General features: G+C 36.4%; 5 protein-coding genes, 4 long non-coding RNA genes and 1 pseudogene across 11 annotated transcripts; 5 read left to right on the forward strand and 5 right to left on the reverse strand.

The window, feature by feature from the left end:
• LOC18778052 (isoflavone reductase homolog) lies at positions 13,008 to 15,647 on the forward strand. Its single transcript, XM_007209319.2, has 4 exons — positions 13,008 to 13,355; positions 14,485 to 14,725; positions 14,866 to 15,069; positions 15,332 to 15,647. Exons 1-4 carry the CDS (start codon positions 13,026 to 13,028, stop codon positions 15,493 to 15,495), a joined length of 939 nt encoding a protein of 312 aa, XP_007209381.1. The 5' UTR covers positions 13,008 to 13,025; the 3' UTR covers positions 15,496 to 15,647.
• Positions 27,892 to 28,838, reverse strand: LOC109949273. The gene is made up of 2 exons (XR_002271838.1): positions 28,286 to 28,838; positions 27,892 to 28,163 (listed from the first exon to the last, which is right to left on the reverse strand). It is a non-coding gene; the product is annotated as an uncharacterized LOC109949273 (long non-coding RNA).
• LOC18776245 (isoflavone reductase homolog) lies at positions 29,002 to 32,053 on the forward strand. The gene is made up of 4 exons (XM_007210187.1): positions 29,002 to 29,331; positions 31,073 to 31,313; positions 31,449 to 31,652; positions 31,890 to 32,053. The coding sequence occupies exons 1-4, from the start codon at positions 29,002 to 29,004 to the stop codon at positions 32,051 to 32,053; spliced, it is 939 nt and encodes a 312-aa protein (XP_007210249.1).
• LOC18777823 (isoflavone reductase homolog) lies at positions 58,306 to 61,032 on the forward strand. Its single transcript, XM_007210748.2, has 4 exons — positions 58,306 to 58,654; positions 59,841 to 60,081; positions 60,222 to 60,425; positions 60,669 to 61,032. The coding sequence occupies exons 1-4, from the start codon at positions 58,325 to 58,327 to the stop codon at positions 60,830 to 60,832; spliced, it is 939 nt and encodes a 312-aa protein (XP_007210810.1). The 5' UTR covers positions 58,306 to 58,324; the 3' UTR covers positions 60,833 to 61,032.
• LOC109949247 lies at positions 61,993 to 64,602 on the reverse strand. Of its 2 annotated transcripts, XR_002271810.1 has the most exons (3): positions 64,120 to 64,593; positions 62,933 to 63,013; positions 61,993 to 62,243 (listed from the first exon to the last, which is right to left on the reverse strand). It is a non-coding gene; the product is annotated as an uncharacterized LOC109949247 (long non-coding RNA). The 2 variants fall into 2 exon arrangements; XR_002271809.1 differs by having other exon boundaries at positions 61,993 to 63,013; positions 64,120 to 64,602.
• Positions 65,529 to 68,240, forward strand: LOC18777619 (annotated as a pseudogene).
• On the reverse strand, positions 82,413 to 85,063 carry LOC18777444 (myb family transcription factor PHL11). The gene is made up of 6 exons (XM_020563374.1): positions 84,537 to 85,063; positions 84,218 to 84,294; positions 84,076 to 84,142; positions 83,886 to 83,967; positions 83,181 to 83,250; positions 82,413 to 83,091 (listed from the first exon to the last, which is right to left on the reverse strand). Exons 1-6 carry the CDS (start codon positions 84,691 to 84,693, stop codon positions 82,708 to 82,710), a joined length of 837 nt encoding a protein of 278 aa, XP_020418963.1. The 5' UTR covers positions 84,694 to 85,063; the 3' UTR covers positions 82,413 to 82,707.
• LOC18777925 (uncharacterized GTP-binding protein YjiA) lies at positions 86,791 to 95,041 on the reverse strand. 2 transcript variants are annotated; one of them, XM_007211084.2, is made up of 10 exons: positions 94,307 to 95,041; positions 94,028 to 94,093; positions 91,958 to 92,138; positions 91,524 to 91,720; positions 91,302 to 91,352; positions 89,356 to 89,447; positions 88,708 to 88,778; positions 88,057 to 88,145; positions 87,514 to 87,618; positions 86,791 to 87,394 (listed from the first exon to the last, which is right to left on the reverse strand). In XM_007211084.2, the coding sequence occupies exons 1-10, from the start codon at positions 94,574 to 94,576 to the stop codon at positions 87,257 to 87,259; spliced, it is 1,260 nt and encodes a 419-aa protein (XP_007211146.2). In that variant the 5' UTR covers positions 94,577 to 95,041; the 3' UTR covers positions 86,791 to 87,256. The 2 variants fall into 2 exon arrangements, with proteins under 2 accessions (XP_007211146.2, XP_020420515.1); XM_020564926.1 differs by having other exon boundaries at positions 88,714 to 88,778; positions 94,307 to 95,034.
• On the forward strand, positions 107,205 to 110,417 carry LOC18777954. The gene is made up of 3 exons (XR_002271811.1): positions 107,205 to 108,016; positions 108,447 to 108,777; positions 110,093 to 110,417. It is a non-coding gene; the product is annotated as an uncharacterized LOC18777954 (long non-coding RNA).
• LOC109949120 lies at positions 113,358 to 116,047 on the reverse strand. The gene is made up of 2 exons (XR_002271609.1): positions 115,849 to 116,047; positions 113,358 to 113,857 (listed from the first exon to the last, which is right to left on the reverse strand). It is a non-coding gene; the product is annotated as an uncharacterized LOC109949120 (long non-coding RNA).

Genomic DNA, 126,062 nt, shown 5'->3' on the forward strand with positions numbered 1-126,062 from the left:
CACTTTATTTCACGTGATTGATGCTAAGACTTTCCTATAATCTTCTCTTAAGAAGGCCATGGGTACACGAAAATGGAATAGTGCCTTCAACCTTACATTAGTGTTTCAAATTCTACAGAGGCGGAGTGAAGAAAATCTTGGGTGACATCAAGCCATTTACTGAAGCCGAGTCTTATTTCACCGATGCTAAGTTATACATGGATGAAGACATGGTATCTGAAGTTATTCCCGCTGAGGTTCACTCGACAGGCAAGGCCATAGCAAGAAAAGATGAGTAGTCAAAGTGCCTTTCCGCTGAAGAGAATGGCGATAACAAGTCAAAAAGCACTGCCTTTGGACAAATGGGATCACCACCGATAAATTCACAGAAGGTATCTATTCTTGTTCTTCGTTATGTCTCATCATCTCGAAGGAAGGAAGGCCAATCCCCATTTAGAGAAGAAGTGAAACCGAGGAAGTTAGGGGAAAGTGACATGAAGTTCTTAAAGGAATCTATAACCATGCCTTTACCCAAGTTGAGCAATTCATATATGTCGAAATCTTCAGTACCAGGGTTCGTCAGACTATCACAAGATGCAACAAGACGTGAATATCTTCCGGTCAAAAGAACTAAAGAACGTTTTTATCATAATGCTTATAAGCTCATGTCAAAGGTAGGTTATGACTTCGGCTTATCTTCCTCGCTGGGGGAGCTTAATCCAGATGTCACAGGAGAAAGGATACATGGCCTTAGCGAAACCCAAAAGAAGTTGAAGGAGCAGGGTTACACAATCGACTCAGCTAGAGCAGGCCTAGGTTTTACTCCTGCCGCACTTGTCAAGATCTCTACTAGAAGAAAAGAGAAGAAGGCAGAGGCTCAACACATTAGTGTCGAAGCGGTTGAGGAGGAAGAAGAACTAAAGGCTATTAAGAGAGCCTTAGTGTTCGACCGTTTAGCCAAGCCTACCCAGTGGACCTCAGTTTTTAGCGGAATCAAAGAATCAACATCACGACCTTCTGTGTTCAAAATGATATCTGGACATAAGAATCAAAGGAGAATCCAATCAGCTACGCACATATCGGTGCTAGAAAGACTCGGAGTCCTAAGCAAGCCGTCTGAAGAGAAAAGCCAGCGAGAGTTAGAAAGTGGAGTTCATATTGATTCGACGAAAGATAATGAAATCCAGAGCCTAATCCCATCACGTATGAAACGTCACTCAACATTAGACATAACTTCAGGTGACCAACTCAAAGTGAAATGACAAACAATCATACAAACTCGAAAAACTTTGAGTCAACAAAATGAAAGGGACAATGAAGAAGCAGAGATTGTAGCTGTTCATCATGTTACGACTAAGGAGCTCGATGAAGAGGAACCTTTCGAGGATGAGGTTCATGATGATCCTGCTGCATTAGAAGATGGGGGCCAAGCGACTGTTGTTGAATTAAAAGAGCTCAACTTGGGCACAAATGAAGACCTAAGACCTATCTTCGTTAGTGCACTTTTGAATCCTAGCGAAGAGGAATCATACCATCAGCTGTTACTTGAGTACAAAGATGTCTTTGCTTGGACGTATAAGGAGATGCCAGGCCTCAATCCAAAAGTTGAGGTCCATCACCTTGCAGTCAAACCTGGAACGTATCCAATCAAACAAACTCAACGTCACTTCCGTCCGGAGCTCTTAAGTCAAATTGAAGCTGAAGTTGACAAGTTGATCGCCGCTGGATTTATTAGGGAGGTGAAATACCCGACGTGGATAGCGAACATTGTTCCGGTAAAGAAGAAAATCACTAGACAAATTCATATTTGTGTTGACTTCTGAGACTTAAACGAGGCTTGCCCAAAGGATGACTTTTCATTGCCCATAATTGAGCTCATGGTCAATGCAACCACAAGTCATGAAGCCTTATCTTTCATGGATGGTTCATCCGGATACAATCAAGTAAGAATGTCGCCAGAGGACGAAGAACTCATAGCCTTCCGCACTCCAAAAGGAATTTACTATTACAAGGTGATCCCATTTGGCCTCAAGAATACAGGTGCGGCCTATCAACGTGCAATGCAAAAGATCTTTGGTGACCTACTTCACAAGAATGTCGAGTGCTACGTTGATGACCTAGTGAAGAGAAGATCACTTAAAAGACTTGAGAATGGTGTTTAACAGATTGCGGAAGTACCAACTCAAGATGAACCCTTTGAAGTGTGGTTTCGGCGTCACATCAGGTAAATTTCTTGGTTTCATCGTTAAACAACAAGGCATCGAAGTAGATCAAACTAAGATTAAAGCCATCCTATATATGCCCGAGCCAAGAAATTTACGTGAGTTGAAAAGTTTATAAGGACGCCTCACGTTTATTCGGCGATTCATCTCAAACTTAGCAGGGAGTTGTCAGCCATTCAGTCGCCTTATGAAAAAATGATGTTCCATTTGTTTGGGATGAAGCTTGTCACAATGCCTTTGAAAGCATAAAGAAGTACCTATCGAGTTCACCACTGTTAGGAGCTCCTATTCTAGGCAAACCACTCATATTATACATTACGGCTCAAGAAAGATCAATTGGAACCCTTTTAGCGCAAGAGAATGAGTGACACAAAGAACAAGCACTCTACTATCTAAGCCGAACGCTTACTGGTCCCGAAGTGAACTACACGTCTATAGAAAAGACGTGTCTTGCACTTGTTTTTGCTATTCAAAAGTTAAGGCACTACATGCTAGCGTTCACGATTCATCTAATTGCACGAGCTGACCCGGTGAGGTACGTTATGTCAAAACCAGTCTTGACAAGGCGTTTAGCCAAGTGGGCGTTACTTCTCAATCAATATGAAATCATCTACACTCCAACAAAAGCGGTTAAGGGGTAAACTGTTGCAGATTTCCTAGCCGATCATCCAATTCCAGTAGACTGGAAAATTTTAGATGACTTACCTGACGAACAAGTCTTCTCCGCTGACGTTTCTCTTGCTTGGATGATGTTCTTTGACGGATTGGCTCGTAAAGATGGGGTGGGGGCTGGCGTAGTCTTCATGTCACCTGAAAGACACGTATTGCCCTATTCATTCTCTTTAAGTGAACTTTGCTCAAACAACATCACAGAATACCAAGCTTTGATCATAGGTTTACAAATGGCCGTGGAGATGAAGATATCAAGTTTAGAAGTATATTGTGACTCTATGTTAGTAATCAACCAACTGTTGACCCACTACGAAGTTAGGGAGGATGATCTAATTCCATACCACTAAATGGCTACGCAATTACTGGAAAGGTTTGACTTCGTGATGCTGGAGCATGTGCTAAGAAAAGAGAACTAAATGGCAGATGCCTTACTCAACCTTGCTGCTATATTGACATTGACAAAAGATGAAGCGGTGAATCTTCCAGTTTCTCAACATTGGGTTGTTCCATTAACACTTGAGGCATCGCAAGGAGTCAACATTATCTTGGTATTGTTCATTGACGTTGACGACTGGAGGCAGCCTTTAATTGATTATCTTGAGCATGGGAAACTGCCAGACGATTCGAGACATCGATCAAAGGTACGGCGTCGGGCACCTCAATTCATTTATTATAAAGAGATTCTATACCATCATTCATTCGAAGGCCTTTTTCTAAGATGCTTGGGCAAAGAAGATACATCCAAAGCAATGGAGGAGGCTCACTCAGGTATTTGCGAAGATCATCAATCGAGGCCAAAGCTACATTTCCAAATAAAGAGGATGGGCTACTATTGGCTGATTATGGTCAAGGATTGCATGAATTATGTGAATAAATGCCAAGCATGTCAATTCCATGCCAACTTTATATATTAGCCGCTGGAGCCGCTACATCCTACAATTACTTCATGGCCATTTGATGCGTGGGGTCTTGATGTGGTGGGACCAATAGGACCCAAATCTTATGATGGTCATTCTTACATCCTGGCAGCCATCTACTACTTTTCAAAATGGGCAGAGGCTATACCCCTAAAAGAAATAAAGAAAGAAAATGTAGTGAACTTTATCAAAGTAAACATTATTAATCGGTATGGTGTGCCACGTTACATCATCACAGATAACGGAAAGCCATTCTCGAACCAGTTGATGGATAAATTATGTGAAGACTTCAGTTTCAAGCAACGCAACTCTTCAATGTACAATGCCCCGACCAATAGTCTTGCGGAAGCGTTCAACAAAACACTTTGCAACCTGTTGAAGAAAGTTTTTGGAAGAACCAAGAAAGATTGGCATGAAAGGATAAATGAAGTATTGTGGGCTTATCAGACGACATACCGGACGCCTACTCAGGCTACACCATACTCACTCGTGTATGGCGTGGAAGCAGTCTTGCCTCTAGAAAGTCAAATTCCATCATTGAGGATGGCCGTACAAGAGGGATTAACTGATGAAGAGAATGCAAAGCTATTTCTCCAAGAGTTAGAAGCACTAGACGAAAAGAGACTCAAAGCGCAACAACGCTTAGAGTGTTATCAAGCTCGGCTTTCAAATGCTTTTAACAAGAAGGTTCGCCCCAGGTCTTTTCAAGTAGGAGATCTTGTCCTCGCATTACGTAGACCTATCATCACAACACACACAACCGGAAGCAAGTTTACCTCAAAATGGGATGGACCCTACGTAGTACAAGCAGTGTACACTAGTGGCTCTTACAAGATCATAGCCGAGGACGGTTTAAGAGTCGGTCCTATCAACGAAAAGTTCTTGAAACGATACTACGCATGAAATGACACCAAGCTCCTGGCCCACATGAGCCTAAACTACGTACGGCATCAAAAAAAAAAAAAAAAAAAAGGGCTCGTTGGATTGAAAACTCAAAAGAGCGGTCCAAGCAAAAGTTAGAGCACAAGAAAGTCCATTGAATTGAAAACCCGAAAGGACAGTTCAAGCAAAAGTTAGGACACAAAAAAAAAAAAATTTTAAAAAAAGCCCCTTTCACTACGTGATGACTTTATCTCTTTTCATCGAGGGTACGTAGGCAGCATGGACAAATAATTCCAAGTTCAGTCACATCAAAATAAAAACAAAGGGTTTCCCCATCAATCCAAAACCATTCGAAAAAAATAATGAAATAAGAAAATGATTTTACTTCATTATGAAAGTTAACTAGTAAACATCAATACTTTGACAAGTTCGAAGATAAATATGAAAGAAGCAAAGAAAGTTTACAACAACAAAAATTTGCTATTCCCAAGACAAGTCCTTAAAGCCATTACTTAATCTCTCAAAAGAACCACGTAATGCATCTAAAGTCTCAGCATCGGCAGCAGATAATATAGGAGCTTTTTCGACTGCAATCTTATCCTCTCTCAAGCGGATGACCTCACCATGTTGATAAGAAAGCTGTGCATCCCTCTCTGAAAGTGATTTGTTTAGTTGACGCAATCTTAATTCCAATTGTTCTTGTTCCCTCTTCAACTCCTCCATACGCATATTGGCAAATTGAATGGACTCAAGTATGGAAGACTGATGAACTTCTTCAGTTTATTGTAGAGCCAAGACAATAGAAAGTGAAGAGTCAACTGCAGCTAAACGATCGCTTTGAGCCTCGGAAGATAGCTTTTGGGAGTAAATAGAATGTGCAGAATGATAGTCAACTACGGTCACCATAAGTGCATCGATCATAGCCCGTAAAGATGAGACGTCCGCCCCCACATTGTCTCGGGTAGTCAACAATTTGCCAAGCTCATCTTCGAATGAAGGAAGCCTTTCTAATGAAGCCTTCAAGATTATACTTTTTATTTGGTTTCCTAAAATGGAGATTACTTTGCGAAGAGTTTTGTCCGCAACACCTAATTTGGGTTCCCCACATGACTTTTCAGAAGATGATGCATGATTAGCCGGCTTCAATAAATGTGGCTATGCAAATGAACCTACATTGGCCGACGAGTAATGGTTAAGCAAGTAGACTCAAAGATTTCTAAACACTAAGTGTGATAAAGATTGGAAGCATACCTCTTAGACTAGCACTTGAACCACTTATCGATTGCAAAGTATCATTTTCTCATTCGATAGGCAAATGGTTGAATGGTAAGAGCTCGGACATAGTAGGAACATGATGTACTACTTCTCCCTAAAATGTATATAATAAATTAGAATTTGTTGTAAAGTACATACCTCGTTCATTAGAACTGGTTGTGAAATAGTGGATGCATCACAAGAGAATGTGTCATCAAGTGGGTATGCCGTGTCCAGATCATAATAAAAAGGTCCAACTCTTGTCTTCTTATGCCTAAAGTTGACTTCACTGTCTTCATTGCTGCTTATATGCCCTCGCTTCAAATTGCGAATTCATCAACCAAGGGGAATGAAATCTTTCTGGGAATCTGCTACACTTTCTGTTTCTCCTTTATCATTAGGGACTCAAGTTGAAGGAACATCAACTAGAAATGGGTGTTGAACTCGAGGCACAGGAGTAGTAGAACTACCTTCAACTTCTAGATGAACTTGGAGCGCTCTACCACGGGTGAGTTTATCATGAACTAAAGTTTCGTTGCCTTGAGACTTAAAAGATTTTGGCTGAGAAAGCGACGACGACTTGCCTACAGTTGACATTGTCTTTGATTTCATCGATTCAAAGCGATGCACCTTCGACCACCAAATAACATAATTGGATGTGACCTCAAACTCTCGGATATTATCCTTAGTGGGTAGTGTTATTGTAGATGCATTGCCAATCTTCAAGCATGATTTCCAATGTGAGTACACTGATAGCACAGTCCCATTCCAGATGTCATCTTTAAGTTCTCCTAGCACATGTTGTACATAAGAAAATTATCTACTGAACCGGTGTGGGCTATAAGGTTGGATGACTCGGTAGTTTTCTTGCCGTAGAGAAACGAATCCCGAACGAAGGCATATCAAATACACAAAGTCTTCTTTAAAAATATGATCTTCATCAGTCAGTTCTTTGCATTCTGAAAATACTCTTGCCAGACAACTCATTTCCACTTTACCACAAGTTCGGAACAAAGCTCGAGCTTTTGAATCTTCAAACAATTTCGCCAAAAGTCTTCCTGAGAACCTTGCCATGATAAGAATGGACTTCTAGGAAGATGATGTAAAGTGTGTGTTGAAATATTCGCCCTACCACCCATACACATAATGGAAAGGTAGAACAGTTGTGCAATTTCCTGGATCATCTGCACTAGAAATATCGTTCAGCCCTTTGTAAATGCTGGCCAATACTGGAACTGCTAGGCCAAATGATTCATCGTGCCCACTCAACTGGCAACTTTGAAAACCCCTGGCCTGATCAAAGTGACGTCGTCTTTAAGAAATACAAATTTGCACAACCAGCAAGCAAGGAATGCAGCCAAGTAGGATCTTTCCATGTCTTCATCAGTTATACCCAAATCTTTAAAAACCCCTTCCTCTTCCTCAGTGCGTTTCAGTGCCATCGGAATGATACTAGATGGATCAGAGTTCTCCTTTGGCTTTTGTGACTTGTTTCGTATGTTTTCCTTGAGGGCTTTTTATACTTGAATGGCCCTTGATATCAGTACTTTATCCAAGCAATCATTTTCACTCCAGATTTTCCTTTAGAATCCCGTAAAATCTTGTGATACGTTAAGAATAAGTAGCGACAAATGTGTGGGATATAAGACACGCCTTTATGATCCTTCTTGTTGAGACTCTCAGTGGTTGGAATAATTTCATTATAAAATCGACCTGTAATAGGGAGACCACCAATTTCATGAAGATCCCAAAGGGAAATAGACATCTCTCCTTGCGACGTATGAAGAGTATTTGTTTTAGGACACCAGTACTTGCAAAAGACTCGAATGACTGGAGCATGTCGATCATAGCTAAATAATGAGGCAAACACTGCATTATATAGACCGGTGCTCTTAAGAACCTGAGTATTTCTGCTTAGCATATCTTCAAGCCACTCCCAGTAATACTCGGTCAATGTAAATTAACCAGCCGTCGAGAGAGCAGAACTCCAATTCACTGCTCCATTATGGATTTGATCGCTAAGAAGTTCGAACGCCTTTGATGAACCGATATCTGTATGATGCGAGGACTTTTACTGTAAAACAGTGGAGTGAAGGTCTCTATCTGTAGACTTGGATTTTTTTAAAGCTGCTTAATTGACAAAACACCTCTTGAGACCAAGATGGGATATAAAGAAAATTGTCTACCTCAGAAGCTAAGAGAGGCGCACCTACAAGTAATGTAGTACCTTTGTCCCGGTTGTCACTTTCATCATCGAGAATAGTGACGGTGCCTTTCTTGAAACACTTGAAGAAGGCCATCTATATAAGATGAGTGACATGAAACAATATTCAGTATCAAGCTGATGACTTCATAGTTGAAAAAAAAATCAAAAAAACCAAAAAAGAAAAAAGAAAAAAGGGGAAACACTTACTTTTACCAGTTTGTGGAGTCGGATAAAGATGGAATGCCACAAGAAGCAATCTTTACTCGTCCTCCACTACGTAAAGCCTAAGCGCTTGAGCGGGTTATCACCAAGTCGGAGAGATGGATCAAACCCAAGCGGTATAGGACGTCTACGTTCTTTACTCGTCCTTCACTATGTAAAGCCTAAGCGCTTGAGCGGGTTATCACCAAGTCGGAGAGATGGATCAAACCCAAGCGGTATAGGGCGTCTACGTTCTTCACTCATCTTCCACTTACGTAAAGCCTAAGCGCTTGAGTGGGTTGTCACCAAGTCAGAGAGATGGATCAAACCCAAGCAGTATAGGACGTCTACGTTCTTCACTCGCTTTCACTTACGTAAAGCATAAGCGCTTGAGTAAGTTATCACCAAGTCGGAGAGATGGATCAAACCCAAGCGGTATAGGACGTCTACGTTCTTTACTTTCTTTCAAAGTACCTATTATAAAAAAATATATATACATATATAAATATCATCATATAAAAAAAATTGATGAATAAATAAATGATTGAAAAAGTGATAGATGTGCAGCGAAGAAGAAGAAAAAAAAAGGGTCATTTCGAGCTGCTTGGATCAACCCGATGGGGGCAGCCCAATCTACCCACTTCTCCAGCGCCAACCCCAGCTTCAGCATGGAGGCCCACGTCGCGCCAAGACCTAGCCCTCCTTCTCCTACGCAGCCCACTCCTCACATAAAGCCCATCGTCGGCTTGTCCCAGCTCCAGCCAGTGCCCAGCCCGTCGTTTCCCCTTGCACAACCCACGCCTCATGCAAGGCCCATCATCGCTTGCCCAAGCCCCAGCTCGTGGCCTGCATCTCTTCCTGGCCCGCTCTCTCCAGCTCAGGCAAGCCCACGTCGCACACTAAAGCCCAGCGCCTCTCCTAGCTCAAGCCCACATCGTACACCAAGGCCAGGGCCTCCATGCTTCTACTTCGTAGCCCAGCGAACCTACCAACCCTTCCACCCTCCAATCTTGCTTCCACACCAAAAAAAAAAAAAGAAAAAAAAAAGGGGAAACTTTCAAAGCTCCACGTTGGAAGCAATCCAAATTATTGGAAAGACATGAAGAACTAACACTTCAAGCTGCACCTCCTACATGTGACAAAGCACATGTCTACAATGCATCATGAAGCGGGGGCAATTTGTAAACAAAGAAATTTTGGTGCAATAAATTCCATTGGATAAGAAAATAATTAGGTTCGGTGGATTGAATTATAGGCCTCATAATTCGCACATGTGGCGCATGACTCATCAAAATCTGGTTAGCTGTCAAAAGTGACATGTGTCGACATCTGACGAAGTGCATCAAACGGTTCAAGATGAAGACAAAATTAAGGGAAAGAATCTTCTGTGATTGGCTTTGATTTAAATCAAATATTGATCAGGTCAATCAATTGAAGATAATTTGGTTAAATTGCCAGATTATGGGAATTTATTTAAATCAAATCAAAATCCCACAAAACAAGGTTTTAAATAGGAAAAGTTATTTAGGTCAAGCATCCTACAAGAGCCTATAAATAGGAGGTCTCAAGACGAAAGAAGGGGCTCAGAAAAATCTAGCATTCAGAAAAAACAAAAAACTCTCTGCATTCTTCACCATATTTTGGAAGAGCCACCAAACACAACAAATACGTGCCAGTTCCTCCACCCTAGAAAAATCCAAACACCAAACAAGCCTTGTGCTACCCGTTTGATCAAGATCAAGTCTCTACGACCCTTGCATCAAATACAATTTTTCTTTAAACACTTTGGAGATAGAATCAGAGGATTCAATATAGAGATTGTAACCCTAAATTTCATTAATACAAAATTATTTTGTACACGTGTTCTTGTCTTATTCGTCGCAGGATATTCGTGTTTATAGTAACCAAAGAGGTTCTTTCTTACTAGTGAATTTCTCGGGGATCACCAAAGATGACGTAGACACAACGCCGAACCTCTATAAATTCTTGTGTTCTTCGTGTGTGTGTGTTTACTTTTCGGTTGATGTGTGTGCTTTATCTCTATGTGTTTTGTGTGTGGTAGTTGCATAGTCCATCAAACGACAAGGTCTTGAGATGTTTTCACACAACACACACTTCTTCTCTTTTGTAGAAATAAACAAGCGTGAACATTTGTGGGCTTAGATTGAGTGAAAAGGATGGAAACCCATGTTAGATAGTCCTAGATTAATGATGGGATCTATCATGCCACATTAAGCTGCACCATCCAGCTTAAAGCTAATGCTCCACTTCTGGGCTTAGCACTTATGTTTTTGGAACAGTGCCACCAACACTTTCGACTTTGGAGTTGGTCCAATGTCAATATCAATCCTAGACTTGGCAGTGGCCTTTGGATTTAGGCCTCATGAGAGGATGGCCGATTGTTTAAGAGATTTCCAAAGGACCACCCGGGGGCGGAGATAATGTTCCTAACTCGGCCCAAATAGATTGATGAAGTCAAGATCAAGGCGCTCACCATCATACCACTCTTTTTCCTTTCACGACCATCAACCACGAAAGTTCACACGCCACACAAGCGCTCACACTAAAAAGGACGACTTTGTTGCCAAATGAGCTCGACTCATCAATTATTTAACTCCGAAGAATCCACCCAATTGGCCAAAAAGATTTATCGTCCAACAACAACTAGTAGTAGTAGGTAGTGAAAAGAGACAGAGATTTTTAGCACATGGGGTATGGAGACTACCCAACAGTGGGCATGTAGGAAGGAGATGTGGTAAAAGAATTATCAGAAAAATAATAATAAATTAGTTGTGAGATTTAATCAGAGCTATTAACAGTACTTCAATCTAATGGTTCAAAATTTGTATAAAAAATAGAGTGTTTGGGATCTGCCCCGTATATCAAGTTAGTAAATCCCAATATACTTATGGATACTTGCAGTATGATCATGAAACGTTAGTTGAACAGCCTGCGAAACAAAAACACAAGGATGGAATGTTATGCAATGTATCAATCATTAACTGCAATGTGATCTGAAAATTTTCATCACTTGAATTAACACATCAACCACTTCTGTGATATTTAGGCACATCAACCACTTCTGGAATACTAATATATTATATTTTATTGTTCGAAACCCTTGTATTTGTTTCAAAAACTCTAATATATATGTAGATAAAAAAAAAATATTCAAAACAAAATAGGAGAATATAAAAGAACACTAGAAAGACATTTGAAAAAGTGATATGGATAACATGGTGACAATGCTTCGACAAGAAGGAAAAAAAAAAGCATTTGGTTTCATTTCCTTAAATGAGTGAGCTTACTATGAATTGAAAGTCTGGGTGTTTGTATTTGCAAGATATATCTTTAATTATAGTTTTAATTTAAAATTGAGTATTGTAGGTTTATTTAAGGATGAAAGAGAGTTTGTCAATGCATCGACAATTGAGAAATTTAAGAGTTCTAAGCCTCGCATGGTTAAATTTTAGATTTCAAATAGTGTTGTTGTATTTTGTATTGCATTTTTACTTTTGGTTTTAGTTTTAGTTTTTGTATTTGTTGAACTTTTACTTATGGATAGAGATGCATTTGAGAGTAAGGCTCATTACGTCCTCTCTGAGTATATCTTTTTATGTTTATTAATTGAAATTCATTCGTACCATCGAATTTAGTATGTAAGTTTTGCCCAACTAGCTTTCGAATCCTAAAACTGCTAAAATTCATATATAGTATTTATGCAAATTGCCCAAAAATTTCTATTTGGACCAATTCATTTATTTGTTGGGAAAATATCTATCGAGAGTACTTTAAACATGTCTGAATGATTCTTTCTTTCTTTCTTTCTTTTCTTTTTTGTTTTTTTTGTGGGTGTTTAATGCATACCAAGCTTTGCGATGACATTACGGCAAAATTGGTCATATATATTTTTCATAAGAAAATTGTCGCCTTTTTGAGTGGGATTTGACTTCGTCATCATTAGGTTAGTCAAGCTTTGCTGGTGCAATGTCATCGTTTGACATATTTAGTTTACCTACCAAAACGGGGCACATTACCATGCATCGTCACTATTCTAAGATTCTTAATACGTGGAATATTGTAGTCCATGTAGTCCGTTGATTCGACATTTTTGTCCTTTTTTTTCTTCTTGTGGCAATTTTAGGCTCCTCAAGTGCTAAGGAATATCAAGCTTCCAAGTGACAAGTTCTACATAGTTTGAGACCTACACTTACTTACTGGATATTAGATGATTTGGTTCATTTCCATTTCTTTATGTTTTTAATATCATTTGCCTATATAGTTGACATGTTATAACGCCTTTTAAGTGTCAACAAAGGGTGTTTTTCTTGTAGTGAGTATACGTTACAGGTCTAGTTCCAGAAGGATAAACCAAATACAGGATGCTCTATGTATTTATAGGTGATGTTTGCAAAATTTGTGAAAAGAGGTGGTATTTCCAGTTAAAATTAAAAAAGCAGTGGCATTAAGCGCTATTTCCCTTTATAATGATCAGCCACCCCTTATTTTTGCACTTATCATTTTAGGTTAGATAAGGTTTGTACGACTTGGGTTTTGACCAATAGAAACTTGCCAAAAAAAAAACATTTGTGTGAAGTTTTTTGGTTCAATATATATTTTTATATATATATATATATATATATATATATATATATACACATTCAGAAGGAAAAGTGGTACAATTAGATCGATATGGAAAAGAGCAAGGTGCTTGTGGTTGGTGGTACTGGGTACCTGGGGCGTAGGATTGTTTCTGCAAGCCTATCCCAAGGCCACCCAACATATGTTCTTCAAAGGCCAGAGATTGGCCTTGACATTGATAAGGTCCAAATTCTCTTGGCGTTCAAGAAGCAAGGGGCTCACCTTGTGGAGGGCTCATTTTCTGATCTGGAAAGCCTTGTCCGTGCTGTCAAGCTTGTTGATGTTGTCATCTGCCCCATGTCTGGGGTACATATTCGGAGTCACAACATTTTGCTGCAGCTCCAGCTTGTTGAAGCTATAAAAAAAGCAGGAAATATTAAGGTACAAACACCACTAGAAAAGCTTCATATAAGTCATGGATATACTCGTGGCCAGTGCTAGTGTCAGTCACCCACAACCTGTGGCCAAAGATCCTATTTGTATTAGGCATATATACATGAATTAAGCAAGGGTGGATGCTCATTTGCTCTATGTGTTTTTTGTTTCTCAAAAGGTTTTTACTCTCATGTTATTCTATAGGGTTTGTTTATTGTGCACTCATATTATAACACATAAAATTTCTTGGGTATGTAACAAATGGTGTTACTAATTAACTCAAGTATTAGTTGGATGACATGGTTGATATTTCATTGACTTATGATACAACATTAATTAATAGATATACGAATTCTGAGAGGATTGGTAGTACCACTTGACAATAGGGCGGTCACACTGTAACATTTCTCTGTGTAATGGTGTTATGATCACATAAAAAAAGTTTCAAATAATCTGGTAAGACGGCTTTATTTCCCCGTATAGGTCTTCCTTATGGAGGAGCACCTTTTTTTCTTCATTATTGTTATGAATGATATGATTTATCTTTTTTTGTTTTATATAAATGCAATTGAACTACAAGGGGCGAGGTTTCTCATACACAAACTACCAAGGTGCTATGATGGTTTGAACATGAGATCACTGGTCTTCAAGTCAAGGCTCTTTACCATTGAACTGGACCGTGTTAATGATTTAGCTTAATTATAATTTTTTTTTTTTGTCACAACGATTTAGTTTAATTATTAGTGGTTTAACTTTTTCATTAATTAGGGTCTACTTCAATATTCGTAACCACAATTGATATTAGGATGCTGATTTTTCCATTTTATTTTTGTCCATTCCCCCTTTTTTTTAAAAAATAATTTTTACTATAACAAAAAAGGGAGTGTCAGTAAATAAAAGAGGGATGAGAAAATCATCTCCCTTGGTATTATTGTACAATAGAGCGCACGACTTTAAATGCCTTAGCCAATTTAAGGTGAGGAAGAGAAAGTGTTTTATATAGGAGTCAGACTTGTCTTGTTAGTCTGAATAACAACTGTGAATGATCTTTTTGGTCGTGACTCGTAATCAAATTAACATACTGATTACAAACTCATAAATATCACTTTTTTCCTGCCCTTGCTTTTTTCTGTAGCGTTTTTTGCCATCAGAGTTCGGTTTCGATCCAGCACGTATGGGACATGCACTTGAACCTGGAAGAGTTACATTTGATGATAAAATGGTAGTGAGAAAGGCAATACAAGATGCTAAAATCCCCTCCACTTATGTATGTGGTGCCGGCTTCGCTGGTTATTTGGCCGTTAACCTTTCACAGATGGGGACACTCGTTCCTCCAAAGGAGAAAGTTCTTATTTATGGAGATGGTAACGCTAAAGGTATGCCAAAGCTAATAAATTAAATTAAAACACCACTTTTCACCTCCATAAGCATTTACTATAATGCAGGCTAATAGTATATAGATACTCTGGTTTATGTATATATGACATAGAATTAATCATCTTCATGTACCGTGCAGTATCTATAGTGGATGAAGATGACATCGCAGCATATACAATCAAAACAATAGATGATCCGCGAACATTGAACAAAACATTATACCTTCGTCCACCCGAAAACGAACTCAGTCAAAAACAATTGGTTGAGATGTGGGAAAACCTCATAGGCAAGAAACTAGAACATATCTCCATTTCAGAAGAAGACTTCCTTGCCTCTATGAAAGGTACGCATGATATCATATGAAATCTATTGAATGCACGAAAGTTATATGGTTTAACCTCGCCAATCAATCAGCTCCTTGAATGGATTTCATTGATCAGCACATTAAAATTCCTAGGTTATTTTTGCGCAGATCGATCAGACTCTGACTCATTACTCAGATTTTAAATTTTAACTCTTGACTTGTGGTGCCTAAAATCCAAGAACCTGAACCTAATACAAGCTCTAAGCAGAAATTTCACACCTTATGAAATACTATATTTCAGGTATGGACTATGCAGGCCAGGTAGGAGCGGGGCATTTCTACCACATGTTCTACGAAGGCGCTCTGACAAACTTTGAAATCGGGGAAGAAGGAGAAGAAGCTTCAAAGCTTTACCCAGAAGTGAAATACACCCGCATGAATGAATACATAAAAATTTATGCATGAGAAACAAAACAAGGTGTTTAATAATAGTTTCTCAAAGAATACATTTATCTTGTGATCACTTTAATGGAGGATATTACAGCTTTCCTGCAGCTATTTTGTGTATGTAATACAGCATATTAAACACTTATTATCTATTGTTATAAATGGCCGATTAGTGACATTATATTTTATACACAAGCTTTGACATAATTTTTGGGTGAATAATGATTTTAAATCTAAGATGGGATCTATCATCACTACTACAAAAAACCCTTTGTGCGACGAAATAAGTTTGTTGCACAAAGTACAATTTTGTCGCACAAATATTTGCACGACAAAATATTTTTTGTGTTTTAAAATTTTTTAATTAAAAATAAACTAATTTAATAGTTTGCGCGACGAAATATTTTGTCGCGCAAGGTTTTTGACTTTTTGTTTTATTATTTCTCTTATATTAATTTAATTATATTAATTTATTCAAATTTTTACTTTTTAAATTTAATTTAATTGTATATATATTTTTTTAATTACTTTAATTTAAATTTACGTATTCAAAATAAAATTACATATGAAAAATAGTGATCAAATTACCCAATAAATATATATAATATTCAAAATGTACGCATAAATTAACAAAGTACAATAATAAAATCTTAATACAAGCCTATTGTGGTGGTAGTGGCGAATGATATGTTTCGATAGTGTCCTAATCCTCAACTTTAACCGTCAAAGTCTCGACGATTCCCTACAAAAAAAAAAAAATGGTCAAATAACAAAAATTGGCATAATCTCCCCTGAGATTGTTATACCCCAAATCCAACCCAAACTCCAATCCTCACCCTATACTCAACCCCAAACCCCACACAAACTCAAAACTAACTCCAAAAACACATTAATGAAAAAAATTTTAAATTTAGAGAGAATATACCTTTTGGCAAGATTGAGAGTGAGTGAGAATGAGAGGGAGAAGTGAGTGTGAGAGAATTAGAGAAGATAGTGAGAGAGAGAGAGAGAGAGAGAGATGAGAGAGTGAGTGAGAGTGAGAACTAGTGAAAAGAGAGATGGGAGAGTGAGTGAGAGTGATAGATAGTGATGAGAGAGATGAGAGATTAAGTGAGAGGAGTGAGTGTGAGAGAAAGGGTCGGATTTGGGGAGAGGGAAAGAGAGAGGAGAGGTAAGACCAGAGAAAGACATTGAGAAAGTGGTGGAGGAGTTATTTTAGTATTAAAAACCGTATCACTTTGCACAACGAAATCTTGGTCATGCAAAGTCCTGAAAAAAATTCCCGCGTCCCATTTTTGGTGCCCACCCAAATTTTTAGAGTTTTGCGCGACGAGTTGTTGGTCACACAAAGTTTTGCGAGACCAAAAAATTCCCGCGTCCCTTTTAAGATACCCACCCAAATGCAAATTTTGAGAGACGAAAAATTGGTTCGTAGCGCAATATTTATAAAAATAATTGCTATGAATAATAAAAAATAAAATAATTTTATTTTACGATTTAAAATATAACTAAGGTTAAGGCGACCAAATGTGTTTTCGTTGCGCAAAAAAAATAATAAAAAATAAAGAAATAATTTAGTTTAACAATATAAAATATAAAAAGAAGTAAATAAGGATTAGGCGATGAAATATTGATATTCGTCAAGCAAAGTTTTCAAAAAATAATAAAAACTTATGAAAACAACTATATCTTAAAATTTATAATGTATAATTAAATAAAAAAAATTAATTGGTTTGCCCGACGCATGTTTACATTATGACGTCTTGCTATTGGTTTTTGCACGACGACCCCATTGTTATATTAAAAAATAAATAAATTTAAAGTTACTTAATAAATATATATATATATATATATGCACACCATTCAACGATCCAACTGTCAAACTTGTTTGTATATACTTCGAGATCGCATACCCCAAAAATCGCAAAAAACAAACATTCAGAGATCTAGTAACGGGACAAAACTTTTCGACGGTTATAAATGAAAAATCACGATTTAACGGTTATTTTAACTCCGATTTTGATGATTTTTTACAACTACACTCCTTGACCCTGTATGAATACAATGACAGAATTTGATCTTCAATTTAAAATATTTACACTAGCGGATACCACAAATCTTATGTCATATTTAATGAAAGTATAAATAAACTCTTAATTGTTAGTGAATATATTGTTTTGATGGCATATACATTCTACGAAACTAGTTTCAACGATAAAACCGTCAAACTTGTTTGTTTATACTTCGAGAGCATATAGCCAAAAATCGAAAAAAATAAACATCCAGAGATCAAGTAACGGGACAACTTTTCAACGGTTATAAATGAAAATTCATGATTTAATGGTTATTTTAACTCCGATTTTGATGATTTTTTACAGCTACACTCCTTCACCCTATATGAATACAATGACTGAATTTGATCTTCAATTTAAAATATTTACACTAGTGGATAGCACAAAATCTTATGTTATATTTAACGAAATTATAAATAAACTTTTAATTGTTAGTGAATATATTGTTCTAATGGCATATGCATTCAACAAAACTAGTTTCAATGATCCAACCGTCAAACTTGTTTGTTTATAATTCGAGATCATATACGCCAAAAATCGGAAAAAATAAACATTCAGAGATCAAGTAATGGGACAAAACTTTTCTACGGTTATAATGAAAAATCACGATTTAACGGTTATTTTAACTCCGATTTTGATGATTTTTTACAGCTACACTCCTTGACCCTATATGAATACAATGAATAAATTCGATCGTCAATTTAAAATATATATTTTCTAACAAAAACCCAATGCGAACAACAATAATATATTTTTCTAACAAAAATCTGACCCGATCTAAAATAATAAATTTAAAGCTACTTAATAAATACATATACCTTTTAATTTCTTAAGTGTTATGCATACAAAATAGAAAATAAAAAAAAATGGTTTAGGCGACGAAATGTTTGGATTACGTCAGGCAAAGATTTTAAAAAATAATTTTTTTTTTATTAGGACTTTGTGCGACGAAGTTTATTGTTTTGTCGCGCAAAGTCACTTTGAGCGACGATGTATTGGCGTCGCGCAAAGTTTTCATCGTGCAAAATTTAGTTGCGCAAGACTTTGAGCGACGATTTATTATTGTCGTGCAAAAGTTTGTCGCGCGAAGTGACTTTGCACGACGAATAGTTTTTCGTCGCAAAACATTTGGTCGCGCAAGACTTTGAGCGACGAAGTTTTGAGTTTCGTCGCGCAAAGTGACTTTGAGCCACGAATAGTTTTTCATGGCGCAAAATTTGATCGTGCAAGGGGTTTTTTTTTTTAATAGTGAAGTCTTCAATATGAAAAGAAACAAAGTGAGTCCTATATATTATTTGATACTAAACTTATGAATTTAATTTACCACGGTTCAAAACTTGGGTACAAAGGCTCATTGTCCTTGTTAATTCCCCCAACTCAGTATGATACAAATACACTGTATTTCTTACTCTCTTTGTTTCCCTGGCCTTTTCTGTGCAGCATTTCTTGCCATCAAAGGTCGGTTTAGATCCAACACGTATGGGACATGCACTTGAACCTGGAAGAGTTACATTTGATGAGAAAATGATAGTGAGAAAGGCAATACAAGATGCTAAACTCCCTTTCACTTATGTATGTGGTGCCTCCTTCGCCAGCTATTTTGCCGGCAACCTTTCTCAGATGGGAACACTCTTCCCTCCAAAGGAAAAAGGTGCTTATTTATGGAGATGGTAACGTTAAAGGCAAAAGTTAATAAATTAAGTTTTTACCACTATAGGCATTCATATATCGAAAATGTTTAGCAATGGATTTTTAGCTCAAGTAGTTAAGAGCATTCAACCCTGCATCTGACAAGAATACACCAAAGCTCCAAAAAAGATAGATAGAACCCACAAAGAACACCAGCGCTATCAACCTCCAACAACGATTGGCCCTGAGAATAGAGAAGTCTGCAGGGAGCAACACAAGAGAAGAGACAAAAGACAACGAGCAAGCCAGGAAAAAAAGAAAACAAAAAGTCCTCAAAGACACGCTGTATCATCCCAACTCTGACAAGGAAACCTCCTATGAATCCATAGTCCTTAAGACAAGCGAAGAATCAAAGGTCTGTTGAGAGAAGAACTGAGAAATACAACACAACAATAACAAAACTAGCATCAGCCACTTAACCACAAGAAGACGGCTGTTGGACTCAAGAAGAAACCCTAGATGTGACGCACGACTCCCCCCTCGCATAACAAGAGAGTGACCCCTGGTGTCCAACATACGATTTATAACTTTTAGTTTTAGGTTTTGCCTTTCCAGTGGTATTTTTGGCTATAGAACCTGATACATATGTATTATGTCTATGCTTAATACAAAACCTTGAACTCAACTTGGTCAGAAAATTTATGCAAATTATAATCAAATCGAAAACATGCAGATTGAGTGTCTAATATGCTTGCTTACACGTATTACGAGCTTAGCATCTTGATCATATTAACAAGTGCGTTTTGGTTCTAAAACATGCCACCTAAGCTCTGATATCACACGTAAACTCTACATACTGCATATAAAAGAGCAACTAACCTTGGTATGCTGCCATTTTGACTATTTAAACACTATTCTGGTTACTTTAATTTCTATTCTGGCTACTTGGACCGCAGTTGTGGATGTTCAAATGAGTATTAAGAATAAGAACAAGTGCTCTTATCCACTTAATTTGATGTTTAACTCACTTATTCTAGATGGGGTATGAATGTTTTTGTGATGGTGTGATCGAATGAGAATGAGCACTTGTATTTATAGGCATCAGTTGGGAGTCTTGCCCATCAAGAAATTCTTAAGCCTTTCCTTATCGCTCTAGGTTTAAAACTTCTAATCCACAATGAAGTAGGAATCCTTTTGTCTCTATGTGTGAACCTTAAACACTAACTTCAAAAGAGATGTCAGATTAGTTTTAGTTAAATTCCTAATCCATACCAAGTCTTAGATCCCTATCATGATTAGAAGGCAACAATTATTAAGTGGTTCAAGGATGTCACTAGTGGCTATGTCAACTGAGACACAGGTGGTGGCGATTCATAATATTTTTGTATCATGTTTTGCCTAAACCTCTATGAAATATGTGTAGTAATCTTTAATCTTTCACGAATTAGTTTAAACTTAAGACACAAAAAATACAAGATAAAGAAAATATGAGGAGAGAGAGTGGGGAAGGATATTATCAAGGGAACATGCTTAAATTGTAAAAATTTCTTCTTCTTTTTTTAGATATTTGTTTCAAAAATTCTAATATATATGTAGATAAAAAAAATATTCAAAATAAAAATAGGAGAATATAAAAAAAAACACTAGAAAGACATTTGAAAAAGTGATATGGATAACATGGTGACAATGCAACACAAATGACAGAACAACAGCTCATACATACATACAATACAAGAGACACGTGTACTCCTCAACGAATGAGTTTCAAATTTCCATATAAATATGAACATTGTGGCACTCGGAATTCTTAATATTGTACGGTTATGGAAATCTCATTAATCTTATCTAAATGTTTATTTCAACTAAGTTAATTATTTGCCATTTCTTACTCTGCATTCTTCTCTTATGCTTTGACAAGAAGGAAAAAAAAAAGCATTTGGTTTCATTTCCTTAAATGAGTGAGCTTACTATGAATTGAAAGTCATAGTAAGCTCAGGCACAAAACCATTCATTGGATGCCAAGCTCACGAATGCTTTAATGACACATTAAGGAAGGCTCCTAGGAGACCCCACTAGACTGGTCTCCATAAGTTTGTCAGAATAGGCATCAGTTCAAAGGCACTTAGGAACCATGAAGTCTACCCCATAAACCATGGTATCACTACCAGAAACAGGTGCAATCGAATAAGGACAACCAGGAACTAACGTAGACATGGCAGCGACTAGAGGAGATGAGGCCCAAAACGCAAGGAAAACGAGGCACCGAATAGCAAGGGAGGGAAATCTGAGAGCGATCGAACCAGCCCCCAAAATTGGGAAGAGGCACAGCGACGACAGACTGGAGAGAGAACGTGGACGAGGGTGGACTGAGAAGAGGAAGGCAATAAGGCAGGACTACAAGAGAGCAATGACATAGACTAAACGTGCGACTGGGCAAGAGAGAAATAGCGACGACAACTGAGCACGAGAAAACGGCTGTTGGACGCAAAAACAAACCCTAGATGTGACACACGACTCTCCTCGCATAACAAGAGAGCGACCCCTGGTGTCCAACATATACAATTTATAACTTTTAGTTTTAGGTTTTGCCTTTCTGGTGGTATTTTTGGCTTTAGAACTTGATACATTTATGTCTATGCTTAATACAAAACCTTGAACTCAACTTGGTCAGAAAAGTTATGCAAATTATAATCAAATTGAAAACATGCACATTGAGTATCTAATGTGCTTGCTGACACATATTAAGAGCTTGGCATCTTGATCATGTGAACAAGTGCGTTTTGGTTCTAAAACATGCAGCCTAAGCTCTAATATCACATGTAAACTCTGCATACTGCATATAAAAGAGCAACTAACCTTGGTATGCTACTATTATGACTGTTTAAACACTATTCTGGCTACTTGGACTGCAGTTATGGATGTTCAAATGAGTATTAAGAATAAGAACAAGTGCTATTATCCACTTAATTTGATGTTTAACTCACTTATTCTAGATGGGGTATGAATGTTTTTATGGTAGTGTGATCGAATGAGAAATGAGCACTTGTATTTATAGGCATCAGCTGAGAGTCTTACGCATCAAGAAACTCTTAAGCCTTTCCTTATCGCTCTAGGTTTAGAACTTCTAATCCACAATGAATAGGATCCTTATGTCTGTGTGAACCTTAAACACTAACTTTAAAAGAGATATCGGATTAGTTTTAGTTGAATTGAATACCAAGTCTTAGATCCCTATTTTGATTAGAAGACAACAATTAAGTGGTTCAAGGATGGGTCACTAGTGGCTATGTCAACTAAGACACAGGTGATGGCGATTCATAATGTTTCTGTATCATGTTTTGCCTATACCTCTATGAAATATGTGTAGTAATCTTTAAATCTTTCACGAATTAGTTTAAAATGAAGACACAAAAAGTACAAGATAAAGAAAAATACGAGGAGAAAGAGTGGGGAAGGTTATTATCAAGGGAACATGCTTAAATTGTAATAATTTCTCCTTCTTTTTTTAGGTATTTGTTTCAAAAACTCTAATATATATGTAGATAAAAAAAATTTTCAAAAGAAAAAATAGGAGAATATAAAAGAACACTAGAAAGACATTTGAGAAAGTGATATCGATAACATGGTGACAATGCAACACAAATGACAGAACAACAGGTCATACGTATGTACAATACAAGAAACACATGTACTCCTCAACGAATGAGTTTCAAATTTCCATATAAATATGAACATTGTGGCACTCGGAATTCTTAATAATGTACGGTTATGGAAATATCATCAATCTTATCTAAACGTTTATTTCAACAAAATTAATTATTTGCCATTTTTTACTATGCATTCTTCTTGGGGGCGGATCCACAGAGAAGCAAGGGTGGTCAATTGACCCCTGCAACCTCTGAAATCCTCCATTAGAGCAGCCAAACTTGACCCTCGCAAAGTGTTCGACCAAATGCCCCAAAAGGGCAACCTGTGTGCAGCTGGATGGGGCTATAAGTACTAGTGCTGGGTTTTCGAGGCTGAGAGATGGAGAGGAGGGATGAGAAGGAAGAAGAAGAAGAGTGTCTCATTTGGTGGTGATGGTGGAAAGCAGCAGCTGCTGCTTCTGGCTGGAGGTCGTGAGGGTAAACTGGCATCAACAAAAAAAAAAAAAAAAATTGAAACTGACATACATTACTATCGACAAAAGAAGGAAAGAGAAGGTCAAAAATTTTTAAAAAATGGCATAATTAAATAGGTAGGTCCAAATAATTAATTCGTATAGGGCTAGTTTGTATGTTTTTTGGATTATTTGGTTGATGATTATCAGCGGCATCTATCACAAGTGTGGGGTATCGCTTCATTGCGAAATCTCGTGTGGTGCAAGTACTGAGAACTCAGTTGATGACAGAGCGGAATTTGGTTGATGATTATCAGCATGACATCAAAAGATTGAAAAGGTATAAGGCAAGACGGCAAAGGAGAACCGATGCCAACTTCAAATATTGCAGGAAGAGAATGAAAAGCTATCAAAAAGATGGTAAATTTTTATTCTAAAAACTTGCAAAAGCAGCTGGAGGCCTTGGAGAACCCAAAGAAGCACAAGGGAGATCACGAGAGGAGTTCAAGAGAGAGAAGTGTGTGATCTTTGAAGGCTCAAGTGATGAGCCCTAAGAAGCAATGCGTGAAAACCCAAGGGAGGATATCAAGAGGGCCAAATTAAAGTCTCTATTATGGAAAAATAAAGCTTTGATTTTTTTTACTTTAGAAGTGAATGGTGTGGTTGATTATTGTTGTTATTGTTGTAGCCCATCTCTAAATTATTGTTTCTTCTCATCATCAATTTATCCAACACCACTTTCATTACTTTTGTATTCAATATCATTTTTTTTACGTTGAGTGCAACACCTTTCTCTTTTGCTGGTTTTACTCTATTTCTTCTTCATCTTTATTTGTTTGGTTGCCACACTTCAACGAGCATGTGCTTGTAATTGCTTGCTAGTGGCTGGCCATACTTCTTGCTTTATTTCATCTTTTAATCTCTTTATCTTTTTTTTTTTTTTTTTGGTGCCAATCTCACCAATGACCTACTAAGAGAAAGTAGTTATTTAATTTCCAAAACTTTTATTAGCATAATGCCTAAACTTATAAAAATCAAACTTTAGCCTAAAGAGCTTAAAATAAAATGAACTCATGCACTAACAAATATATATTCAAGGATAGAACATTGTGGCACTCGGAATTCTTAATATTGTACTGTGATGGAAATATCATCAATATTATCTAAACGTTTATTTCAATAAAATTAATTATTTGCCATTTCTTACTCTGCATTCTTCTCTTATGCTTTGACAGGAAGGAAAAAAAAAAAAAAGCATTTGGTATCATTTCCTTAAATGGGTGAGCTTACTATGAATTGGGTGTTTGTATTTGCAAGATATTGGAGAAATGAATAATATCCATGCATATATACCCCAAAACATTACAACCATAGGCTATTATGATCCACACCCTAAAAAATGCAGGCAAGGGACAACTCACGCCAAGAGACAAACAGAAATATGGACTACGGTGTACATACATAGGGTGCTCAACAATTGGCGTCAGTAAGGGTTAGGGGAAGTCTGGTGCAATTAACTTAACTTTTTTTTTTTTTTTTGGTAATACGTTTTTAATTATTTTTAGTTATAATTAATTGATGGAAATGTCCGGAAACTTTAACAAAGTTATTAGACGTAAGTGGTGGATTGCAACACTTTATATAGTTCAGGTGGTCAAAAATAAATATTATTAAAAGATCAGGTGGTAATGACACACATGCAAGGGCGGTTCTATGCACATGGCAGGTTGGGTGCTCACCCAGCCCAAATTTTTATTTTTATTTATAAAAAAACACCTATATATGTTATAAGTCCAGTTCAAAATTAAAAAAAATTAAAAGCAAACCCTACACACATGTTGCCCATCCAGGTGGTCTCATATCTTCTCTTTCTTTCCCTTTGGGCTATGCGACATCTACTTGTTTCTCTCCCTCTTAGCTATACCCGACATCAGCAACTTCTTTCTCCCTTTATTTTCTATATATCTTTAATTATATTTTTAATTTAAAGTTGAGTATTGTAGAGTTTATTTAACGATGAATGACGGTTTGCCAATGCATCAATAATTGAGAAATTTACGAGTTCTAAGCCTCGCATGGTTAAATTTTAGATTTAAAATAGTTTTATTTTATTTTGTATTGCATTTTTACTTTTGATTTTAGTTATAGTTTTTATATTTGTTGAATTTTTATTTATGGATAGATATGCATTTGAGGGTAAGGCTCATTACGTCATCTCTGACTGTTTATTAATGAAATTCACTCGTACCGTCGAATTTAGTATATAAGTTTTGCCCAACTAGCTTTCGAATCTTAAAACTACTAAAGTTCATATGGTATTTATTGTTGTGTTCCTTCCAAGTGCCAATATATGGTAAGTATAATGGTACAAGTAAGGGTGTCGAACCACAGGGACCGATTGGACCTCTATAAATTACTAGTTTTGAAATAACCCTAACTAAAAATGAAAGTGACAATTTGAAAGTAGTTTTTGTGTTGTAAATGAAAAATAACTTCCAATGCAAAAAGAATATAATAGTGAATAATATATTGATGTAGAAAGAATAGGGAAGAGACCAGGGATTTCGAATTCACCATTGCAAAACGAATTCCATATTGTTTATAAAATTAAACCTACTCACCTACCAACCTGTTTCCAGAGTTCGTTTTACATATATATGATCAGCCATATGATGTGTGGTTTTGATCAAATTCTCCTAATCTGCAACCTAGTTGGGATGTTCAACTTTGGTTCCAAGTTAAGAGTCATTAGCATGCAAGAAAACGTTAAAGAACCAAAGAAAACACACAACATGATGTTTGCATAGCATTCTCTTCATTCATTCACATGTCTAACAAGATTAAGCATGATGTTTACTATAACCTTGTCTAGATAATCTGTAGGCGACTCTAATGGTGATCAAACATTAAAATTGACAAACAAATTGAACAATAGATTCAGTGAATGAAACAAGAAACAGATTGATGAACTGAATACTTTAATTTAGAAACATGGATCAATGTTGCAAGGCTACATCGAAATCCCTAGCTATGAATTTAGTTACACATCATGTTCAAAGAGATTAAAACAAAAATAAACAACATGAGTGAAAATGAATTCATGAGAGGAAACCCTTGAACCAATTCTGATGTTGAACTTCTCCAAGAACCACCTCTTGCGCTGAGTCCTGATGGTGGAAATATATGGACGGCTAGGGTTTTAGTGTGCATGAAAGAAGAGAATAACCAAGAAGTCACATCCAGGGTTGTGAAATTCGTCCAAAATAAATAGGGGTTTTAGAAGTGGCTAAAAGGCAAGTTTTTATGGGGTAAACAAGGCTGCAAGATGTTCCAAAGATATCCTAATGAATCAGCCTTTATTTTGCACGTTTTTGCCTTATTTGGCACCTCCAAATCAGGCTAGAAATCCCCATTGCTTTCCCATTCCGTTCTTAGTCTTCAAACAAGCCAGGTTCGCCTTGCATTCTTTATTTGGACTTCAAAACAGGTCACGAAACTTGTTTCCACGTTTGAATAAGGGTCAGCTCCAAAAATGGCATGTTTTCATTTCTTTTGCCTTCAACTTGATCCTAAAGTATATGCAACTGCATACTAACACAAAATAGGATAAAACGCAACAAGTTTAACTCAAAAACATCACAAATATACTAGAAATAGATGGTATAAATGTATAAATATATGAGTTATCATTTATGCAAATTGCCAAAAAAATTTTATTTGGACCCATTCATTTATTTGTTGGGAAAATATCTATCGAGAGTACTTCTTCCCAAACATGTCTTAATGATTCTTTCTTTCTTCCTTCTTTTTTTTTTTTTTTCCCCTTTTTGCTTTTTTTTGTTTTTTTGTTTTTTTTGGTGTTTAATGCATACCAAGCTTTGCGATGACATTACGTAAAAAATTGGTCATATATATTTTTTATAAGAAAATTGTCGCCTTCGTGGAGTGGGATTTGACTTGGTCATCATTAGGTTAGGCAAGCTTTGCTGGTGCAATGTCATGGTTCGACATTTTTCTGAACACGTGGAATATTGTAGTCCATCGAGACCTGGAATCATGAAAAAACTAAAACAAACAACAGTCACTTTTTTCCTTAACACGTGGAATATTATAGTCCTAAACCCTAAACTCTAAACTCTCTCTCTATATATATATAGAGCTTTTATTGAGGGATCTCTCAAATTAGCTTATTTGAGGGATACCATTGTAGGACCCACTCTGTATTGTATTTCACTAATTCAAATCGTCTCTTTTGTGGATACTCATTCAAAGATCATCTCTACAAAAAAATCACTTGAATCTGATATCATTTGACCACTCAATTGAATTATTGAAATTTTAGTACTTTCTTGAAGCACCATGTTCATTGATTTTGTAGGACATAATTGGATATCGAAACAGTTTCCGATTTGTCTAATTTCTTTTCAAGGATGATCTATGAATATAGACTTAAAAAATAGATGGTTTCGATCGTTGAAAAAAAATTCATAGGGAACCCTAAAGGGTGTCCCTCAAATATAATTATTTGAGGGATCCCTCAATAGAAGGGGACTGTATATATATATATATATATATGTCATCCTTCCATAAAAGTTGAAACTTTTAACCAAATAATTCAAACCAAGAAACTTAAGAACAAGTAACCAAAAGAAAAAAATTCCAGACACAATCCAGCTACAAATGTAGGAAACAAACAAATGTTCTTCAAACACTAAACCAAAGACAAAGACAACAGGATCTAGGCCAATATCATTTGAACACATGAAGGTTCAGACTGACGGCGTTGACATCGTCGTTGGTTGGTTTCAACGTGGCTGTCAAAGAGACAATCAGATCTGTGTGAACAATGTCGGCGTCGGTTGGGCTTCACATATAAAAACTCTAATCTGAAAATGATTTCAATAGAAGGTTGAGAGATGGAAGCTTTCCAATTGAGTCTCACAAATAAAACCAAAAATCATTCCTGAAATTAAACCCACATGAAAACTTCAAAAAACAAAACCTTTACCTTTCTATCTAAAGGGAGATGCGGTTCAGATCTGAAATTAAACCCTACAATGAAATAGTAGCCCACAAAAAGGATAAGGCCAAACAACAAATCGTCTTCGAGGGAGAGCGGGAAGAAGGAGAAGAAGGAAGAGAGAGGGATGGAAAAAACAAAACAAAAAGAGAGAGATATGGGAGACGTGCAAAAGAGGAAGAAGGAAAAAATTGCAGCGTGACAGAGGAAGAAGCAGGAGAGAGAGAGAGAGAGAGAGAGAGAGAGAAAAGAAGAAGAAGAAGAAGGGAAAAAAAAAAAAAAAAGAGGAAGAGATGGAAAGTGACGGAAGGAAGAAGATGGGAAAAATATAAAAAAATGAAGGTATTAGGAGAGATGAGATATGGGGAGAATAAAAATTACAAAAGAAAGAAAAAGAGGGGTTGGTTTGGGAGCATCTTTAGATGCACATGCATGCTCTCACATTTTTTATTATAATATTTATTATTTAGAGTAACTATTACTAATTATATAGAGAAAAGGGAAAAGAGTCTTGGTCAGTGAGAAAGATTCCATCCATATATTTTTATTAAATTACCATTGTGAAGTATTGTAGTCCATGTAGTCCGTTGATTCGACATTTTTGTCCATGTTTTTCTTCTTGTGTCTATCGCTATACATACAAAAGTAAAACCCTAGGTATATATATACACATTCAGAGGGAAAAGTGGTACAATTAGATCGACATGGAAAAGAGCAAGGTGCTTGTGGTTGGTGGTACTGGGTACCTGGGGCGTAGGATTGTTTCTGCAAGCCTATCCCAAGGCCACCCAACGTATGTTCTTCAAAGGCCAGAGATTGGCCTTGACATTGATAAGCTCCAAATGCTCTTGGCATTCAAGAAGCAAGGGGCTCACCTTGTGGAGGGCTCATTTTCTGATCTGGAAAGCCTTGTCCGTGCTGTCAAGCTTGTTGATGTTGTCATCTGCCCCATATCTGGGGTACATATTCGGAGTCACAACATTTTGCTGCAGCTCCAACTTGTTGAAGCTATCAAAAGAGCCGGAAATATTAAGGTACAAACACTACTAGAAAAGCTTCATATAATTCATGGATACACTCGTGTCGTGGCCAGTGCTAGTGTCATTCACAGACAACCTATGGCCAAAGATCCTATTTGTATTAGATATATACATGAATTAAGCAAGGATGGTGCTCATTTGCTCTATGTGCATTTTGTTTCTCAAAAGGTTTTTATTCTCATGTTATTCTACGGGTTTTGTTTATTGTGCACTTATATTATAACACATGGATTAGTAACACTACGTGACATAAAATTTCTTAGGAATGTAACAAGTGGTGTTACTAATTAACTCAAGTGTTAGTTGGATGACATGGTTGATATTTCATGAACTTAGAATACAACATTAATTAATAGATATACGAATTCTGAGAGGATTGGTAGTACCACATAACAATGGGATGGTCACACTACAACATTTATTTACATAACGGTGCTACAATCACATCAAAAAAGGTTAAAATAATCTAGTATTCATTTCCTCCGTATAGGTCCTTCCTTATGAAGGAGCACCTTTTTCGTAATTATTGATCATGTTAGGTGGCATATGTACAATTAATATGAATGATTTATCTTCTTTTTTTTGTTTTATATAAATGCAATTGATAGTCTAAACTATAAAGGAATGAGGTTTTTCACACACACACTATCAACGTGTATGGTGGTTTGAACTTGAAATCACAAGTGTTCAAGTTAAGGCCCTTTATCATTGGGCTAGACCGCATTGACGATTTAGTTTAATTATATTTTTTTTTGTCACAATGATTTAGCTTAATTATTAGTGTTTAACTTTTTCATTAATTGGGATGTACTTCAATATTCGAAATTACAATTGATATTAGGGTACCGATTTTCCCATTTTCTTTTTATTCATTTATACTCCCTTTTATTTTTAAATACTTTTACCATAACAAAAAAGGGAGTGTAGGTGGACAAAATAATAGTGGGAACTTACAATTTCCAACAAAGGAAGTATAAGTGAACAAAAGAGGAGTATGAAAGCTCCCTTGATATTATAATAGAAGATTGCTATATATAATAAGAGCGTACGACTTTAAATACCTCATGTTGATGCTCAAAATGGCCCGGCCAATATTGAGTCCAACTTAGTGATTAGGTATGCAGGGTCTTCAGCAGGGAAGAGAGCTGAGGCCCTTGGTGAAATATAGGTTGATGGGAAACCTGCAGAAGACAAAGTGGGAGAAGCAATCGTTAAGCTTCGGACACCGGTGTGGTGCCGGCCGAAGGCTCTCCGATTCCTAAGTCAGTTACAAGTAGTAATTCTGGCAGAATAACAGTAAAAATGGGAGAATAGTTGTCCTTTTTACCTGGGTACTGTTCCCTATTTATAGGGAAGTGAAAGTGGGAACTTTGCACAAAGTTCCAATGTGAGACTTTGTGCAAGTCGTTGTGGTGGCGACACGTGTCCTGGAGATTAGGTTTGGCAGCTGGGAGCTTCGGCAGGTGTCTGGCACCTCGGAAGTGTGTCTTCCTTCGGCAAGGGAGAAGGCGTGGCTGCCTTGGTGCTAGTCGCTTTGATGCTGGGTCTGCTCGGTTCATTATGGTGTAAACACCTCATCCAATTTATGATGAGGAAGAGAATGTTTTATATAGGACTGAGACTTGTCTTTTCCATCTGAATGAGACTTGTGAATAATCTTTTTGATGTTTTTGGTCCTAACTCGTGATCAAATTAACATACTGATTTTTTTTCATGCCCTGGCTTTTCTGTGTAGCGTTTTTTACCTTCAGAGTTTGGTCTAGATCCACCACGTATGGGACATGCACTTGAACCTGGAAGAGTTACATTTGATGATAAAATGGTAGTGAGAAAGGCAATACAAGATGCTAAAATCCCCTTCACTTATGTATGTGGTGCCGGCGTCGCTGGTTATTTCGCTGGCAACCTTTCACAGATGGGGACACTCATTCCTCCAAAGGAGAAAGTTCTTATTTATGGAGATGGTAACGCGAAAGGTACACCAAAACTAATAAATTAAATTAAACACCACTGTTCACCTCCATAATTTACTTTATGCAGGCTAATAGTATATAGATACTTTGGTTTATGTATATATGACATAGAATTAATCATCTTCATGTACCGTGCAGTATCTATAGTGGATGAAGATAACATCGCAGCATATACAATCAAAACAATAGATGATCCGCGAACATTGAACAAAACATTATACCTTCGTCCACCCGAAAACGAACTCAGTCAAAAACAATTGGTCGAGATGTGGGAGAACCTCATAGGCAAGAAACTAGAACATATCTCCATTTCAGAAGAAGACTTCCTTGCCTCTATGAAAGGTACGCCTGATATCATATGAAATCTATTGAATGCACGAAAGTTGCATCTATATATGGTTAACCTCGCCAGTCAATCAGCTCCTTGAATGGTTATTTTTGCGCGGATCGATCAGACTCTGACTCATTACTCAGATTTTAAATTTTAATTCTTGAGTTGTGGTGCCTAAACTCCAAGAACCTGAACCTAATACAAGCTCTAAGCAGAAATTTCACACCTTATGAAATACTATATTTCAGGTATGGACTATGCAGGCCAGGTAGGAGCGGGGCATTTCTACCACATGTTCTATGAAGGCGTTCTGACAAACTTTGAAATCGGGGAAGAAGGAGAAGAAGCTTCAAAGCTTTACCCAGAAGTGAAATACACTCGCATGAATGAATACTTAAAAATTTATGTATGAGAAACAAAACAAGGTGTTTAATAATAGTTTTTCAAAGAAGTGTTTAATGATCACTTTCATGAAGGATATTACAGCTTTCTTGCAGCTATTTTGTGTATGTAATACAGCATATTACACACGTATTATCTATTGTTATTGTTATAAATGGGGGCGGATTAGTGACATTATATTTTATACACAAGTACTATGATTGTATTGAAGTACTATAAAATACAAAAAGGCAATTTAGTGCCATAGGGGTTTAGTCTAACGAGTGCAAAAGAAAAAAACTAAGGCATCAAATTGGGTTTGAGTCAGAAGTGAGAGAAAAGAGAGCTAGAGTTTGTGAGAGAGCAAAGGGGGTTCTTCATTGTAACGAAAAAGGTTCTTTCTTACTAGTGAGTTTTTCGGGGTTACCAAAGAGGACGTAGACACAATGCCGAACCTCTATAAATTCTTGTGTTCTTTGTGTGTGTATGTGTGTGTGCTTTATCTTTATGTGGCTTGTGTGTGGTAGTTGCATAATCCATCAACGACAAAGTCTAGGGGTGTTTTCACACAACACACACTTCTTCCCTTTTGTAGAAATAAACAAGCGTGAACAATTATGGGCTTAGACTGAGTGAAAAGGATGGAAACCCATGTTAAACGGTCCTAGATTAATAATGGGATCTATCAAGCCACATTAAGCTGCACCATCCAGCTTAAAGCTAGTGCTCCACTTTTGGGCTTAGCACTTATGTTTTGGAACAGTGCCACCAACACTTTCGACTTTCGAGTTGGTCCAATGTCCATATCAATCCTAGACCTGGCAGTGGTCTTTGGATTTAGGCCTCATGGGAGGATGGCCGATTGTTTAAGAGATTTCCAAACGACCACCCAACGGCGGAGAAATGTTCCTAACTCAGCCCAAATTGATTGACGAAGTCAAGATCGAGGCGCTCACCATCATACCACTCTTTTTCCTTTCACGACCATCAACCACGAAAGTTCACACGCCACACAAGCGCTCACACTAAAAAGGACGACTTTGTTGCCAAATCAGCTCGACTCATCAATTATTTAACTCCGAAGAATCCACCCAATTGGCCAAAAAGATTTAGCGTCCAACAACAACTAGTAGTAGTAAGTAGTGGAAAGAGACAGATTTTTAGGACATGGGGTATGGAGACTACCCAACAGTGGGCATGTAGGAAGTAGATGTAGTAAAAGAATTATCAGAAATAAATTAGTTGTGAGATTTAATCAGAGCTATTAACAGTACTTCAATCTAATGGTTCAAAATTTGTATAAAAAATAGAGTGTTTGGGATCTGCCCCGTATATCAAGTTGGTAAATCCCAATATACTTGCAGTATGATCATGAAACGTTAGTTGAACAGCCTGCGAAACAAAAAAACAAAGGATGAAATGTCTCGTGCACCATCAACCACTAGAAATTTGATTCAACAGTTTTGCTGTTTTTGTTGTTGAGGCTATGTATAGCTAGCTAGCCCACCAACTATTTGATGAAGAGTAACTTGTACTGTATTACAAAAGTACAAACCCTAGCTTGCAAAGGAAACATAGGTCACCACCAAGTGAGAAGTCTCTATATAAATATAGGTCTCTTCAGTCCTTCATATTCGCAAGAAAAAACACATTAAGATCGAAATGGGAAAGAGCAAGGTGCTTGTGGTAGGTGGAACTGGGTACGTGGGGAGAAGGATTGTAAGGGCAAGCCTAGCCCAAGGCCACTGATTTCCAAAGCCTTTTTGATGTTGTCATCTGCCCCATGTCTGGGGCTCATAATCGGAGTCACAACAATTTGATGCAGCTCAAGCTTGTTCAAGCTATCAAAGAAGCCGGAAATATTAAGGTATTAGTGATCGATCTCCAAAAATCATATATGTGTAATAGGCATATATATAATTTCCAAATGAATGGATGGATGTTCATTTGCTCCGTGTGCGTTTTCACTCTCATGCTACTACACATCATGTTTTATTTTTTAAAACTTATTAATATCCTATACCGAAAATATAAACACATTATTCATTCATATTATCATATTGATTAGTAACACCGTGTGATGGCAAAATTATTGGTTATAATGTCACCCCAATACGTAGTGTTACAAACCCAAGTATTATAATATTGGTGAATGACATCGATATATTTAAGAGATTTAGGGTATACACACACGTTATAAAATAAGTGGATTGATTGTGACGCTCACACCAAAAATTTCTTCACCTACCGGTGTTCCGGTCATACCGAAATTTTTTTTCGAACCCTCAATCGTGACAATATTTTATCTATCTTTATAGCTACCTTTCATTTTTTGGAGTACACCTTCTAATTATTTTTCATTATTGCTCGTGTCAGGTGGCACTTGTAAGTATCTAGTTACCATTAATAGAAATGATATGATTTTATTTAAGAAGTGGTTTAACTTTTTCCTGATAAGGAAGAGAATCAAAGAAAAAGTGGCTTATGGTATCGAAGGTCAGGGTGGTGGGTGGTTATAATAGTGATATTCCAAGTCTTCAATATGAAAAGAAACAAAGTGAGTCCTAAATATTATTTGATAAACTTATGAATCACTTATTATTATGTATTGTTCGTGAGGCTATAGTTTCCTAAGTGATCTCAGTGTGATGTCTCAAACTTGGACAAATATATATGCCTCTATGCATTTGTATGGAATAAGAATTTCTTATTAAGTAAAGAAAAACCGTAATTACTACCACACTTTGAACCAAATAAGATGTCCTACATCTTTTTTTCTTTTTTAACAAGAAATAAAATTATGGAGTTTCACTATTATGCACAATATAAGGGTCTAAATTATAAAATATAAAAAACCCTACATGAAATGGACTTTAGAAACACACTCAAAGCCTCTTTACAACATAACAAAGAGGCTTCGAACTTCCTATAAATTACAAAACTGTCATCGATTTCTTAAAATAAGTCCAACCCCAAACCCTCATAAAAAAAATCCAAAATACTCAAACGGGCATCACAGTAATTTAATAATGAAAATTAAATTCAATAGGACCAGCTGTCCTTCTGGGTTTTTTGTGGGTTTGTTTATAGAAATTAAATGGTGTAGGATTTATCTATATGCTAATAATGGGTATATACCTCATAAAATTACAACAGGATCCCAAAACATGCAAGTACTTTGTGTTGCTTATAGAGAGAAATCAAAGAAGCAAACAATAGCCAACGAAGTCTAACTCAGTGGAAAATGGCCTTTACTTGTAGACCGAAGGTCTTAGGTTCGAATTTCTATGGCTTCATAGTTGTGTGCGTGTGAGAAATCCCTCTCTCATGTGGTTTGGACTATCGCTTGTACTAAAAAATAGAAGCAAACTTGATAGCGATTATTTTCATAGCAAATTTGATAGCGATTATTTTCACATCACAACAATGTCAAACTGGCCCTAACCCACGTAGAAAAATGGAAGAAGATCACTCTTTCTTGGATCCAGGCTTGTGTGGCCATGCTTTGGCTTTCTTAGTTGGGTATTTAATTGCTCTCGCGGGCCGACTCCTTGCTTATGGCCCAACTTTAACATATTTATTTCAAATGTGGTACATCTAGTTATTTCAAATTTAGTCAATCAATGTTGTTTTTATAGAAAATTTAATCTTGTTATCATATCCAAATCCTTTCTTTCAAATTCCTTCATCCAAATGGACCTTTTGCAAAAAAACAAAAACAAAAACAAAAAACAAGAACCCTGATTTGCTGGTTGTGTTCTTCTGAACCTATTGGAAAATTTGTAAAAGATTTTTATTATAAGAAAATGCTAGCATATTATTTGGCCATTGAGATTTCTGATAGCAAAACAACATACCTCAAGCTGCTCTTGCAATCTGTTTTGTACTTCAATTTGACACTTGAGTGCCTCAGAAAATGGAAGTGTTCTGTTTTCAGCATTTTCGTTCATTAGTATCCAAGCGGGTTCATAAGGAAAACGAGCATAACAATCTTAAACCAAAAGCATTTTAATAGGTTTAACGGCGATATAATCCAAAAAGGAAAATCCTGATGTAGAAAAATAATTTTTTTTCAAGAATATAGAAAACCAACTCCGTTTTCATGAAGAAAGACCAGCGTTCTTTTTCACGAGTCTAGAAGAGAATGAGATGGCAACAAGAAGAAAAACTTTCTGCTAAAAGCACATTCTCTACTATAAGAAAAGTTTTGCATACTTGTAATGACTAATTATTTTAATTTGTTTCTCCCTTTGATTCATTTAACATAAGAAATATAGTGCATTGACCGAAGCTACATTTCACATATAGAGGCCTCATTTTTATACAGCACAAAGTAAAAAGAAAGTATATAAAACAAAATGTTCCAATAGACATCAATGGCAACATCAATATCCAAAGCACCAGAAGTTTTTGTTATCTAAGCTAGTGTCTGAAACCTCAGAAGGAAGGCTAGCTAATGCTAACACATGAACCAAACTGTAAACTATGTATTAGCTAAGTAATCAAATTGCAGTTGATGATAAGTGATGGGTTTTAGAAGTCTGCTAGGGTTTTTAACTGCTAGCAGTGACACGCTCATATACAAAAGAAAATTGACTTGTTAACCACAAATGGTTCTCAAGTTAATGGGGAATTTTACCCAACAAATCACACTATTAGATCAAAACGAGTGAAGAATTTGGCACGCCCAGTGGGACTTCTCTGTATACATACTCCTAAAAGACATATTTTAGTATATGAACACTACTACAAAAAGTGAAAAAGACGACCAGAAAACAACGACGGTCTAAGTGAAAACCGTCGTGGTTTATAAAAAGACGACGGTTCTAAAAACACCGTCGTGTAATACAACCTTAGACAACTAAAAAATGGAGTTTCAAATGGCTGTTCAAAAACAACGACGTACATAATTAAACAACCGACGTCTATTTGAAACAGATTTCCTCAGTGTAAAATCAATGCCAACAAAGAACGGCAGAAGTTATGAATCGACCGACGTAGAAAGTAAAGACGACGATTTCAATAAAAACTGCCGTTTTTACTCATAAAATAACACGACGAGGTTTTCGTATAAGACGCCGTATAATTACAAACAAATCCACGGCTTTAAAATACAAAATATCGCCGTATTAAATTAATTTACAACGACGGAAAATATAAATATATCGACGTCATTCTCGTATAGTTCTACTACGTTATCTTTAAATCGTACAATAAAATTTATCGTCGTATTTATTCATTTTATACGTCGTACCTTTAATTTTAACGGTCGTCTTAATAAGAATTTTTGTTAACAATTTTTTTCTTTGATTTTCTTATCCTACGTCGGTAGATCTACTTAATGACAAGAATTGAAATAACCACGACGGTTTATATAGAACACCGCCGACATAATCAGTTTTGTCTGAGATCCCAAGGGTTACGAAATCTTACCAGATGGAACTCTGTTCCACATCATAATCTTAACAGATGACACAGATTTGCAAATATTGCGTCGTGTTAGTTTACAAATTCTAGAACATTAATTTCCCTCATTTTAAATTTCCTCGGGAAAGAAAAATCTATTTATCACGCTTTGGAATTGAAAACTAAAACTGAAAGAATACGGGAAAAAAAACTCCATTTATAATTTAAAATTAAAATCCACGTCGGTTGTAGTACACTTAACGACGTTTAACAAAATAATCTACGTCGGTAATTATAAATCTACCGCCATCGTAACTTAATATAGACGACGAGAAAAGACGACGGTAGAACAGAAAACCGCCGTTGTTTCAGTTTCTTTAACATATCTTTCTGCAGGACTTGTGTAGTTCAAAGCATTGACAATGTCTTCATCATATCTCCCAGAAACTACTGATTCAATTGCTCATGCTTTAGAGGCCATCTGAAGCCATTTCTATTCTTTATCGCATTCTTGAAACCCATCTTCTTCTTCTGAAGCTCTACGGATAAAGGAAGAGGCTATCACAATAAATCCGACGGATCTTCTTAGGCAAGAAAATCAAGCAGAGGATCAGGCACATCTGATCTTCAGATTTCCCTGAGAAGCGAACTTTCCTTCGACAGCGAGTGGAGGCCAGGCTTGCATCTCTTTTGATGGAAAGCAAGGAGTATTCAGAAGCACTAAGTGTCCTATCAGGCTTGATCAAGGAAGTGAGAAGGCTAGTTGACAAGCTTCTTCTTGTGGACATATATTTGATGCGAGTAAGCTCAATTTCTCTTTGAGAAAACATCCAAATTATTATCTTTGAGACATGAGAGACTGAGAGAGGAAGAACTTGGAACCTTAAATGTAAACCGAAAATGAATGAAAGCGACAAATTTATAGAATAAATTTTTAAAACCAACGGCGGTCCTTACAAAAAAACCGCCGTTTAAATTGTAAAATCAACGTCGGTATGATCGACGTATATTACAGAAATCCACGTCGGTAAATTAATAAAAACGACGTGTTAAATAATATACCATGACGCGAGTTATTACTTATGTACTTTAATTTTTGAGTTTACTACGACGGTACCTACAAACTACTGTCGTATTTATTTACCACGTCCGAAGTTAAATGTACCGTCGTATTTTGTAATTTATACGTCGTAGTTATATGTAACCGCCATATTATTTTTTTGAAATGGTTTTATATGTAAGCAACTTTTCGTCTACTTGACTTACACATTTGTTATTTTTATATTCTTATTTTATTTAAATCTGTCATCCAAAAAAGAAACTTTACATATTGCAGAATATTAATTTCCTTCGTTTTAAATTTCCTCCGGAAAAAAAACTCTATTTATAACGCACTGTAATTGAAAAATAAACTGAAAGGTCACGGGAAAAAAAATTCTATTCATAATTTAAAAATTAAAATCCACGTCGGTTATATTAAACCTAACGACGTTAAATGAAATGATTCCACGTCGAATGAAAAATATTGCGTCGTTTTAGTTAAAAACGACGTAGTTAAATGTAACCGCCGTATTATTTTTTTGAAATGGTTTTATATGTAAGCAACTTTTCGACTTACACATGCACTGTTTCCAAACCCGATTAAAAATTTCAATCTCCCAGAGAAACCTTTTCGTCTTTTTTCCTTGTCAGAGCATTGTCAGAGTTTCTCATCGTCTTCCTCTCGTCTTCTTCGTCGTCTCTGAACTTAAACATCGATCATCTTCCTCTTGCTTTCATTGCACGCAAAAGGTAAGCTTTCATTTTCACTATTTTGGTTACTGTTTTGCATGCTCATACGTTTTTTGTTTGAAAAATCTTTTTACCTTTTTTCTGGCCAAAATCATTTTACTTCTTTCCAAGTTTGATAAAATATACAGACAAAGAGAGAAAGTTTCCAACTTTGAAGACAACTACATCAACTAAATAAGACGACGGTAGACCACGACGGTTCGTCAGTTGTTCTAGCGTCGTCTGAAAATTGACAAAGTTGTTTTTAAAATAATAGTCTTTTTTTATATGCTTGTTTAATTGCAGGTTTGATTTCGCTGAACAATGGTTTTTGTTTTTCCCTTATTTGATAAAATATAAAGAAAAAGAAACTAGGGTTGGTATCTAATATAGACGATAAAATATAAATAATAGTTTATAAAGAAAAAGAAACTAGGGTTGGTATCTAATATAGACGATAAAATATAAATAATAAATAATGGTTTTAAACATTTATTACGTCTGAGATTATTTCATTGCGTCGTCTAATATAAATAATGGTTTTAAACATTTATTACGTCTGAGATTATTTCATTGCGTCGTCTAAAATCATATCATACGTCGTATTTTTTTAATACCGTCGTTTGTGTTCTTAATGTTTTCCTGAAATATTTTCACTTGCAGTTTTGTCTGTTAAAATGGTTTCTCAACAACAAACTAAGGATTCTGGCTCCAAGAAGCTTGGAGTGGTAGCTCCCCAAGACAAGTCTTCGAAGGAGATGAAGTCTTCGAAGAAGATGAAGTTTGCTTCATCATCTGCTGAGACAGAACCAACCAGCCAGACAACAATCTCTGATGATTCAAAGACTGGTCGAGGTATGAGCACAATGCCTCGTGTTGTGAAGAGAAAGCTTCAGAAACTGAGGCCAATTGTTGAGTACAATAAAAGGGGGAAAGGTGTTGGCCAAGCACATATTGAGATGCAGTCGTATATTGGTGTCTTGGCACGCTCCAGGATCCCACTTGTGGACAAGAAATGGTCCCAAATCCCAAAGGATATAAAGGAGCAGATTTGGGAAGCAGTTGACATGGCTTTTGTCGTAGGCCAAGGGGGCAAGACCTCTGTTTTATCTTCTGCTGCCAAAAAATGGAAGGATTTCAAGTCTACACTAACGAGGCATTATATCCTTCCATACACCAATGACAGGGAGAAATTAAGCCAACCCCCTGAAACATATAAATTCATAGAGAAAGCACAATGGGATGCCTTTGTAGCTTCAAGGCTATCCAAAGATTTTCAGTCTGTGCATTCTCAACATTCACAGATTAGGGAAAAACTCGAGTACAATCATCGATTGTCTCGAAAAGGATATGCTGGATTGGAGGATCAATTGGAGGAAACCATGCCTGGGGTAGAAATTGATCGATCTACCTTATGGAAGAGAGCTAGACAGGACAAACATGGTAACATCCCTGATCCAAAGGTGGCAGAGAAGGCAAAATTAATTGTAAGCCTACTCACTCTGTTTTAAATTTTTATTAAACTGTGAATTATTCTTATTACGTCGTATGTTATATTTTTCGTCGTGTGAATGATATTACCACGTCGAAAAGTTTTTAAAAACGTCGTTAAAGGTCTAAATAGGAATCACTACTATGTTTTCTGTAATTATAGCATAAGACGTCGGTGGTTCATTTTCGCGTCGTGTGAAGGATATTACCACGTCGAAATTTTTTTAAAAACGTCGTTAACGGTCTAAATAGGAATCACTACTCTGTTATCTTTAATTATAGCATAAGACGTCGGTTGTTTATTCATTTCGTCGTTTTAAATAAATAACCACGTCGGTATAACTACCGTCGTGATAAGTTATAATAACGTCGGTTTATACGTTATTGCGTCGTGTGAAATTATATAATACGTCGTTTGTACATAAATAACCGTCGTGTGTTTTTTTGTTTATCTTTTTTTAGGATGAATTGCAGAAACAAGTCTCGGAAGGCAAAGTCAGAGTAGATGGCAGCAATGATGTGCTGACCATGGCTTTGGGCCCCGAGCATCCAGGCAGGGTGAGGGGAGTTGGTGCTGGTGTTTCCCCAAGGCAATATTTCAATTTGCCCAAACCACAGAGGGTGAGCTTTGACGACCGTTTGAAGGAGAGTTTAAGAGTTCTCCTTCAAGAAGAGACTAAAAAGATGGAGGCTAAGGCAAGGGAAGAGGCCTTAAGGATGGAGGCTAGGACAAAACAATTGGTAGAGGCTGAGAGGGAGCATTTCCTGAGTCAGCTTTCCCAATTAATTCCCAATTTTGATCCAAGCATGCTTAAACCAAGAATTAGCCAAAGCCCCAAAAATCCAATGTCTGACAAAGCTAGCTGCTCTGGAGGTGATGTGAGATCCCTACATTTGGAGGATGATACTGCCAAAATGGGGAAACATCAGCCAGATGAAGAGAAGGAAGAAGAAAAGAGAGATGAAGAGAAGGAAGAAGAAAAAAGATATGAAGAGAAGGAAGAAGAAAAAAGAGATGAAGAGAAGGAAGAAGAAAAGGAGAAAGAAGATGAAGAAAAGCATGACGACAGGTATGTTAACATAACTTTTTTATTTGTTTTTCAAAATTTCAGACGTCGATATTTTTATTTAATCCGTCGTTTGTTTACAACTTAGACGGCGGAATTTTTTTAAGACGTAATAAAATATTTAAACGACGGTTTTTTCACCGTCGTTTAAATGGTTTCAGACGACTCTTTATTCATAAAACCGTCGTCTTTATTAAATTACCATGACAATTTTTTCACCGTCGTTTAAATACTTTTAAAACGACGTTTTATTCCTTAAACCGTCGTCTTTATTGAATTACCACGTCATTTTTTTTATTTCTTTAAACAGGTTATTGAAGTTGGTGCTTATTCAAAAATGGAGGCGCCATCTTCTTTAAAAACTCTTTGTCGTTTTGTGGAAACGACACTCCTGCCTGAGGATAAGACAGTCCAATTTACAATTGATAAGGAGGTGTTTGGTGGTGAGCGCGATACCTTCCTCCTGCCTGAAGATATTACACAATTTGCAGGCATGGAAGAAATTGGAGCTACTGTATTGGCTGTATATATGAGGTTTGTACTTCTAAAATAATAACTCGTTGGTTTATATATTGCGTCGTCTTAACTAACTAACCACGTCGTCTTAACTAACAACCGTCGTGATAAATATATTATAACGTCCTCATCTATTTCAGTACGTCGTTTGAAATATTATAATACGTCGTTTTTTTTATACATAACCGTCGTGTTTTGTGTGCTGACTTGTTTATATTATTTTATTTGTTTAGGTACTTACACGATGTTTTGAAAAAAGCCAATATGTGCAGTATGGTTGGCTTTATCGACCCTGCTACAGTTAGTGCCAACTCTGGCACAATAACTGCAAGATCACGACTTGTAGCAGCTCGACTTCAGAAGACAGACGGTGAACAGATTTTCATGATGCCTTACAATCCAGGGTTAGTCTCCTTAGGATTTTGTTTTTAAGATTTTCAATAAATGACAGCTTATAAACTAACCACGTCGGTGTTTTATTTTATTTAGTCGTTTGAAACTACTAACCACGTCGGTATTTATTTATCGTCGTGATAAATATATAATGTCGTCGTTAGCTACTTTACTTCGTCGTGTGAAATACTATAATACGTCGTTTTTGTAAATAACCGTCGTTTTTATATTAATTTTGTGCAGCCGTCATTGGATTTTGCTGATTGTAAGAGCAAAGAGAGAAACCGTCTATTTTCTGGATCCTCTGCCAGGAAATCGTGTGGTCGATGAAGAGGCCAAAAACATCGTGAACAGTGCTTTAAAAATATATAATACCCACATAGCCCGAGCAGGACGTAAAAATGTAATTTGGAAAACTCTCTCAGGCACACCAAAGCAACCCAGCAATGTCGAATGCGGGTATTATGTAATGCGCTTCATGAGGGACATCATCATGGATCCTTCCTTGGGGTTTGAGAATAAGGTAAGAAGAAATTACCTTCATACATTTCACGTCGTTTTTTGTATTATCAACGACGGTCGTGTAAAATTAACGTCGTTGAATGGATATACTACGTCGGTTATGAAAAATATCGTCGTCTGTGATTGAATTTCTTTTTATTTATAAACCCTAATAGTCATTGTTTATGCAGTATGCCAAGGGAAACCAGGAAGCTTCATACCCCCAAGAAGCCATTGATGAAGTCCGGAATGAATGGGCAGAGTTTGTTTTCCAAATTATTAAACAGGGCAATTATTGAACACTTGATATTTATGTATAATGTACCAATTTTCTCTATAATATGTAATGTAAAAATTTGTTGAGGTTTTCTTAAATTAAAAAAAAAACAAACATACAAATTGCTTAACCGACGTGTAATACTTTTCCAACGACCTAATAAAGTCACAAACCGTCGTATTTTGTTGTTTCGTGTTTTAAACAATTACGACGTAAAAATATAGTTAGACGACGTTCTTTGAACAATTGAGTCGTTTATGGTTTACAACATCTTCAATTTCTTAAGGGTTCAGGGTATCATCGACGACGTTTATGTAACGACAGCGGTTAAGTCGTTGATATATATATTTTACGTCGTATAGTTAAATAGCCGCCATGGTTTCTCATTTTAACGACGTCATTTTAACGACTTAGTAGTCTATTACAATTTACAACGTCTACAATTTATTAACACCGACGTGGTTTGTTGTTGTGGTAAGAATATTTTATTATTTTTATATCAAAATATTCAAAATAAATTTAAAATAAATCAGAAAATTGAAAAGTCAACTCCTATGAAGTCATTGATATATTTTCTTCCACATAAACCTTGAAAAAATTCATTTTGAATAACAAAAATTTAAAATGACCATCCAAAACAAAATTGTTTTGATGAGTCATAAAATCACTTCTAGTTTTATGGTTTAGGGTTTAGAGTCTAGGGTTTAGAGATTAGGGTTGTTATTTATTGGGGTTTATTTTTAAAGTATAATTTTTGGGTAGTCTAGGGTATATGTTAGGCTTTAAAACCATAAAACCTTTTATAAACTTAATTTTTTAAATTGTATAATTTAATTTTATGGGTTTAGGGTATTAATTTTTAACGACGGTGGTTGGGTCGTGGAATACATATTTTACGTCGTACAGTAAAACATACGACATGGTTTACGCTTTAAACGACGTCATTTTAATATGTAAGTCGGTTTATATAATTTACAACGTTTTTAATTTCTTAACACCGACGTGGTTTCTCATTTTAACGACGTCATTTTAACGACTTAGTAGTCTATTACAATTTACAACGTCTACAATTTATTTAACACCGACGTGGTTTGTTGTATGGTAAGAATATTTTATTATTTTTATATCAAAATATTCAAAATAAATATAAAATAAATCAGAAAATTGAAAAGTCAACTCCTATGAAGTCATTGATATATTTTCTTCCACATAAACCTTGAAAAAATTCATTTTGAATAACAAAAATTTAAAATGACCATCCAAAACAAAATTGTTTTGATGAGTCATAAAATCACTTCTAGTTTAATGGTTTAGGGTTTAGAGTCTAGGGTTTAGAGATTAGTGTTGTTATTTATTGGGGTTTATTTTTAAAGTATAATTTTTGGGTAGTCTATGTTATATGTTAGGCTTTAAAACCATAAAACCTTTTATAAACTTAATTTTTTAAATTGTATAATTTAATTTTATGGGTTTAGTGTATTAATTTTTAACGACGGTGGTTGGGTCGTGGAATACATATTTTACGTCGTACAGTAAAACATACGACATGGTTTACGCTTTAAACGACGTTATTTTAATATGTAAGTCGGTTTATATAATTTACAACGTCTTTAATTTCTTAACACCGACGTGGTTTTTCAGTCGTCGTTATATAAAAAATTCAAAATAAATTTAAAATTAATCCGAAAAATGAACGGCCTTACGTTCTTAATCCGAAAAATGAAGTTTCCGTCGTGGAATATTAAATTTACGTCGGTACTTGTAGAACTTTCGCCTTGGTTTTTCTTTCGACGTTTTATAACGCGCGCGCTCTAAAAATTTTCGCGCGACCTAAATTTTTTTAGATTTGGCTCTTAGTCTTATACTTTGATCCCTGAAACCTAAAATTTCAGATTTCACGCGACATAACATTTCGCTCTCTCACTTCTGCTCTAATTAAAAGTTGCACTCTCCAGGCTCGTCGAATCTGTGAGCTCGTCCAACCTGTAAGTACAAACCCTATCTTCCCCTTGTAAATTCATTGAATGATATTAGGTTGTTTTGTTAAAGGGTTTTAGGTATATGCTTTGCGATCTGTTAATAATGTGCTTATAGGTATGGGTTCATGGATTTTCTGTTTAATGGGTTCATGACAAGATCAAATAAAGGTGTACTTTTGCTGGAAATCAACACAAAAAGACACATCACCAACTTCCAAATGATTTCCAGCAAAAGGACACCTTTATTTGATCTTGTCATTTTCCGCTCTGGAGAAGGTGCAAAGTGCACCAATGCTTATAGGTATGGGTTCATGGATTTTCTGTTTAATGGGTTCATGGATTACATTATCTGTTATGTTGAATTGGGAATGGATTTAATTTTGTCGTATCTTTTAATCACCCTATGTTATGTTGAATTGGGAATGGATTTATTGTTTTCATGCTTGGTTTCATGTATATGTTGGTTTCTTGCTTGGTTTCATATATATGTTGTGTTCTTAATGGGTTTTGTGTTCTTGAAAATAAACTGAGACACGACGAATTTTAAGGCGTACGACGACGATTACACGACGGTGTTTTTAAACTACCGTCGTTGTATTACTTATACACGACGGTTTTTTCATAAACCGTCGTTTGTATTACTTATAATAGACGACGTCTGTTGAAAATCCGTCGTCTATATATGCCAAATACGTCTGTTTTTGATTAAAACCCGTCGTCTCTGTTGTTTATTACTTGCGATTAGATCATTGTATAATCTGCTATAGTGATGGTCATTGCCTGTATTTTCACTTTATTATAGATAATAGGTTATAGTGTCGGAGATGGATAAGTCATGGATGCACTCGGATAGAAGATCGAAGGCATATGAGTTTGGGGTGGAAGCATTTTTGAACTTTGCTGTAGAAAATCTTCTAACTACAACACATATCCGTTGTCCATGTGTTAAATGTGTTAATTTGAAGTTGTTTGGGGTTGGAATTATAAGGGATCACTTATACTTTAATGGAATTGACCAAAGCTATAAGAATTGGACATTTCACGGAGAACCTTGGGAAGCAACTACTAATGCTAGCAGAAATGTTGAAGAAGATGATGGCCATAGTAGGTACAGTTTTGTGTCTGAAGAAATTGATATGGATGATAATGATTTTGGTGATTTTGGTTCGGATCCGTATGAGTTTGCCAATGTGATTGGGGATGGAGATCAACCAGTGTACCCTGGTTGTAGAAAGTACACGAAGTTATCGGCATTAGTGAAGTTGTATAATTTGAAGGCAAAACATGGGATGAGTGATGTCTGTTTTACAGAATTATTGATACTTCAAGGCGATTTGCTTCCATAAGGAAATACAATACCAACCTCCATGTATGAGGCTAAAAAGACTTTGTGTGCATTGGGGCTGAGTTATGAGAAAATGCACGCATGCCCCAATGATTGCATCTTGTATAGGAAGGAGTATGAGGATTCAACTAATTGTCCTACTTGTGGTATCTCAAGGTGGAAGGAAGGCAAAGATGCAATCTTGAAAGAGGGTGTGCCAGCGAAGGTGGTGTGGTATTTTCCCCCAATTCCAAGGTTTAAAAGGATGTTTCAATCACATGAGACAGCTAAGAGTTTGACTTGGTGGCATGTTGCTAGAAAATCAATTGACGGTCAGATGTCTCATCCGGCGGATTCCCCGTCTTGGAAACTTCTTGATGATAAATGGCCTGAGTTTGGTAATGAGCCGAGAAACTTGAGATTGGCTCTTTCATCTGATGGATTCAATCCCCACAGTTCTCTAAGTAGCAGATATAGTTGTTGGCCGGTTATCTTAGTTACATATAATCTCCCTCCATGGCTGTGCATGAAACGAAAGTTCATGATGTTAACCTTATTGATTTCCGGTCCTAAACAACCCGGAAATGATATAGACGTCTACTTGGAGCCTTTGATTGATGATTTAAAATCCTTGTGGGTTGGGATTAGAGGAGTGTATGATGTACATAATGGAGAATACTTTACACTCAGAGCTGCATTAATGTGGACAATTAATGATTTCCCCGCCTATGGAAACTTATCTGGTTGTGTTGTTAAAGGATATAAAGCTTGTCCAATATGCGGCGATGATACACCTAGTCACAGGTTGAAAAATGGCCACAAAATTTGTTACATTGGGCATAGAAAATGGTTACCAATCAATCATCCATATAGGAGGCAACGTGCAGCTTTTAATGGGAAACCTGAATATGGCATACCTCCAGAGCCATTAACCGGAGAAGAAGTGCTGCATATGGTTGAAAATGGTGACAGAGTTTGTTGGAAGAAGAAATCAATATTCTTTGATCTCGAGTATTGGAAATACCTTCCTGTGAGGCATGCCCTAGATGTTATGCACATTGAGAAGAATGTTTGCGATAGTATCATTGGTACATTGCTGGAGATCCCTGGAAAAAATAAAGATGGGATTGCTGCTCGATTAGATTTATTGAACATGGGGGTCAAAACTGATTTGCAACCCGAGTATGGAGAAAGACGTACTCGTTTGCCTCCTGGGCCTTGGAATTTGTCAAGAGCAGAGAAGAGAGAGGTTTGCAATTCTTTCTATGGTATGAAGGTCCCTGAAGGTTATTCTTCAAATATTAAAAATCTTGTATCTGTACAAGATTCAAGACTTCTTGGCCTTAAATCACATGATTGTCATACCTTAATGCAACAATTGCTCCCTGTGGCAATTCGTTCTGTTTTGGAGAAGCCTGCAAGGTATGCAATAACTCGTTTGTGCTTCTTCTTCAATGCTATATGTGCAAAGACTGTTGATGTTTCCAAGCTAGATAAGTTGGAAGAAGATGTAGTAGTTACTCTGTGTTTGCTTGAGAAGTACTTTCCCCCTTCATTCTTTGATATCATGGTTCATCTAGTAGTACATCTTGTCAGAGAAGTTCGTCTATGTGGGCCAGTATATTTTAGGTGGATGTATCCGTTTGAAAGATATATGAAAGTGCTGAAGGGGTATGTTCAGAATCGTACTCGTCCCGAAGGTTGCATTGCTGAGCGGTATATAGCTGAAGAAGCGGTAGAGTTTTGTACTCAGCATTTATCTGATGTTAGTACAGTTGGAGTGCCTTCAAGCCAAAAGATGGGAGTTTCAAAGCCATTATCAGGTTGCACAGTGAGCGTAGTTGATCAGGACCTGTTGAATCAAGCACATCTATATGTCTTGGAGAATACGGAGGAAGTCCTACCTTATATCGAGTACGTATGAGTTTTATTCTTTAAGTTTCCATTTAAAATTATTTCTTATGTTTATCTTATATATTTGGGACCGTAATGCTTGAATTTTTCGTGTCATGTAGGCAACATATGATCCACATCAAGACTGCTTATCCAAAATTTAGAAAGAGAACAAAGTGGCTGCAGGATAAGCACAATAGCACTTTCATTCAATGGCTACGCTTCAAGGTATATGTTGTTGAATAACGTATTTCTCTTTTAATTTTCTTCTTATTTATATGTTAGGATGAATTAAGATATGATTAATTTGCAGGTTCAAAGTGAAGTTGAGGAAGACAATCATGGCGTATCAGAAAATTTAAGGTGGCTAGCAGCTGGTCCAAACATGTCAGTGCCATTATATAGGAGCTATCTTATTAAAGGTATTAAATTCAATATCAAGGCACAAGATGATGTGCGGACAACTCAAAATAGTGGAGTTTATTTACTTGCACATACCATGCAAGTTGCTAGTGCCAAGGATAAAAACCCAATTCTCTCAAATATGGGTTTCTATGGTGTCATTCAAGAAATTTGGGACCTTGACTACCAAAAGTTTACAATCCCAGTCTTTAGGTGTGATTGGATAGATAGTTCTGGTCTTGTAGTCGACGAACTTGGATTTACCCTTGTAGATTTGAGTAAAATTGGACATAGGAATGACCAATTTGTTTTGGCTTCTCAAGTCAAACAAATATTTTTTGTTGACGACCCGATGCATCGTGGTTGGTCGGTAGTGTTATCAATGCCTAGTAGAGAATATAATGATGTTATTGGTGATGAAGTATTAGGTGATGTGATAATTGAGTGTGAGCCATTTACTAGAGGGATGCCAAATGTTGACACATTTGATGAACTGGTAGGTGAGTTAGGCGGTCAAAATATTCGAGATGGGTGTGAAGATATATGGATTGAATGATGCTTATGTAATTGGCAGTGTATGACATTAATTTTGTAATATATTGTAATGTGATTTCTTCACTTTCTACGTTCAAATAAAACACGACGTTATTGTGAATCAGTTATTCAGCATATTTACCGACGTCTTAAAGCAACGTAACAATGAAGAACCACGACGCTATTGTGAAGCAATTATTCAGGATATCACGTCGGTGAAGGATAAAGAACCGCCATGTAATTCAAAATAACACGACTCCAATCCCATAATACCGACGTCTAAAAAACGAGATATGTAATCTGAACGTTAAAAAATACGACGTCATCATACATTTTCCACGTCGCAAGTTCTTTTATAAACGAAGAGGAACGAAATTAATTCCGACGGAAATTCATTATAACCGCCGTCTAATAACAATTAAACGACGTTATTTGTAATACGGCTCCCATCATAATCTACGCCGTCTATATGTTCTGTAATACGGCTCTCATTTATTTGGAACCGACGTTGTTTAGACGTTCAACGTCGTCTATATTATTAAGTGCGTCGTGAGTAATGAATACATATAAATACAACGTCGACTATATAAATGTATACGTCGTAAATAATGACACTGACAACTATTTCCACGTCATCTTTTTTAGAAAAATCGAAGTGGAAAATTTATTTCACGACGGTTTTTTGTAAATAAGAGACGTTGTAGAACTTTAGCAGACTAAACACGTCTGTTTTTATTGTTTTCCGACGTTGTTGTATTTAACAACGTCTAATATTTATGGTCGTTGTTTGTTTCTGAAAATAGGACGTATAAATTTTTTAATACGACTCTCATATATTTGTAACTGACGTTGTTTAGTTTTTCAACGTCTACTATAGAAACACATACGTCGTAAATAATGACACTGACAACTATTTCCACGTCATCTTTTATCAAAAAATCGAAGTGGAAAATTAATTGTACGACGGTTGTGTTTATATGTGCGACGTAGTAGGTATCAATAACGTCGTCTTCTAATGTATTTAAAGACGTCATATTTTTTATTGTCGTGAAAATTATATTTAACGTCGGCGTATTTTTATTGTCGTCGTTGTATGTCTATCTTGCGGCCTTGTTCTCTTAATATGTGTCATATTTTCCCTTTTTAACGACGGTCTTTTTAGAGAATTGGTCGTCTATTATCATCCTCGATTGCTTTTTTTAGATCTTTTTGCAGTACAAAGACGTCGTTTTGTATTTTTTGATGACGTTGTATTGTTTAACAACGACGGTTATTTAGCGTCGTGGTTTATGAGGGAAAAGATGACGGTGGATTCCACGACCATTGAAAAACCAAATACACGACGGTGATTTACCGTCGTCTTTTTGCTTTTTTGTAGTAGTGGAATATTGGAAGTTCTAGCCAGAATCCACGCTTTGCCATGGAGAGAGATCAAGCAGCTCTCCAAGAAGGACATGAATCATAGGAAAGTGATGCTAGACATTCAGCCCATGGCAATACCAAGAATAGACATTCCAGGTCTAGTTCCAGAAGGATAAACCAAATATAGGATGTTTTATGTATTTATAGGTGATGTTTGCAAAATTTGTGGGGAAATGTGGTATTTCCAGTTAAAATTAAAAAAGCAGTGGCATTAAGCGCTATTTCCCTTTATAAGGTCAGCCACCCCTTTTTTTCTTTTTTTTCACTTATCATTTTAGATTAGATAAGGTTTGTACGACTTGGGTTTTGACCAATAGAAACTTGGCCCAAAAAAAAAACATTTGTGCGAATTTTTTTGGTTCAACATATATATATACACATTCAGAGGGAAAAGTGGTACAATTAGATCGATATGGAAAAGAGCAAGGTACTTACCTGGGGCGTAGGATTGTTGCTGTAAGCCTATCCCAAGGCCACCCAACGTATGTTCCTCAAAGGCCAGAGATTGGCCTTGACATTGATAAGGTCCAAATTCTCTTGGCAGTCAAGAAGCAAGGGGCTCACCTTGTGGAGGGCTCATTTTCTGATCTGGAAAGCCTTGTCCGTGCTGTCAAGCTTGTTGATGTTGTCATCTGCCCCATATCTGGGGTACATATGGTATTTATGCAAATTGCCTAAATTTTTGTATTTGTCATTTATTTGTTGGGAAAATATCTATCCAGAGTACTTCCAAAACATGTCTTAATGATTCTTGTTGTAAAGTGAACAATGTGGATCCCAAAATGGCAAGCCTCACTACCCAATTGATTGAAGAATATTAATGATGTTTGTCTGTCAATTATTCGGGTGAAGCCAAATGCTTGTGAAGTGAACAGTCAATGTCTTTGGCCTATAAACAGATACCTCCATCAGTAGAAGAGTGCGCTTAGAGAAGAGGAAGAGAAGGAAGAAAAAGAGTGAGTGAGTGGAGAGGAAAGAGAGCATAGAGAAATTCTCCAAGAAAGAAAATTCAGTAAGCACACATATTGTAAATACTAAAGTTGTAGCCTTATTATTTTATATAGTGGAAAAGTTACTGCTGTTGCTCTCCGAGAACGTAGGCATAGCCGAACCTCGTTAAATGTTGTGTCTCATCTACTTTACATGCAGCTCAATATTCACACATATTCCTGTTCATTTTATAACACGTTATCAGCACGAGAAGCTCTCAGATATAATTTTTATGCTGCACTATTATTTATACTACTAACCATTATGTTGATGTAAGGAAGAAAAGTAGTAGAGGAGCTGTGGTCTGCTAGAGAGATATACGAGCAAACCAACTGGAAAGATAAGCTCCCTGTCTCTAAATGTTTCCATTATTTTATTATTTCTTTACAATATTTAATACATAGTAAGGTTAGTGCAGGTGTACTGGTGACATTGGAAAAGCAGAGGCTAATTCAAACATGCACAAAACTAATTTAATATGATAAGATATGTTGGAAAGCTGTTTTTGCTTTAATATATTATAATGGCAAAAAGAAAAGAACATATGCAATTGGGAGCATACATATGCACAGAACACATCCTTATCATTCAATTATTGTTTACTTTTATATATGGTTATCTTATATATATATAATTATAATATTAATGGGAATATAATATATTATATTTATTTGTTTTTCTATTACTAACCACTAATAAAAATGGACGGTTTCATTTTTTATATTTTTAGTAGTGGTTTTATCCCTACATTTATTTTATTTACTGTATGGTGTAGGTTTATTATCCATACGACAGTATCTATTTAAAATGATGGTGCGGGTTTATCGTCCACGCATTTACTTCTATTTAAAAGTATGGAGCAGAATTAATGCCTATACAAGCACATTTACTTTATTAAATATGATGTGGAATTAACCCTCATACTTTATGAATTTACTTTCATTTAAAGTTTGGTGCGGGATTAATGTCCATACAGCAAACAATTTACTTTACCGCACATTTAATTTTATTTAAGATATTTTGCGGGATTAACGTCCATACAACAAGCAATTTACTTTACTGCACATTTAATTTTATTTAAAGTATGGTGTGGGTTTATCGTCCATACCATCAATTTATTTACCATCAATTGATTTACAAGCAATTTATTTTATGGATTAATTGTGCGGTATGATGAGTTTTTACAGTATGCAGATCAGGACCAGGAGTTCCTTAATCCTCATCATACAATTACATCAGGACATGAAGATCCTTGATGATAATAATGATATGAGAGCTGGCAGTCTCTCCGGTACTATATTTGTAAACAAGTGATCGGACCTGAAGATCCGTGATCCTTGACATGTAAATAAGGACTTGGAGTTCCTTAATGATGTATCAGTACCGTGTTAGTTAAAAGTGCTGTACACATAAATTATAACTGTATTGGAAAATGTACTATCTCATGAATAGATACGTATTCATAACTTGATGAATAGTACCGTATACATGAATAGTGACGTATGCATAAATATTAACTATTTTGGGTAAACCGTCACTATATACAAGGGAAAATACAGTTCCTTAAACTCATGGATGAGCAATTAAATGAGATGCCAAAAGTTCCTCAAAATATGGACAATTATGTAAGGGCTTGAAATCCCGAAATATGTACAGAAAATTGTAAAAATGTCCATACCATGAGAATATATGATTTTGGGATAAAGTTCAAAATCTGACAATATTGAGAACTTGAAGTTCCTATAGTTAATGGGCAACCTTTGAGATATTATTGCAAATTGTGGTACACCACATATTTCTTTGGCATAAGAAAATAATGAATTTAATAAAGTTCGATTCTGTTACAATCGACACCTCAAGGAAGAAATATATTATGTGAATTTCGGTTGTTAAGAATACACCGTGAAGAGGATAATATCAGGATAAACCTCAAATGATGAATTGAGGCTCCCCCACATATTTTTTTATATCTAGGCCAGAAGCCATAGATCCAAATATGTGAGAAATCCTGAACCTGAAGTTTTGGGTATATAGTAGTTAATGCTCTTCACTACTATATTGCCATATTATCATGATTTTTACTCAATTCATATTTCATGTCCATTTGAAAAAGGCCAATAAATAATGAGGTCGTGTTTAGCCTAGGCCAAAAGTTCCAGGCTCACATGCATTGAAATATGAAATTTGGGAGAGTCGATGTGGTTATTTAAACTTATAAGGCACAAGGTTCAAAACCGTCATTTTGAAAGGACGTAAAAACCATAGGTGCAAGTTTAAGAATGTGCGCAATTATTATAACAGGAAAAGAGCATACAACAAATAGATTTTTTCCACTTGCAATGAAGGTGCAGGCCCTGTAAAATCTATAAAATTACATTATGTTCTGGAAGCCTCTGAAGGAAGAGGACGGCACCTCTTAAGCTTAGCCATGAGCCTCTCATGTGTCCTATAATTCTTTCATTAGAGACCTGCAGCATGTCTAGCCTTCTCAGCATATCAACGGAGTACGAACTCACCAGTTTCAACAAGGCATTATTCTCTTCTTTAAGTTTCTCAACCTCCTGTTGAGACTCATGAAGCATTCTTTGAAGAGACGAATTTTCAGTGGTCAGCTCCTGAACCTCGTTTGCTCTAGCACGCAAACGATCAACCATGTTAGAAATAGAAGTAGCACTCTGAATGCTAAAAGTCATTGAGTCATCAATAGCCTCTTCATCAGACCACACTGATAACAACATTTCATCCATTAGAATAAGGAAATTCCTAGCTACTATGACAGCAGTCGCATCATTCATCATCACAGAATCATTAACCGTGAGATGACGATTTTGGGATGCAAAGGATGGACGCCAGACTTTGGCGTCACGAGTTGTGTTGGGAGCAACATTTAAATCAAGATGGTTTGGGTGAGAAGAAGAGGAAGCCATTTTAAGAAGGTTTCGAAGAAAGTCTTAGAAAAACTAAAGTTTCAGAAAATAGAGGAAGTTGAGTTGAAACATAGTTGCTCCAATCAAGTTTTGCAAAGGCAATATCTATAGGAGGAAATATGGCTACAGTTTCCAGGATCCCTATATTTTCTTTTTCTTTCCCAGATTCCAAAACTTCACGTGGCCTCCATTAATGTTTGTTGGCACTTTCGGCATTTTCAAGTATTATTTTCGTCAAAGCCGATCTTACTTTGCAGATTTCACGGAGCTACTTTTTCAAAAGCACACCGAGAACCTCTCAAATTTTTGTGGTTAATTTGAAATTCATTGAATCTACCTATTCCTCTTATTTGTGTATAAATATGTTACTAACGAAATTTTATTTGCAGAAGACATCCAGTTTTCTCCATACCTAGTGATGCGATATCTACTTGTTTTTCTTATCAGTGAGCACTCAATATGCTCGAGAAGCAAGACTATCTCTGATCATCCATTCAGGAAGCAAAACTATCCTTGATCACGTTTCCGCTACATCAGGGAACTGTGAAGGCGATCTCATGCTCTAATCTCTTGAGGTTCTTCTAGGAGAAATGAGAGTTTGTTGTCTGCTCCCACTAGCTTCCTTCCCTGATTGCTTATCTTATCTTGCAATCAATTTAACAATTTTTTGCATTTTTTCTCTTTTTGTAACTCTCTGTTCATAAGGGATTTTATTTCTTTAGAATGAATATCTGAAGAAAGAATCCATGAAGTGATCCTAACTCTGAGGGTTATTTATTTTGACAGAGGCAACAGAGTTGTGATTTTTGCTTTTGCAGGATATAACTAGATCATCAAGCGCTACATTATATTTACTGGGCCGATAGAGCTTGAATGATACTTGAGAAAAGTTTCTCCTACCTAAGGATGTAAGCAATAATTGTGTTATTTTATGCTTATATACTTATTTGATATTTTTTCTTGAAAGGTAACCAAAATAGGGAGATAAGTCCATTCCAGAAGAATGGCTTGTATCATTTTGATATGTATTCATGAATTATTAATGCATATTTCACAGGTTGCAAGATGAATACATTAATGATACACTGCATAGATTAAAGTCCCATAAGAACAGAACATTGGTATAGCAATGATCAATATGATGCATGCCTGTTGCGTAGCGAATGATATGAATTGAAGTCTCGGAAGGACAATCCTTTAACATGTCAATATTGATACGGTGCATGCCTAATGCGTAGCAAATTATATGGTCCCAGAAATTAATTGACATGTATGTATTAATCTGTGGCATGCCTGCAGCATGACAGATATATGGGTTCTAAATGTTTCAATTACCTAAATGGAGATTATCCACGCCCTACTGTAAAATAAAGCTCAATTGGAGGTTATAATCCACATTCTCACATTATAAAAGCCTCCTGAAGTGGCTTGGGTACGCAAAGACAAACAAGTGCTTATAATTGATGCATGCGCATGCACATGAGAATGGTGGGATCATGAATTGATGAATGACAATTTTTGGTTTTGGAGTGGCTACTCAATCATCAATGGGCTGTGTTGATTGCAACCACGTTCAATTATTAAATGTCGACAATATAATTGGCCAAAATGGAATGAGGCAATTCCATTATAGATGAGAATGAACGTGAAAGAACAACCCCACAGTACGAACCCCAAAAGATGTTAATACTGAAAGTTATACTTGGGTGTTCGGAATAAAAGGGAATATACCTACTTTGTATGACACAATGTTTCTGGTAGAAACAAGGAATGTTGGGTTTTCTCTATATTTACAGATTCAATTGTGTCCCCTTATTGCACATTTACGGAGACCAACATGTTATCTTTAAGGGTTATTAAATGCACGGAGCATATCACCATAAGTGATTCCCTAAAGATGTATAAATAGCAGGGTTAAAGCTATATAATGGCTCATAAAGTTTAATCGCTTAAACAAAATCCCTGAAAGGATTGTAATTGCATGAAGCAAGTCCCTAAAGGACATGTGCCTGAAGCACAAAACCTGTACTCAATTCTAAATACGCATAAATTGCCTCAGTGAGTACATTGATTATAATATATTTGCAACATATTGAAACTCTTGAAGAGTTCAAGAAATATTTGTCTCGACTTAAAGATCGAGCATTATGCCAACGAGATTCTTGCTTATACTAAGAAAGTATTGAAGCATTTTTATGAGGATTATCCGTTGGGCACTTTAAGGATTTTCCGGAAGTATATTTGATGCTATCTCCGCATCACACCATGTACGGGCATATTCTTTTCAAGTGAACTTACAAATAGCCCAGGTTTTGTTGGAAACACGGACTCTGAAAATTTCTATGATTTGCATATAGATAGCTCACTAGAAATATATTTACTTACTGAACTACGAGAATTGTTAATGGCTGTATCCTCCACTCACTCTGAAAGACTCTCACTCCAAAAGATAGTCATGAAGATATCAAGGGAAGATATTAATCAGGGGGAGCATCCAGAAGTATGCTATACTAATTGTTGTACTCTTCTTTCTTCCTTCCATAAGTTTTCTACCTCACTAGGTTTTCTCCAAGCAAGTATTTAATGATGCAACCGACATATCATTTGTGGTCTCCAAGGGGGAGTGTTGTAAAGTCAACAATGTGCATCCCAAAATGGCAAGCCCCACTACCCAATTAATTGAAGAATATTAATGATGCTTGTCTGCCAATTATTCGAGTAAAGCCAAATGCTTGTGAAGTGAACAGCCAATGTCTTTGGCCTATAAATAAATACCTCCATCAGTAGAAGAGTGCACTTAGAGAAGAGGAAGAGAAGGAAGAAAGAGGGTGAATGAGTGGAGAGGAAAGAAAGCAGAGAGAAATTCTCCAAGAGAGAAAATTCAGTGAGCCACACATATTGTAAACACTAAAGTTGTAACCCTATTATTTTATATAGTGGAAAAGTTACTGCTGCTGCTCTCCGAGGACGTAAGCATAGCCGAACCTCGTTAAATACTGTGTCTCATCTACTTTACATGCAGCTCAATATTCGCACATATTCCAGTTCATTTTATAACAATTCTTTCTTTCTTCCTTTTTTTCACTTTTTGCTTCTTTTTTTATTTTTTGGTGTTTAATGCATACCAAGCTTTGAGATGACATTACGTAAAAATTGGTCATATATATTTTTTATAAGAAAATTGTTGCCTTCGTGGAGTGGGATTTGTCTTGGTCATCGTTAGGTTAGACTAGCATTGCTGGGCAATGTCATCGTTTGGCATATACGTGGAATATTTTAGTCCATGACGTAGTCCGTTGATTCGACATTTTTGTCCATGTTTTTCTTCTTGTGTCTATCGCATATATATATATATATATATATATATATATATACACATTCAGAGGGAAAAGTGGTACAATTAGATCGATATGGAAAAGAGCAAGGTGCTTGTGGTTGGTGGTACTGGGTACCTGGGGCGTAGGATTGTTTCTGCAAGCCTATCCCAAGGCCACCCAACGTATGTTCTTCAAAGGCCAGAGATTGGCCTTGACATTGATAAGCTCCAAATGCTCTTGGCGTTCAAGAAGCAAGGGGCTCACCTTGTGGAGGGCTCATTTTCTGATCTGGAAAGCCTTGTCCGTGCTATCAAGCTTGTTGATGTTGTCATCTGCCCCATATCTGGGGTACATATTCGGAGTCACAACATTTTGCTGCAGCTCCAGCTTGTTGAAGCTATCAAAAGAGCCGGAAATATTAAGGTACAAACACTCATAGAAAAGCTTCATTTAAGTCATGGATATACTCGTGGCCAGTGCTAGTGTCAGTCACACACAACCTGTGGCCAAAGATCCTATTTGTATTAGGCATATATACATGAATTAAGCAAGGGTGGACATTTGCTCTGTGCTTTTTGTTTGTCAAAAGGTTTTTACTCTCATGTTATTCTACAGGATTTTGTTTATTTTGCACTCATATAATAACACATGGATTAGTAACACTACATGACATAAAAGTTCTTGGGTGTGTAATACATGGTGTTACTAATTAACTCAAGTGTTAGTTGGATGACATTAATTAATAAATATACGCATTCTGAGGGGATTGGTAGTACCAATGACAACAGGATGGTCACACTGTAACATTTCTTTGTGTAATAGTGTTACGTCACATAAAAAACGTTTCAAATAATCTGGTAAGACAGCTTTATTTCCCCGTATAGGTCCTTATGGAGGAGCACCTTTTTTTCTTCATTATTGATATGAATGATATGATTTATCTTTTTTTGTTTCATATAAATGCAACTGAACTACAAGGGGAGGGGTTTCTCATACACAAACTATCAAGGTGTTATAATGATTTGAATTTGAAATCACTGGTCTTCAAGTCAAGGCTCTTTACCATTGGGCTAGACCGCGTTGATGATTTAGCTTACTTATATTTTTTTTGTCACAACGACTTAGTTTAATTATTAGTGGTTTAACTTTTTAATTAATTAGGGTCTACTTCAATATTTGAAACCACAACTGATATTGGGGTGCTCATTTTCTCACTTCCTTTTTCTCCATTTATACTCCATTTTGTTTTTTTCAATACTTTTTACTATAACAAAAAAGAAAATGTAAGTGAATAAAAAAGGGGTGGGAACATATAATTTCCAAGTAAAGGGAGTGTCAATAAATAAAAGAGAGAAGAGAAAATCAACTCCCTTGATATTATTGTTATAATAGAAGATTGTAATAAGAGCGCGCGACTTTAAATGCCTCAGCCAATTTATGCTGAGGAAGAGAAAGTGTTTTTTATAGGACTCAGACTTGTCTTTTCAGTCTGAATAAGAACTGTGAATGATATTTTTGATATTTTTGGTCGTGACTCGTGATCAAATTAACATACTGATTACAAACTCACATATGTCACTTTTTTCCTGCCCTGGCTTTTTCTGTGTAGCGTTTTTTGCCATCAGAGTTCGGTTTTGATCCAGCACGTATGGGACATGCACTTGAACCTGGAAGAGTTTCATTTGATGATAAAATGGTAGTGAGAAAGGCAATACAAGATGCTAAAATCCCCTTCACTTATGTATGTGGTGCCGGCTTCGCTGCTTATTTCGCCGGCAACCTTTCACAGATGGGGGCACTCGTTCCTCCAAAGGAGAAAGTTCTTATTTATGGAGATGGTAACGCTAAAGGTACGCCAAAACTAATAAATTAAATTAAAACACCACTTTTCACCTCCATAAGCATTTACTATAATGCAGGCTAATAGTATATAGATACTTTGGTTTATGTATATATGACATAGAATTAATCATCTTCATGTACCGTGCAGTATCTATAATGGATGAAGATGACATCGCAGCATATACAATCAAAACAATAGATGATCCGCGAACATTGAACAAAACATTATACCTTCGTCCACCCGAAAACGAACTCAGTCAAAAACAGTTGGTTGAGATGTGGGAAAACCTCATAGGCAAGAAACTAGAACATATCTCCATTTCAGCAGAAGACTTCCTTGCCTCTATGAAAGGTACGCATGATATCATATGAAATCTATTGAATGCACGAAAGTTATATGGTTTAACCTCGCCAATCAATCAGCTCCTTGAATGGATTTCATTGATCAGCACATTAAAATTCCTAGGTTATTTTTGCGCAGATCGATCAGACTCTGACTCATTACTCAGATTTTAAATTTTAACTCTTGAGTTGTGGTGCCTAAAATCCAAGCTCTAAGCAGAAATTTCACACCTTATGAAATACTATATTTCAGGTATGGACTATGCAAGCCAGGTAGGAGTGGGGCATTTCTACCACATGTTCTACGAAGGCGCTCTGACAAACTTTGAAACCGGGGAAGAAGGAGAAGAAGCTTCAAAGCTTTACCCAGAAGTGAAATACACCCGCATGAATGAATACTTAAAAATTTATGCATGAGAAACAAAACAAGGTGTTTAATAATAGTTTCTCAAAGAATACATTTATCTTGTGATCACTTTCGTGAAGGATATTACAGCTTTCTTGCAGCTATTTTGTGTATGTAATACAGCATATTAAACACGTATTATCTATTGTTATAAATGGGGGTGGATTAGTGACATTATATTTTATACACAAGTTTTGACATAATTTTTGGGTCAATAGATTACTCCATTTTTAATGGATGATTTTAAATCTAAGATGGGATATATCATGCCATATTAAGCTCCACCATCCAGCATAAGGCTGATGCTCCACTATTTTAATGTACGGGGAGGTGGTCAAACTCGAGCAAACATAGGCGTTCGAGTGAGAGTCGCGAATCCAACGCAGATTCGTGGCGAATTAGAATAGGTTTTTTCCTAATTTTGGGGTCTTTAAGTTTCTTGTTCCTTTGTATGATTGTACTAAAGTACTATAACATATAAATAGGCAATTTAGTGCTAGGGTTTAATCTAACGAGTGCAAGAGAAAAAACTGAGGCATCAAATTGGGTTTCAACCAAGGGTAAGAGAAACGAAAGCTAGAGTTTGTGAGAGAGTAAATGGGATTCTTCATTGTAACCAAAGAGGTTCTTTCTTACTAGTGAATTTCTCGGGGATCACCAAAGACGACGTAGACACAACGCCGAACCTCTATAAATTCTTGTGTTCTTTGTGTGTGTGTGTGTGTTTTTACTTTTCGGTTGATGTGTGTGCTTTATCTTTATGTGGCTTGTGTGTGGTAATTGCATAATCTATCAAACGACAAGGTCTTGGGGTGTTTTTACACAACACACACTTCTTCCCTTTTGTTGAAATAAACAAGCGTGAACATTTATGGGCTTAGACTGAGTGAAAAGGATGGAAACCCATGTTAAACAGTCCTAGATTAATAATGGGATCTATCATGCCACATTAAGCTGCACCATCCAGCTTAAAGCTAGTGCTCCACTTCTGGGCTTAGCACTTATGTTTTGGAACAGTGCCACCAACACTTTCGACTTTGGAGTTGGTCCAATGTCCATATCAATCCTAGACTATCATAACCCGATTCGAAAATAAGGAATATTTCCGAATCAGGGTGTGAGTCATACCATGGTCATAAGAATAAAATTCTACATCCATGAGATGAGAAAAAGAGCCACAAATGAAAACAAATTTACTTAACACCACAAAATCAAAGTCGCAGTAGCTCGTAGTTAAATACACACTAAGATCTTTATCAAAAGGTTGACTACTTACAAATGTTAATTACACAAATCGTCAACAAAAACCTAGTAGCTTGGTTGAAACCCGTTTCTTCAAACTTTGTCTTGAATCATTCACAATCTATTAGAGTATGAGCATTCTAATACCCAGTAGAGTTCCGTCAAACCCCTCAAGGTCAGCTACCACAGTTAATCAAAGTGTTATGCATCAAACAACGCAAGATACAGAAATTATGCAACCATACTAGATAAATAAATTTGCATATGCAGTGATGCCATGAACAAACTAATCCCACTAATTCATATCCTAGGGCAACAAGCCTGCATGTCCCATACCATTTGTTTTACCATTGTAGCTCTGAATACCCTAAAATATGAACTAGCGCTCATCCGTCTCTTAACCCATTTTTCTTTTGTTTACGAATTTCTCAACTTTCACTTTTCTTTAGAGGCCCTATTCCCATCACCTTAATATATTCAAGCCCTGCTCCCATCACTTGAATGTATTCCGCATTTTTACTCAGATATATCTAAGGTCTTCTCCCACCCTTTGGATACACGTCAAACGACACACACCCCCTTAACACCATTGTATTTATTATGCATATGTAATGCAACGCAAACATCATTTATATCTTCTGAATAATAATACAAATAATAAAAATAATATTTCAAGCTTCATCACATGAATAATAATATTCACCCAATATCAAATAAAATCCACGAAAAAACATCAATAATAATATTCACATAACATCAAATAATATTCGTTGAGCAAAGCAACAATAATATTCATATTTATAGTACTATATATAAGCACCAAGATTAAAAGTGAAATAGCACAATCATTGGGAATCAGGAAATCCTACCTCAAGTCCAGCTAGCTAAAGTACCAAATTTATCCTTCGGAGATTCTCGGAGTTGTCGAATCTACACTTTTGATCCGATTCCTGAACAAATTCAAATCCAAACTATTATTGAGCAGTCTTCACTTTATTTCACCTAAGACCAACCTCAACCTTATGCATTTCAAAGATTTTGTATAAAAATGACGAAAATGCCCCTAGGACCAACCCGGGGTCCAAATTGGCCAAATCTTGTCCAAAATAATCAAAAACTCTGTCCTATGCCCTGTCAACACCGAAACAAGGTAAACTACACCCTTATCCAAAAGTTACTATTTGGGTCTTGTGGGCCCCACAACAAACCATACTTTGTACCACGTCGGATTGATTCAAAACATATACAATCGGACTCAGATCAAGAAATCGAGTCAACTAGATAAAAAATATGGTGTCGGAGGCTGCCGGAACAGCCGCCGCACGCTGGAGCCAAGAGTGGGCTTGTTTCCGGTTACTATTCATCGTCTTCCCCAAAAATCCTGCAACTTCCCCTGTTTTTCAATTTAAATGTCAGATTTTGTAGCCATTTTGACCCGCCAAACGTTAACAAAATTGGGCAAACTTTTAGTAGTTTTAAAGCTTAATAACTCTAGTTTCTAACCCAACAAACCACACTAAAAACGGAGATAAAACGAAGGAGAAAACTAGCTCCAAAGTTGGACTCGTGGCTGGTTTTTCTGCAGAAAACAGATTTTTTTTTCCAAACTTTGTACCTGTGTTTGACCTATCAAAACTCAACCAAATTCAACGAAACCAACTTTTTTTTGTTCCTTGCCAAGTCTAGTTTAAAAAACAGCAAATGGCTCCCTCAAAAACTCAAAGGATTGGGAGAAAAATAGAGCCAAAGTGAGGCTCACGGACTGCAAATTTCCAGATTTGGTTCAAAGTTGTTTCCAACCATTCTAACACCTCCAAGTTGTTCCCAAGGCTTCTAAAACACTTCTAAACTTCATACCTATCAATTGAACTCATCAAAAACCAAAATCAACAATACCCACACTTGAAAAATTGCTCTATCCACCCAACCCGAAAATAGAAATTTAACCTCTTCCAATTCAATTTCCCCATCACTCAAGAGAATCAAAATACTCTTTTAAGGGACTAAAAACACACGAACACAAAGTTAAAAAACACAAGTTTGAAATTTGACTCACCTTAGAGATTTTTTCTTCTCTTCTCTTCTTCTTTTTCTCCTTGTTCTTAGTTCTCTCTCTCTCTCTCTCTCTCTCTCTCTCTCTCTCTCTCTCTCTCCTGCCAGCAACTCACCTCCCCTAGTTCTTAGCTTCATCAAGAAAAATCCCTTAGGCTAGGTGACTCATCCTCATCCCTTCATAATGGAAGCTTTGAAATGAGGCAATGGGGGAAGAATGGGAGGAGGATGGTTTGATTCCCTCAACGTTTCGGATTCTTCTTCTCTTCTTATTTATTTATTTATAAATATTTTTTGTTTTTTGTTTTGGGCCTACAAGGATATTTTGGTAATTATTCACGCATAAGGGTATTGTGGTCATGTTTGTCCAACTTCAAATTAAACACACTTAATTTAATGATCTCAATCCAAAGTCACTTGATGAAATACTCATAATCATTCTCTACCATAATATTATTTTCATTAAAAAAAATAAAAATCCACCTTTAATTTTTTGAGGTATTTGGATTTAGGCCTCATGGGAGGATGGCCAATTGTTTAAGAGATTTCCAAAGGACCACCCAGCGGTGGAGAAAATGTTACTAACTCGGCCCAAATTGATTGATGAAGTCAAGATCAAGGCGCTCACCATCATACCACTCTTTTTCCTTTCACGACCATCATCGACAACGAAAGCTGACACGCCACACAAGCTTTCACACTAAAAAGGACGACTTTGTTGCCAAATCAGCTCGACTCATCAATTATTTAAGTCCGAAGAATCCACCCAATTGGCCAAAAAGATTTAGTGTCCTACAACAACTAGTAGTAGTAGGTAGTGGAAAGAGACAGAGAGATTTTTAGCACATGGGGTATGGAGACTACCCAACAGTGGGCATGTAGGAAGGATATGTGGTAAAAAAATTATCAGAAAAATAATAATAAATTAGTTGTGAGATTTAATCAGAGCTATTAACAGTACTTCAATCTAATGATTCAAAATTTGTATAAAAAATAGAGTGTTTGGGATCTGCAGTATGATCATCAATCATTAGCTGCGATGTGATCTGAAAATTTTCATCTTATTACAGTCCATGAATTGAAACCTGCAGGCACTTGTAAGGTTCATAACTTGAATTAACACATCAACCACTTCTGTGATATTTAGGCACATCAACCACTTCTGGAATACTAATATATTATATTTTATTATATTGTTCGAAACCCTTGTATTATATGTCTCGTGCACCGTCAACCACTAGAAATTTGGTTCAACATTTTTGCTGTTTTTGTTGTTGAGTCTATATATAGCTAGCTAGCCCACCAACTAGTTGATGAAGAGTAACTTGTACTGTATTACAAAAGTACAAACCCTAGCTTGCAAAGGAAACATAGGTCACCACCAAGTGAGAAGTCTCTATATAAATATAGGTCTCTTCAGTCCTTCATATTCGCAAGAAAAAACACATTAAGATCGAAATGGGAAAGAGCAAGGTGCTTGTGGTAGGTGGAACTGGGTACGTGGGGAGAAGGATTGTAAGGGCAAGCCTAGCCCAAGGCCACTGATTTCCAAAGCCTTTTTGATGTTGTCATCTGCCCCATGTCTGGGGCTCATAATCGGAGTCACAACAATTTGATGCAGCTCAAGCTTGTTCAAGCTATCAAAGAAGCCGGAAATATTAAGGTATTAGTGATCGATCTCCAAATATCATATATGTGTGTAATAGGCATATATACAATTTACAAATGAATGGATGGATGTTCATTTGCTCCGTGTGCGTTTTCACTCTCATGTTACTACACATCATGTTTTATTTTTTTGAACTTATTAATATCCTATACCTAAAATATAAATACGTTGTCCATTCATATTATATATCATATGGATTAGTAACATCATGTGATGGCAAAATTATTGGTTGTAACGTCACCCCAATATGTGGTGTTACAAACCCAAGTATTATAATATTGGTCAATGACATCGATATATTTAAGAGATTTAGGGTATCTACACACGTTATAAAATAAGCGGATTGATTATGAGGCTCACACCAAAAATTTCTTCACCTACCGGTATTCCAGTCACACCAAAAAGTTTTTTCGAACTCTCAGTTGCGACAATATTTTATCTATCTTTATAGCTACCCTTCATTTTTTTGGATTACACCTTCTAATTATTTTTCATTATTGCTCGTGTCAGGTGGCACTTGTAAGTATCTAGTTACCATTAATAGAAATGATATGATTTTATTTAAGAAGTGGTTTAACTTTTTCCTGATAAGGAAGAGAATCAAAGAAAAAGTGGCTTATGGTATCGAAGGTCAGGGTGGTGGGTGGTTAATAGTGATATTCCAAGTCTTCAATATGAAAAGAAACAAAGTGAGTCCTAAATATTATTTGATACTAAACTTATGAATTTAATTTACCACGGTTCAATACTTGGGTACAAAGGCTCATTGTCCTCGTTAATTCGCCTAACTCAGTAATCTACCCTAAAAGAGGAAAATAATAAATTACATATAAATGTTTCCAAATTAAATACTAAAAAGAACACTAAGTATGATACAAACCCACTTTATTTCTTACTCTTTTTGTTTCACTGGCTTTTTTTGTGCAGCGTTTCTTGCCATCAGAGTTCGGTTTCGATCCAGCACGTATGGGACATGCACTTGAACCTGGAAGAGTTACATTTGATGAGAAGATGATAGTGAGAAAGGCAATACAAGATGCTAAAATTCCTTTCACTTATGTATGTGGCGCCGCATTCGCCAGCTATTTTGCCGGCAACCTTTCTCAGATGGGAACACTCTTCCCTCCAAAGGAAAAGGTGCTTATTTATGGAGATGGTAACGCTAAAGGTAAAAGTTTATAAATTAAGTTAAGCATCACTTTTTATCACTATAGGCATTCATATATAGAACATGTTTAGCAACGGATTTCTAGCTCAAGTAATTAAGAGCATTCAACCCTGCATCCGAGGTCCTAGGTTCGATTTCCCTCTCGCTCAATATCACTTGTTTAAAAATATATATAGAAAATATATACTTCTATATTTGTTTCTGCATGCAAGAGCAATGATTTAAGTATATATGACATAAAATCGTCTTAGTTTATGCTTTTCATGTACTGTGCAGTAACTATTTTGGAGGAAGATGACATCGCAGCATATACAATCAAAACAATAGATGATCCGCGAACATTGAACAAAACACTGTACCTTCGTCCACCCGAAAACGAACTCAGTCAAAAGCAATTGGTCGAGATGTGGGAGAACCTAATAGGCAAGAAACTAGAACATATTTCCATTTCTGAACAAGACTTCCTTGCCTCTATGAAAGGTACGCAAATAAAATCTATTGTATCAAGAAAGTTACCAAATTGCATCTATGGTTAACCTTGTCGATTAATCATCAGCTCTACTCATGGATTTTATCTGCCCACACAATAAAATTCTATGATTTTTTGTACGCGTAGATCGATCGACATTCACTCATTACTCGGATTTTAGGTTTGAACTCTTGAGTTGTAGTAGCCTAAAATCAAAGATCTGAATCAAATATAAACTCTAAACTGAAATTTCAAACCTTGAAGTAATCCATAAATGAACATAAAAAATTGTAAGATGTTGAGCTGTGGCGGTAATGGTCAATAAATTGGCATTCTAAACTGCTTGTGTGGTTAGCCAGTATTAGAAAATTAAATTTAATCTCTATATGCGTAGCTTTCTTTTGATCTCATATATGTAATACCATATTTCAGGTATGGACTTTGCAGGCCGGGTAGGAGTGGGGCATTTCTACCACATGTTCTATGAAGGCGCTCTGACAAACTTCGAAATCGGGGAAGAAGGAGAAGAAGCTTCAAAGCTTTACCCAGAAGTGAAATACACCCGCATGGATGAATACTTAATACTTTATACATGAGAACAAAACAAGGTGTTTAGTAATCGTGCCTGATGCTCTATACTGTGTATGTAATACAGCATATTAATCACCTATTATTATTTATTGTAAGTGAGGTGATCTCAGTGTGAGGTCTCAAACTGGGACAAATATATATATGCCTCTAAGAATTTGTATGGAATAAGAATTTCTTATTAAGTAAACGAAAACCGTAATTACTACAACACTTTGAACCAAAAAAGGTGTCCTACATGTTTTTTTATTTTTTAACAAGAAATAAAATTATGGAGTTTCACTATTATGCACAATATAGGGATTCAAATTATAAAATAAAAAAAACCCTACATGAAATGGACTTTAGAAACACACCCAAAGCTCATTTACAACATAACAAAGAGGCTTCGAACTTTCTATAAATTATAAAACTGTCATCGATTTCTTAACACAAGTCCAACCCCAAAACCTCATAACAAAACCAAAAACACTCAAACGGGCATCACAGTAATTTAATAATCAAAATTAAATTCAATAGGACCAGCTGTCTTTCTGGGTTTTTTGTGGGTTTGTTTATAGAAATTAAATGGTGTAGGATTTATCTATATGCTAATAAAATTACAACATGATCCCTAAACATACAAGTAGTATGCGTTGCTTATAGAGAGAAATCAAAGAAGCAAACAATAGCCAACGAAGTCTAGCTCAGTGGAAAATGGCCTTTACTTGTAGACCAAAGGTTTTAGGTTCGAATCCCCATGGCATCATAGTTCTGTGTGTGTGTGAAATCCCCCTCCTATGTGGTTTAGGCTATCGCTTGTATAAAAAAAAATAAAAGCAAAAAAGAAAAAAAAAAAGATTTATTTACATTAACACCTCATGAGGATTATGGTATCTTTCCAAAACCCCGTCAGTTTTCAAAAAGTTTACAAAATTCCCAACTGTTTTATCCCACAGCTGATTTCTCTCATAGAAAATTTGATAGCGATTATTTTCATAGCACAGTAATGCCAAACAGGCCCTAACCCACTTGGGAAGATGGAAGAAGATCACTCTTTCTTGGATCCATGCCTTGGCTTTCTTAGTTGGGTATTTAATTGCTCTCACTACTACATTTTACAATTTGCGCGACGATGAGAATTTCATTGCGCAAAGTACATTTTAGTCGCACAAATTTCAACGCGACAGAAACTTCGTCGCGCAAAGATCGTGAAGAAAGACTTTGCGCAACCAAGTTTTCTTATTGGTCGCGCAAAACTGAGCGACAGTTAACCTTTGTTGCACAAAAAGTTTAGGGGCGACAGAATTGTTCGTCTCACAAACTTTTGCACGACAACAGCATGTTCGTTGCGAGTACAAAGCGCGACGGATGATATTTGTGTCGCACCTAATTGCTCGACGATTTGAATTCGTGTCTCGGGCATTTGTGCAACGATTTTTGTTGCACAACGAAATCGTCTTTGTCGCGCATTTCTTTTTCGTGAGACAAAAGATTTCGTTGCGCAAAAATAAAATAAAATATCTTTAAATTTACTCTTTTTTATTTTGTAAAAACATGAATTGCCGCGACCAAAAGAGTTTTGTTGCGCAAAAATAAAATATATTTTATTTAAATTTAATTTTACGTTTTTTTAATTTTGTAAAAAAAAAAATTTGGTTTTGTTTTTTTTTTTTTTTGCAATAAAAAAATGTAATGAAGAGAAAAAAAAATTTATAAAAAAATATAAATGTATAGTACAAGAGAAAATTTTAAAATTTAATTAAGAAAGTAAAATACTAATCAAACAATGTTCCAAAATCTACTTGGTCGTCTGGCAAATACGGCTCGAAGGTCTGGACATTGTCGACAGGGACAGATGTCTGGTGGCCATGCTCGGGTTGGAGGGGCTGGGAGATCGATGAGGAACCAAAATGCGGGATTGGAATGCCGAACCGAGCGAGGGACTCTAGAAGCACAGACATCTGACCCTTAAGCTAGGCCACCATCGTTGTCAAAGCAGTTACCTCGTTTGACTGCGACGATGCACGAGGTCTAGGTTCCAGCCTCCGAGCATTCCCCATTCCTCGACAATACGTCCGCGGTCTCCTCCCGAGGGTCTGATCCAACGTCTTTGTCAAGATCTGAAACCCAGCATCCTGTGGAGGATCCACAGACTCGAGTGGAGTATCGGGAGGAAGTTGGGAGGCAGACTCCTGAAGAACCAACTGGCTCCTCTCCACCATTGCCGTCTATTTAACATAACATAAAATATTAATTAAAACATTCATATAATAACCCTGAAACTTGAATCCGTAAGATAATAATTAAAATTAAAGAATACTTACATGAAGGGACTCGACCAACTCATTCCCAAGTCGAACATAAACGCACCAAAGACATCGATCTCCAGGAATTTAGATCCCCCCCTGAATTGAACAAGAGAAGAAAAATGTTAGTACGAAAAAAATAAATTAATATTAATGACATATTAAAAATTGAATACAAACTCTTTTATAATTACCCGCCACCGTGCGTCCATCCTATATGAGAAGTGCCTGGAGCCTGAATGGTGGAGAAGAGTCTTCTTGTTCCTATTCCCTTATTTACTTTGGCCTTATTCTATTATACAAAAAATAAAGGTATTAGTTGAAATTGAAATGAAATATAAAAAATTAAATAAATATTGGTAAGAAACATGTAATAATTTTGAACTTAATATAAAAAAATACCACATAATCGGGGGCCTAAAAATGAGCGCAGAGCCACGCCCAACTATCCTCATGCCCCTCAATCTCCTTCGGGCAACCCCCCTGAAAAGCAACTTGTGGATCATCAAATGCCTGAAAATGGTATTGCAAGTCACTCTTCCACTGCTTGTACCTCTCAGCAAAGAGTCTGTTGACGTACGCTAACGACTTGTCGTTGAGGTCCTATAAATTGTAGTTCGTCTGCAATAAATTAATTACATACATTAAGTAATAGAAATATATAAATTTTGAAGAAAAAATAATTAAAAGGTAGGATACATACCGACAACTATCTGCGCACCTCCGTCTTGATCTCGTCAAACATGACCTTCCAAGACTTCCATTGCATCGGGCAATGGGTTTGAACGACGTGACCAATGTCATGGGCCAATGAGCTATGCAATTCCGCCGTCGGTGCAGCCCGATGCCGCTCGTCGTATCCAATGTTGATACGACTGTTGGTCACTCGGGTGACCTTCACCGTCTTCAACTGCCGACACGGCCCCCCGGTGTACTTCTTGGCTGCGAAGAAATATGAAATTAACATTAAATAAATAAAAAATTGAACTATAAAATATTGGTCCTAAACAACTGGAGTTGAAGGAAATCTTTACCTAGTTGTGACCCTGACGCACTAGTAGTGTCTGTCGATGTGGTGTCGGTGGTGCTGACGGGGTGGTGAAGGTGCCTGGCGCTAACAGGTTGCGCCACTGATGACGCTGATGATGCCGGCGCATGGGACACCCCGGGACCAACTGGCAAGTGGTTCATCTATGCTAGAGCAATGGCAGCTGATGACGGCTGAACCGGTGGAGGCAAACTATGTGCAGTCGACACCGTCTTATGACTTCTAATTAGGTTTGACATATGCACAATTTCATTAATAAACATACAAATTTATCTAATTTATCAAGCTATAATCTAAGTATATTTTATTAAGAATCTAAACTAATTAATTAAAGCATATCTTGCCCTAGGGTTTGCGATTTCGGAGTATCCAGGACTCTGATCCATGATCCATCGATTCCTATACGATCCTAGAAGTATAAGGTACAACATACGTGAGTTCGAGCTCGATCCAACGGTCCAAACATATCAAACCCAAAAATCGCACAATAGGCAAAATTCGTTCTAGACTCAAATGATAACCAAATTGAAAACAGAGCACACCTACGCGCTCGTGATATCTAGGGGATCGCACTCGGATACAATGCCCCTCTGCTACATTACCCCATGCCCCGACACACGCACAGGCAGGGCGTGGGTGTCCAAAGCGATAACGATCGCCACAAAATTGTCCAAATTAAGAGCCAAGCTTCCTACCCTAGGTTCAGAACATCAATTGGAGGCACTTTTGTTCTTGGACCTCCCCGAAAAATGGCCAGAAGTGGCCGAAATTTCAATTCAAAAACCGGCCAAACTTAGGGTTAAAATTCGAGATACCAAAACTAAAAATAAATCAAATCCTACCTAACCATCAGCTAGAGCATGAAAAATAGTTGAGAAACTATACCTCAGGTGTCGGGTTTGGTGGCCGGAGTAGATAGAAAGAGGCCGGCAAAAATCTGTCAAAACTGGCCCAATTCCGACGGCAGACGTGATGGTGATGGCGGGGAAAGGGCTGGGCTTTGAAGGTGGTAACAGCCGGGTCCTTTTGCTGTGTAGTGCTCAAGTGGTGGTGGACGACAGGATTTTTCTGTGGAAGGAGAGAGAGGACGTGTGGGTTCGAATGAGAGAGAGAAAGTAAAGGGTCTGACCATCGATTTTTTTTTTTTCAAAAAATTTAATCGAACTTGTGCGACGAAGAAAATAAACCGTCGCGCAATCTGACCTTGCGCGACGAAATAAAAAAGGGTCGTCGCCAAAGTAAGTTTTCCGCCAAAATTTTTGCTAACTTGCACGACGAAGAAAGTAAACTGTCGTGCAAGGTAATAATTCCTCCAAAATTTCGTCACCTTACGCGATGTAAGAACAACATAGTGTCGCACAATACCTAAACCCTAAACCCTAAATACTAAAATTTTCGCCAACTTGCGCAACGACGATAATAAACCATTGCACAAGGTTATAATTCCGCCAAAATTTCGTCACCTTGCGCGACAACAAAAGTGAATCGTCACGCAAGGAAGTAATTACGCCAAAATTTTCACAACCTTTTGCGACGTAAGAACACCCTAGTGTCGCACAATCCCTAAACCCTAAACCCTCGAAAATTATAACAGTGCGCAACATAGGATGCCCAGGTATCTTACAAAGTTATGCTGCGCAACGCATGAAGATTTGGGGTTGCTCAAAGCTATTTTGCACGACGAAAATGTGCGTCTCGCAACAATTCGTGTGACGTATGAGATACTGGCGTAGCGCAAAGTTTTTTTATTTTATTTATTTATTTATTGAGCTTATTTTCCCTTCCCCTTTTCTCCACTTACACTACCTTTTGCTTATTTTCTAAGAAAGTACCCAAAAAAAATGAACGTATGAGAAGATCTCAATTTAATGTGAATTTGAAGCTCATAGTCTCAAATTAAATTTCATTTTCCGATTCATATCCACAAGTTCATAAATTTCTTTTGCATTCAATATCTATTTTCCGAATGGTTATGACAAAGAAGCGAGGGAAAAGCGGGAGAAGAATATGGATCCGCCCCCTACACAAGTATAATATATAATATATAATATACATATATACATACATATATATAAACCTTCAACTTGTTTTAGAGATAGCAACATTTGAACTTGTTATCAAAATTAATAAACCAGGAATGACTAAAATCTTCAGATTGGTGAAGGAAAATAGTATACCAGGCTTCAATATAATCAGAATAATTATATTGTAATTTTGATTTCAAAATTTTTAACTCATAAGGACGGCTACTGAAGGATTCCTGACTCAAAATTTTGTGTATATATAAGGAATAATAAAGGATGGTCTTAGGATGATCTCGATCCTTTATTGGCTTAATGTCAACTGACTGGGTTTCAAGTAGTATATCTCTATAATACTTGAGAGACTTATAAGGACTTTGTGGCATGTAATGGAATCCAGGAGGGAAGTAGTGTTTGGCAATTTCGATGGGATCGGCATGGACATCATACAGAGGCTCAATGACGAATAAATGGGAATTACTCTTGGGAAAATAAGGGGAAGACTTTTTGTAAGTAACGGAAGGACCTGCAGGAATATCAACTGAGAAAGGATCATAACTGGAAACTAGAGTGGATTGGTAACTAGGACGAATTTGACCAACTGTTGAACCAAGGGAAGAAAATCTATTAGCAACTGTGATTGGTATGGCAACTGAAATAGGGGGGCAACTGGGATAGGGCACTATCTGTTTGGGCAATTCTGGTTTTGGCTGACTCATGGAAGAAGGGAGGATACGGAGCGACTGGGATGACTTGGGCGACTGGGATGGCTTAGACTGGCTGGCGGATTCTTTCTGTTTGTCTTTTTTGGGGGCCATTGTGCATCCTGCAAGAATTCTCGAGTGAGAAAATCAGGGACTGAATTTTCACTTCCTTTCAAATATTCAATATCAAAATCAAATATACTTAAAATACTTTGCCATCGTGCAAAAATCTGTCTAGATGCAATGTTTTGAACATCTTTTTCTAAAACATGTTTTGCAGACTTACAATCAACTCGGATTAAAAACTTTTGATTAAGCAAATCATCTTGAAATTTGCTAATACATAATACAATAGCTAATATTTTTTTTTAATAGAACTATAATTATACTGCGACTGTGTCCAAGTTCCAGAATGGAAACGAACAATTTGTTCTGGAGATTGTGGACCAATTCTTTGTTTGAGGATGCCACCATAACCAATGTCAGAGGCATCAGTTTCGACTATCTTGAAAGAATCAACTGAAGGAATACCAAGACAAGGAAGTGTCTTGACATGAGCTTTGATTTGTTTGACAACTTCAGTATGGATGGATGACCAAGAAGGAGGATTATTCTGTAATCTATCAAATAAGGGCTTACATTGTTTTCTTAGATTCTGGTAAAAGTCAGAAATATAGTTCAAAGATCTTAGGAACCTCTGGAGTTGACTTTTATCAAGAATTTGATCAGGAAATTTATCAGCAAATTGGATGACGCGATCAATTGGGGATATTTGTGATTGACATATATTGAAACCAAGAAATCGGATATTGGTTTGGAACAACTTGATCTTTTTGGCAGAAACAACTAGGCCATTTTGTTTGGCAGAAATAAGCTTATTTGAAGGACATCCCTTGTAGGCCCCACTCCGGATTGTATTTCACTAATCCAAACCTTCTATTTTGTAGATACTCATTCAAAGATCATCTCTACAAAAACTCACTTGAATCTGATATCATTTGACCACTCAATTAAGTTATTGAAATTTTAGCATTTTCTTGAAGCACCGTGTTCATTGATTTTGTAAGACACAATTGGATGTCGAAATGGTTTCCGATTTGTCTAATTTTTTGTAAGGATGATCTATGAATGAAGACCTAAAAAATAGATTGTTTGGATCATTGAGAAAAAAATTGTAGGGTACCCTAAAAGGCGTCCCTCAAATAAAATTATTTGAGGGATCCCTCAATAGAAGGGGACTGTGTATGTATATATGTATATTATATATTATATATTATAATATATGTGTATACATATATATAATATTATAATATATATTGGAGCGACAATAATTACATTCGTCGCGCGAAATTTCAAGCGACTTTAAATTGGTTGGTCGCGCAAAATTTCAACTGTACACGATGAGTTCTGTTTTACATCGCTCAAATTTAACCTTGCGCGACGCCAGGAAACTGTCATTGAGCGACGACAAACGACATTCGTCGCACACCAAAATTATCACAACCACAACCCTAAACCCTGAAGCAAAAAGTAGCACAAGGGCAAACCTCTCGCAATTCTTTACTTTAAAGAATTATTATAAAAATTACACATGTTACCTTAATCAACTAAAGTTTCAGATTAATTACGAAAAAATTTCAAAGATTTTAGTGCAATTAAAAGTTAATTATTTATATTTGAAATATAAATTATTATTTTATTGTCCAATGTGAGACTTAATTTACACATTATAGTTTGTATAATAGTTTAGTTCTTGATTAAATCATTAAATAAGAAGGGCCAAAAGTGAAGAGGGGTAAAAAAAATTTCTTAAGGGCCCGATTCTTTTTCCTTTTTTTTTTCAATTTTTTCAATTTTTTAAAATCATTTTTATTCTTTCAATTTCAAGATTTTCAACTCTAAAAAGAGAAAACCATAATTTTTAAATTCATAAAGACCATTGAAAATCAAATAGTCAAATTCAAATCTGTTTTCAAATTTAGGTATATATGTAAATTTCAATCTATATATTATATGACTTATTTTAATTTGTGACTGCCAATTTTGTGTGCAACTACTTTTTAATTTCTGATTGCCATCTTTACACTAACATAATTAAATTACAAAAAAATTCATTTACTATGTTTTACATGGGTAGTCACTAATAAATTGCATTATTCATCATCTAAAATATAATATCGCGGAAGATCACCGAGGTCAATTGTAATTGACTGAATCGGTATTTAGATTGAAGACACTCCTTGAAGCTGAAACGGTTCTTGTATAACATTTGTATCTCGAAGTGTTTCCGCATCATTTTTCATGGGAGATTCTACAGGTTGGTCAGCGACGTTGTCGACATTGTTGTCAGTTGGGTCTAGTTCTGGTATAGCATACACGTTCCTTTTATTCATCTGCTGAACAACTTTTCAACCGCTCCCGGCTTTAGGGTCATCTAGATACACAATTTGTTTTGCCATGTTTGCCAAAATGTAAGGGTCGTCATCATACCAAGTTCTGTTAATGTTCACTGATAGTAAACCATGGTCGATTTTAACACTTCCCTACCTATTTCGGTTTGTATCAAACCATCGACACTTAAACATGATCACTTGGTATCGGTCTTTGTAAAGCAATTGCACGACAGTTGTGAGTTTTCCATAGAAATCAATGTTCGTACTTTCGCCTCCACCTGGGACATGAACACCACTGGTTTACGTACACAACTTGTCATCTCGTGCAGTCCCCAAAAACTTGACGCCGTTAACATGGCAACCTGAGAACAATTTAGCGTGAATCGGGCCGAACGCCAAGTTATATAGCTCTTCACTGTATGTGGGAGAACTCGATGATTTCAACTTATTCACCTAATATTATACAAAAACATTCACATGTTAGTTTGAGAACATTAAATAATACAATATATATATGTCAAATACAAAACACTTATAACTTACATATTCCAAAAATCATTGTGGAAACAATTCACAGTATTTCTTGGCATACAAATGTGATGGATGTTCTCGCTTCATCATCTCTTCATGCTCATCTAATTATGTCATTATCTCATCACAATTTTTCAGTACGAACCAATGCGCTACCTCTATGTCATTTCTGGAAAACGACTCTCCTTGAACAGAATCTCCAAAGGGTTGTGCGCTTTGGGCAAAAACAGAAAGTTTCTCATTTCTCACACCTCCGTCATTATTGCGTTGAGGATGATTGAAAGCTGTATCCACATCTTTTAAATACATTCCACAGAAAGTAAGCAACTCATATTGAACCCAAGCCTCTATAATTGATCCTTCGGGGGTTCACCCTGTTGCGTACAGCTTTTTAAAGCTCTCCGAGAAGCCTGCCAAAATAAAAAGAAACAATACAAATTAGCAAGCGTGGGATAAGGATTCATAAAGAAATGATGCGGATTATATACATTTCTATTGGATATATCCAGCGATAGTTGACAGAACCAGCAAGCAATGCCTCTTTTGGCAAGTGAACCATCACGTGGATCATACTTGTGAAGAAAGCTGGAGGGAATATCTTCTCAAAATTATATAGGACTTGGACAATGTCATGGCGCAAATGATTAATGTCTGTCTTTTGCAATGTTTTTGCCGTTAGTTGGGAAAAAAATCTGGACAACAACATGATTAGTTTTGCTACATCTTCTGGCAAAAGGTGTCGAATACCTACAGGAAGTAGGCGTTGCATAAACACATGGCAGTCATGGCTCTTTAGTCTAGTAAATTTACCCCTATCAACATTCACGCAGCGCGCGATATTAGAAGCATACTCATCGAGAAACTTTACAGACGATACAAAATTTAGAAAATCTTTTTTGTCATTCGGTTTAATGGAAAAAAATGCAAGATCCCTTCTAGCTTTATCACTGTCCCTGTTCATCCATAAACCTCTTCGTATGCCCATTCTTTCCAAATCAGGACGAGCTTTGATCGTGTCCCTTGTCTTGCCCTCTACATCTAGAATCGTGCCCATCAATGTGTCAAAGACATTTTTCTCAACATGCATAACGTCGAGATTGTGCCTCAATTTTAGTTTCGACCAATATGAGAGCTCAAAAATAATAGGCTTGTGCTTCTAGTTCAAATGTGTAGAAGGTCTGGTCCGACTAACTATTTTCTTGAACGGACCAAAATTCAAACGGTTAAGCTGTTACAAGATCTCATCACCGGACCATTCTCTAGGTCTGAGGTGACGCTCTGTGTTCCTGTCGAACTCTTTATCATTTTCCAGCCACTCGTGGTCCCATGGCAACCATGTTTGATGACTAAGATAACAAACTTTTCCAACGTGCTAACCAAAAGTTACATCTTCCTTGCATACAGGGCATGCCATATAACCCTTTGTGCTCCACCCAGAAACCATTGCATATGCGGAAAAATCATTCACAGTCCACATAACTGCTGCCCGCAAAGTGAACATCTTCCCAGTATATTTATCGTACGTGCGCACACTGTTTGTCCATAAATCCTTAAGATCATCAACCAACAGCCTTAAGTAAACATCGATTAACCTGCTAGGATCCTCAGTTATCAAAACAGTCATCATCATGTACTCTTTTTTCATGCATTTCCAAGGTGGCAAATTATATGAGAATAGAAAATCAGCCAAGTGTTGTGGTGTTAGTTTAGAACCCCGTACAAATTGAATCCGTTAGTGGCAAGTCCCAATCTAATATTTCGGAGATCAGCAACAAAACCGGTGAACGTTCGATCGAACTCTTTCCATGCGTCCCCATCTACAAGATGCCGCATCACATCTTCGTCTACCCGTTTTTCCTTATGTCATCTCATGTCTGTGGCAGTATGCGTCGACATATACAATTGATGCAGCCTAGGTTTCAGGGGCTGATAACGCATAGCTTTTTTTGGGATCTTAATCATTCTATTTTTAGATGTCATTATTAACCTCGACTTATTGCATATAGGGTATGTATCCAATGTTTCATACTCTTTGTAGAATAACATGCAATTATTTTTGCAAACGTGAATTTTTTCATAACCAAATCTAAGACCATTCAACACCTTTTGCGCTTGTCTATGGTCTTTCAACAAACAATTATCTGTAGGAAGCATTCTCTTAAAAACTCCCAAAAAGTAATCGAAATACAGGTTCGATATACGATACTTTATTTTTCCGTGCATTAGCTCCACAATCGTCGTGAGAACGGAAAAGCTCTCACACCCCGGGTATAACTCTTGGTTGACATTTTTTAACAGTTGTTCATATTATTCGAACTCTGCATTGTCCATTGGGGTAGGCACGTTATCTTCCCTTTCCTGATTGATGTTGGTCGATGCAAATAGAAAGGCATCATTTATAATATCCTTAACTTGTTCATTAGGATCCACAATAGATTCAACATTGTCCACTCTTGTGGCATTTGAAGAAGCAGCATTGTCTAATTGTTCCCCGTGAAGGTTCCAAATGCTATATGTCTCAATCATTCCATTCCTTACTAAATGAAATCCAACATTTTCAATTCTCTCCCACAACATGTTTTTACACCTCCTACAAGGACAACGGATTCTAGTTGCACCCGGGTTGTGTGTACGTGCAAACTCAATAAAATCCTCGATTCCATCCAAGTATTCGTCTGCCCATCTATTCGGGTTCTGTATCCACCTTCTGCTCATAATTCCTGGAACCACAATCACAACACAACAATCACAACAACTTCATACAAAGTCATAATGTCACCTTATGCCTCTGGTAAGGGCCCTATCCCATTCGGGAATGCATAGTCATGTCACGTAATTTACGGCTACATGAGATTAGATTTCGACGTGGATGAATTTCGGCAGCATCTCGATACAGTTCTTGAGGTGTACCGTAGGTATAAAACACCTACGTACCACCCGAAGAACGTATAGAGATGACACCAAAATCTCCATAATCGAAACCTAATCATGTAGCCGTACATTACGTGACATGATTATGCATTCCCAAACTGTCCAAATAATGGGACAATTCAAGAATTAATTGGACCGCAGTCATGCTTTACGCATCCATGCACGAAATCCAACTAATCTCGAACGGGAAACTAAGTTTTACTAAAAATAAAAAACAAAGTACGAAGTTAATTTCAATTAACTTCGTACATCATAAACATTGTGCTACGTCACACACAATTTAACAACATAATATAAATATAATTTCACAAAAAAAAATATAAACACAACAAACTAAGTTTAATATAATGTAATTAATTTTATATTTTTAAAATATAAAACAAATCAAATACATTCTCAATCGTTCTCCACCAATCGCTAATTACAAATATCCCTAAAGAGAACGAAATTAATAGCGTTAGTATGAATTTACATTAATACTTTTAAACTAACGACAAAAAATACTTACTCAAAGAACGTACTGAATTCCCAGCAGAAGCAGAAGCAAAAGCAAAAGCAGAGGCAAAGGCAGAGCATTTTTTTTTTTAAGTCTGCCTCTGCAATGGCAGAATCCAGATAATATGAAGAAGGGTTTTGCGCGATGAATCCCTTTTCGTCGTGCAAATTATCGTCGCGCAAAACCGCATTTTCGTCGCACAAGTGGTCCATTTCGTTGCCCAAAATACATTTTTCGTCGCGCAAGTACGTGTCAACATCCCACTTTGCACAACGAAAAATAGTTTTCGTCGATCATCGCACAAAAGACAATTTTTGTCGTGCATGAACATGCCGACATCTAACTTTACGCGACGACATATATTTCCATCGTGCAAGTATTTGGCGCCAAATAAAAATATCCAACTTTTTTCTTACGTGACGATAAAGTTTGTCATCACACAAGTATTTAGCCCCAAATAAAGAGTGCTACTATTTTCACCCACCTACTCTATTTCTCCACCCACTTTATCTTCAAAATTTTAAAGACAAATTTACCTTTTGTAAAATGACCATTTACCCTTTCTCTTTGAAACAGAATATTTTTAAATGGCCAACGCCATTTCCATTTCACCCAACGCCAACGGTATTTTCCTCGAATTTGAAAAATACGGGTACAAAATGGACGAAATGAAATTGAATTCTTTTCCAGCAAAGCTTTTCTTTAACTTCTTCTTCGTTATATGGGGGGTTCTATTTACCCCAGCAAACATGTCATGCCATCTAACAAGCCCACAACAAATCTACAGAAATGGTTGAAGAAATTAGTTAAATGGTACCTTTCTTAGGAAGAAGGTTGCTGGCAATAGCTCTTTGATTGTGGGTTAGACAGAGTATATATCTTTAGTGTCTTTCTTAGATATCAGACCACAAACTGATTGCAATTCCAAATTGTGCTTCCAATTGGTTGCCTTTCTATGCACTCTTCTTTCACTCCAATTTCGATCTAATTCCAATTATCACTTCTGTGTAATCTTACAGAGAGATGGCTGTTTTCCATAGGAACAAGGGGCAGCTTTGGGGAGGTAGGGTTGGGGTGGATTATTTTTTAAGTTTTTTTAATTTATAAATAAATATATATATATTTGCCAGAATATTATTAATTATGAATGGGTATTTTAGGAATTATGGTGGGTGGAAAGATAAGATTGTGTTTTTTCAAATTTATATGATGGGACAGAGGGGTGGAAATAGCAGCACTCCAAATAAATTAACCCGCAGTTTTCTGTCTAACTTTACGCCACGATAACAATTACCGTCGCGCTAGGGTTTCTTTCGCTACGATATGTATCATCGCGCAAGTGTTTGGCATGAAAAAAAATAAACCCGCGTTTTTCTTCCTCACTTTGCACGACGACCACGTTTTTGGTCGAGCTAAGTTTTCTTTTGCGACAAAATTTTTGGTCGCGCAAGTTTTGGATAGTTTGCGCGATGAATAATTTTTTTCGTCGCTCAAGTGTTTCTTGCGTGATGAATTTGTCGTCGTCGCGCAAATAGTACATTGTAGTAGTGTCTCACGGGCCAACTCCTTGCTTTTTTTGATAAACATAGTTATGGCCCAACTACATATTTCTTTCATATGTGCTACATCTAGTTATTTCAAATTTAGTCAATCAATGTTGTTTTTATAGAAAATTTAGTCTTGTTATCAAATCCAAATCATTTCTTTCAAATCCCTTCATCCAAATGGACCTTTAGCAAAAAAAACATAAACAAAAACAAAAAACAAGAACCCTGATTTGCTGGTTGTGTTCTCCTTTGGCAATTGCATGGTTCCAATCGATATTGCATTTGTTTTGATGGCCAATGCTAGTATATTCAATTGATTACGAGTTCTTCTGCTACCCTTATAAACTATACAGCTTTTATCGTTAAAGAACAATAATCTTTTTACTCAGAGAAATTGAATTACAACACAAAACCACACCAACTACCCTAACCCAAAAGACCAAATAAAATTAATTAGAACACATTATATTTCTCTAACTATACGAGTGATGTAAATTAAGTGTCTGGGGAGATTCTGAATAATAGTAATCTAATTTATAATCGGATGATATTGTGATCAATAATAACACATGCATCTTTTAACCACAGAAAAAAGAAAGTTGAAAGAACTCATAAACAATGAGAACTCAACAAAAGACAGCTTTTTTTTTTTTTTTCCTTTTTGGCAACAAATATAGCACTTAGCAGCCTCTTCTTTTGAATAGAATGTGAACATAAGCAAAGTGTTGAGTGTTTGTCATCAAAGTGTAGTATCTAGTAAACGAAAGCATCTCGGTTCGAAATCACCTGCATTTGAACCAACATAATCAAAGCTCCCTTTAGTATTTAAGTCAAAATTTATAGAGCCCCTCTCAACCTTAAGCTTTGCATCTTTATGTTCTTCTGTATTTCCCTCTTCATAAATCTCAAAAGTTGAACCATTGCTCTTTCCTCTTCTGTCCTCCTCATTTATATTCTCCATAAAATTTGATAGAGCCAAATTGAAGTCAGTTAATTGGGCTCTTGTAGCTTCTATAGTAGTGGGCCCCTTCATGTCTAGGGAGAGGCCCTTTTGGGCCTTCTCCAATATGGCTTGCAAGTACTTGCCTTGGGCTTCTATTCTCATCTGCAACTTCTTCTGAACCTATTGGAAAAGTTGTAAAAGATTTTTATTATAAGAAAATGCTAGCATATTATTTGGCCATTGGGATTTCTGATAGCAAAACAACATACCTCAAGCTGCTCTTGCAATCTGTTTTGTACTTCAATCTGACACTTGAGTGCCTCAGAAAATGGAAGTGTTCTGTTTTCAGCATTTTCGTTCATTAGTATCCAAGCGGGTTCGAAAGGAAAATGAGCATAACAATCTTAAACCAAAAGCATTTCAATAAGGATAATAAGCATTTTAATAGGTTTAACGGAGATATAATCGAAAAAGGAAAATCCTGATGTAGAAATTATTTTTTTTTTTCAAGAATATAGAAAACCAATTCCGTTTTCATGAAGAAAGACCAGCGTTCTTTTTCACGAGTCCAGAAGAGGATGAGATTGCAACAAGAAGAAAAACTTTCTGCTAAAAGCACATTCTCTACTATAAGAAAAGTTTTGCATACTTGTAATGACTAATTATTTTAATTTGTTTCTCCCTTTGATTCATTTAACATAAGAAATATAGTGCATTGAACGAAGCTACATTTCACATATAGAGACTTCATTTCTATACACCACAAAGTAAAAAGGACGTATATAAAACAAAATGATCCAAAAGACAGCAATGGCAACAACAATATCCAAAGCACCAGAAGTTTTTCTTATCTAAGCTAATGACTGAAACCTCAGAAGGAAGGCTAGCTAATGCTAACACATGAACCAAACTGTAAACTATGTATTAGCTAAGTAATCAAATTGCAGTTGACGATAAGTGATGGTTTCACATACCCTTGTTCGGCATTACCACCTCTCGACGATTTGGCGCTCGAACCTGTTGAATGATGATTACTGAAATGTACATATGAATCCCCTATAATTTTTTAAAAAGGAAAAAAGCATCAGTCAAACTGCAAAAGATATTGAAAGAACATATTACCAAAATTACACACAAATATTTCTAGGTTTATAATAAACTCACGATTATTCTCTCTGTTGTGTTCTTCTCCAGAGTTTTGTTTCCGAGCATGCTGTCCAAGCCTGTACTTCTGCAAATTGACTAGCTTAGTAATGGATGCATTTGTCCATCAAAAAATAAAATACAAGAAAGAGGCAAAAGATACCTGCAAATGGCTTTTCAAGTGGTACAATGTTAATCCCTTCAAGCCCATTAGCCTCAAGACAGACTTGGGAGTTGCTTCTGAAAACAGAAACCCTCTTCAAAATTAAATTAGCTGGATCAGATAATTAAGCTTTGCAAATTACATGCACTAATACCATTGAAAATTCTGCCAAAATGACAAATTGATCACCCAATATTTATTCATATTTCAGGTTTAAATTAAAATCCCACAAAATATTACAGCATCAAGAATTAAAAGAAACATAAACAAGTAGTTGATAGAAAAACAAAAAAATTTAAAAGAATTTAAGAAGACATACTGTCAGGGCCACCAAGTTTAGTGACAGCATCTACAAATCTGTCATGAAGATCAGGCGTCCACCTTAGCCTTGGTTTGGGGTCTCTTGTCATCATCACCCCATTCTCGTATCCACAATTCCCTTCCCCATCACAGCCACCTCCATAATTCCTTTCCATTAACAAACAAATGCAAGCCTCCCCAAATCCCACTTCCCAAATTCAAGCAGCAATCTTCCTTTTCTCTCTCTACCAAATAATTCTCAAAAACCAAAAACCCCCCCAGAAGCGAACAAGAAGAAAGGTGAGAGTGATGGAAGTGAATTGGGTTGTAAGAAAGACAGAATCAGAAGCAGGGACAGAGAGAGAAAAAAGAGGAGGGAATAAGTTACTTTAGAGAACAGAACAGAACAGAACACAGAGAACGCGTTGTTTTTAAGTGGCATTTATTTATTTATATATTTATTTATTTGAATAATGCGCATATAATTTCAGCTATGCAATAGAAGAATTGTATTATTTGTTTTTGTAGAGAAAAGCTCGGCGACGAATCTGAAGAGGAAGCAGCAATGCATTAGCCGGGGGCTGGCTGGCGGGCTATATATATTAATAAACAAAATCAGAAATATTTTTAAACAAAAGCATTCATAATTTAGGCTTAAAGGATGTCCGTAACAATAATCAATGTAAATACAAATAACTGAAGCAGAGTAACCACTAATCCACCAACAACAGGAAGCGCATAAAGTATACCTTTTTTTGGGTGATGCATAAGGTATACATTCACTAATAGTCATACATAGCCTAAGAAACGTTCGGGAAAATCAATCATATACCTAAGCGCATCAAACCAACTACAATTTTTTAACTTTCATAATAAAAGCACGTAACAAACTCAAAAGAAGTTGATGCACTTATTACAACTTTAAAAAAAACTACAGCACAAAACAAGTAAATAAGAGCCGATCTTCCACCACGTCATTATGATGCAGAACAGATGACGGAAGCAATCGAAGAGGAATTGAAGAGACGTACGGGCAAAGTTAAACCCAGAAAGCTGCATGTATATGAGCTCCGAGCTCGAATTTGAGCTCATAATTCGCCATTTCAAAAAGAACGTTATCACAAGTAAAACACATTTATTTTGCTATGATGTACAAGCTTTTTCAAGCTTCTAAAATCATTTAGCAGCCCAAAAATGCATTTTAATGTTTTATTAGTTTTTTAAAAACTTGTTATTTTATTATTTTAACTCTTTTTGGATTCTTAGGATTTCTAGAATATATAAACCAACTTTAGTCAGTAGTTAGGGTTATATTATATTATTTTCAAATTATCAATAAACACTGCGTGATGATTTATTAGGGTTTTCTCTTAAACGTAATAGCTAGGCCTAGGCCTACCAGAAAATTTTAAGTTGCGCATAGGTCGTTTGATAATTTTTTTTTTAAAAAGGCGTGGAGGCCAGCGTGGAATATTCGACGGCAAGCCATAAGCTCATCTCGTCTTGTCTCACAGTGTCAATGATGATAGACGTAAAGGTTCACATGTGCAGAGAAAGACACGTCGCGAAAGCTCCGCATGCGACGGGAGTGCAGAATATTCCCACTGCCCAAGGGGAAGGACCGTGTGGCCCAGGGGGGCCATTTGTCCCGTGAAAAGCTGTCATGTCCATCCAACCCCCTCTTTCCACCTTCTGCTGCCTCTCCTATTTTAGTCCTCTGCATTCTCCTAATTTCATTAATAATTAATAATTAATATTATTAATTGTTGGTTTGCTTGTTAGATTTGGTTGACATTTATTTGAGTTTTTTTTTTAAAACGGATCATATGGTTCTATCGTTTTTGAGAGGTCACTGCCGGTGCAAGTTTTAAAACTCCAAAGACGCCTACAAACAAACAGACAGAGACAATAAACTATGAGGGTCAGCTTTGGAGTGTTCATATTTAATGACTTATTCCAACAAAGGGAATAATGGTGAATGATGCTTCAAGAGTTTAATCGGTTATTTCGGTTAGGGGTTTTTTTATTTATAACTTTTAAATAAAAAAAATGTGAAGTTTATCAATAAATTGCACTAGATATAGTCATGTCATCTTTGCAAACGGAAATATCAACGATCCAAAAATGCAAAACTTTTGATAAGAACTTACTTGAATATAAATTGTGAAAAAAATATGAAAGTTTTGAATGAAACTCTAAAACATGTTTACTTAATCAAGTCTCTTACCATTTGACAAAATAATGTGATAAGACTTAGTTGCATGGAGGAATTGTATGCGACTAAACTTGAACATAATGCCCATTGTCAGCTATTGTTTTTTACAAAATGTTCACTAGTTATTAAAGTATAACTAAATACATATCAATTTCATATACAAACTACAAGTTTACATTGTCAATGGAGGATCTGCTAAGGGACCTGTGTAATATAAATCTGCAATATGAATCCACTATGATTCATCAACCGCCACACGCTCACACGCCACTATTACGAAAACACACTCCACAAATCCATTATAAAAAATAAAAATAAAAAAGCAAAAATGAAACTTCAGAGACATCATAAACACTAGTATAAAACCTTGTCAAAAGTTTAAATGCTGCATAAACATGTTTGGGTCATGAGTCCGAACAAGATTGTAAATCATTTGATGCCAAAACTCTGAAAGAACTCACCGGTGATACTAAGAAGCATTGAACTCATTATGATCCCCACCGCATTTAGCTACTATAAGAACATCATACTAGACAACCTCTAAAACCTTTTCTAAGAGTAGTTTCATCCAAATTCCTTCCTATGAACACAAGCTTGTTAATCCTCTTCTCATCAGGTCCCCATGTACTGCCTGGGCACCCATCCAATGTGGAGTGCACCCCCTGAAGAGAATAAACATAATGGCGGAAGGCCAAAATACAAGCTAAATTTAGATTTGGCAAAAATTATAAAACGTTTTTCATCAAATCATAAAATAGAAACAAACGAAAAAAATGAGAACCTGGAAAACATAGCGTTGATCAGAACCATTTATAGATAAGACACCCTTCATCCTGTACAAGTCTTCTCCTTTTTCTTCGATCAACCTTTCAAGCCAATCATCCACCTGGTCCATCCATTTGATCAAACAAAGGTGGAATAAATTCTAATTCCGTAAGGAAACAGTTGAAAACAAAATTGTTGTTGCCTTTTCCTATCGTTTTCATAAAATTTCTTTTCTTAAACAAAGCATCTTCAGTGGGTATCGCAATTGAGAAATTTCAATACCTTCTATTCCAGGAATTATGATCATTCTATGCATATGAAAAACAAATGTATTCCTAGACTCAATTCATTTAAATTGGTACTCATTTTGGTTATGAAGTATTGTGCAACTATGCTTTGATTGAGTAACTAGTGGCTTAAATATTTGATCAAGTAAAAATTCCAATTAACTTCCAAGATGAGCTTATGTTTCCAAAGTAAATTAGACAGAAGCAGAAACAGACACCAAACCGCCGATATAAATATATGTAAACAAAATGATAAAGTAAAATTTTGCTACCTCGTCAAGATCAAGGGTTCCCTCATAAACTATGCTGACACTTGAGACGGTAGAATCATGTACATGGTCATGATGATGATTGTGGTGTTCTGTAAAATCCCAGCCATATTAGAAATAAATGGAACAGAAGAAAATAAGCTTGGAATCACTTTAGAGAAAACCCTAAGTAGATTATTCAATTAACTAACGAGAAAACAAAAGAATTAGGATTTTAAAAAAAAGGAATATTCAAGGAGAAAGTTATTCAAACAGAAACTAACAAGTTTAAGTGATCCCCTCGAGTGCAACCACATGTAGTTTGATTTCGCTACACTTCTAATGATATAAAAAGTTTATTAAAGAAAAGGAAATTACAATATGTGGACAAGCAACAGAGATGAAACTTTAATTTGCAAGATGAGTTACAACGAAGACAAACACTAATGATAAACAAACAACCCCTAACATTTAATGATAAATTTCATAAAATTACTGTTTCGTATAAAATAAAATAAATTTATCTAGATCCTATAGAAATAGGAAGCTTCACCTGCATAAATGAGAACAGATTATGCAGTTCACCTTAGCAAATTTATTTACAACGAAGACAAACACAAAACACTCAGATGAAAGAAAGAACAAAAAAACAGAGAGCGAAAGAGACAAAGAGACCGGCACCATGTCCAGCTTCACGGTGATGGGATGGAGAACAGGAACTATCTACTTGAACTTGACTATCGATCCTGCAGATCAAGGCATTTAACGTTCTACAAAGATTAGTATGCACTATATAGGTGTACATGTAGATAATATACCTATACATATATATAGACACCCTTTCCTAAGAGAGGAATCAGAGGAAGGTAAAAGTGTGAAAAGTGTGGATGTCCTTCACAATTTGCAGTTCAATAATCGGGACAATCAATTTTTTAGGTGCTCCTTAAAAAAAAATAATCCCCATAAAAAATCACCAATCGTAACTCAACTATCCGATTAACTACCTTCCACATCATTGAAGTTTTCTCAAGCACACTATGTTTGTCTGTACAGTTTAGAAGACCACACAACTTCTGGTTTGTCTGATTTTCTATAGGGATGATCCTTGAAGGAGGAACTAGAGAATGGATGTTTCTATCATTGAAATACATTGTAGGGAATCAACAATATGCACTATCAATGAATACGCGCAACAAATCTCTTTTTTCTAGAACTCGAAAGAATAAAAGATAGAAACAAAGCAACAAGAGTAATATTATTTTAAAATGGATGAACAAATTTGAGATGGCAAAAAAAACAAACACACAAAGATTAGACAATGACCTTTCGAGATCATATCCTCCTACACCCAAAACAAAGTCCATGTCCACAGATCCAAATTTAGCTAGCTTGATTTGCGCCATCCCATTGATATGCTAATCCATGCACAAGTATTGCAAAATTAAAAAAATAATAAAATTTCTCCTTTTTTAAGGGGTAATTAAAAAATCCAAATACAAGCAACAAAAGCATAAAACAGAAAGAAATGAAGCATTGCCAATCTAGTTTGAAGTTCAGCAATAATTTCTACAAGCCAAGTGATTAACCCAGTTTAGCATATGCAATTCCACTATTAAAATAGTCCCACATTTCAAATTATGAATAACATGCATCTTACATGTTATTGATTAAATGTTGACTATTTGCAGCTCGCAAGTTCCCATACCCTAGGATAAGTTTTTTCACAAGGTGACAAGATAAAAGCCCTTGTAGCTGCTAAAGGCTAACAATCTTGCTCATTTATCTAAGGCTCCAGTCAATGTTTATATGATCTCTGCAACTTACATTAATAGAGGCTGATTAGTATGCACGGGATATTGGACCCATTGGTGTCCATGATTCCACGAGCTTAGCATTGATTCTGTCCAGGCCAACTTTTATACCACTTGGAGTGTGGACAAAGTTATATACTACTCAATGTTTTAAAAGGCAAGGCGTAGAGACAAGGCATTTTTAGTCCGCTATGCGAGGCATATGCCTTGAAGGCATGCCTAAGCGCGTGTTGGAGCGAAGTTAGTGACCCCCAGATCAAGAGGCAGAAAGATAATGAGCTTACTGGGATCTCTATAAACACCTAGAAACCTTCTTTCACCTTGGCGCACATGAACAAGACAGTCAAAGTGTGCAAAACATCACTAGATATCAGTTACCCCCGTGATGTTTTACCTCACATTTCGACTCCAATGCCTCATCCTACTCCATCCAATGGAAATTTGAATGGGCCTAGGATTATATAATATATTCAATTTTCAATCCGCCTACCATCTAAATTGTTGAGAATATAATCCCACTTTGTGTGTGCCAACCCTTGCACCACAATAATATCATGACTCCCTCCACCATTGCCAAATGTTTTTGGGTACGATACTCTACCCCTGACATGTTATAAGAGCTTTGATCTGTAGTAGGCCCTGGGCCTTGAATCATCATTCTCAACATTTTCATTTGTTTGTGTGCTGCAAGGTCGGGCTGCACCAATATGCTATCTTGATATACATTATTGCCCCATTGCCTAACAGCTTAAGTTTTTCGGGTCTCTTGATTGTCGACGATGGTATGAAAGAAGGCAATTCACCCACATGTCAGGCCCAATGCTCCACATCACCCATCATTAATTTGAACCATAATTCTCATCCAGAATCTTGCTTTGAGTCTCGTCTGGTACTTGGTTTGAATAATTTGGTCCCTTGTTGATGGAAAAAAAAAAAGGGGAAAAGAACTCGCTCTTCTTTGACTCTATGATAGTGCAAAGTTAAAGGGCTCTTTTTGGGCTCTCTGAAAATCAGCTAGCTGGGAGTAGTTGGTGTCTACTCTCCAAATTCAGGGGCTGTGTTGGTATATATTCTTTTACATCCTGTTAGATTGCCTACATTCAAGAGTTATCTGTTAGCTTAATTCTTGTTTTTTGCATAAGTCAAGGCTGATTCCTAGAGCATAATACTAGGAGAATCTGATGTAGTGTTGTTCAATATAAGCACCCATGTACTCTATTCATCTTGAATGGAAGATATTGATCTTCCCCTTATTTTCTAAACTTTATTTTAATTGGTTATGTCAAGCCATGCACCACAATGTATAATATCCTGGGTCTGCTGTCTGCCCATTGCCAAGTGATTTCAGGTTAGATACTCGACCCTAACATAAATCTTTCTTCTCTCTCTACTATACTCCCGTATGCTCTTTGTTCAAACAAACCAACTGCATAAATCTTGCGCAGTGGAACAACATACCTTGATTCTGTTAGTCAACACCTCCAATTCAGTCTCGGTCACCAAATCTATCTGCCAAAACAATTGATAGAATCTCATAAGTTTGGAGCAGAAAATAGCATTCTAATTGGAAAGAGATGGCTGCAGTACAGAAATTAGACAGCAGAAAAAGGAAGGGAAAGACGGAAAGAACAACAGGCAAGGAAAAGAACAGCACTTTTAGAGTAAGAAACAAAAACCCACCTTGTTCAATATAATACGATCAGCATATGCCACTTGTTCCACTGCCTCATTCACCACAAATCTTGGTTTTACTTCGTTCAAATGTTGCATTGCATGCTTGGCATCAACCAAAGTAACAACCCCATCCAGTTTCACATGTCTTGAAACAAGTTCATCCATACAAAATGTTTCTATAACGGGAGCTGGGTTAGCAAGGCCTGCAGAAAAGATTTTATGTCAATCTTGAATTCTGGCACCCTAAAGTCAAAACATTATTGGCCCCCCTTTCTCTTTATTGTTCTGTACTTTCCTTTTAATGAGAAACACAATTTGGAATAGAACTTCTTTAAATTGCATCCAAATGAATTTCATACATACTCAAATCTTTAATTATTTAGAATTTGAATAATACTTACACCACCACCTATGAGTAAAATTTGAGAAATCCAACATACCCGTGGTTTCTATAACAATATGATCAAACTTGTCTCGTTTTTTCTTAACCAACTCCAACAGCATTTTAACTAGATCACCCCGAACAGTACAGCATAGGCAACCATTATTGACCATGACAATGTCTTCACTCACAGATGAATGACTAGCAACCAATGATCCATCAATATCCACCTCACCAAACTGCACGTACGTAATCCTATTATTAAAATAAACTTAAGAACAAACCATTCCAATTAAAGAAAAAAATAAATCTCAAGAACAGATACAAATACTGTATGAAAAAAAAAAATCACTATATAAGTTAAATTATTTATCACTTCCAACTTAATATATAAAGTCTCCAAAAAAAAAAAAAAAAAAAAAACTCTCAACATATAAAGATGTGGGTAAAAAAGTGTATCCTAACATAACATTCCCCTTCATATGTGGATGCCCCAATTATCCCTCATGTGTGGCTACGTCAACTCCTCAAATGTGGCTGTCCCAACACAACTACCCCTAATGAGTTGGGTGCAAAATGTGGAGTAGTCGAATTGAATGGGAAGGAAATGGATTGAAAAAAGTATTTCCACATCTGGTGAAAGACTAACATATGTGGATGCCCCAATTATCCCTCATTTGTGGCTACTGCTTATTCAAAGTGCTTCACTGCTAGGGGGCTACTGCTTACTCTAATCAAATGAGAACTTAAATAAATAAAATGATTAGGCTCTTATGGCTTAATCTAATAATGCTTGATACAAAGAACAGGCTTAATGCATAGAATGGAAATCTTGCAGAGGAATTTTGTGTTCTTTATCAACACCTTTTTTATTGAAATCAACTATCCAACTAACGTCAGGGATAGTAAAGCAATTCCTCAATAAGAAAGCAGCTAATTTCCTGTTAAACTAGTAATTACATTATTTTAACCAAAGAGATTTTCATTCTTATACTCTAACAATCCTGATACCCCGGAAAAATTTAATTAAAATAATTGCAAATGCAACAAATTTCGGTTGACAAATCTGATGACATGCATATGCGTTGAATGTTCACATCCAATTGAAAGGTCAAATGCGCACTTAATGATGGCATCAGCGCATGGACTTGACATCCGATCAGATCAAAGACTAAAGGCAGAGTCAAGACAACGTCAAGATATTCATAATCGAATCAAGACATCGTCAAGCTTTAGGAGTGTTTTAGGTACTGCATCTTGGGTTAACTTAAATCCATTGATTTTGTTGTGGATGTAGCCAGGGTCAAATTCAACTAAATTTTGTTGTTCACTGTATAGATGCTTATTGATTTAGTTTGTTAAATGGTCTTTTGTTTGCATGGATAATATTAAATGGTTAAAGACTTTGCTTCGCATAAAAGATACACACAGTATTCACAACAAACAGTTTGTACTGAATGCCTAATATTATAAGCATATACCAGAATAAATATGAAACATATCAACATAATGACCAACACTCTTGAGGACAAAAGATACTCGCACCTAGGAACAATTTAAGAGTGAAACATAATATAAAAAGTAGTAAATATCCCCTGAAAAAATATGGAACTACTTAAACAGAAAATTAACAACATAAGGTAGGAGCTTAATATAAAAACACCAAGTTAGGGTTAATTCAAGCGAACAATGAAGAAAAGGGAAAAAATATTTTGGATATTCAAGCTAAACATTACTTTGTCATATTGACCCTTACACCATGCAATTTCACTAATAAGATTGCTCAAGCAAGAAAGTTTTTTATTCCAAACTCTAATAAATCATAGAGGTATACCCCCAAAGAAAAAGAAACTGAAACGACACAAAAATAAAATAATTTGCTTTTGTTTTAAGCCAAAAGTGTAGAAGTCGCAGATACGCACACCATGAAACTTGAGTCTAATCCTTCTTTGGTCATCCCATACTCCTTCACTAACATTTAGATAATCTAAACAAATAATGCATATATTTCTTGTGTATTTCACTGTGAATGTTCACATAAAATCAATACAAAGAAAAAATATAGCACAAAAATAGTGGCAATCGTGAAAATCAACTTCATTTTCTATTGGCGCAAAATAAAAAATACCTCATTTTCTATGACCGCAATCCGCTTCCCATGTTGAGATGTCAGAATATGATTCAGCAGTGTAGTCTGCATAATAAGTAACAATTCGATTCAAATTCAAACAGAAACGGGAAAACAAAAAAAGAAACATACAGTTAAGATGACGCCTATCTCTTTGTTTTAGCAAAAACCGACAAATACCCACTTCAAGAAACAAGCAGAACTTCAAATTAAGCAGGTACAGTACAACACACCATTTCTATTTCTCCATTGTTACAAAAGTACAAATAAAAAACCAACCTTTCCAGAACCAAGAAAGCCAGTGATGACGGTGGCTGGAACACGAGTATCGAGACTCAAGGCCGAGTCCTGGTCGAGATTGTAGTTTGAAGCAGAGACCATGCTCCTGGAATATCCGGGACGAGGATTCTTGAGGTTGCGGAAATTGGATTCTCGGGAAACGACGGAGGAGAGGTTTCTGATGAATTGAGAGAGTGGTGAGAAACCATGGAAATTGAGATTTTTAGTTGATGTTCTTGCTCTTGAGAGTATGAATCTCGTAGCCATCATGTTTTTGCGCCTGAAGAATGTAGTGAGTGCTTAAACCCATTCAAGGTTTTAGAATTTATTTCAAGGATTTTTCATTTTAGAGCACTTCAACCAATTTGACCTTTGTCATGGCAAGGGGGCTAGACCAGCCATTATTCACGTGAATAGTGTCTGTCCTTACAATTGACATGGTAAATTCACATAAGGAGAGAAATTTGTATAGAATTTGATTTGGGAAGTGAAAACTATGACCAAGTTTTTTTTTTTTAAAATCCGAAATTTTTTGTATTTTTTTAGATTTTTTTTATAAAAAATTTTGGTTGCTGACATCAGCAAACCCGGGCTTGAACTCGGGCTCATCTTGCCTGAAGGTTGGCCTGGTTTCTTGGGCCCAACAGCTGCCTTGGCCAGCCTTTATTGCTGGAAACAGTTTTTGGGCCTAAAACCCCCTAGCCCTTGTTGCTGGAAGTGCTCTTACACCATATTTTGGGCTGGAAAGAGATGTGAAACCCATGTTTGGCACACTATGCCTCACAGGACTGGGTTAAATAGTATTAGAAATTAGGTGTCGGGTTCATGTCGTTTTAGAATAATAAATGTGTCAAGAATGCTCAACTTGAACCTGACCTATTTAATAAACGTATCGTGTCGGGTTTGGGTCATCTTAAACAGGTTATTAAACAAGTTACCTGGTTAATAACCTATTTACTAATTCCTAGTTTCCAATAGATTTGTACACTTGTGAGTATTTATAGTTGGATGATTAGCACATTAATTTGTGTCGTTAAAATTAAAATTATAAAAATAATTTTTTTAAAAAAAAAATGAGAAAAATATTTATTTCACATTATAAAAAAATAAAAATAAAAGGAAACAAGGGACTACATTAACTTTAAAAAAAATAAAAATAAATAAAAAAAGACAACATCATAGCGCGCTTCCTGATTCCACAATAGGAGCCTTTAGTTTGGCCATCTATACCTCTTCTCTTGGGTTTTCACACACAGCTTCTTGGGGCTCATCACTTCCCAATGATCACACCCTTAGTTTGAGCATAACTTGTGTTGTGATCTCGTTGCTTACGACTCGGTCAATCAAGGGCCTCCAGTTGCTTTTGCATGTCTTGAGAGTAAAAATCTACCATCTTTGATAGCTTTTGATTCTCTTCCTGCAATATTTCAAGTTGACGTAGATTCACCTCCGCCGGCTTTGTCCTCTCCCTCTTCAAACTCCTTATAACACGTTGACATTCTTCAACCAAACTCCGCTCTGCTACTAACTAAGCTCTTAGCACCTACACCTTATGGGATTTCACAATTAGGTGATGTCCCATGCTTGCAATAGATGCAGCACTTTGCACGCTCAGTGCCATGACATCATTCACCACCCGGTTATCATCCATCGTTCCCAGCACGCGCACATTCCTGGGAGTCACCAAATTCCTCACAACTCCAACAGCAACATCGTTATCAAGGAGTAAAGAGTCATTTACGATAATTAGTCCTCGTGAGGAAGCAAAGTAGGGCATCCACACTGGTGCATCCCCTTGCCCCCATGCCTGTGTTGGTAGAGCTAGGTTTAGATTTATAGAAAATGGGAATGAAGAGGCCATTTTATTTCTAAGTTTGAGGAGATATGTTTAGATTGAGAGAAATGGGAAGGAAGAAAATTGGAGGAGCTAGGTTTTTTATTTTCTGAGTTGTGATTTTTTTTCTCCCCTTTGTCTCCTTTTATAGATGTCCATTATGTCACCCGTTTATGATTTTTCCCGCGTTCCTTGATCTCCATACCCGTAATTTCTAGCTTTCCTCCTCCATGATTTCCACACCGTGTTTTTTGCTTTCCATGTTTTCTCACTTTCCACCTTGAGCTGTACACCCATGTTTTCTGGTTTTCCACTTCGACCCACTTAATTAGAAAAAAGAAAGAGAGAGAGAGGAGAGAAGATAGAAGGAAAAGAACGGAAAAAAAAAAAGAAGAAAGAAAAGAAAAGAAAAAAGACATGTGAAATTCTACTTCTTGTACAAACATTATAAATATCACATAGTGTATTACATAATCACAAAGTTGTATGTAACATGATGGATAAGGTGTTAGAGAGGAATGTACCCAACTCAACCACCATCACATACCCAGCTCAACCACCATCACCAACCAATCAAACCACCACAACCATTAATTAGTGGAACCAAAGAGAGGGGGGGTGGGTGTTTGTAGCCACCACATACCTAGAAGTGGATGAAGAGAAAATGAAAAGAAGGGAAGGAAAAAAAAATGTTACAATTTTTTTATTTTTAGGTCAAAATCCTTAATTAAATATTAAAATGAATATTAGAATTTCATTTATTTTTAATTACAATTAATTATTAAAATAATTATTTTTTAGTCCGACACAACACCAAACATAGGTCTTCACTACTTTTACAATCCAGCTTCTTAGTCTGACGCAACACCAAACGTTGATCAGTACGTAATCCGGCTTAGGTCAATCCGAGCTAATCCAAGACAATTTTAGGATTTAGTCCAATCCATGACAGTTTGCCGTACCAAACAACTCCTAAGGGCTTTGTTGGAATACCATATTAGACTCTAGATAGGAGTAAATAGTCCATGCCAGTTGTTTGATGTCAACTTGTATTATTTAATTACCTGACTATTTTAAACAGTTTGGGCTTTTAATACTCTCCTTACTTGATTAACTAATACAGCCCATATACCCCGGTTTACATAATACATGCTTAATTATAAGGCTAGGAAAAAAAAGAACACACATGAAAAATCAGATGCTATATTTTCATCTTCTTCTCCCGGGTTCTTCTCTACTATCTTTTCCAGTGGTTATTCTCTTCACTCTTCTCCAAGTATCCATCTCTCTCTCTCTCTCTCTTCACTCTTCTCCAAGTATCCATCTCTCTCTCTCTCTCTCTCTCTCTCTCTCTCTCTCTCTCCAATATGCTTCTCCTCTTCACTCTTCATCTTCTTCTCTGCTATCTTCTTTAGAGGCTATTTGGTGGTTTTTTTGTTTGAATTTCGCACACCCAAGTTTCCAGCTTTGCTTAGTGTTGAAACTCGTTCTTGCCCATTTATGTTGTTTCGATTCAAAGCTCAGCCAAACAATTTGGGTTTTCAATCCTATTTTAATTTTTTTTATTGGTGAGTTTGTATAATTGGCTCTCAATTCAAAGCTCAGCTAGATTCTAGATTTTTTATGTATCAATTTTTTGGTCAAAATCCCATATTCCACATTTAACTTGGGGGGTTTTGCATCAATGATATGGTGGGCCGGCAAAGAAGACAATGAATGAAGCAGATATAAGGAAGAGAGAAGTGGGAGAGAGGTTTCTTGTTTTAGTATTAGGCAGTTGTTTGATGTATCTAATGGCTAAAATGATTTCTCAATGATTTGACAAAAACAAATGAAAAACAATTTTGTCATATGAATCTTATAAAAAAAAAAATTTGTGTCACTTGAATTTCAATTTCCACCCAATGTTATCCGAAGAAGCACCAAACACAGTATAACTAAGTCTGACTATTTATCTAGAATAACACCAAACACTTTATAATATTATGGATAAATAGTTAGCACTTTTCAAAAACAAATTAATACTATCCGACAAGTCTGACGTGCCAAACGAGCCCTAAGTGTCTTACATAAGACCTTCCCCTACCATTTGGTCATAAACCCAAATTTTCTCCTTCCAAAAAGTAATTATTTGGGTTTTGCCTGGACTCAAACTGTTTATTTCCCTAACCCTTCAAACTTAAATTTTAAGTTTGCAACTTTATTAAAATTATTTAAGGATGGTTTAAGTCTAATTTTTTTTTAAATGGATAACTTTTCTTGATTTAATATTTTCAAATAACTTTATAATTTAATTTTTTTGAACAATTTGACCTTAAAAAATTGAAATTTCACAAATTAAATTGTTTAAGAAATGGGTGGGTATTTATAGAGTTTAGAGTAAGTTTTGGGGTTGGATCTGATTTAGATTAATTAAAAATATTATTTTGACTGTTAGATTTAAATTTCAATCGTTTGATCTTTCTTTTTACCGTTAAAATAGCTTTGCTTTAATATGGATCGTTGATTTGGGTTACTATTAAAAAAGAAGAAGAAGGAGATGTTTGAATTGTCCAACGATAACATCACCAGTAGCTGACACATGGCGAGAGATTCTGAAGCACAATAGTGACATGCCCCATTTGTCCTCATTGCACATAGGCTACGAGTGGGCTCTACAAAAAAAAATTCCAGTCCAGATAATAGCTAGACTGGTATTTGGCCTCAAGTTTGGGTTTTCTCAAATTTTAGCCCTTTACTTTTCTTGTGTTGGGAGAGGAATTGGGCTAAGATTTGAGATATTTTGGGATTGCCTAAGGCTCTTAGATGAGGACCTATTCCTTAACCGTTGAATCGAATTGGTTCGCTATTGGATCCAATTGGTTCGTGAATCAAATTGGTTAGTTTGATCAAACGGTTAAGAAATAGGACGTCATCAAAGGGTCATAGTAAGACCCTCACTATTGAATTCTCAATATAGATAGAATATTCAGTTCAGATTTTCCTCCCATAAATCTCAAAATTTGTAACTTTATTAATTGTTTAAAAAGTATTTTTATATTTTTTTTTCTTAACTTTCTTTGAATTAGTTTTAAACTAAAAACATGCAAATTTTGAAGAAAAAAATGAATTTCATGAAAATGAATACAACAAGGAAGTGAATAAAAATGTGTATAATAACATAATAAAATGAGTATAAGTAAAAAGCCCAAAAGTAGCTGCCTGCTCTAAACAAACCCAAAATATTTTTAAAAAAAATGAAAAAATCCCTTATCTTTAGCACCAAAGACATGCAAGTCTTAGGCTCAAAGCAACATGTGAAGATTTTGTATTTATTCAGCAAAAGTGCAGCAATAGTGTTAGCAATGTAGCAGCCCATGTTTAAAAAATTTAATCGTTTGTGCATATGTTTGAATGCCTTTTATCTTAATGTGCATATGAATTTGTTTGTTTATGTAAGTGGTGTGTGCATGTGAAGTAGTGTGAAGGGTTTTTGTAAGGAAGTGTTATGTAAATTCATAAGGCATCAGAAGCCTTGAAAGGACAGTAGCTGAAGGTGTATATAGTTAGGAAACTCCGAAAGTGAGAAGCACAATACTAAAGAAGAAAAAATCTTAGTACTCTCATTCAGCTTTCAATCAATAAAACTCCTTTATTCATACACTTTTCCTTATTACTTATTCTCTCTTCATACACTAATCATTGTTAATACGCCGTTAATACCCCGATGACTGTTAATACATAGACTCTAGATTACTGTTAATACTCAGAGCTAGCAATTACCAGCAGTATCAATACTTAAGTAAATCTTTTCATTTTTTGTTTTTTGTTTTTCTTAGTAGACTTCTTGTCCAAAACAGGGGAACTCTGTTATAATTATGTTATTATCTTGCTATACTAACGATCATACTTTGTTCGAGCACTTGGTCATATTTGATATTTATCATAACAACAACTAGATGTCTGTCAGGGAACCTCTGAATTTAGACGACCTTTGAGTTCTGCTCCATAGCCCTTTAGGTTAGCGTCTTTGCAATTCCATGTTCTAAGCATGGTATCTGGTTGTTATTTTGGCCTTTTGAGACCTTGGTCAAGACCCTGCTAAAATTTGGCATCTGAGCTTAGTTTAGCTCCAAAATAGCAAAATAAGAAATGAGTACCATCTAGAAATTTATAGAGAATCCACAGAAGCATTTCAAGAGCATTTAGGCATACTAAAAGACAAAAGGTAGACTTAGGTAGACTTTAATTAATTTTATGATAGAGTATCTTAATTTGGAAATTAGTGAACAACAAAAGAGAAAATTAACTTTAGATAATAATACATTAGTTTGTTATTTTCCATAAAAAGAATATAGAATTTTTGTAGGTACTCGGTACACCAGCTGGCTGGTGTACCCACCAATGGAAATGAGACACGTGTAACAATTTATTTTTAGCCTCAAAATTGCAGTAACTTTTAACTCTGTTAGCCTTTTGCTGCAATCGAGAATCTTTCCATTTTTTATTTATCAATTTTCAGTTTTTCAAACAAAACCCTAAATATACAAATTTTCTCTGACAACAACCCTTTTGCCGTCAAGGATAGCAGCCTGCTGTACGTTTTCAGCTACTCTATCCATGGACAAAGAAAAAGGTGATGACCTGCACCCTACTCCCACATGTCTTTGTTAGATTTCTTTATACACAAACAAAATCTTTCACACAAACTGTAACACGTATAAAGACATGAAGACATACCTGGAGTCATCTTCCTTGAGTACACAGCTTCTGAACTTATCCAATCCGTAGCAGCAGCAATCCTAGGAAGAACAGGAATGGCTCAAGACTTCTCTCTCTCAAAATTTGTTTCAGCTCTCTCTTTACGATGAGAATAGGTTTAGAGAACGTGTCTGATGAGAGCAGAGCCTTAAGCTTATATAGGGCTAGGTCAAGTCGTCTTTATTCATCGCCGAGGGCCGACTTGACTAATCTTCCAAGCCCACTTAAACGGTTCACGCAAAAAGGAAACAAAATAGGACTCCTTAATTAGGCTCAAAAACTCTTCCTTATTTCACAAGGTTATGGGCCTCAAGGCATAACTTAATTAAACTCTTATCAAACTTGATATGACTTAGTATCTAGTGTACTGATCTAAATAGGAAAACATAACATTCTCCCCCTAGATCAAGCACTAGAACACTAAGCTTCTGTATTCCGAAAGGTTTGATAATCTTTATTGGCCATGAGTTTAAAACAGTTAAGTCCTTCCCCTCAAGCTACCGTGAAAAGTGATTAAACAAAATGAACTATAGACAAGCACTTATTAAAAATAGGCAATCTATAATGCAATCTCAAAACACATGAAGCACCTACAACGCCAACCTTAATATGTACTAATCCTTAATGTGAATCTGTATGCATTTTAGTACATGTACCCGTTTACGACTTAGCAAGAGTCAATCTGCAATGCTATTAAAACAATAGTATCTTAAAAGAGACCATAAACTCACATGCATAAACAAAATTGCAAAATAAGTTTAAACAGCTAAATAGTCAAAATGGTAGAATTTATTCAATAATGACTAAAACTGTCAACCAAATTAACATTCTTAAATGCAAATCCCTCAATCCAAAAAACAGCAAAATAAACAAGACAAACAAACTAGTAAAATATTAGAATGGGAACAAGACTCCCACTAGATTGCAGCATCAAAACTAGGAAATAGTCCCATGCTCTCAACATGTCTCAAAAAAGCTTCTGAAGACAAAAACTTTGTGAACGGATCTGCAATCATATCTTGAGTTCTGATGTGATCAAACCTAACTAGTTTGTCCGCTACCTTCTCCCTCACTATTAAATACTTTCTATCAATATGCTGAAGTCCAAACGACATCTTGTTGTTCATGCAGTGAAAAAACAATCGCAATGTTGTCATTATATATATGTATTGGTCTAGAAATCGAGTCCACCACCTTAATGTCTTTAATAAAATTCCTTAGCCATACTGCATGCGAAGTGGCTTCATAGCAAGCTATGTATTTTGCAAACATGGTTGAACTCGAAACACCAGTTTGTTTAGCACTCTTCCAAGCAACAACTCCTACCATCTTGAAAAGAAAACCTGAAGTAGAGATGTAATCATCCTCTACTTTTCCAAGATTCGCATCAGCATAACCAACAAGCTCTAAATTTTCTGTGCGTCTGTAAATCAACACATAAGCCTTTGTTCTCTGTAGGTACCTCAGAACCTTCTTTCCAGCTATCCAATGTTGCATTCCCGGATTTGACTGAAATCTCCCCATCTTGCTAATGCACAAGGCTAGGTCTGGCCTTGTACACACTTGTGCATACATAATGCTTCCAACTAGAGAAGCGTATGGCTTGTTCCTCATCTCATCTTCTTCTTTTTCTTTATTCTTGGGGCTATGCTCCTTCTTTAAATCTCCTTTAGTTAACGGAACTTTCTATCTAGAACACATACTCATGTCAAAACGATTGAGTATCCTCTCAATGTATGTTTTTCGTGAGAGGCCTAGAAGGCCTTGAGCTCGGTCTCTCTGAATTTCAATGCCCAACACAAAAACAGCGTCTCCCAAATTCTTCATCTCAAAATTATTTGCAAATAGCTCCTTGGTGTCCTTTAGTAAATTGTGGTCATTTGTAGCCAAAAGTATGTCATTGACATACAGCATAAGAAAAATAAAACGGCTCCCACACTTCTTCAGATAAATGCATTGGTTAGCTATGTTCTCTTCAAAACCATACTCGGTGTTTTAATTTTTTTTTCAAAAAATAGACTCGTTTTGACCTGTGGCGCATAAATAGAATTATTAAAGAGTATAGCCGGGCGGCTATATTGTATAATGCGTTAAAGGTATAGCCGTGCGGCTATAGCATATGAATAGAATATCTAAACGTGTAGCCGTGCGGCTATAAGCTATAATATAATGACTATGAGACAAAATGGATCTCCTTGAATTCATTCGAACACGAGCCGTCTTCTAGCCCCTCTCTCTCGTTCTGACATAACCGGCGACCTCTCTTCTTCAATCCTCATCTCTCTCTCTCTCTCTCTCTCTCTCTCTCTCTCTCTCTCATAGCATGGCCGCCTACCGCCCGCCTAGACCTCATGGACTGCCTAGCCCGCCTAGTGCCAACCTAGGCCATTTATTTAGTAATATTAACAATATGAGTGAGTGTGTTCAAGGATTTAACTTGTAAAGAAGATTTCCGAAAAACATCAGATAACCAAGTTTCGACACAGACTTATCCTCTCGGGAACCACCCATTGCCTTCCCAATTCCACCAACTGCATAACTATTCCACCTTTTGGTTTTGCGGTTTAGTATCGCAACTTTGATTAAGAACGTCAATATACGGAGATGAATCGAAGTGCTGTTTCAGTTTTTCAGTTTCTTTGTCTCTCTTACTCTCTGTTTTCTATGTTTCTCCGTCTCCGGCACAGTCGGATCGCCACACTCACATGTAGATTTGCGATTTGCAGATTGCAATGATCGCTATGTGTGGTGGCTCCCGTGGGAATTGTATCTGATGGAAAATTGAGGAAATTCTGTCTGCGACCACTCTATCATGTTTGCGTTGGTCATTGACCATTAACGTATTATTCTTTTTCATTTGGTTTTGATTTCACAATTGTGTTTCTTATTTCTTGCTCTCGTGATTGTCGATGATCATACGTCATCTAATTGGTTCCTCTTCCATTAGTGGTATGGGATTTTGTTCTGCACATTTCTTCATATTTTACTGTTAGAGTTGCTTTGTTGTGGCCTCCTTTGCCTTGTTGGCCATGTTATGTTGTTACATTTAGAACGATCATCTTGGTGTTTTCTTTGTTACTTTTGTTTTCCTGTTTTTTGTGTCATTGTGTTTATTTTTCTTGTTTTGTGGATTTGTGGGTTTTGTGTCTTTAGTTTTCTTTGTTTTTTACTGCAGCTTGGTTTTAGCAGGCTTTTGTTTCTTTTTATGGTTACTTGTTGTTTTGCTTTCGTTTTAGCATGGCCTTTTTAGTTGTTGTCTTGTTTCAGTTTGTTTTTTAAGTTTTCTAATAAGTTTCTTCTACACTCATCTTTGTGTAGTTGTGTTCTTATTTTAGTTTTAAGTAGACATTTGCAGGTTGTCGGTTAAGTTCTCATGGTGTGTATGCACTATTCTTTTATTTTGTTTCCAGCTTTTGTGCTTCTAACTTTATTTTTTAACCCTTTGTTTGGGTTTTGTTGGCTAGGTCTCTTTTCTTACTGTTCATCCACAACCAAACTTGCATGGAACATGGCATATACATATAAAAACTAGAGTGTCACTTGTTCCCTCATATATACGAACGTCACCTTAACATAACACAACATACATGCCTTATTCTTTCATGAATTACATATAGTAAATGCAAGCAGCTGACCCGGTAAACAGCAACTAGAATGATACTCGAATGTCAAGCAATGTCATCAACTGAGAAATGAACTCTGGGATTACAGTTGAGCTAGAGATACAATAACACTAGACTGTCACCTAAACAGGGATTACAGTTGAACCCAATTATTGGAGCAATTCCTTTGGTGGCATCACATGGAATTATAGAAAGTCAGTAATATTTTTAACAACATCAATACTATGTTTGACGACGCACCAAATTGAAAAGATATGGAAATAGTCGGATTTGATTGAGAAACTTAAAGAATATGGACCAAATTGAAATTCGGATCAAATTTCTGGAAACAAAGGCGTAGCCTGGCTTAAAGGGAGTAACCTTACCTGTACAACACCACCAGCAGCTAAACTCTGCTGCCCGTGGCAGATGGATGCAATTGGTTTCCTGGCTTCCACAATTTGCTTCACTAATGCAATAACTTTCTCATCCAATGCCAAATATTCTGGGGCTCGACCTCCAAGGATTACAAGAGCATCTTATCACTGTTAAACTAATGACGTGGCAGGGGTAGTTTGGTCAATTCAACTTAGCTGGGATTTTTCCCACCGTGTGACTTGTACATGTGGACCCCACCTCTAACATCTGATATAGCTCAAACGTTCCAATTGATCTGAGCTGCCTATCGAACCAAAAAACCCCAAATTGGCTTCCTCTGAAACCCTTGAAATCAGAGGTTGGGTTTCCACGAAAAATCCCAGCTAAGTTGAATTGACCAAACTACCCCTGCCACGTCATTAGTTTAACGGAAATTGGAATGGCATTGACGGAAAGTGGTTAAGTGAAACACGAAACATTGGTCAATGGGGCAAAGTGGATCACTTTAACTTTGAGGGGGTAAAGTGAGAATTGACCAATGTTCCAAGGAGCACTGTAGCATTTCAGCCTTCTATTTATAAAGTCCAGCCGGGCGGCTATACTTTTTAACATATTCTATTTATAAAATCCAGTATTTATAAAGTATAGCCGGGCGGCTATACGTTTTAACATAATCTATTTATAAAGTCCAGCCGAGCGGCTTTACTGTTAGATATTCTATGCTAACAGTATAGCCGCGCAGCTATACGTTTTGATATTTTATTTATATAGTATTACCGCTCGGCTATACTGTTTAACATGTTCTATTTATAGAGCATAGCCGCGCGGCAATACGTTTTAACATATTCGATTTCTTTATCCATCTGAGAGTTTAATCCAACCAAATTCTCTCTCTCCCTCTCTCTCTCTCTCAAATTCCAAGAAAATGGCGAAAGGTGAACGCAGGGTGTTGCTGGTATTGGGGGACTACGTGGAAGACTACGAGGCGATGGTTCCATTTCAAGCACTGCAGCCCTCATACAACAATTGTCAAGAGCATGGTCAAACAAATTTACATTATCTAGCGTTTCAATCAAAATTGAAAAAGCTATGAACTATTGAATACTAAAAATTACAATGAATGAACAGAGGCAACAGACCTTGACGACAAGGGTAGAGAGAGAATGCGTTTGGATGCTGGAGAGCGAGAACTGAAAGGTGGCTAGGCGGGCGCTAGGCAGTGGCTAGGAAGGCGCTAGGCAGCTAGGCAGTGGCTAGGCGGCTAGGCGGCTAGGCGGTGGCTAGGCGGGTGCTAGGCGGCTAGGCGGTGGCTAGGCGGGTTGGGTCTTTTTTTGGTGCCGAACCCGGAGGACGAAGCAGTGACTGGGAGAGAAAGTTCCGTCCTCTGCGAGTGCAAGCTTCGTGTTTGTTGGAATATATTTAAAGAGTATAGCCGCTCGGCTGTACTTTTAATATATTCGAATGTAATTAGAAAGTATAGCCGTGCGGCATCATTTTTGCTTTGTCCAGGGCACGTGCAGCATCTGCTATGAGAGCTCTTTGCTTTAAACTCAAGGAAGGATGCAAAATGCAGAAAGGACGCTCTGATACCACTTGATGCAGTTCAAGTATGAACTCGCAGAGCTTGTTACTAACTATTGTCCAATTGAATTGGACTGGTCCTGTGAGTTGAAATAGTACAAATAACAACACACACTTTGAGATACTATAGTTTTTTTAGTGGGCAATTCAAATTTGAGGCAGGTGTTTGAGATACATGGTGTTTTCTTATATATTATTTTACAGGTTGTCCATCCTGGAGACCTGTGTTTTAAACTACCCAACAATGCTAGGCACATATAAAATAATGTACCTAATTACTAGGTAAATATAACATAATGTACCTAACACATAAGTAGTATACTCTACCTGATAAACATGTAGATTTTAGATAAAATGTGTGGATTTGAGTGATACAACCAATAATCGTAAAACGCCACAACAAAAACGTGGGAAAAATAGTAAAATCTGGAAGATAATTAACTATCAAGAAACAAAGGAATCGAAAATGATGGGGCGGGGGGAGAACACAAAACCCGCATGTGTTAATGGTTAATTACATCTTAATTAAAGATATTAGGTGGGAATGAACTTTACAGCAACAAAAACATGAAGAAAAAAAGTGAGCTAAACAAAATCAAACGTAAAACAATGAGAGTAAATTAGTGAGGAATTGTATTATCAAAGAAGAAAACATACAAACAAAATCAGTGAATAACAAAAGCTATGGCAAATAGTAAAAAAATATTTATGTACCTTATGTATTGGTTGACATAATGCAAGAATACAAAGCTACAACATAAAGAAAGCCAACATTCATATAGGAGCATGACTGAAATATAATAGATATTTCAAAAATTATAGGAGACGTGATTTGTTTAAAAATATGGATGTATTATTGAAAAATACGTACGTATGTGTCTAATAGAATATTAAAATGGGGAAAATAAAGACTCGGGTAATGGCTTGTGGATAGTGTTATAAACCACTCTTATCGATAAATGAAAATCACAGAAAAAATTTAAAAGAAAAAAAGGATCCCACTATATATATTAATTTTTTTTAAAAATAGAATATCTAATTGTATAGCGGTGCGGCTATACGCTATAAATACAATATAATGACTACGAGATAGAATGGATCTCCTTGAATTCATTCGAAGACGACCGTCTTCTAGCCCCTCTCTCTCACTCAGATAACCGGAGACCTCTCTTCTTCAATCCTCATCTCTCTCTCTCTCTCTCTCTCTCTCTCTCTCTCTCTCTCTCTCATAGCACCATCGTCATCTCATCCCTGACCTTGGAGATTCCAAAACGGGTTTTTTTTCCTAGGGGCAAGCGCCTGCCTAGACCGCCTAGCGCCTGCCTAGACCGCCTAGCGCCCGCCTAGTGACCGCCTAGCAACTGCCTAGACTGCCTAGCCCGCTTAGCCCGCCTAGCCCCAGCCTAGCCCGCCTAGGCCATTTATTTATTTTCCTAAGCCTAGGCCATTTATTCAGTAATGTTAACAATATGAGTGAGTGTGTTCAAGGATTTAACTTGTAAAGAAGATTTCCGAACAACAACAGATAACCCAGAGAAGTTTCATGGAGTTATCCCAATGGTGGCTGTTGGCCAAGTAAGTCTCATGGAGATGGTGTTATTACAATGTGCTATTTGCATTAGCTCTTTATCTTTTCTGTTCTTTCTGTTCACGTCTTGTTTTGATTTGTCTCTGTTACGTGCTATGTTTATTTTTCTACTTGAAGCCTAGTGCTAGTTGTATTTGACTGAGACCTTTCACTTACATTTCATGAACATTAGTACCCACTTTATATGAGTAGACATAGTATCTTTTATTTTAAACATCTATATTTGCTGATTGTAACCACTTTTCCAATCGAAATCTTCTGGTATATAAATGTTGTGGGATACATTTCTGAATGTAATTTGGGAAAGCGTGCCAAATGGTTGTGCTATTCATGATATTTTGATGCTTGTTCACAGAATTCTGACTTATGTGTTTGTTCAAAAACAATTGGTTAATGTTGTTGCATCCTGTCTTGTAGCACTGCTGTGGTTGCTTACTGCAGCATGTATCAAGACGGGGAGGCCTCAGACTGCTAAGAGAGCAATTGAACAGGTGAAGCAGCGGCTCTCAAAAGACGGGTGGCCAGAATACTATGATGGCAAGGCAGGGAGATATATCGGGAAGCAAGCAAGGAAGTACCAGACCTGGAGCATCTCAGGATATCTGGTAGCTAAACTGATGATCGAGAACCCAGCCAGTCTTTCACTAATCTCGCTTGAAGGGGACAAGAAGATAGCCAAGCCAAGGCTCACCCGCTCCACTTCCTTTTGAGTCAAACCAGTGGCAGCAGCATACATGATGCATTACAGGTATATGAGATTTCTCTTTACCCATGAATGCTGGAGGGAAACTAGCTGATTAAATTGATTGAGTTGCAGTTTTGTGATTCATTAACATGATTTGCTAGTATGGTACTGAGATATACAGCCCCTGCATTTTCCTTTTCAGTTTCTTAATATCTGGTTTTGAATAGTAAATGGTCTGTAGGCATTTTGGAAAGTAATGCAACATGGCCATTGTTCTGCTTACCAACTATTTGGCTAAGTATTTCGAGCTTTTATGGTGGGAATTTGGCTCCTATTTTCCTGCCAAATTCATTTTGATAGGTGTGCAAATATTTTTCTTTGTGTTGTTGATAAAATTATGTTTACAAATGTGCCAAATTGTGATTTGGGGAAATAAGTAATGTGGGAAACAATATATATTTAAAAGGCTTGTAGCTCAAGTGGTTAAGACAAGTTCAGATTTGTTTTCCGCTCAATATATAGACGGGCAAAAATAACTACGTATAATGACTCTGACCCTCGAGTTCAGATTTGACCAAGTGTCAAAGTCTGTACTTTTACACTTTGGTTGCTGATTATGGCTTTCAGCCCAACGCTCTCGACCCTGTATGTTCTTTGTTCTTCAGGTGATTTCTTTCTAGAAAATTACTACTGGATCTTGTTAAGAAATGGTAGGGTGAAAATGAAAATTAGTCTTGGGGTTACAATTTTCTCTTCTTTGTTTGCACTTTTAGTTCAAAATTTTGGGGTCTTTAGATTTTGGGCTTGAACTTTAGTTGCTAGTCGTGGACCAAATTTGGGTTATGTGATTTGAACTGATTTTGTTATACGACGTCTCTCCTGTTGCCATATCTCATTATCAAAATGATAATGTGAACCAGTTTGTGTAGTGGACTGCTTGTAGGAGTGTTCATGAACTAGAACTATATGATGCTCAATGGAGTAGTGACAAATTTTCCGAGATAGAATTTAGAAATAGGTGCAGACATGAAGGGAGTTCGTTATTGCAATGTACCTTGCCTGCTAGAGGTGCTGTTGATTGTCTTTTTTAAAAATTTGTTGTTTCTGTCTATAAGGATAGCATCTTGGCCTTTGAAACAGATTATGGCTAAGATTAGTGCTGAGGTATTATTAGGTAGTCAAAGACTAGATTGTTTAACGTAAAGCATGTTTTGTCTCACCATCTATATTATAAGGCAGGATGCCTTTAGCTAAGCTGAGATTCTTCTCTGTGTTCATGTTCAGGTTCTTTTGATAGATATCGGTTTTGTTGAATAATTTCTATACTTGGTGTACGTTAAGTGTTTCGAAGGCTTATGGCACAAAGTTGTGATGGCAGATTCAGAGGGCGACAGAGTCTGCTGAAGGTTGTGTGAAAGACTTCATCTTTGGATCAAAAAGGCAACCTGAAAGAGAAATTGAGAAGCTGGCCCTTAACAGTGCAAAGGAATATCATTAGTCTTTTTTTTGAAAACAAAAAATTGAACATCCTTAGTTAAATAGGCAGTTAACAATGTATTGAGAATGATTCTACTGTTCTTGTTAGTTTTATGTGGTGATATTTGGATCTTATGTGGTGATATTTCATGTTTTGTTTCATTTCATGTATGATCTTCACATTCTGCTGAGATAAAACCAAATTCAGTATGGATATGATTCTTGGGCATTTGAGCAGTATTTTATAATTTTGGAATCCTTTGCATTATTTGGAAATGGTCACATAACGATAGAAATTCTTATTAGATAGGTTAACAGATAGTTCTATTCGAAAAATTAACGACATATGTGAATGTTGTCATAGATATGCAAATACAATTAGTGAATAATTAGTATTAAATATTTTAATTAACTTCATGAATTATATTACTTAATAAATAGTAATTAAAATTTTCTATTTTTTTCTTTAACAAAATATTTAAACACTAATAATTGACAAAGTAAATAATATAACTAAAACATAACTACTAATTAAAGTAATTAAAAAAGAGAAATCCATATTATGCTGCTTAAGGGGTATCGCCGCACGGCTATACTTTTAAGATATTCTATTTTCGGGGTAGAGCCGCGCGGCTATACTTGTACTATATTATATTTTTGGAGTATTGCCGAAAAAAATGTTACTTCGGCGTATAGCCGAGCGCCTATACGCTTAAGCTATTCTATTTTCGGGGTAGAGCCGTGCGGCTATACTCAAAAAAGTATAGCCGCGCGGCCATACGGTGAAGAGTATAGCCGCCCGGCCGTACTCTTAAAATATTCTATTTTGGAGTATAGCCACCAGGCTATACGTTTAAAATATTCCATTTTTGGAGTATAAGTATAGCCGTGCGGCTAGATGTTTAAAATATTATATTTATAGACTCTTCAAATATATTTCCACATTAAACCAACAATAAAAATATGGATTTCTCTGTAGGCTTATATTTTGAGGTGCCCTTTGTGAAAATCCCACATCGAAAATCCACACTCCAATAAAGGTGTTTATAAACAAAGCCCCTGATATGCATAAGAATATGTATAGTTATTGCATTTGCTATAATATACCTTACTGGTGACTTACATAAGCACCTGATATGCATGATTATCAAGTTCAAGCATCATTGTGTTACATAAGCACTTGGGATTTTATTTTGTTGCAAATTTAGAAAACCTGCCTTCATTTTAGTGGAGTTTATTTCGCCAGTGTATGTTCCCAATCAAATGCTATTACGAAGCGTCAAAATACAGATGATTTGTCCACATTCCAGTTTTCTTTTTCCTTGCAAAAGGAGTTGAATCTAAAATCTACAAAAATGACCTCATCTAATACTACTTGAGCTGCATCATCATTTGGTTTGCTAATGTACTTTTCTTTATTAGAAGATGGTGTCTTGCATTTCCCTTTGAAGAGGAACTGGGAAATATTGCAAGCGTTATTGCTGTCACCAAAATGGACTAAAACCCTTCAGTTTGGGACAGTGATACTTGTCATGCATGGCTTTGGTGCAATAGTTTCTTAGGAAGAAGCCTATGATCTTAAAGACCTGAATATTCATACCTTACCTAGTTGGAAAAAGAACAGGCTTCATTTGTTTTGGTCATTGGTGTACACATATGGTTTCATACTTCTAGAATGTTTAGAGATGATGGGAAAATTCTTGCATACAATCAGCTTATGTATACACTGTCACTCTCACATTCAACATCTCAAATGTACTATACACCCGTATATATGCAAAACTTTCACTTGAGGAGGATATCTTTGTGGATCGACCAAAATATAAGCCAACTCTGTTTACCCTAGTTCCCGAATTTTTTTTGTTCTTTACTGAGTGGCAAAAGTAAAGCAATGCAAATCTACTTTAGCTACTGTTGAAAATACCGATGATAGAGAAAAAGGGAATTAAAAAACAGGATTGTTCCACAATAAGATACTAGGATGAACTCATAACATTTTCTGTGATCGGACAAAAATGTTGCAGGTTAAAAACCCATGTATGCATACCATACAGGAGTTTCTAATCCCGGTATATCGTATATAGGAATCTGTATTGTTGTTGCAGTTGCTATAATGGACCTCATTGGTGACTTAATGTCTGATGTGCATGATTTCCAAGTTCAAGCATCGTTGTTTTCAGTTTCCTCCATTTGATAACCATTTATCAGAATTTAGGATTTTTGTTGCAAATTTAGAAGGAAAAAAAATGTTATTTTCTCATGTAAATGTACCCAGAATACCAATAAAATGTTATTGCAAAGGTACAAGCCAATGCCACTTGATCTGAACTCTAAAAAAAGATATCATCTCATCCCAATATCACTTGAGCTAAAATTTATGGGCAAATTAGAAACTTGTATTTTGATAATGGAAAGCCACAAAAAATCTTGAGTTTCTCTTGGAAGAGGAACTAGGAAATATGCAAAAAATTTCCCACTCATGGCAGCACAGTTGTTCTTATGGCCAGGAAGGAAGAAAAGATTTAATTGGAAGTATATTGGACCACCAACATGCTGACCCTATCTTGACACTGTTTTATGGACTAACACTCTCCACAATCATCTCATCGCGTGAACAACACATAACCGGTAAATATGAAAGGGGAAGCGTATACCATCACCCTACCCCGGGATAAGATGCAAAAGAAATCCAATCCACTCAAGTAGTTTGCCAGCTTTTACAATCTTAGTGCATGTATTTCAACTTTAGCAGTTGGTTTCGCATAAGTTTTGTTGCATTGATAAATTAGCAATTTGATCAAATTCTCGTTGAACTTAGATTAGAGGTTCTAAAAGTCTAAATTCAGCTTAAATCGACTCTTATATCAAATCATCCTCATTACGTGTAGAATCGCCTGCTCTTGGACTCATTATAGGTGTAGCAACATCACTCTAAGGGCGGAGTCATAGATTTGTTGGGCATGATAAGTAAGTAGGGATAAGCAACTCGGCCAATTTATGATTCATGTTAGATTGATTTAAGCATCAACCTAATAGCATAATCGAACTAAACAAATCTATTAATTCAATTCATTTTGTTATCCTTTTCAAGTTGCAGTGCAACAAATAAAAGATAAATCGGTAAAAACTAGTAATAACTCTGAAAAAGTAAAAAAATTAAACGGGGATAATAAAGACTCGGTATATATATCATATATGACATGATATTACTAGTTTGAGGTCCACAAATTATAATTTCCCTGTTACATATAGTAGATATGCACCTTAATTAATACAAATATATTAGTAATAAACACAAATAAATCATATATGACAATCTTAACTACCATTGAGGTGCTTAATGTCATCTATGAGAACTCATGCAGTTTTAGAGCTGGTAAGGAGGGCATTTGTTAAAACTGATTTGGAGACTATAATCTTTCTGACTGATATCATAAATTCCCAATTCTTTTAGGCAAAGTGTTAAGACACACATAAGAGCAACACAACCATGTACAGGATCTGTTCTTGATTGCCGCTTTCGCTTATACGTTAGCAACACTTTGCTTCCCGACATTTAAGCTTTCAAAAAGAAATCTTGCTGCAATTCCAAACATTTGGACTGCATTTTTCACATGAAATTTGTTTTTGTTCCACTATATTCAGTCTCATTTCAACACAGAAAAACCTGCATATGTTAAGGAAGAATATCCAATTAACTAAACAGAAAGTCATGACTCATATAGTTAGTACAGTTATGAGTAGCAACACTCTGAAATAGTGACTGAAAAGTACTTGTGTCAAAGTGCACTGAACATGTGTGAAAATGTTAAAAAGCCCTTGCTCGAGTATCAAGCTAAAATAATTTTGATAGATATGATTTGTCTGATGGTCTGATCTTATCCTTTCTGAGGTTATAGGAATTTTTCGTAGGAAGAACCTACAAACCGCATCAGGGGATTCTCAAAAAAAAACTTCAAAATTTATCTCATTATTAACTTAATCACCATAAATGTCATTTACCCTTAAAAACCCCACCTAAACTTCCCCTTAAATCAAAATTCAGCTTCTCTTGAAATACAGGAACTCCATAAAACAGTCAAGTTACATGATGGGTGAAAGATTAATCCATGCGCAGTAAAATCTTGGATATCCAAGAGGATCAAATCTATCAAAAGCTTCCTGTCATCAACGCTTACAGCAAAGGATTTCTACACAGATTCTGTGATTGTTATTATAGATCATCTTGCAAGTATAGCAAGAGAAAATCAATAGCCCAAGTTTCAGTTGTCCTATCGGAGTGGCTATTAATGTCATCTATGAGAACTCGTGCAGTTTTAGAGCTGGTAAGGAGGGCATCTGTTAAAATTGATCTGGAGACTCTATAATCTTTTTGACTGATATCATAAATGCTCAATTCTTTTAGTAGCTAGTTTTATGGGGCAAAGTGTTAGACACGCATTAGAGCAACACAACCATGTAGCGGGAATGAAAATATTAATATGGATGGTAGGAGCGACTTCTAAAGGACAATTAAAAATCAATACAATAGAAAAACACTGGGAGTGAACCCTGTTAGTGATAAGTTAACAGAAGTTAATGTGAGAGGAACATGTACAACATAGACCACCAAATGTACCTATAACCGAAGGAAGACTAGTTAAAGATAAATAAGGGCATGTACGATGGTGAGGCTTAGCTATCAACATCCCTAAGGAAAGGACAATCACTGATTATGTGAGACACCTGGCCAGGCTTGAGGCATGCATGGTTCTCCCAATACGATTGGCCTTTTTATTTTCTGCCTGCAATGTAGGCGAAATCAAATAGATCTCTAGATAATGATCCACTGTCAATCACTCTTGGTCTTCACCTCTTAAGTTCCCAGATTTTCTTCTCACTTGGTAGTTGGAATTTAGAGCGCTATTTTCTGTTCACAAATACTATGACTGTCCCCCACAGTGCATTTCTATTATCTGTGCTATGTCCACAAACTCAAAATAAGAAGTCAACTTCAGAGTTGAGACTTTTATAATGATGCTTCATCTTAGACTCCGCTCAAATTTTATACAGAGGGAGCAGGTCACAAGTAAGGAGTAAAATGCACTCATCAAACCTAGATAATTATTTATGCATTTCGTAGCTCCTCTATACCAACTGTACCAACTTCATGAACTTCAATTCCTTGTGGTCCCAGACTCCCCTTGTGAAGTATTTCCGATGAAACCTTTCCTTGAGGCTTATCATTATCATATGTACTCATAAAAACTGCCTGGTGTCCCATCCAGCCTAAAATACTATTGCACTAGATTAGCTAGGCTCTGTATGACCTTATAAAGCCTTTCAAGAACTTCAGGTGTTGCGCCATAACACAAAAACCTAAAGTCATTATGCTACTTCCCTTCCCTACATGAAAATTCACGTAATGCTCTCCTAAACTGCAATCTCAAAATCCAACATTAGGCTCTCAATATAATCTTAACAAAATTCAAGAGCGCATTTTCTACTGATTTACGACAATTGACAGGTGCCCTCATACAACAATTGTCAAGAGCATGTTTAAAAAATTAAAACCAATACATTATCCAGCGTTTCAATCAAAATTCAAAATTGAAAAATGGAAAAAGCTATGAACTATTGAATACTAAAATTTACAATGAATGAACAGAGGCAACAGACCTTGACGACAAGGGGAGAGAGAGAATGCGTTTGGATGCTGGAAAGCGAGAACTGAAAAGTCGGCCTAGGCGGTCGCTAGGCGGGGCGCTAGGCGGCTAGGCGGCTAGGCGGTGGCTGGGCGGGCGCTAGGCGGCTAGGCGGGTTGGGTCTTTTTTCGGTGCCGAACCCGGAGGACGAAGCACTGACTGAGAGAGAAAGTTCCGTCCTCTGCGAGTGCAAGCTTCGTATTCGTTGGAATATATCTAAAGAGTATAGCCGGTCGGCTGTACTTTTAAAATATTCGAATGTAATTAGAAAGTATAGCCGTGCGGCATCATTTTTGCTTTGTCCAGGGCACGTGCAGCATCTGCTATGAGAGCTCTTCGCTTTAAACTCAAGGAAGGATGCAAAATGCAGAAAGGACGCTCTGATACCACTTGATGCAGTTCAAGTATGAACTCGCAGAGCTTGTTACTAATTTTTTTCCTTGTGGATTTCCTTACTACTCTTCACCTTGTTTCTTACTTGTTTTGCACTTCAAAGTATGCTGATAAACTCGTTGGCTAAAAATGTATGTGAATAATTTCACAATCTACTGTCTACTAGATCCCTCCACTAGTTTATGAATCTTCGAGGTAATTTATTTCATGAAAAAGTAAACTAAAGTCATAATTTCATTTAAGATGGAGAAAGAGTACCAGAAGATGCCTTCTGCCATTACTCAGACTATTTTTTTTTTTAATTTCTTGCTGAAGATATGATAGAGATTCATGGTCATTTCAGAATCCTCATGGTGGTTTTGGATTATTAAGCATATCTTATTACATGGGCTTCTTCTTGTTCTAGGAATAGTATGCTGATAATATTGCAGAAGCCTCAGGAATATGATTTGATGTGGTAGAAATAGACCAGCTTGACCAAATGAGAATACAGTATGCTGATTATTGCTGATATGCTCTACGTTTTACTTGTTTGGCAGATTGGGGACCGAAGGTTGATGTTGTTGTTTTTTGTTTTCTTGACCTTGTTTCAAATTATGAACCCCCAGATTCACCTGCGGAGTGGCTTGAAGCTGGTGAACAGCTTGTCTATATTGGATTTGATAGCCTTGTGAGTTTGTTGCAGCTTTCTCTATTCATGTTTAATATTCTTTGCCCAGTTCTATCCCAGAGTAGCTCTGTTTGTCCTTACCCTAAAAAAATTACTTGTTCCTTCCCAATTAAAACAATCAACCAAAGCCACAATCTCCAAGGAGTGACCACCTTCATGTTGGTCCCCAACGAATCGACAGATGACAGATGACAAATCGACCCTTTGGTTGTTCAGTTGTTCAATATCTAATTTGACTGAGGCATGTCTAAAACATGCAGAGTATACCTCTGAATTGCATAGTTAAGGTTACTTGATTGTGCATTTGATTGAAATGGTAAATTGTCTTGCTTGCTAAAATTTTTTTTTATGTGCATTGTATTAGCCTCTTGAAGAACCAGAGAAAATGATCAATATTATTCTTCAAGCCCTGGAAATAACTGGACAGAGAGGCGTCATCAACCGAGGCTGGGGTGGCCTTGGTAATTGTAAGTCCTGATTCTTAAAAAAGATTATTTTCAAGCACATTGTATTCTTATGCTTCTTTACTTCTGAAAGCCTTCATATATTTCTCTTCTTAGTGGACAATTGCCCCCTTGATTGGCTATTCCAACGATGATCTGCTGTGGTAAATTTCAATGCTTTTAATTCTTTTTAAAGTTATTGCAATTCAATTGCTATAGTTGTACAACAAAATCTGTCTTTAGGTCAAACTACATTAATGTATTTGATACACACCAGTTTCTCCTGAAGCCACTTTTGGTGGGGCTTTTAACCCTAGAGCCACTCCAAAGGACCCTAGGGTATAGCCACATCAAAAAAAGAGTACATATTTAAAGGATCGCATCAAAAAATGACAATAAAAAAGGATCACGCATATTTAAGATTCAATCTATTATAAAGACGGCATTCCTGCATTCATATGAAGTAAATCGATGTGGTAAACAATGCATTGAATTGACTCATAAAGGTTAACTCTTTAAACATGTCAATGATAAAAACTCTAGATTGAGAGTTTGGAAGTGTTCCAAATTATGTCCGGCAAATGATCTTCTTGCTTCTTCTTCTTCTGCTTCTTCTTCTTCTTTGCATTTTTGCTTGATTTGCCAGAACACAGGAAACAACTCATGGCTTGTTCTTCTACCTCTTTACCTCAAATATTACTTGAGAGGCAGAGTTGGTTTAAAATTCACAGAGACGCTATTCATTCCACTATATAACTTTTCATTCATGAACCCTTTCTGCAAAGGTACCCTTTTGTCTTTGGAAAATACACACTCCTTTTCTCCGGTTATTCATCTCTTATCGCAGGGTTGTTCCTTTGTCACGCTCAATCATGACGATATATATTTCAGACACAGTGAGGCCCTTCCTTATTTTACAGATGGAGTATCTAGCAGACATTCTGATAAGAGCAGAACCGTTGGCCACTGGTTTGGCATCAGATGTGCATGGGAAGGTATGTGCTGGAACACATTTTGTCACTTCACCAGATTGAATTTTCTGTAAAATAGCTTCTCTAATATGGAAAAAGCAAGAGTCTATTTCCTTTCTAATATGGAACAGTCCTATAGCGAGTTCACTGGTTTTCACCCCATGGTTTTTCATTTGATGCATCTCTTCACCAGGATGGATTGCTAGAAACTAGAAAGTATGTCCGTCAAATCATTCATGTATGGTCCCCTTTGAGGTGCCTTTTGTGAAACTCCCACATCGAAAATACACACTCCTATAAAAGTGTTTATAAACAAAGCACTGATTGAAAAGAAAGTATGGATAACATTGGGGAGTTGAGCTAATAGCTTTGGCTATGGGCTTTGCTTTCATTAATAATACTTATATTAATCAAAGAGTTGGGCCTTGGGCACTTCGGCAATATAACAAAATAAAGAAACTAATTTTATATTGTGAAGATTTTTTAAAACCAAAACAAAAAAAGATTTTCTTTTAATAAAGACTATAGCCGCGCGGCTATACTATTTTTTGGAAAAAGGGGCAACAACGAGTATAGCCGGGCGGCTATACTATTTCTTTTGGAAAAAAAAAAGGGAAGAAGAATCTGGTATAGCCCGGCCCCAGCGCCTGTGCGCCATGTGTCAAACAAGTAGAGCCACACGGCTATACTATTTTTTAGAAACAATTAAGAAAAACTGAGTATCACCGTGCGGCTATACTGTTTTAAAAATATAGATATATTACTTTTATTCAATAATATGTGAGAATATGTATATAATAAGTGGATTTTGTGTGCCTTATTGAAATTTTGTAAAAAAATACGCATATTAAACATGAGAAATAGGTGCGGACGTGTATAATACATTATTAAACGTGAAAGTACCAAGATCTTTATATGTATAATAATTATGGAAGAGTAAAAATTCGAAAAGAGACAATAGTTACTCGAGTAATGGCCTAATAGTAACGGATTGAGCTCGTGGGCTATGGAGAAATTTAATTGAGACACCCAAAATTTCACAAAACACTTAATAAATAGAAATTAATTATTTTGTGCACTTTTTCTTTAATTTTTTTTGCATCAAATAGTAATTAAAATATAATTAGTAATTAAAGTAATTCAAAAAGGATAAGATATTACTTAATTAAAGAGGTAGGCCCAAAAAAAAGAGAGTAAAGAAACTAATTTTATATTGTGAAGATTTTTTAAAACCAAAACAAAAAAAGATTTTCTTTTAATAAAGAGTATAGCCGCGCGGCTATACTATTTTTGGAAAAGGGGGAACAACGAGTATAGCCGGACGGCTATACTATTTCTTTTGGAAAAAAAAGGGAAGAAGAATCTGGTATAGCCCGGCCCCAGCGCCTGTGCGCCACGTGTCGAACACGTAGAGCCGCACGGCTATACTATTTTGAAGAAACAATTAAGGAAAACTGCGTATAGCCGTGCGGCTATACTGTTTTAAAAATATAGATATATTACTTTTATTCAATAATATGTGAGAATATGTATATAATAAGTGGATTTTGTGTGCCTTATTGAAATTTTTGTAAAAAAATACGCATATTAAACATGAGAAATAGGTGCGGACGTGTATAATACATTATTAAACGTGAAAGTACCAAGATCTTTATACGTATAATAATTATGGAAGAGTAAAAATTAGAAAAGAGACAATAGTTGCTTGAGTAATGGCCTAATAGTAACGGATTGAGCTCGTGGGCTATGGAGAAATTTAATTGAGACACCCAAACGATTTTACAAAACACTTAATGAATAGAAATTAAATATTTGGTGCACTTTTTCTTTAATTTTTTCTGCATCAAATAGTAATTAAAATATAATTAGTAATTAAAGTAATTCAAAAAGGATAAGATATTACTTAATTAAAGAGGTAGGCCCAAAAAAAAGAGAGTAAAGAAACTAATTTTATATTGTGAAGATTTTTTAAAACCAAAACAAAAAAAGATTTTCTTTTAATAAAGAGTATAGCCGCACGGCTATACTATTTAATATAAAAAAGCCCAGCACAAAGCCTAGACCCACGTGTCAAAAGGGTAGAGCCGCGCGGCTATACTATTTTCTGAAAAAGGGGGCACACCGAGTATAGCCGGGCGGCTATACCATTTCTTTTGAAAAAAAAAAGAAGAAGAATCTGGTATAGCCCGGCCCCAGCGCCTGTGCGCCACGTGTCAAACAAGTGGAGCCGCACGGCTATACTATTTTTAGAAACAATTAAGGAAAACTGAGTATAGCCGTGCGGCTATACCTTTTTAAAAATATAGATCTATTACTTTTATTCAATAATATGTGAGAATATGTATTTAATACGTGAATTTTGTGTGCCTTATTTTTAATTTTTGTGAAAAAATACACATGAGACATGAGAAATAGGTGCGGATGTGTATAATATATTATTAAACGTGAAAGTGCCAAGATCTTCATACGGATAATAATTCTGGAAGAGTAAAAATTCGAAAAGGGACAATAGTTACTCGAGTAATGGCCTAATAGTAACGGATTGAGCTCTTGGGCTGTGGAGAAATTTAATTGAGACACCTAAACGATTTCACAAAACACTTAATAAATAGAAATTAATTATTTTGTGCACTTTTTCTTTAATTTTTTTTGCATCAATTAGTAATTAAAATATAATTAGTAATTAAAGTAATTCAAAAAGATAAGATATTACTTAATTAAAGAGGTAGGCCCAGAAAAAAGAGAGTAAGGCATGCTAAAATCGGTCCCAAGAGAAGTGTTTCTAGCACCACATACTTCTCTTGTGTATCATCTTCATTCTGAAGAGAAAGCTTGGTGTGGAGACTTTGGAGGTCACTACTTTGTGGCTTGGAAGATAAGTAGAAAGTGGATCCTACCACCATCACTAGGTGGAATACTTGGGTTGGACTCAAGTTGCGCTCCAAGGGTGAGTTTCTATCTACCTTCATCTCTTTAATTTGCAATTCACATCAACTCTTTGAACCTTAAGATCCTTTGAAAAGTTTTGTTTTTAGGCTTTATGGTTTTGTTTAAAGTCTTTCGTTGCCTATCAAATGAATTTTTGATAATCTAGATGTCTAAATGAACCTTGTTTTTTAGAAAAACACAATATATCCTAGTTCGAGGAGGGCTAGGTTGTTATGGAGTCCTAGTTCAAGGAGGGCTAGGTTGTTCTAGAGTTCTACTCCGGGAAGGACTACGTCATCTAGGATGATATAAAAGGATGAAGAGACCCTTCTTCAAAGTGCCAATCAGTGATAGTCACCCATATCAAGTCGTCAAGATAAGCGCCCAATTACCACCTCAGATTCGTGTTGACTTGATAAACTTCCTACGTGAGAATGTTGAGGTCTTCAAAGGGTCGTATGAAAGCATGCCTGGAATAGATCCCGAGATCATATCACACCGTCGAAGTATCGATCCCACCTTAAACGCTGAGCTTATGATGCAAAACGGTACACTGCCATAAAAAAGGAGGTTGACAAGCTCACCAAGATTGGTTTCATTCGTGAGCTTATGAAGAATCGATTTTATTGTTTAAATCGCCGCACTTATAAAGAAGCGATTTCATTGTTAAAATCACCATCTAATACGTTCCCAAGTTGTTGGCATGTGAATTAATGACTTAAAATCATCGTTGATTAGTTATGAAGACGACGTTTTTATTGTAAAACCATTGTCTAATAAGTTGACATGTGAATTAATGACTTAAAACTGTTGTTTATTAGCTGTGGCAAAACCATCATCTAATAAGTTGGCATGTGCTATAAGTTGATACATGAATAATGTACTCTTTTCCCTAGCTACTCTTTTTGTCCCATAGGGTTTTTGCTAGTTAGGTTTCAATGAGGCATATGCTATTTGTAATGGATACCCAAGGGGAGTGTTAGGAAATCGCTAGTAAACATGGCTATCCACTTAGAGATATATTCCTTGTATAAGAGCAACTCCACCCATTTGCCCTTAGCCATGGCAATGGGGGAGCTTGGGCAGCCACTATTCACGTGAAAATAGTGGTTGCCCTTGCAAATAGTATTTTGTGTTTCTACCCGTTGTCATGGCAAAGAGCAATTACTATTCGTTTTTTTTGTATTTTTCACAAATTTTTTTACCTCAATTATTAATTTGGATAATATTTTCGGATAAGATTTCCGGGTTCCTACGTGTCAAGACTATTCATAATCGGATAAAATTTTCGGATAAGATTTTTGGGTTCAAGTTTGGAATGAATTTCAAAATTCAAATTTCAGATAAATTTTTGGGTTCAAAATTCAGATAAATTTGGGTTCAAATTTCGGATGAATTTCAATATTCAAATTTCAGATAAATTTGGGTTCAAATTTTGGATGAATTTCAAATTTCAGATAAGATTTTCATCCAATCAAATCAAGCCACGCGGCATCTCTATCTTGACAAAATTTTCTATAAAACCAGAGGCTTAGCTCATACCTCTCACACCACATCTTTCTATATTTTTATTTTTTAGAGTTTAAAATTCATACTCCATTCATTCTCAATGGAAGATTTTAGGAGATGCTTGGAGAGGCAAGAGCGAGAAACATATGAGAGAAATCGTAGAGCAGATGAAATCAATATGTTGCAGAGAGAAGTCGATGAACAAATTGTCATAGCAGTGGCTTTGCAAGATGAAGAGAACCAAAGTCGCCGCCGTGGTTCACAAGTTGGACGCCGCCGGAATGTGGACAGACATAGGCACTCTCGGGGTAAGAATCTTTTGGAAGATTATTTTATCCCAACTTCTTTGTACTCTGATTTTGATTTTCGAAGGCGATTTAGAATGCAACCCCATTTGTTCAATAAAGTCATGCATGATATTTGCAATTATGATGCATACTTTGTTCAAAAGTATGATGTTGCTGGAGTTTTGGGACTTTTTCCGGAGCAAAAGCTTACAGCTGTTATATGAATGTTGGGGTATGGAGCATCTGCTGATCAGGTGGATGAGATTGCCCGGATGGGGAAGTCCACTACGTTGGAGGCTTTGGTAAGATTTTGTGATGCAGTTGAAACTCTGTACACTAGGGATTACCTGCGCAGATCTACTCCCAGGGACCTCCAATGGTTTCTACAAAAAGCCGAAGCTCGATGATTTTCATGAATGATTGGTAGCATCGACTACATGCACTGGCAATGGAAGAATTGCACAACTGCCTTGCAAGGTGATTACGGGAATAGAAAAGGACAAAAAAGTATCATCCTTGAAGCCGTTGCTGGCTTCGACACATGGGTTTGGCATGCCTTCTTCGGAGTTGCGGGATCCCAAATTGACCTCAACGTGCTAGGTTAATCCCCGATCTTCAACGATTTTTTGAGAGGCCAAAGCCCCAATATCACCTATCAAGTCAACAATACACTCTACCAGACGGGGTATTATCTAGCTAAAGGCATCTAGTCGAGGTGGACCACATTTGTCAAATTCATTCCAAATCCCCGATCCCAGAAGCAAAACTTATTTGCTACCTATCAAGAAAGATACAGGAAAGATGTCGAAAGGTGTTTTGGCATCCTTCAAGCTCGATGGTTGATTATTCGAGGTGCGGCCCGTATGTTTGATGAGGAGATCCTGAGAAGCATTATGATGACTTGCATCATCCTCCATAATATGATTGTGGAGGATGAGTATGATTATGATGCTTTAGAGGTCTACGAACCGGATCCAATGAACATGGCCTTGACACGGATTTATGAAAGGCCCATGGGGCCAAGTGGAGAACCGTTTGAGCCGGAACCATTGGTGAGGGATGGTCGTTTCATGACCCGGATGATAGATCGATATACAGAGATGCAATCTTCGTATATTCATGAAAGGCGTCAAGTTGACTTGATGGAGCATCTATGGGCGGTGAAAGGCCATGAAGATGAATGATAGAGCATAGATGCTTTGGTTATGTTTTATTTAGTTATGGTTTGGTTGTGTTGTTTTATATTTATTATGGTTTGGTTGTGGTTTGTTATTATTATTGTGCCTTGTTTGTAGTTTTTTTATATTTTAATTATGTTTTGTTTGATGTATGGAATATGTTGAATAAAAAGGTATTTTATTGAATGCTTTGTTTATTAAATAAAGAAATCCAATACAAGTCATTAACAATTACTACTACTAAAATAAAATGCATGAATTACAACAACTTTAATGGAAAACATGAAAAATAAAAATATAGAAAAGGTATGCCAACTAATTTAATGGTTTTCATCATTTAACCAATCCGTGTTGCTAGGCCCATCATCCTTGAAAAGTCTTCTTCTCATAACATCCCTTCGTTCTAGCTTTCAAAATTGTTTTGTTTCAGGGGACATATGGCTTGTATCCATCGCCATGGTTTCCTGATCCGTCTTTTGTATCTCTTTTTTGCCCAAATACTCCCTTTCTTGTGCATACTCGGCTCGAATTGCCTTCTCGTTCTCTTGGCGTTTTTGCTCCATTTCAATTCTGGTTTGGTTCTGCCTTGCAATTTCCTCCAAAATTTTTGATGTATTATTGCTCGAATTACTTGCTTTCTTTGCCTTCGCAGCCTTTCAGCCAATGGGCCTCGACTTCTTTTCAATGGGTGAGTCTTGACTCATAGGGGAATCGATAGGTGAATCTGATGTCATTGAATCACGGAGTGGCGTCTCGTTTAACATAACGGCGGGACCCGTGGGGATAATTTTGAAGCGTTTGCAATTTTTCACCACCTCCCAACATTCATGATGGTTGAAACTTTTTTTGCCTTGCCCAGTTGCACCAAACCACATATGTGCTTGAATCATCTATTTTTAAAAAAAATGGAAATGCAAGAAATATTTAAAATATATTGGATATGCAAGTAACAAAAATAAAAAATTGGAAATGCAATTAACCTTACAAATAAATTGGAAGTACAAGTAATATTAAGAAACAATTGGAAATGCAAGAAATATTAACAAAATATTGAAAATGCAATAAATATTAACAATATATATATATATATATTAGGACATTAAACTTAATAAAACGAAAATTACAAAATACTTACCTCGTTACTACGATTTTCTCCGCTTCTATAGTTGTCCGTCGCTTTTGCCAAGACATCTCTCCATTTTTCCAACTCTTTATTGAGAATTTTCCACCTACTAAACAATGTCATTTCTGTACGAGTTGACCCCGGAATTTTTTCACAAAATTCAGCATGAATTTTTTTCCACATATGAAAAAATTTCATCTCATTGCCTGACACGGGACAATGACAAACTTGGAGCCAAGCCTCAGACAAGGAAACATCTTACATGGTGCTCCACGCCCCTCCGGTTTCGATAGAAGAAGCCATAAAGATAAGAAATAAAAATACAAGGTGAAAGAGAAGAAAATGTTGAGCAAAGAGTGAATAATAGTAGAAGTAGAATAAAACGTATGAGGATTGGTGTTGAAAGTGAAGGGTATTGATAGGTATTTATAGAAAGAAAAAAAAAATCATAATTTTTTATTATTTTTTTAAAAAAAATTCGATTTTTTTCATAATTTTATTGCCAAAAAAATGCCAGCCGTTGGATTGGAGGAGGAGAAGCAGATCGAAGCGATGGGGGAGCAACACCTGTCTTCTACCCGTCTTCTAGTTATATAAATAATGCACCTAAAAGTAACGATACTCGCCACAATCGTGGTAAAAAAAATTTAAACCGCGCGATGACGTCGTGCTTGATGTCATCAACC

This window comes from Prunus persica, chromosome G5 (genome assembly GCF_000346465.2).
Source record: "Prunus persica cultivar Lovell chromosome G5, Prunus_persica_NCBIv2, whole genome shotgun sequence".
In the NCBI taxonomy this organism is placed as follows: domain Eukaryota; kingdom Viridiplantae; phylum Streptophyta; class Magnoliopsida; order Rosales; family Rosaceae; genus Prunus; species Prunus persica.

Bases quoted from the DNA above. Each gene is read 5' to 3' on its own strand.
- LOC18778052 (XM_007209319.2), top strand. From the start codon at position 13,026: ATGGAAAAGAGCAAGGTGCTTGTGGTTGGTGGTACTGGGTACCTGGGG. The intron at 14,726-14,865 runs GTATGCCAAAGC...TGTACCGTGCAG, and splicing joins TGGAGATGGTAACGCTAAAG to TATCTATAGTGGATGAAGAT. The intron at 15,070-15,331 runs GTACGCATGATA...ACTATATTTCAG, and splicing joins CTTCCTTGCCTCTATGAAAG to GTATGGACTATGCAGGCCAG.
- LOC18776245 (XM_007210187.1), top strand. From the start codon at position 29,002: ATGGAAAAGAGCAAGGTGCTTGTGGTTGGTGGTACTGGGTACCTGGGG. The intron at 29,332-31,072 runs GTACAAACACTA...TTTTCTGTGTAG, and splicing joins AAAGAGCCGGAAATATTAAG to CGTTTTTTACCTTCAGAGTT. The intron at 31,314-31,448 runs GTACACCAAAAC...TGTACCGTGCAG, and splicing joins TGGAGATGGTAACGCGAAAG to TATCTATAGTGGATGAAGAT.
- LOC18777823 (XM_007210748.2), top strand. From the start codon at position 58,325: ATGGAAAAGAGCAAGGTGCTTGTGGTTGGTGGTACTGGGTACCTGGGG. The intron at 60,082-60,221 runs GTACGCCAAAAC...TGTACCGTGCAG, and splicing joins TGGAGATGGTAACGCTAAAG to TATCTATAATGGATGAAGAT. The intron at 60,426-60,668 runs GTACGCATGATA...ACTATATTTCAG, and splicing joins CTTCCTTGCCTCTATGAAAG to GTATGGACTATGCAAGCCAG.
- LOC18777444 (XM_020563374.1), bottom strand. From the start codon at position 84,693: ATGGAAAGGAATTATGGAGGTGGCTGTGATGGGGAAGGGAATTGTGGA. The intron at 84,143-84,217 runs GTATCTTTTGCC...GTCAATTTGCAG, and splicing joins ACTTGAAAAGCCATTTGCAG to AAGTACAGGCTTGGACAGCA. The intron at 83,968-84,075 runs GTGAGTTTATTA...AAAAAATTATAG, and splicing joins ACACAACAGAGAGAATAATC to GGGATTCATATGTACATTTC.
- LOC18777925 (XM_007211084.2), bottom strand. From the start codon at position 94,576: ATGATGGCTACGAGATTCATACTCTCAAGAGCAAGAACATCAACTAAA. The intron at 91,721-91,957 runs GTATGTTGGATT...TCTTTTCTGCAG, and splicing joins TATTGTTATAGAAACCACGG to GCCTTGCTAACCCAGCTCCC. The intron at 89,448-91,301 runs GTATGTTGTTCC...TGCATGGATTAG, and splicing joins TGTTGACTAACAGAATCAAG to CATATCAATGGGATGGCGCA.